Here is a 129,578-nt window from a genome sequence, read left to right as displayed (position 1 = left end):
TATATATATATATATATATATATATTAGAAGTAGATGCTACTGATGGAAATCATTAGAGCATAAGATAAACATTCCAAGGATCCGTAAAGATCCTTGCAATGTGAAAAGTTTAGCTTACAGATAACTAGAAAATAAAGACATGAAAAACAGAAAAGATTACAACAAGGAGACAGCAGCAAAAGGATTGGCATGAAGACAGTCAACAGCCTGGAAACAGCCAACAAATCTGGTAGTAGGACTTGTTGCTGAAAAGATAAACATCTTCATAAGAGAAGCGGGCAAAAGTAGCTGGATATGAATCTTCTGAGTCTTCATCGTCTGAGAGTAAGTAACCAAAACATTTAAGAGTGCAAAAGACTGCTGTAACCATGGATAACACTCGAAGATCAGTTGACACTATCTGGGATCTCTACAGCGTAAATATCAAAGAGTTCTGAGGAGGGTAGGTGAAGGGAACACTTTCCCCCTGTTTGAATCTTGTCCTTCCCATCACTGCCAATCTATCAGCCACCACATTAACAGTCCTGCTAACATGGAAAACTTGCACTGTCCAGCTCCTTTGTAAAAGAGAGGCAACATCCCTAATCAAGTTCCCTAAATCACCATCTTCAAAGCTTTTGGGGTCCTTGAGCATTTTAGTAAGGGCATCTGCATATGTCTCGAGTTCAAGGAACTTAACGTCCTTGTTCCAAGCCCTTAACAAACCTTCCCTGATTGCAATAAGTTCTGCTGAAGCAGCAGACACAGCATTGAATTTCATAGCATATCCTTGAATCCAGATTCCTTTATCACACCTAATTATACCTCCTCCACCAGCATTGTCCACACCTATCCAAGACCCATCAGTATTAAGCTTATGATAGCCCTTTTATGGTGGAGCCCACATTCTAGAAGGTTGACTGGAAGAAGAACCTGCTTTGTCCATATTTCCCTGAAGAGTAGTCATACAAGAAAAATAATCCACACTAAATTTATTAAAAACGTTTGGATGAAGAGCATTTTTTGGTCAAAAACAACTATGTTCCTATTGTTCCAAATATGCCAAATAGCTATAGAGAAAATAGTTTTCCAATTAGAGCAGTTTGAAAAATTAAAACCCAACCAGTCAGTAAGAGAAGTGTTGTAAAACTTATGTAAATCAATATCTAGATAAGGGAATCTTTTGAAAATAAGAGACCAAAGGGCAGAAGAGTTAGGGCAGTCCCTAAAGATATGAATAGTGTCTTCTAGGGGAAGCTCACATCTCATGCAAATAGCCGAATAGGATCAAAAAAAGGAATTTTCTTTTGTAAAGAAGCCCCCACAGGTACTGACAATGTTCCAAAGCAACATTTTATATTTGTATGGAACCTTGATCTTCCATAAGTTTTTCCAAGAAAAGGAAGAAAGAAAGGTGGAGTTAAGATTGTTCAAAAGGCAAAGTAGAATTGTAAGCAGATTTAATGGTAAAAGTTTCATTTTTATCTAAAGTCCATTTTAGTCTAACTTGGACATGAACCAGAGTAGGGAGAGGATGAGCTAGAATTAGAGAAACTAGAGAGGAAAGAATAATATGAATTATATCATCTAAATACCAAGAGTTATTTTTAATAATGTTAGACACACGCCAATGACTCTTAGAATCTGGGATAGAAATGTTAGGGATAAGGTAGAAAGGACTGTCTCCTATCCAATGATGAAACCATAGGGATGTGTCTTCCCCATCACCAATGTTATTCATTAATCCTTTTTTAAGAATGTGTCTCCCTACAAGAATGTCTTTCCAGATAATTGAATCATTAGGTTTAGAAGAGTAATCAAGGAAGTTAGAGTACCTAAGGTATTTAGATTTGAAAATTTTAACCCAAAGTTTATGGTCTTGAGTAAGGATTTTCCAACCTAACTTAGCCATGAAAGATAAATTCCATCTACCCAAGTCCCTAATACCTAGACCACCCTTAGCCATGGGGTCACAAACAACCTTCCAATTAGTACGAGGAATAAAACAGGTTCTATTAACTCTATTCCAAAGGCATTGTTTACAATTCTTTTAAAGGTGAGAAAGAACTGATTTTGGAAGAATATTTGTTTGCATAGCATAAACCGGATAAGAGTTTAGGACGGATTTAATTAGAGTACACCTTCCGGCCATATTTAAAAGTTTAGCCTGCCAACCTTTAATTTTAGAGCAAGTTTTATCCAAAAGAGGAAAATAGTCTAAATGTCTTAAACGTTTATGGGAGATGATAATGCCTAAATATTTTCCAAAATTAGTAGTATTAGTAATATTGCATATCTCACAAATGGATTTCCTCACATTGTAATTCATTTTCCTAGGAAAAATAGCCGAAGACTTAAGAACATTGATAGAAAGACCTGAAATGCTTTTGAATTGATCAAGAACTTCCATCATAACAGAGATATTACTAGAAGATGCCTTTCCAAAGAGGAAAACATCGTCTGCATAAAATAGGTGGGATATACTGATATCTCTAGCAATTTTCATAGGCTTCCAATCTCCTTTATTAATTCTATCCTGAATCATACAAGATAAACGATCTAGACAAAGCACAAAAATGTAAGGGGACAAGGGGTCCCGTTGTCTTATTCCTCTTGAGGGACTAAAAGATTCAGTTATTTCACCATTTTAAAGAAGAGAGATCTTAGGAGTGCAAATACAGCTTAGAATGAGGTTGACAATGTTACTAGGGAGGTTAATACTATGAAGAGTATCCTTAATAAAATCCCATTCTAGGCTATCAAAGGCCTTTGTTAGGTCAATCTTTAAAGCCATCAGATAAGCATTCTTAGAAGCCTTATTAAAGTGGTGAGCAACTTCTTTTATTATTATAACATTTTCTTCTATAGATCGATTAGGAATAAAGCTAGATTGGAAAGGACTTATAAGGTCATTCATAATGGGTTTAAGCCTGTTAGAAATGCATTTAGTAATGAGTTTATAAATAGAGTTGCATAAACCAATAGGCCTAAAATCTTTCATAATAGTGGGACTATCACATTTTGGGATAAGAGAGATATAAGAATCATTTATAGAAGTTGGGATAGAACCATTAGTAAAGCAATTAGCTATGAAGTCAGTGATGGAAGAACCAATTGTATTCCAGTTCCTTTGAAGAAAAACTGGCTGAATTCCATCAGGCCCAGGAGATTTAATAGGGTCCATTTGAAAAAGAAAAGACTTTATTTCAGCAGAAGAATGGGCAGCAGCAAAGCTAGGGCTAGAGCAGGAACTATGATGCTTAGGATAATGAAAAATACCTAAAAGATGAAAATCAATGGAATTGGTTTTGAAAATATTAAAATAATAATCCCTAGCCATGGACTTTAAAACAGAAATATCAGTAATCCAAAAACCATCATCATTTTGTAAAGTTAAAATTTTTCCCCTAGTTCTTTTAATATTAGCTATTAGGTGGAAAAACTTTGTATTACAGTCAGCATTCTTCTTCCAATCTAAACCAGCTTTTTGGGCAAAAATGATTCTTTCCAATTTATAAATGTGATTTAATTCTAATAACAACTCCTTTTCTAAATTTACCAGAAAAGGAGAAAATCTTATAGAAAGAGATATTTGTATACCATCAATTCTAGCAACTAGACACTTTTTCTGATTGGTTATGTTGCCAAAAACATTGTGATTCCAATTTTTAATATTAAGAAGAAACTCAGCTCTTCCTTTTAAAAAATCATGATCATGAATTATCCAATTATGCTCAAAAAAATCTTTGAAGTTAGAATGCTCTAGCCAAGCAGCTTTGCATCTAAAAGGGTAAGGCCCTCCAATTTGAGAATTAAAGACAGAAATTAAAATTGGACAGTGATCTGAATAGGTTCTAGCAAGATGGGTTACCTGAGTGTTTGGATAAGTGTTCAGCCAAGAAGGGTTCCCCATTGCCCTGTCCAGACGTTCCTGGATGATATCAAGAGATTCCCTTGTGTTATGCCATGTGAAAGGGCTGCCTGAGAAACCCAAATCCACCAGAAAAGCGGCATCAGCAAGCTTGTTAAGATCAGAGCATTGAGAGTCTCTAAATTTGCGACCTCCAGATTTTTCAACAGGACTGGTAACCTCATTGAGATCACCTAGGAAGAGCCACGGAGTATCATTTGGAGGCAGAGATGATTTGAGATCATTCCATAGCTTGTGCCTCTCAGTAGGCGAGGAAGGAGCATGCACAGCTGTGAGCAAGACCTCCTTACTTTGAGGAGAGAACTTAAATAAAGCATGAAAATAGTTCTTAGTGTGCCCTTCAATGAAATCAACAAGTTCAATATCATTCTTATACATTAACCAAACGCCTCCCCTAAGACTATTAGGCTTAATGAATTCAAATTTATCATAACCTAGCAGTTTAGAAACCCTATCAACCCTAGTTCCATCACTTTTTATTTCCAAAAAAATAAAAATTTTCGGTTTATGAGCAGAGATTACCTCCCATGCATGAGGGATGAAGTCGTTCCTTGAGGCTCCCCTAACATTCCACAAAACGATATTCATGTCAAGATCAGGGTAAAGAGGAGGGGGTTTACCATTGCTGAAAAGAGGATCAAACTGATCCTATTCCTTCCATGTCTCCGCACGATCCATCAAAACTACATCGTGCATTTTTAGTGGAATCACCATTGAATTCAACTCTCTTATCGTGTTGACCGTCTCCTAGAAATTGACTTCTATTTGAAGAGCCACCACCCCTTTTTGAATCTTGAAGATTTTCATAAGGTGTTCTGGATTTTCTAAGTCTTGTTCGCTGTTTGCCGAAGAGAGAGTGAGAATTGGAGGGTTGTTTGGGGGTGGAGCAAGGTTGTGAGGGTGTAATTCGGACACGCCACCTGTTGTTGGTACCATGGTCGGAGAGGTTGTGAGAGAGGACTTGGTGGAGGTGGAGGTGGAGGTGGAGGAATCGGAGTTGAAACTAGGTCCTTGATTTGAGCTGGAGTCATTGAGACATTGAAAGGGAAGTGAATCGACGGAGGAGGAGGGGTGGGGAATCGAGGGAAGGGCATTCGCATCGACAGCGGGGTCGCCGGAGTAATTGGCTCCCTCTGTAGTGTTCGCGGCCTGGAAAGAGAGAGTGGAGGGGAATTTGTAGATTGACGCTGCGGCGGCGACAGTGATTCTCTCTGGGAGACTCTCACCGTTCGCCGAGGAGGTTGAATTAGGGTTAATTTTGCTTGGTTTTTTTCCATTGAATTGAGTTTCTTTGTTTGATTTTTCTGTGTTTAGGTTTCTTTGTGAGGTAGTATCGTGAGTAACTGGGTTTATAGTAGTGGAATTAGGAGAAGTTGCATGGATTGCCATTGTTGAAGCCGAGTGGAGAGATGCCAGATGGCGAAAAGGTTCTTTGGAGGGGAGGGAAGGAGAAGATGAAGCGTGGGGGAGAATAGAAATTTGATTTGGGGGATTTTGTTCGTAATTTTTGAGAGGAAGCTCATCATTTGGGGTGATTAAAATATTTGCTAAATTGGAATTGGGGGAAAGTGGAGGAGTGGGGTCCAATAGAGCAAAGGCATTAGAAGAAGAAGAAACTTCCTTCACTAAACTCGCATTATCCGAGTTTTTTGAAGAAGTTTTGTTCTTAATTGGATTGGGCTTAGAAGTGGGCTTAGAAGTAGAATTTGTTTGGTGGCTGGACTTGGGGTTTTGAATAGCAATGTTAGGGATTGGAGAGTTGGATTTCTTTTGCTGAGCTTTGGGTTGTGTGATGGTAAGCTCATTTGTTTGAAAGTCATATGATACATTCCATTAAAAAGATTAAATTAAAATTTGTGAAACTAATTAAAATAATCATAATTTATAAAATTAACAATAGAAAATTATGAACCAATTTTTCTTGTTTCTTATATTTTGTTTTTAGTTAGATTTATGAAAATTAAAAATAAAAAGACCCTACATTTATTGGCAGATCTAGAAATAATATTTATTAGGGTCAAAATAAAGTTGAATATTTTTATGTGGATTCATTTAACACATTATTTTATCTAATTAAGAAAAAGAAATCAATTTTAACAAGGGAAATTAAAAAAAATATATATAAATTAAAATGGAGGTTATTGACCCCACAAATGGTTAAGGTCACCCTGCGTGCATTGTTTATCTCTAATGCATAGCACATGTATGCAATCATTTATTATTATATTTATAAAATTTTAGATATATATCTAAGTCGATAGCCAAGTGTTGCATAATTTTGTGGAACATTGTTACATATTCCATTTTAATGTGGAAATAACTAGAGTTGTTTATTAATCCAATATCATATTGAATCTAGCCAATATTAATAGTTCAAAAATTTAAATCCAAATGATTAGACCGAACCATGAATGGACTTATATAAAATCAGTTTGGACAACACTAGTTTAAGAACTATTTTCCTTTATAATAAATTAAAAAAAAAGGAAAAATAAAAAATGAAATATTATTATTTGATACCCATTTTACCAAATGTGTAATAAGTATCTCATAATGTAATATATTCGTAGAAAATTTAAGGTGATGATAAAACAGTATAGAAATTTAATTTATAATTTTAATAAGGAAATTTTGTTTTTTACCACCTCACAAAAACACGAAAATCACTTTTACCACCTCCTAAAAAAATATTTTACTTTACCACCTCATAAAAAACACGAAAATAGGTTTTACCACCACTTAACTGATTCCGTTTAGGAATCCGTTAAGTGGGCTCATAAAGCCACGTGTCGTGTTATTATTGGCCAAAAAGAAAAAAATAAAAAAAAGAAAAAATAATTTTATAAAAAAAAAGAAAAACCTAAAACTACCCTGCCACCACCATAGCGCCACCACCGCGCCACCACCCCCTTCCCCCCAACTCACCACAACCCTCCCCGAAACCACCACCCACGTCACACCACCAGCCCTAACCCACCTGAACTCTCCCCCTCCCTTTCCCGCAACCGCGTCGCCCCCAAAAACCACCAAACCCAAAACCCTAGATCCCCACCATGGCCACGAATCTGGCCACAAATGGCCGAAATCGGCCGGTTTTGGGGCTCAGTGGCCTTGATCGGCCGATTTCGGCCTTTTAAGGCCAAATTCGTGGTCGTTTTTGGGGGGGACGAGTTTTGGGTTTGGTCGTTTTTGGAGGCGATACGGTTGCGGGGAAGGGAGGGGGAGGATTCAAGTGGGTTGGGGCTGATGGTGCGACGCGGGTGGTGGTTTCGGGTAGGGGTGCGGTGAGTTTGGGGGAAGGCGGCGGTGGCGCGGGGGTGTTGCTGCGGTGGTGGCTGGAGTAGTTTTAAGATTTTTTGTTTTTTTTTAACAAATAAAATGCTGACACGTGTTACTGTGGGCCACACTTAACGGAATTTTTGGATGGAAACCGTTAAGTGGTGGTAAAACCTATTTTCGTGTTTTTTATGAGGTGGTAAATTAAAATATTTTTGTGTTAAAAGAGATTTTCGTGTTTTTGTGAGGTGGTAAAAAACAAAATTTCCTTTTAATAAAATAAGGTCAAATTCAATACTAGTTTTAGGGGTTTTGGACTAGACCAAACTAGATGACTGAAACTCTTTAGTTCAGTCCAATTTAGAGCGATTATTGAACAACCTTAAACATGATATCATGGGAAAGGTCCCTCCTAGAGTGCTAGGGAAGTAACTCCACCTAAATACTGTACATACAGGTCTCCCTATATGCTATTTACACTAATTGTCCCATATTTTTATACTATTTTCTCGCACACAATTTTATTACCCTAAATATGTTAGTTTAAGATGTATTTGGTTATAATAAACGACTTCAGGTATGTTGGATAGTCAAGGTGTCTTTAAAAACTAAATATATCATTATTTCTTATAAAACCATATCGATTTAGAATCAATCGAAGCAAACAAATTAGAATAATTGATAATTACTATTACTGGTCAAAACTATCATAATGAGTATATACAAAGCCAACTTTATATGTGATTAAAACTATACACCTTTGATAACTTTTCTTTCAAATCCACTGCAGATATTTGTAAAATTTGATAAACTTCCCGATCAATCATAACAAAACTTGCAGTTCCACTATCATCCTCTACTGTTATTGTAAGTTTATACCTATAAAAATGTTATTGGAACATGACATAAGTTGTGTTTTTTTTTTATTATAAATCCTAATAAAAATTTAATATCAATTGTAATTCAATAATATAATACCAATTACCTTGGTGGTGCAAATTTGATGTGTGAGTCACATTTTTTGCACCAATATTTTCCACCACCTTCATAGTCAACCTTTTTGTTGCAATTCTTGCATGAGTTATAATACCACTTGCCATCATATTCGATAGCAATAATAGTAGCATAAGTCATACAAAAGCATTCCTATGTAAAAATATATATTAAAAAAGGTAATAATTTATTATAATGTCAATATAATTTCGATCAGAAAATTTTGAAATATAAAACATATATGATTTACCTCATTAGTCTCACAAATTTTGCTTTCGTTCATTCAAATTTAAAAACTCATCTGATATTGAATGTGAATATAGGATCAATAACTATATACTAAAAGACACACCAGTAATGACACGTGTCAATTTCTGGCGTGTCCTTAGTATTTTTTTTTAATAAAAATAAATAATTTGAGAATTTTATTTGAGGAAGTTATTTATAAAAAAAATTGATTTAATCAACCATATAATTGAGCAATAATATTTACCTTTCTTATATTAATAAGCAATTAACTATGGAGAATAAGGAAACAAATAATCTTATTTAAGAAGATATAGTTTTGTTGGAATATTTTTTAAGAATATTATCTTTTTTTTTTTATGGTAACAATATTATCTTGATTAAATATACAGTAAACATTTGTAAAATTTTCAATTCATATTTTTTTTTCTAGAAATCACTATTACTATATAAATTGAGCACAAATATAACTCAAATACATAAATCAACTACAATTCTTCAATTAAAGAAAATGAACTACATTCTTCATAATCAATTTTTTTAATATAAAATAATTAGTCCAATAAATATGCTCTTTTCATTTGAGTAAATTGTAGAGTAATGTAATGAATCAATTCGTCTACATAAAACTGATTTTCTATGTACTACATAGTGAGAGTATAAATTAATTAAGAGTGTATTTTTTTTGGTTTCTTATATTTTAAGTTTATACATGGCAAATCATGTTTTATTTGATGACATCCAAAAGAATAGCTTACTATTTGATAATTATTGTGCTTTTTGTCATGCTAGGTGGACATGTAAACCATATATCACTTAGTTGCTACTACTTGCTATGAGAGATATGATTAATTTCTCGGAATATGTTTATATTGGACCCTTTCAACAAAACATTGAAACTGTGGCAAAACATGACTTTCATTAATAAAATGCTTGTGCTATCTTTCCTTGAAATAAAAAAATTTAACGTAATATTTCATTATGTTTCAATGAATATATATACAGTAATAATTAAAACAACCGTGCATGGCACGGGACCTAACCTAGTTATTTTCTATAAAATAACGCAAGGCACCCGCACGAAAAGTTTAAAACGACCCTACATACGATGACATTTTATATATATGCATATAGTGGTATTATATATGCAATTAGTTGCAGTAATATATAAGTTTTCAGTGGAACAATCAGCATGTAATCCCTATCATATAAGACAATCTGACCAAAAAAATAGGTACACCTCTCTCTTACTACCTCTCTCCTCTTTTCTCTCTCTACCATGTGTTTTAAAAATATTTTAATCAATGCTACTTCCTCCTTTGAACCTTTACATCAATAAACCCTAAATAAACCTCAATATCCTCACACAAAGAATCATCATCCCCACTTGGGTTTTGTCCTAATCATCTACTTATTTCGCAGTTTTACTAAATAAACCTGAAGTAATGCATATTTTTTTTTCTTTTGCTTTAACTTGTATAGTTCAATAGTTGTATTTGTATTTGTGATTGATTGCTCTTTGGTGTAACTTGTTTCTATTGTTCTTGAATGTTGATGATTAGGACAAAAGAAAAAAGAGTATCATTTGTAGGACAAAAGAAAAAATGGAAGCTCAAACATTTGTAGGGCCACAAGAGTATCATTTGGTATGTTTCTATTGTTCTTACTGTTAATTTTGAAGTTTCATTGGTTTTTGGAAATTATTGATTAATATAGTAATTAAAAAGGTTAACAAGGTAATTAAATTTTTTTATTTATCTATTATTGATTATAAATTTTTAATTTTGTGTAAAACCAGACAAAATTGCAATTGGAAGATATTGCCACTTTTTCAGGGTTCGATTTGAACAAAACCCTAAAACCTTACGGAGTAGTGTTTTGGTGAACTGTGTGTTTGAAAATGTGTACAAAGGGTATGATGAATTTTCTTGTTTGCCGGCAAACGTTTTCGAGGCTGTGTACAATTGGACGAAAATGTACTCATTAGCGCTATGAACAAAAGTGGTAAAACCACTGCTTCAGAATTCGCCATTCTCAGAGAAACTAAGAAGGTATCTTTTCTGATTGTTTATATAAGTCCGGTTGCAACTCTAATTCGGAACCGATTTGAGAAATGGGCGGCTAAACTTGGTGGAATTGGGATGCGTGTTGTTGAAGTTACAAATGATGTATCGGAAGCAGGGCCGGCTACTAGGGGGAGCTCATTGAGCGACCGCTCAGGGCCCCCCTTTGTAGGGCCCACAATTTTTTTAATATCTTATTATTATTATTATTATTATTATTATTATTATTATTATTACTATTATTTTTTTAAAAAAAACCTAGTCCTAAATTTATGTACTGTACACCTATAGTATTAATCACAAGTGTAAGGCCCCGTTCTCTTCACCTTATTTTTGCTGAACTGAAATTATATTTACTGAACTGAAATTAATTTTACTGAATTGAAATTAATTTTGTTAAACTGCAATTAATTTTACTGATTCCATGTTATATATCTTCTTTGAAGTTACTGATTTTTCAGAACTTAAATTATTTTTACTCAACTGAACTTATTTTTACTGAACTGAAATTATTTTTACTTAATATTATTTTTTTTAAGGTGAAGAGAACAGGGCCTAACTGCTTTTAATCTAAATATGAATAAAAGATCATTTTAATTTTAAGTGATTTTTTTAGGGTTTGGTTTATTTGCTTAATTTTCCTTTTGCTTTGTATTTTTAGATTTTTTCCTTTTATGTGAGCTTTCATTTTCCTTTTTTCTTGTATACTTTCTTTTTTAATTCATTTGTTTGCTTTAATTACCTAATTTCTATTATGTTAGGCCCCGTTCTCTTCACCTTAAAAAATAATATTAAGTAAAAATAATTTTAGTTCAGTAAAAATAAGTTCAGTTCAGTAAAATTAATTTCAGTTCAGTAAAAATAATTTCAGTTCAGTAAAAATAAGTTCAGTTCAGTAAAATTCAGTTTTCTTAAAGAAGAATTATAATAGAAAATCAGTAAAAATAATTTCAGTTCAGTAAAAATAATTTAAGTTCAGTAAAAATAATTTCAGTTCAGTTCAGTAAAAATAAGTTCAATTCAGTAAAAATAATTTCAGTTCAGCAAAATTAAGGTGAATCAAACAGGGCCTTAGCTTTAATAACTTAATTTCTCTTCTTTATTAATTTTTTTTATTGGATTTAAATTCTTGACTTTATATATATATATATAGCTTGTGAGGGTTTGATTGATGAATTTCCTTAATAAATAAATAAATAAAGCCCGTAGGAGGAGATTTTTTAAGTAATTAATCCATAATTTTGGTGAACTTTTTAATACTTGTATGAAATTTTATGAAATACATTACCATAATTTAGGGGCTTTTCTTAAGATCTCGCTCCGGGCTCCCGAAATGTCCAAGACGGCACTGATCGGAAGTTGATTTTGATTATCACAATCTGTTACTTGCCACTCCGAGGAAGTGGGATGTGTTGTCAAGGTGGTTAAAAGAAAAGGACTTTCAGAAAATTTTCTTTGGTAATCATTGATGATTTACATATGCTACCCAGTGAGCCACTATATGAGTTACTCATATCAAGGTTCAAGAAATACCCAATTAGATTTTATGTGATTGGAGAATGGATTGGTGCTGCTGGGAGGACGGTTTTCAACTTCCCTGCAGCAGCGCGTCGTGTGCCATTGGAGGTCTACCTACAGGGTGTCGATATTTCATACCTTGATAGGGATTCTATATTTGAAGCATTCACAAAAGCTGCCTACAGGACAATCATTACTAACTGTGAGAATGGGAAATCGGCTATTGTTTATGCTCCAAGTAAAGATACTGTGCATCTTATGGTCTTTGATTGATTTAATTGGGTTTGACGTTAATAGGAATAGGCAGAGACAAGGTATTGCTTCCTTTGTGCTTCAATCATGGGAAACTTTTGTTGGGGAAATTGTGTATGATCAAGGGTCACAAAAATAGCAAACAAATGAACCGAAAAACTTCGAGGCGTGAATGGGATCACTTTCCCAAAAGTATAATTCCGGCCCTATAGTAAAACCGTGTTTACACGGAAATTTACTAAGGAGATACAACGAAGAACAATTGTAATTACAAGTAGGATAATTACAATTCAATGTATAAAAGCTTATGATTTTGTGATGATGAAAGAATATTTGCAAAAATGCTTTTCAAGAGGAATATCAAAAACTGATTATTATCTTGAGTCCTTCAACATATGAAATATCATATATAAATATGAAGACAAATACAAGCCAAACTGTACAAGAAAACTAACGAAACCGTCACTCACAAACTGAAAAATGTCGCGCCCGATCGGGCCGGCCACCGCCCGATCGGGCGGTTCTGATTGTCAGATTTATCACCCTCTCGCGCCCGATTGGGTTGTGGTGGCCCGATCGGGCAGACTATGCCCAGATTTCCACAAATAAATTCTTGCGAAAATCATTGTTCTCGAGCCCGATCGGGCAGCCCGATCGGGTGGTGGCTGCCCGATCGGGCGGCGGTACAACCTCCCAGCATCAGCTTCGCGCCCGATCGGGCGAGCACCACCTCGATCGGGCGGTGGACCGGGCTGAGAGAAGAGGCTTGACAATTTAAGCGTGATGTTTTTCCTTAACTCCTCTTAACCATGTTCATGGCTGATTTTATGTCTTCTATTTTCTTTGTTTAATATTAATGTACAACACCTTAACCTAAGTAATTTATTTAAACAAACTTGAAATAGTCTACATTCTCTAAATAATTCAACAATCCTCCCCCATTTAGAGAATGAACTAGACTTTTTACAAGACATCATCATCACAAAATAATCTTATGCATAAATGAAAGTGTACATAGACTTGAACTCCCACTTAGTGCAACATACAATTCAAGAATCCGTATCCAATTGGTATCATAAAACGTTTGAACCAAAAGAAACACATATTGGAAACTCGAAGATATTATACACATAAGATAAATTACTTAAATACTTCCTCCATTTCTTTTTACTTGCAACGCAGCCTTGTGGCACGTGTTTTAAGGTCGGATTTATGTAATGTAAACGGATAAATTATTCATTATTATTTTTACAAATGATACTTAACCCTATTTTAATCTTCGTGTAAAAATTATATTGATAAAATCGCTCGTTTACCCTCACTAATCATCTCCTAAAACTACGTGCCTAAAAGGTGTGTTGCAAGTAAAAGAAAACGGAGGAAGTACATATTAGCTTGACACTATAAGCCATGTGTCCATATCTATTCATAAGTACATCAAAGCTAAGCTCCTAATAGCTTCTTGAAGCGGCTAAACCTCGTACTTATATTGGTAGACTTCCAACATGCTCCTGTGACAAAGCACTTTTATCAGGAATTCTATTAAGTGTAAAACAACCTCTTTACATCACAGTAAACCGGAACTTTACCTTGGATGAATAAACAAGTTCCCAATCATCAATTAAGAGAATTAATCTCATTGAACTTAAGACCCAACGTCTTATTGGGCGTTAAGTTGAGATTCTCCTAATTGTGATTATTTAGGGCTTTAATCCTAAACCGATTGCCATCCTCTTATTAACATCTCTAGCCAATGCCTTTGAAAAACAATCAGCGAGATTAAGATCCGTTCGAACATAATCAATAGTGATCACACTATCCTTGATAAGTCCTTGGATGTAGCTATGCCGTACTCCAATGTGCCTTGACTTACCATTATAAACTTGGCTATAAGCCCTTGCCAAGGTAGCATTGTTATCACAATGTATCACTATTGGTGATATCGGTTTTGGCAACAAAGGAATCTCAAACATGAGATCCTTTAACCATTCGGCTTCTTTACCAGCCGAATGCAAAGCAATGAACTCCAATGTCATTGTGGAGTCCGCAATGCAAGTTTGCTTCTTAGAAGACCATGAAATGGCACCTCCCCCATATCGGAAAACCCATCCACTTGTGGAGGAATGATCTTTGTTAGAGATCCAACTTGCATCAGAATATCCTTCTACAACCGATGGATATCCACTATAAGACAAACCATACTCCTTGGTTTTCTTCAAGTACTTCAACAAGCATCGAACTGCTTGCCAATGTAGCATACTAGGCTTGCTAGTGTACCTGCTCAGTTGACCAACTGCATAAGCAATATCCGGTCTAGTACTTGTCATGGCATACATCAAACAACCTATTACTCTAGCATATTCAAGTTGTGAAACCGCATAACCTTCATTAGGTATCAACTTTATGCTAGGATCCATAGGTGTTGAATAAAGAGAAGTAGTGTCTTCACTCACATTGAAATTCTTAAGCACTTTCTCAATGTAATGAGATTGTGACAAGATCAACTTTTCTTTTTCCCTCTTTATCCTTATGCCCAAGATGACAATCGCTTCTCCCATGTCTTTCATGGAAAACTTTGAACTAAGGAACGACTTTGTCTTTTCAACTTGTGACAAATCCGTTCCAAAGATCAACATGTCATCTACATATAGACAAATTATGACACCTTGACCGTTGTCATCAAATTTGCTATAAATACACTTGTCTGAATTATTCAGCTTAAATCCATTAGACAACACAACCTTATCAAACTTTTGATGCCATTGCTTAGGTGCTTGCTTTAGCCCATACAAAGATTTAATCAACTTGCAAACCTTTTCTTCTTGACCTTCCACAACAAACCATTTTGGTTGTCGCATGTAAACTTCTTCCTCTAGATCTCCATTCAAGAATGCTGTCTTGACATCCATTTGATGGATCACAAGTTATGGATTGCCGCAAGTGCAATCAATAACCTTATAGTTGAGATTCTAGCAACGGGTGCATATGTATCAAAATAATCGATACCAGGTTTTTGTGTAAAACCTTGTGCCACTAACCGGGCTTTGAACTTTTCAACTGTTCCATCAATCCTCAAATTCTTCTTGAAGATCCATTTACACCCAATTGGTTTACATTTTGGTGGTAATTTAGCTAAAACCCAAGTATTGTTTCCCATGATGGATTCCATCTCATCATTAATAGCTTCCTTCCAAAATGGAGCATCACGAGACCTCATAGCCTCATCATAGGTCAAAGGATCATCTTCCACATTAAAAATGTATGGGAATTTTGTCGAAACAGATTCCCTTGATCCTTCAACTAAGTACACATGAAAGTCCGGGCCAAAAGATTTTTCTTTCCTTGCCCTCTTACTTCTCCTAGGTTGTGATGATGATGTAGATGCCTCTTCTAAATGAGTTTGGTCATCCACTTCTTGATCAATGACAACTTGATCAAAACTTTGTGCATTGGTATTTGGAGTTATATCCTTTGGTCTAGGAATTGATGAAAATCGATTTTCATCAAACAATGCATCCCTTGACTCAATGGTGGTATGTACCGACCAAAAGTCATTTTGCTCTATTACATAGAACCTATAGGATTTTCTATGATCCGCATATCCTATAAAAATGCATTCAACTCCTCTTTTACCTAACTTTTTACGTTTAGGTTCCGGTACTTTTACAATTGCCCTACAACCCCAAACTTTGAGATGACTCAAGTTTGGTTTCCTTTTATACCATAGCTCATATGGGGTTACATCTTTTCCTTTCATGGGAACACGATTTAACACATAACAAGCCGTTAAAACGACTTCACCCAAAAAACCATCACTTAAACCTGAATATGACAACATAGAATTTACCATTTCTTTTAGTGTCCTATTCTTCCTTTCCGCTACACCATTTTGTTGTGGTGTATATGCCGCGGTAGTTTCATGTGCTAAACCTAAATATTGAAAATAACTTGGATCATAGTATTCACCTCCTTTATCGGTTCTTAACTTTTTAATCTTTTCATTAGTTTGCAATTCTACTTCACTTCTGTAAGTTCTAAATTTATCAAGGGCTTCATCTTTAGAGAATAACAAATAAATATAACAAAACCTTGATTTATCATCAATAAAAGTTACCAAATATTTCTTATTTCCTAAAGAAGGTGTGTTGTGAAAATCACACAAGTCACTATGCACTAAATCAAGCAATGAATTATTTTTCTCAACAACTTGAGGAAATGGTTTCCTTGTGATTTTGGTTAACATGCATGTCCTACACTTCTCTATTCTTGGATCAAACACAGGTATCATATCATGCTTTGACATAAAATACAATTTTTTATAATTAACATGACCAAGTCGCAAATGCCATAGAGAAGAATTATCATTAACAACATACACAACATCATTCAAAGTATTTGAAATACTTAGTTTAAACATACGTACCATTACACAAATAACCAAGTCCTACAAATTGACCTCCTTTAGACAAAATAAATTTATCTGACTCAAACACCATCTTAAAACCTAATCGATTCAAGACCGCACCGGATACAAGATTCCTCCTAAGTTCGGGAGAATACAACACATCTCTTAAAATAAGAGATTTTCCCGAATTAAAGACTAGCTCCACTTGTCCTTTGCCAAGCACCTTAGCTGTAGAGTCATTGCCCATATAGAGAATTTCTCCATCATCAACCTCCAAGAAGGTCTTGAACAATGATCTATCCTTGCACACATACCTCGATGCGCCCGAATCGATATACCACGAACAATCAGCCTGTACGCAATTGATTTCAGAAATCATACACACATAATCCATAAATGAATTAAATGAAATTTGTGCACAAGATTTACCTTGTTTGTCTTGGGATTGGCTAGCATTGCCATTCCCATCTTGAGCCTTCTTCTTGCTCATTTTCTTCTTCCAGATTGTGCAATCTTTCTTGAAGTGTCCGAGTTTTCCACAAACCCAACAAGCACGTGACTTTGAACCATCACCACTTTCCTTAGGCTTCTTGCCTTTATTTTTGTTTGAGTCATTACCCCTTTTTCTCACATTTTGTTTGGCATTCTCCACTACATTTACCATAGTAGAACTAGGATTTCCATCCTTATTTCCCTCTTGCACCCGGATTTCTTCCTCAATCCGAATGTGAGAAGCCAAACTCTCAAGGTTAACATCATCCTTTCTATGCTTTAAACCACTTTTAAAGTCTTTCCAAGAAAAAGGCAATTTGTCTATTATTGATGACACTACAAAAGTCTCATCAAGAACTATGTTATGATGTCTAAGACTTCCTAGTACTCTTTGAACTTCATGAAACTGTTCCATGATTGGCCTACTTTCAACAAACTTATAATTGTTAAATTTACTAACAAGAAATTTCTTGCTAGAAGCATCTTCAGCCATATACTTAGCCTTTAATTCATCCCATAAAAACTTAGCAGAATCATTAAACTGATAAATATCAAAGAGTTCATTAGACATACCATTGAGAATATGGCAACAACAAATATAATTGTCATTCTCCCACTTGTTGCGTTTCCTTGCATCATCTATCCAAAGTTTCCTCCTCTTTCTCCTCGGGTTTCGGAGTAGCAAGAACATAAACCACCCCTATTGTAGTCAAGAAGAAATGCATCTTTTTCTGCCATCTACGAAAATCAACTCCCTCGAATTTGTCCAACTTTTGAATGTTGGTCATCAATTCCTTAACATTTGCCATATTTGTTGATTATACTTTTGGATTGTTGGGGAAATTGTGTATGATCAAGGGTCACAAAAATAGCAAACAAATGAATCGGGAAACTTCGAGGCGTGAAAGGGATCACTTTCCTAAAAGTATAATTCCGACCCTATACTACAACCGGGTTTACACGGAAATTTACTAAGGAGATACAACGAAGAACAATTGTAATTACAAGTGGGATAATTACAATTCAATGTATAAAAGCTTATGATTTTGTGATGATGAAAGAATATTTGCAAAAATGCTTTTCAAGAGGAATATCAAAAACTGATTATTATCTTGAGTCCTTCAACATATGAAATATCATATATAAATATGAAGACAAATACCAGCCAAACCGTACAAGAAAACTGACGAAACCGTCACTCACAAACTGAAAAATGTCGCGCCCGATCGGGCGGTTATGATTGTCAGATTTATTACTCTCTCGCGCCCGATCGGGTGGTGGTGGCCCGATCGGGCAAACTATGCCCAGATTTCCACAAATAAATTCTTGCGAAAATCACTGTTCTCGCGCCCGATCGGGTGGTGGCTGCCCGATCGGGCGGCGGTACAACCTCCTAGCATCAGCCTCGCGCCCGATCGGGCGAGCACCACCTCGATCGGGCGGTGGACCGGGCTGAGAGAAGAGGCTTGACAATTTCTGCGTGATGATTTTCCTTAACTCCTCTTAACCATGTTCATGGCTGATTTTATGTCTTCTATTTTCTTTGTTTAATATTAATGTACAACACCTTAACCTAAGTAATTAATTTAAACAAACTTGAAATAGTCTACATTCTCTAAATAATTCAACAACTTTAAAGCAGAACATTATGAATGTTAAAGATTTTCGCCTAAGAATAGCTTTGAGATGTGGGTTGGGTTTCCTGCATGATAAGTTGGTTGAATCTGATAAAAAACTTGTAAGAGAACTATTTGAAAGCAATAGAGGTTAAGAGCAATGTGCCCAACTATGATCACCATGATCATGTCAATTCACTGATTGCAGCAAGACAAATTAGAGTTGACAAGATACATTCAAGGTACCTTCTATTACAAAAGCGTCTTATTAAACCCTGAGCAAAGCTTGTTGCACCATCTGTCTAGATTCCGTGAACATGTAAAAGAATTGATGAAAGATCTTGTGACAAGTAAATGTGTGGAAATTGACAACAACAACATTCCCTCTTGCTGTTTACATCATTTTACTATATTACATATTCCACATTCCAGTGCTTGTTTCCTATGTTGTCTCATATAACAACAGTGGTGGATCTACTGAACATGGTTACATCAGGACATGAGTTCTCATATTTGCCAGTAAGGCTTGGGGAAAGCAGGCTATTACAGAAATTGATTCGCCAAAGGAAGTTTTTATTTGGAAAATCAAAATACAGCGATCCACATGGAAAAGCTTTTGTGCTTCTCCAAGCTCATCTCTCTAGGCATTCGATTGGTGGTCTTTTGCATAGAGATCAACACGAGTTGGTGTCCACAACTGAAAGATTGCTCACAGCTATTGCTCTATATGTTATCCACTGTGAAAGGTCGTTTGGACTTGGTGTATTGGTTATAGAAGTGATGCAGATGATCAAACAGGCTACATGGGGGGCATGAATCAAGCCTACTACAACTTCCTAATTTCACTCGAGAAATGGTTAGCAGATGCTTTAACAATCTGGTCCAACCCATTACGGCTGTTTCTGAATTGAGGAATATGGAAGTTGATGAGAGGAGATAACTTTTTTGCAAATATCTGATTCACAATACATGGAATTAGAAAGTGTTATGAATGAGTACCCAAACATAGTGGTGACTTTTGAGGTTCAAGCAGAAAGGGTATATAGAGAAGTTATTCTAGACATAACAATTGAAAGAGTATCCATGAATAGCTCGGGACGGTGGATCTTTGTTGGTGAGAAGGGTTAAAACTTAATTTTAAGTTCCAAGAGAGTCATACTATATAGGGAAAACACACATATCAAACTTCGTTTTGCTGCACCCGATGATTTTGTAGGTAGAGCAAAGAATCAAATCAGATACCTATATTGGGTGTGATAGGGAATACAACTTCGTTATTGATTCCATGTAATGAGGCCTTTGGAACTGAAAAGAAGTGGTACTATCTTGATCAAATCGGTTGTTCAATAGAAATACCAGTTAGTATTTTCATCTTATGCTGTTGATTGTAGTTATCTTTATTTTCTACTTTCTTAATATGTTATTTAAAAAATGAAATTAAGCCTCCTCTCTTGTTACCTTTTGTGAATCTTTTACCCCATGATATTAAAAATAAATTTCAGCTTTGTGTTGGATTTTGAAAAATTTACATAGATACCGTCTAAGTAGGCTCGGGTACATCTTTGTATTTTTTTATTATTAAAATGATGCAAAGTTGCTATCACATATAGCGTTGTAACCGTGAACGCAATTTCTCATGGGTAATTCCAAGTTTATCTTCTTGATAAACATGATAAGTATTTCAAAGGGATATTTCTGTCATTTTGGGTATGTAAGTGGGGCTAATTATGTAAATTGCTTTTAAATTGGCATTCTTTTCCTCAGTCCTTTCTCCTTCGTTCCTCCATCTGTTCTCCATTCTCTCACCTACTTTATGAAATTCAATGGAGAAATCAGAATACATGAACATCTTCGATGAAGGTAGAAGTCGAACCGTGTCCTAAAGGGTTAACCAAGTCCTAATTTCTCTATTTTTATTAGGGTTTTTCGTTTAATTCGGCGGCGAAGATGCCGGAAAGGTATGGAGGTTGAAGAAAATAGGGGACGACGAAGATGATGGTGGTTTATGAGCAATACGATGATGGTAGTTTATGGTTTATAGTGGTTTGATGCCATTAATAGAGTACACTGGTGATTTGGTGAAGGTGAGCGGACGAAAGATTAGAAACAAAAAAGTACAAAAAAATAAAATAAAATAAAAAAAATTTGCTTCTATTTACCAATATGCCATTTTGAGATACAATGATGTTTATCAATAAGAGAAACTGGGGCTTCCTCATTTCTCATAGCGACTTAACCAATTAAAAACGCAATTTGGGATAGAGACTTCATAATTAAAGAGGCAAAGAGGAATAGCGAGTTTAGTAGAAATATGTGCAGCCTTGTATATGGCAAAGAAGAAATGCATTTACCATTAATCTAAGCTATGCCAGATTGCCAGTAGTGTGGGACTAAGTATCTCAAACCAAGCAGAATGCATAAAACTTGAAAGAGAGATAGCCAAATCCGATCTTATGAGAGAATGCACTATATCAGCAATCAATATTCTTGGATATGTTTCATTGATTGTAAGGGAAGTAATAGTTTTTTTTTTTTTTTTTTTTTTTTTTTTTTTTTTTTTTTTTTTTGAAAGCACGTAAGCTCATATATTAATTAATAGCAAGAGAATCCATAAGTACATATGGGGCTATTTCTTGGGGGTAATTATCCACCCAAGATTGTTCGACACCAAAAGGGAGAAGCTTGGCAAGATTGTGTGCAACACAATTGCCATCTCTCCTAACATGAGACCAAGAAATAGATTTGAAACTAGTACAAATGGAAAGGATATCCCCAAGAACCATATCAAGGTCAGTAGAAAACGTTGCTCCTTTTGACAAACGCTCTATCACAAACTTGCAGTCAGACTCAATGATCACCTCCTCGAAACCACACCTGGCCTTCTGCCCATCTTCAGAGCTAACAGAATAGCTCTTGCTTCTGCAATTTCAGGGGGCCAGAACGCTCGGGCTCTTCTCACTACTGCACTCAACACATGCCCCTCACACTCCCTAGCAACCGCACCCATTCCCACCCAGCCTCCTCTGCCAGGGATGCATCCGCATTCAGCTTAATTATGTTTGCAGGAGGTGCACACCACTTATTCGGACTAGGAAAGCCCCAAGAGCAGCAGCTGCCTTAATGCGAGTAGCATACTTTCCAAACTCATCCACATACCTATAAACACTTGCTGAAATCAGATCATTTGGAGTGATTTTATTCTCAAAGACTTTGAGATTTCTTTCTCCCCAAATGCACCACGCTAAGAACATACCTCTCTATTTCATTTTTGCGTCTAAACTTTTCCAGCTAACCACCAAGTCACACCACGAGCTGAAGCTGCCCCAATTGCTCATCACAGAGCAATTGCATTCGTCCCATAAATCTTTAACTCTTTCGCACTCCACAAAGACATGAGCGACTGTCTCAACCTCCACATTACACCACGGGCAGCAGGTTTCTTCTGTCATATGTCGAAAGTTCAGCAAGCTACGAACACGAAGAGTATTAGTGCATAGTCTCCAGCAAAAGTGCTTCATATTTATGCTCTGCAGGAAGAGATAGGTATCAGTCATCAGTGTATCATCTATAAGGAGAAAAAATAAATGTGGTAACAGCAATACAGAAGCAGAGCAACACCTGTATAGGTAATAAATTATCCTACATAGTACAATGACTTCATCTTGTTTATTTTCTATAATGATGTTCAAGGCTTTAAGCACTTTATTTCTTGCCTAAAACAATCAGCCCAAGTACCAAAATTCAAGTCTTCATTTAGGTTACAGGCTGCTATCATACATGAGAACATTAATAAGCACAAGTTTTATTCACTTCTGATATCAATTCACTCAGTTCACTCAGGAAACCATTTTAATTAAAAAAAAAAAAGTACCGATAAAAGATCTAGCTCCAAGTACTTGTAGAAGTACATTTCATATACATTACTCTGTCTAGTCTGGATGGAAACTCAATCCTGCATGAGGGTGCAGCAAAGATGAACATACCGGGAAAAACACCAGAAAAACCATCTGCTTTCTCAATCAGCTCATCAACAGGTAAAGCTAAAGAGACTCATCCTTCTCCTGTCCTAGCAGTGCTGCAGAAGGATACATATTGGTACCCATTCCCAGTCGACGCCCTGTTTCCTTAGCAATTGCCAATTGGTCACCTAGCATGATCATATGGAAAGATCAATATATGGTAATATAGTCTAGATCCCAACATAATAAGAAAATTTCTCATCCATGCGAGAACTTCTTCTTGCTAAGACATACCAGGTGTACTCATTAATAAGAGAAAAAAATTTAATTGACACTACTCTAACATATCACATACAATCATTACAGACCTAACTACAAGTCTACAACTTCAGATTACACAGGACACATCTCTTTTTAAGTAATACTTGTATATGAAGTAGTTCTCCACATTTACTATCAAGAGAGTTGAATATAGTACCAAAAGCCACTCTAGGTAAATTGTGACCTCTTATTGTGATTTTGTGAAGTAACAAGAAGGCGACCGCTAAGTTTGGAGTAATGTTCTAGTATTATAAGAGGGACTTTATCACCTTTACAGTTGGTTTTTGCACAAAATTTGAGAGGGATGCAACTGCAGTCACATGAAGGATAGGTAGCGCGATTTTGTTCAGTACTACTGAAAGACAGACAAATCAATATTCAATAGTATCTGTCTCGTGGAGTTGTGGAAAGAGAGCCTCAGACAACCAAAAATAGTAGCATTAATATGGGAAGGGCCTTACAGCTAATATAATCATCAACAAGTGCAAGCAGAATCATACTATACCAAATACCACAGGCTCAATTGCAAAAGGTTGCTAATTCAAATAGAGAGAAAAGCAAAAAGAGAAATGAAGAGTAGACAGCAGAGCAAACGAAGTGGGCACATTGAAATCATGGATAATCTCAAAGTTTCAACATACAATACAGATTACTCCGACATTCAATATAATGTTCCAATTCCATGATTTTACGAAACCAATGGAAGAGAGCAAAACCAGGAAAGAGAAGGAAAAGAATGTATTTACACTGTAGACAAGCTACAATAAATTTCAAGTTCTTGCTTTTTAAAGGGTCCCAGATAGATATAGAGTACTACATTTCATATTATACTGTTTTACTAAATCCTTCATCATTACAGGGGAGATATAAACTTCATAAGCTACGTAGCTAGCCCTCTATTGATTAATAATCTAATGAACTAATTTTAGTATTAGTTTGATATAAGACATGCTTGCAGAACCCAGATATCACAGCAATCATCTTCCTTTCAAAGTTGATCTTCGTCTTGGCTTCATTTTCAATTTGTGATGTACAATGGGATTCTTTACCTGTTTCAGAACATTAGATGATTAATGTCAAATCATGCGAAAAACTAAAAAATCCAAAATACTAAAGCATACAACAATTCCATATACCAATCATAAACAAAGCACAAAGATGGCAATGATAGACTCACATACTATAGCCATAATTAATTCGTTCATTTGATTCTCAAGATTTTTATATTCAAGAATTTGCCAATTCCGGTTATAACTTGTGACAAGCTTTAGGGGAAATGTCCAATTATATTCAGATATTTGTTTAAGCAAAACTGGTGACATTTTTGTAATTTTTAGAGCATAATTTCCCATAATACCCCTTTTTCCTTGAAAATACGAAACTACCTCTCATGTTCCTATGAATTTCCCCATAATGCCATGAGCTTTGACTCCTAAACAAAAGCATGGCTCATTGAATCAGGAGTGAAAACAAACAACAATGCAAATAAGAGAAGTTTAGAGCTTAATTAGCAACTTAAGATGGGAATTACAGATCAGATCATATTGTTAGCAACTCATAGCAGCAAACAATAGCTTAGTCTCCACCAAGACAATAGATTGAGCTAGATAATGCCATAAAACTTGGGATGCTTTCCATTATATGCCTTACCATGCAACATACATAGGAAGAGTAGGGTTTCAATTCAAATGACTAATTCCATCCTAAATAACAACAATTCCACTCATTTTATTGAAAAAAAATGACTAATTCATCCAAGCCATACAGAGTAGGGTTTGAATTCAAAGCATAATAATAACATAATTCAATCAATTAGTATACCAATTGGGTTCAACCAAATCTATGAAACACATTCAATCTAAAATCAAAACTAAATTCGAAGCCCTAACCCTAATTAAGATAACTGTTTTAAAATTTTGAGTTATTAAAAGTTAGGGTTTTGAACCTGGCGAGATTAATTGATCATAGCGAGCTTCTCCTGATAGTGACGATACTCGTTATCGATTTCAGCAGCACGAGCACGAACACGCTTCAACTGAGACAACAATTGCTTTTCATCTTGAGCAAGCATCTTCCTCTTCAATAAAGCATCATTTATCTTGTTGTTCAATTCATCCTTGCTGTAATCAGGCTCCTTCTTCTCTTTCTCCTTCTCCTTCTCCTTCTCCTGATTCTTGGGCTCAAATGGTGGTAATATTAAGTTGAGATCATCGTCGATGACATTACGGACCACAAAAGGGCGAGTGAGCTTAGCAGGCTTGGAATAATCGATGCTGGAAGTAGCACGTTCCTTGGCCATGAATTCATCAACCCAATTTGAGAATTCAACTTCCCTCATTGTTTTCCTTACGGCCGCCGACTTCCAGTCTCCATCCGCCATCCTTGTTGTTTTCTTCTCCATCGGACTCTTGCGCTTTCTCTCTATACCAAATTACCAAGAAAGGTACAAGATTTAATTTTAATTATTTACAAAAAGTGTAAAGGATTAAGTCAAAACTTAGACAAAATTGAAATATAATCTTTTTTTTTAAAAAATAATTTATTCTGCATTTAGGTAAAATTATCATGTATTTAGTAAATAAATTATTTTTACTTAATATTACTAGTCGTTGGAGCACGCTCGTTGCGCGTGCCACTCCGACGGCAAGATAAGTACAATTCGCGGCCGTGTTTGTTTTTCTGATATTCGTGGTTGTGTTTGGGCTCCGACTTAAATTACTTACACTGTTTTAAATGGGTCAAGTATGCTTAGTGTATATAGATTTAAAGTTAAATGTATCAAAATGTTATTAGTTAGGATCCTCTTTATTAATATTAGTTGGAGTTGGAGTCTTTGTTTGTTGAACATGGATTGTGTTTATTGTATTGTTGGTCATAAATAAAGATTATGAATATGTTAGGTCAATGGACTATTGGCTATTGGGTTATGACTTATGAGTACAAGTGGCCAAATAATTAAATTTAGTGCAAAAAAGAAAGTTACATTTTTGAAAAAGTGTACTAAGGGTCTGTTCTCATTGACTGAGATGAACTGAACTGAACGTAGTAGAGCTGAACTGAATTGAACAGAACTAAAATGAATATTTTATGAGAGAATGAAATTAGGAGCTGAACTGAATTGAACTGAATTTATTAGAGCTGAATTGAACTGAAAATGAGAACAAGGCCTTAGTAGGAGATATAATATGGCCTATTTTGTTATTACTGAAGGAGTTATGTCTTCGATAAGTGCAATTACTAGATATATCAAGGATCACTATTATGGAGATAATAAGTTCATTCTATAAGGTCGTCAATATCTGGTGCTAGATATGATAATTGATCTTTGGGTTAGTTAAATAGCCCAAAGCCTTATAGAATGGATCCTATGAGGTCACACAACAAGGGTATTGGGTTAAGCAAGTTAGAGGCCCATTAATGGGCCTCATGAGCAATTAACTAATCATGAATTGGATTGGGCTAGCATAGTTGGATTGGAATTAGGTTTTGGACTTTTGACATGGGCTCCTATTTAGAGATGAGATCTATAAATAAGATCCATGCCTAGGGTTTGCAGTAAGCAGTCATAATTCACACTCAGTGAATTTTGACATCAAGGCAACCAATCCCAAAACCCTAAACATTCTCCTCACTCACGGCCCTCTTCTCTCCCCTTCACGTCCGTACGTGCGGCGCCTCTCATGGTGGCTCGTGGTGTTCGTCGTGGTGGTTTGTGGTTAGCTCGTGTCTCTCTTCTACGTTGAAGGTTGATTGAAGCGTTCAATCACGACTAACTAGCATTAGTGGATGTCTTAACTTGTGCCCGTGGACCAAGTAGAGGAATCACGCTTGGGGTTCTTTATCTCCCTTTGTTCTTGCTCGATCGCACGTGGAATCACGCTTCAAAGGTACAATTATTTGTTCTTTATGTGTTATGCATTAGATCTTTGGATTAGGTACTGTATGAATATGATTCATGTTTATTTCTGCTGCGTAGTACATATAAACCTCTACAGTGGTATCAGTTAGCCTATTGCATTTACGCATATTGCCAATAATTCTTTGATAATCCACAATTTTAATTCAATTAGGAGGGAGAATATTTAATTATGGGTCAATTATTATATTAAATGTGATTTAACTCTTGGAATTGATTAAATGTGATTTAATAATGCTCAAAATAGCCATGAAGAGATCCGAATTTTGCCCTAGTTTATTCGAATTTTTTCGAACGCTAACCCTAATTTTTCGAAAATTTCGAACCTAATTAGCCCTAAAATCTGATTTTGTGCTTGATTTTGTTTGATTTCGTTTGTTTAATGATTCATAAATTTAATCTAGTTGATTTAATGTATAAATTGTTAATTGCATGATCAATGATTTGATTTAAAAGTTAAATTAAATTGGGGATTGTTTTCATGAAGAACCCTAGATTTTAAAATTAGATTGTGAATTTAATTTTAAATTGCATGAATTAGCATAAAAGTTATGTTTTAATTTATCATGGACCACATGAATTTTATTTAACAAAAGTTGTTGATTAAAATTGAATCAAAAAAAAGGAAGGATTTAAGGTACGGCAGCCGCGGCTGGGTGGCACTGCCACGGCGACTGCCGCACCAGGTGGTCCAGGAGGGAGGGCGGGGCTGGGCAGGGTGCTCGGACAGCAGCAGCAGCGACAGCAGTGCCGCGCAAGTGTTGCGTGTGCTGCTGCTGCCCTTGCGTCGCTGCTGTACAGCGTACACCGCAAGGTGTGCGGCCACCGTGGCTGGCTTCGGCTAGCCACACCACGGTGGCTGGCGCACGTTTTTCAAAAAAAAATCTGTTTTTTGAAAATTTATTTCAAGATAATTATGAATTATTTTGAGATAAAATCAGTTTTATTTTGGATAAGTTTAAATTTTTTGAAAATATGATCTTTTATTTGAAAAGATAAAATTTGTTTTATTTGGATAAATCTTTTATTTAAGGATAAAATCAAATATTCAAAAGTTGTTATATTTGATATTATCCATATTTAAGTTGTTAAATTGGTAATTATCCTAAATTAAAGTGGTTAATTTTGGATAAGATTTGTTAGGATATTCTGAGCATATTCCAAAAGGATAATAATTGATTTAAATAATGTGATTATCCCATAATTATTTTTGGATATAATTGATTTAAAATATTGTGATTGGCTAGTAATTAGGATAGAATTTCCTAACTTTGTTAGGATAATCTTTGAGGATAAATATGATTTATCTTTTAAGATTAAAATAAGATTTGATCCTATCTCATGACTAATTTAGAATATATGATATTTTATTGATGATCATGAATAATATATGATATTGTCTAATTACATTAATTAAAATATGAGATATTTAGATGCCATGTTTCCTTAATTGTGAACATTCGATGTTGTAGTTTAGGAAAGCATGATGAGTGATTTATTATGTGGCAATTTTATAATATATGATGTTGTTTATTGCTATATAATGACTAGTATGGCCCGGTAGATTGCTAAATACGATCTGCGCATCGTGATGTATTTTTGTAATCTTAGTACGGTCCACGTACCGATGAAGTATTTTGTAATTTTATTTTATTTTATTTAAGTAGTAGATAGAATAGAGTAGAATTACAGGTTGCAGTTAATCCAAGAAGCCCATGAAGTGAAGGCCCAAAGGAGCAAGGTGGATGCGATCCATGATGATTCAAGTGGGAGCATTTACTTTATTAGTTTTCTTAGGATTAGGGGCCATGCTATGTCTTATTTATGCATTCAGTATTTTATGCATATTAGATTTTATTGATGTTTTGTGATGATGCGCTAGAGTTCACTATTTAATCACAACATAATAAATCTAGATCCCAGTAATATTGATGCAACTTTTCCAATTAAATACCCGACGAAAACCTTGATCGTTTGTGATGGGTCGGCCTCAGCAGAGCATCATAATATATCTTAGGGAAGTGGGGGTAGGACCGCATATCTACACTTTTAATTGGTTATATTCAACAAGGTTACCTAAACCGTTTAGAACCTTGAAGCTAAGAGTAATAATTAAACATGCGATGGTTAATTATTCAACCAAGAATTACAAGAGTTGTAATCAGTAAAGAGTTTACTCACCTTGAAAATGTAATGGTTGATTGCAGAGCCTCACTCTGGTTAATTATTGCACGAATAAAGGATCTTGGAATCACTTAATTCAAGTTGAGATCACTTAAATTGAATAGAGTGTTTTAAAGTTACCAATTTAATTCTCTTATGGTACTTTAAATTTTAATAAACATAATTGAATTTTGCGTTTACTTATAAGTAACATGTCGTTCTAATTTTATTATTATATATAATCTCTTCGATTGAAAATAAAGTTGAGAAACGTTCTCAAAAGTTTAAAAGATAATCCACAAACATATATTCCAATTTTGCTAAGATTTCTAAAAGACAAGTTTTAGAAATCCATGTCACATGTCTAAGGTTGGTTTTATTCAAAATGTTTGAGTTAAATACCAACACATCTTCATTTTGAAAAATGTTTCAAGGGATATAATGAGATGGGAGGTACAAACACTCTTAAAGACAAATAAAGAAATCCAATAAAATCTCTTATCTTCAATATGATTGAAAATAAGAAAGTGATTGGAAATCTCTATGATCAAAAGTTGATCAAATGACAGTATTCTTCATCTACTTTATATAGAGTTTAATACTTGATTAAACTCAAATATAAATAATGGTAGAATAGACTTAGCAAAATCATGAAAAATGCTTAAAGTAGTTGAGCAAGGTATCATTTGAACCTAAGAGAAATGTTCTAAGTGGCTCAAAGGGAAAGGTTTAGGAATATATGAGGATTGCATTAAGAAGTTATAGGCCAAGAATTGCAAACAAGTTGCTACTTCTCAAACCTAGAACTACTTACATGCTAAAAGTTGTTATGAACAACAAGTGTTTCAAATTAAATGGACCAATTCCAATTGATTAGATACTACCTCATATAGTTGGAAGGTAAAAGAATGGAAATGTTCCAATTTAAGAATTATATCATAGAAATTGATTTAGCATATTGCTACTTCTTGGACATATGATGTCTTGTTTAGATCACTCATTGCACAATGTGATTGAACTAAAGGAAGAAGTTATGGCTAAAGGAGAAATAAATCTACAAGTTTAGAAGCAAATGTTGCTACTTCACAAGTAGAATCTACAAGTTTGGAAGCAAAAGTTGCAACTTTACAAGTAGAACCAGTTTTTCACCACTAATAATTGGCTAGAATTAAATAAATGTTATTCATTCTTGCCATTATCAAAACACCATTCAATGTTAGTAATGACTAAGCATCGAAGATTCAAAAAAACGTGGAATAAATGTTATTCTATGCTTCTTTGAGTCATAATGTGTTTTGAATTGCTAAATAGGTTTAAAATTCTATATGATAGAAATAATTAAACAATTTCTATATATATAAATTGTCTCTAATATGTCAATTAATTCAAATGAAAATGAAAATTGCATGCGGAAGATCCAAAGGGATGGACTTTCAATATCATTGGATTATGAATCTATTGATATATGTAATTATCATTCTAATTTGAAATTATGACTAGGTCACCATTTAGAGAAATGATGATGTGAACTCGAGGTCGAATACATATTGATGTAAGAAAACCAAAGGTTCAAAGGCTAGAGACGGACAACGAAACTTCATTTGTGATACGATCATTACTTGTGCTTAGTTGAAGCATAAGAGTGAAACTTTGAAAAGTTCAAAAATTTTCAGTATGAAGTTCAGTATCAACTTGACAAGATAATGATTACATTACAATATGATTGTAATTGTGAAAATTTAAGTCGAGACATGTACTTGGCAACACATTCAAAGTATTGCGATATGATCGTAATAATGAGAATTTAAGCCAATACCTTGATAAACATCCAAGAGTTGTGAAAATGTTTGACAACAAACTCCGAAAAACCTTGTGAAGTGTTTACGAAGGAATTCATCAATCTATATGAGATATATTTTGATAATGGATGTACATTACCTATCTTCCAACCATTGTTCAAGGGATATACTTTTAAGATAAGCTACAAAACTAAATGAAGAAAAGGTCAAATCAAAATGTAGCAAAGGCTTTATATGTGATATGGATATATAAGAAAAGTTCTTATTAAGTCTTTTCTACAAAGCAAGGAATAAAACATGTATTAAACCGTTTGATGCACGTTCGATTCCTATATAGAGCACGGGGTACTACTACACAACCATACTTAGCACAAAATGTTTGTTGCTCAAGTAGGTGCCCTTATGAAAATTGTTCCAAAAGGTCAAGTGGGAGTAGTGTAAATCTCAAAAGAGTTTGAGAAAAGCAACAAACAAACGTGGTTCAAACCATGATTGGTTCACCCTATGCTAAATATGCCTCCTCAAAAGGCAAGTGGGAGTATAAGAATCTTGAAAAGTTCGAGAGCCTTGAAAGAGTTCAAGAAAAGTGAATTCGAAAATCTTGAAGAAATTCGAGGAGTAATCGAATAAAAGCAACAATATGAGCATGATTCACCTCATGTCACGAATGACAACGCGTGGTCTCATTAAGTGTAATGGGATTAATAGCCATGTGTTGAAGGTAGTACATTCCAAGTACAAATCCTCTATATATTGTCGTTTCTCATTGAAAGCTAAACAAAGTTGTTGTATGAGTTTCAATTGTTGCGTAAAACCCACAAGGATGACTAGCATATGTAAAACTTAGTCAGAGAAATATGATTTCATATTGACTAAGAGTTCTAAAATATTTATTTTGGAACATGATGATTATGCAAGTAATAAAGATGATTTGACAAGTTATGACTCCAAGTGGTTTAAAACCATGAAATCTGAAATAGATTCTAAATCTGTAAGCAAGTGTATGACACTTGAGTAATTTGCCTAAATTGGGTGAAACCCAACATAAGCAAAACAGACAAGAAAGAAAAATGTTTTCTAACTAAAGCAAAGACTTGTTAAGGGGTTCAAGAGATTCTTAGTATGACTATGACTACGATGAAACCTTTACATTAGTCATGTTGCAAAGATCTATTAAAGATACTTTAGTGATTTCTACCTTATAAGATTTGGTAGATGGATTTCAAAACACTCTCTTGAAATTGTTCATGAAATAAGATTTGTATATGATACAATCAAAAGTTTGGAGATCCAATAATCCTAGGGATGCATAAAAGATCCATAATGGATTGAAATTAGCATCAGGGAGTTAATGTTCTTAATTTTGTGAGTTAATCAAATCGTTTGATGTTCTCGTTAAATGAAGAAAAGGTCTTGTATGTACAAGATGTTTAGTGGGAGCTATGAAGTCTTCTTGGTCTAATATAAAGAGAAATTATTCATTACTTGAAGAGTCAAGTGGTGGGTAATGCATTTTGTATGAAAATCTTGAAGAAGAAGATGAGTACATTTGGGATTCAAGATCTATATAGATAGGTCTCGAAGAATGTTTGAGTTTTGGTTAAGAAGCTTATATTGATAAGATTCTTATAGGGTTCAACATTATATTGAAAGGAGTTTCAATCCCATGTAACATGGCACATTGCTTAATGATTCAATACTTTGAGAAAGGTTGATGAAATTAAGATTTTGAGTGATGATCCTTATGCAATTTGCGAAGGATGCATCATGCATGTCATGGACTATACTTGTCTATTTGATTCATGTGTTCTTAGAACAAGTGATGGTAGATTTTAATCGAAATCCAATGTAACGTTGGAATACAAATTAGAAACTCCAAAGTTCCTTGCGAAAGGGCGAAGGAAAATTCTTAGTGTATGGAGATGAAAATGATTATAAAAATTTAGAAATTGCAAAATTCATGTTTATGAGAATGTCTCATGAACTCTACTTACTAAACCCCTTCCATGACCAAGGTATGAGAGTCATACTAAGGTTCTTGGATTGAAGCAAGTTATGTAATTTTAGTTGTGTATGTTTTGAGAAAGCATATTACAAAATTAGATACATTAGCTTGCAGAATTATGTTTATCAATTGAAACAAAGTTTCAATCTTATTTAATCGTGGTATCAAGATTAAATAAAATGTCCAAAATAATTATGAATTGATGGGCTCACTAGGTTGATGACCTTTTGAATGAAACCCCACAGGTGAACTAAATTCATATATTATTTAAGTTCCTAGTTCGGAATCATTAAAACTGGACATAAATGATTTCCAATAATGGACTAGCATGTTAAGATTGATTGGATAGCGCAGTTTCATGGGCTATAGGAGCGTAGTGATGCTCGGTCAATCACATGGATATGCATGAATGATGCATGATCGAACTATAGACCTACTTTGAAGTTCAAGTATAGAGCTTCCGGATATATTAGTGGATTCCTTTGACATGAGTGGAACATTGATCTCATTCAATGATTGTTTTAACTGTGGTACATTCAAACGTCTGGCCATAACTGGAGATTATAAAGGATGTTTCCCGGTTACTTCATGAGTTGAGTGGGAGCTTTGGTTGCCATAAGATTGGATTGAGTCTACCTATTTAATTAGGAATGTGTCTTGGCCCTTGAAGAGGGAGAATTCAGAAAATGCATGGCCGTGCTCAAATGGATTACATTGTAACCATTTGTTTTGTAATTCTAACTCATATTTCAAGAAAAGGATTTGTAGATTAATATGATCACGACATAAGATGCAATCATATTATCAAATCGACACACATTGACTTAAGGAATTTGAATATTGCGCACTTGTCTCAGACAAGTGGGAGATTGAAGGAGTTATGTCTTCGATAAGTGCAATTACTAGATATATCAAGGATCACTATTATGGAGATAATAAGTTCATTCTATAAGGTCGTCAATATCTGGTGCTAGATATGATAATTGATCTTTGGGTTAGTTAAATAGCCCAAAGCCTTATAGAATGGATCCTATGAGGTCACACAACAAGGGTATTGGGTTAAGCAAGTTAGAGGCCCATTAATGGGCCTCATGAGCAATTAACTAATCATGAATTGGATTGGGCTAGCATAGTTGGATTGGAATTAGGTTTTGGACTTTTGACATGGGCTCCTATTTAGAGATGAGATCTATAAATAAGATCCATGCCTAGGGTTTGCAGTAAGCAGTCATAATTCACACTCAGTGAATTTTGACATCAAGGCAACCAATCCCAAAACCCTAAACATTCTCCTCACTCACGGCCCTCTTCTCTCCCCTTCACGTCCGTACGTGCGGCGCCTCTCATGGTGGCTCGTGGTGTTCGTCGTGGTGGTTTGTGGTTAGCTCGTGTCTCTCTTCTACGTTGAAGGTTGATTGAAGCGTTCAATCACGACTAACTAGCATTAATGGATGTCTTAACTTGTGCCCGTGGACCAAGTAGAGGAATCACGCTTGGGGTTCTTTATCTCCCTTTGTTCTTGCTCGATCGCACGTGGAATCACGCTTCAAAGGTACAATTATTTGTTCTTTATGTGTTATGCATTAGATCTTTGGATTAGGTACTGTATGAATATGATTCATGTTTATTTCCGCTGCGTAGTACCTATAAACCCCTACAATTACATGCAATGTATTAAATCATGTAAACATGCATATGTTTTATATATAAAAACTGCTTTTTATCTCAAAAAAGAAATGTGGACCTTATTAACTATAGAAGGAATTGTGGGTGTTATTAACTCAAAAAATACTCTTATTTTAACTCAAAAAAACATAAACATATATAATCTTGAAAATATATTTAGAAAGTCTAGTTGTTTTTGACTTAAACAAAGTTGCTCAGTTAGACATATGGACATATAATAGTTGTAATACCCCTCATGATTGCTTTAAAGGAGTTTGATATACTATTCATATCAACAAGATGTATCTTCCTTTTAGGAAGCCCATATTCTAATAATACTCCATAGTTAAGCGTGCTTGGCTGGGAGTAGTCTTGAGAGTTTTCTTGGGGTGCGCACGAGTGAGGACAAAATGCGCCGGAAGGACTTGTGTTGGTCTATGGGGACTATATGCATGTGATTTAGCTAAAGTTTATTTTTTGTTAAATTTATGTCAATTTTGACTAAGAAGTAAACTCTTGATGGCCAATATGATTCCCAAAATCTATACCGAATAACTTATTCAACATGTAATCAAAATGATTTTCGAACACGTAAATTGAGGGAAAATTAGTAATGGGGAATACATAGAACACACCATCACATTAGATCATCCAAAGCTTAAAAAACCCCTAATTATTTCTCAGAAGTTTTCAAAAAAATCATCCATTTTTGTTACAGAAAAAAAAAGAGCAATATTTTTAAAACCCTCCTAGTTATTATTTATTTAAAATAGAGATGTATTTTATGGTTAGATAAGTCTACATATAACACCCTCAAGTAGTTGGTAAAACATCTAAATTAAGAAACTGTGACACTAATGTAAGATCAACAATATTTTTTGACCCCCTAATTATTTCTCAGAAGTTTTTAAAAAAAATCATCCATTTTTGTTACAGAAAAAAAAGAGCAATATTTTTAAAACCCTCCTAGTTATTATTTATTTAAAATAGAGATGTATTCTATGGTTAGATAACTCTACATATAACACCCTCAAGTAGTTAGTAAAACATCTAAATTAAGAAACTGTGACACTAATGTAAGATCAACAATATTTTTTGAGGTACAATTATGAGTTCTTTAATGACTCATTATGATATTCTTGATAATCTGGCAAGGGAGTTTAAATAGAAGACATCGATCTTACAAATTTGTTCTAGATTAGCACTATCTATTGCTTTTATCTTGGACGTTTTCCAGCTCTCGACATCTCTGCAGCAATGTTTCCTTACCTGTAAAAATGTAGCATACCATACACTTCATCAAAAATTGCATTCCAGTAATAAAAAAATAAAACAAAAATACCATACATTTCAGTCATTACTCAATAATCGGCTAATCAGGACACCATCTACCAATAAGCTATATTATTTTAGTATTACCTCTTTAAGATACAAACCACTCTGCAATTTTGCTGCCCGACAATCAATAAAAGAATAAGGTGTACTAATTGTCACTAAGGCAACTATTTCTATCCTTATTAGTTACCTAATTGGTTTGGCAAATAGACAATTTCTAGAAGAAATGGCAATGTATGTCATAACAAAGCTTGAGCATATATAAAACCTAATAATTAAGCTGCTGAGTACAAACGTAGGTTTTTCTGAGACAAATCGATCATATGAAATAAAACCAGCACAAGTGAACAAACTATGCAGTATTTGATAGCCTTATACTGTTTTTCCAGATCAGGTGCACAATTACCCTCTCAAGGTGGCCTGTAGAAGGTGGCTACTACTTTTCCTCCTAAAAAAAAATAAAAAAAAGGTGGCTACTAAGAAATAATGTCCAGGGAGAAGGGGACAGGAGCCTTGAACCTTGGATGACCTAGGTAATGAGCTGATGGAAACCGGGGCATCCAATCACTTGACTCTACTCAATTCTTGATTAATAATAGCTTAACACTATGATCCAGGAAATTGCTAGCACTAATAAACCAGACATTCCAAAAATCAATCCAAGTCCAAGCTCCAAAATTCATCTATATACATATAATAGCAACAACTCATATATTTTTGACTTCCTAAGTATGAAACAGAATCAGCATCACCAGGGGCAAAAATTTCAGTATCATCATAATTTAATTTGACTAATAATTAGTCAATATATATTTCATATAATTTATTAGAAGATGCACATTCAATAATTGAATAACTGAAGAAAATATGCAACCGAAAAAAAGAAATCAGGCAAAGAGCTAACCATGCAAAGAAGAAAATCTTGCTATTTTGGCAATTATCAGATGTCAAAATCATAACCAAAGACCCATATCAACGAACATTTTCCGGTAAGGCAGCCAAAATTCATCTTAGCTTTTGGCTGGATTGCCATCCTTCTCAACTGCAACTCCTCTTCTTCTCATCAATATTGTCTCCATCGCTGCATTCATCGCACTTTAAATCATTATTTCATTATTTCTGTGAACAATAAATCAAAACCAGCAAAAAACTATGTCAACAAATCAATTTTAAAATAGCATCAAAGCAAATTAAGAAATGATAAATGAAAAGAACTGTGTAAAGCTTTCTTCAAGTCTGCTTGAAACCTTTCCTCTTCATCTTCTTCAGCTTGTAATTGTCGAAGCGCTCTTTACCCACCGTCCCCCGGCCAACTGATTAACAAGCAAGCACATTATCTTCATTCTCCGAGAAAACAGATTATAAATTAATTTAACAAAGCTTCAGAAAGTAATGACCAATGGCAACAAAAGGTAATCATGGAAAATGATAAAGGTGGTTAGTGTTTTCCCAGTATCTACCCACTAATAGCAGCTTTTCATCTGATCAAAACTCAAAGAAAACCTTGACAGTTATAGAGCAGTTGCAATTCAAATTCTGTTGATTTTCGTAAAATATAAACTGATATTACCATGTGTTAGCTCTTCCTTTCACATCTTCTTCATTTTCATTATTATAAACTGATACTACCCATAGACAAGCCTTATTTTGATTTAGATTGTTTGTTTGCCCCAATTTTTGGTTTATTCTTTGAATGTAGAATATGATCAAGTTTATTTTGTAATTTACACCTAGCTAAATGTCCAGAAATCAACAACTAATACAAAAATGCACACAATTGATAGAAAAATAAGCATTATAATACAAAACCCAAAGCAAATTTAAGGAGTAAGAGATAACCAAGAGGAACCCTTGCTTTCCAAGAGTCCAGTAATACTAAAGACAGCATCAGCAGAGAATCAATTCAATCCACCATAACAAATTCAAAACAAAAATAGCAAAATTACAAGAAACAAAGGGTTAAGCATTTATCAGTCAATCGAGGAACCTATATAGCGATACTACTAAAACCTGCACACTTATTAATACTACATCATCAGATTGGAGGTGCAATTGGAGGTGAAGGTGAATCAATCGTAATGATTATGGGCTTAGGATGTGGCATTTCTCTTTCCATTTCTGGCAGCTTCTGTGGCTTCCTTGTTCACGGAATTTTTGTAGTTCGATCTAATTTTATAATGGATTTTGTTTCAAATTGAGATGTTGGAATAAGCAGTAGGAAGCTCTCATCAGAATTTAGCATAGCTTATGAGTTAATACTTTGAACTTATCTAAACTCAAGGTCAAAACAAAATTAGAAAAAAGCATAATACAAGCAAGATCAATCTACAAATGTAGGTAGTGTTAACTACGTGTACTCATGGCTAATTTAGTATATTGCACTAAAATTTCTGTGAATGAAAATGGATGGGAAATACATATTCCATATAGGATCAGCAGTTCAGCACAACACAAATATCAGTACATGCAGCCACGCAGGCACGAGCACAGACACACACACACACACAGTCAAGAACTAAAAGTGAATAGCAACTCACTAAATTGTGAAAGGTTTAGATACTAAAGAAAAGAAATTATATGATAAATAATCCCAAAAACTGAGAGCAATAATACATTATGCAATCAAGCATTATAGACTCACAGCTTTTTTGTCTGCAAGGTTTCTTCAACAATGAATGGGGTTGAGAACAGCAAGTTGAGGTCAATCAAGTCATCTACATCTTCTGGCAGCTGATCTAACGTTGTTGGTTTTGTCATTTTTAGAGTTTAAATGCTGAAATTGGTTCAGATTGTGTACTTCAGATTTTTTATCAAAATAGTAAGAAGGATTTTTTGACTTTTACCACCAAAAAAATAAAAAAAATGTTTTTTACCACCAAAACTTCTAAAACTTTTATTTTACCACCAAATAAAAAATTAAAAGTTGTTTTTTACCACATGCCGTCAAAAACCTAACGGAATTTTTTTAATTCTTTGTTTTTCGTGTCAAACACATGCTCTTTAAGTGTTTAGGGGGGCACTTTGGTTCTATGGGACCAATTTGAGGTCAGAATTAACAAAAAATGTTCGAAAATGCCTCGTTTTGCGTGTTTAAAAAAACCTCGATTTGCGAACACGCAAAACGAGGCATTTCCAATCATTTTTTGTCAATTCTGACCTCAAATTGGACCCAAAGGGCCAAAGTGCCCCCCTAAACCTATGAAAAACATCTTTTGCGCACGAAATTCGAAGAAATTTTTTTTAAACCGTTAGATTTAACGGTTTTCTTGACGTTTGGTGGTAAAAAACAATTTTTAGAATTTTTTTTGGTGGTAAAATAAAAGTTTTAGAAGTTTTGGTGGTAAAAAACAATTTTTTGATTTTATTTGTGGTAAAAGTCAAAATTTCCTAGTAAGAAAAACATGTTTTGTTCCTCGAAGTTGCCATTTTCAAAAATGTTAAGAAAATTCTATCAATCTTTTACAAAAATTAAAATTGCCCATAATTTAACAACAAACGATTAAATGTAGCCTTTATCTTTTTATCATTCCTTATTTGTGAGTAGCTTTTTTAACTTACAAAGTAATAAGTAACAAATCTAAGTACCCATTTTATGTAAGATCATCATATTCATCAAATGACATAAACAAAATTGACAAAATTACTAAGAATATGAAATAATTAGTAAAGAAAATACGAAAACAATTAAATGAAAGAACCCAAGAAAATTGAGAAAATTCGAAGAAATTGTAGTAAAAGAAGTAAGAATAAGAGGTAAATGAAGATAAAAAATGTAGAATATAAATGAGAAATTACAGTTTGTTAATTGCTATTATTAAAAGGCAATGAAGCTTTAGCTAAATTTGTTTCTCTTTTATAAGCTTGACTTGAAATGGTTGGAGTTTGGAATGAACAATTGACAAGTATGAGACTATGACAAGGCTAATCAGAAACTTAATTAAATAACCACACACCAAGAGCAAACGCCACAAATAACAAGACCTGGCGATGGCATTGGTGAGAGGCTTGGAACTTGCTCTTAATAAGGCCCAGTACAATTCGCAGAACATCAAATTGTGAAGATGATGACCATGAAGCGCACCGCGTCAAGCATTGCCTGATGCATAAATCATTGCTTCAGAAACCTAGTAAATCTTTCATCAATTAGAGATGGATAACAACAATGGGTTTTATTATTATTAAAATTATTTACCTAATTTGTACCTTGCTTGACATACTATACAGGAAAACAGAATGAGAAACAAATTACACACTGTAATTAATGAAGAACAGATCAAAGTCTAGGCATTGAGCTTTGTCAAAAGAACACAAAGAATATGAATACACAGACTACACATCAAAGTCACCAACACTATCAAAGATACTGCATTTATCAAGCATAAAATACTCGATATTCTATCAAGAAAAATAATGGAGTGGTAACTCGCATCATTACAGACCTTCAGCATAGAAGGGGAAATTCACGCCAATTACCGTTCTTCCTCCCTCTTCTGCTTTTTCAAAACCGACTCCGGTACAACAACTTTAGTAGCCTCAAAAGTACCAATCAATCATCCATTAAAACCAAAACCAAATACTCAGATCATATAGCCTATAATTAAGCATCCGAAAACACTAAAACCAAATCAGCTCCTCCATTTCATATCAATTGCATATTACACATCCCAAATCAATGCATCATTAAAATTACATGTGTAAGCCATAATCCAAACAATTTGTTACACAGAACACAAATTTATCACCACAATTTGAATATTAACCACAAAAATCTATTTAATTTCTGCGATTACTTGACATATTTATACTAAAAACAAATAAAATGTAAACCTTTCCCACATTTTATTAGGAAAACACACAACGTACTCCAAATTTTTCGCAGGAAAGGAAGCTAAATCAATTAACATTCAAATAAAAGGAAAAATTTAATCAAAGAGCTGAACATTCAAACAATTAGAACACGACAGTGAAAGAAGAGAGAATCAAACCTGGAGATCAGAGAATCATCAAATAACCTCTCAAGCTTTTTCAATGGAGATGAAAGTCCAGGAGTTTCAGTGGAGGGTTGGAGAAAGCTCAGAAGAGAAAGGAGAGAGAGAATTGTACCTAGAGATCAACAATTTAACTACAAATCAGACAATTCAACCCAAAAGAACAATAACTCACTCAAATTCAACCCAAGAAACGAAAACCAAAAACCAAGAACAAATCGATCAAATAAACCCCAAAATACTCGAAAATCAATCGAACAAATAAAGACAACAAATCAAAAGCAAATCAATCAAATAAACCCCAAAATAATCGGTAACCAATCGAACAAATAAAGCCAAAAAATCGAAAATAAACCGATCAAATAAACCCCAATAAAAACGAAGCGATTTCGCACAAATACACCCACAAAGATTCAACCCAAAAAATTCGAATACACATTGAACATATTGAAAACAACAGGAACATATATGTAAATCCACGACAATCAACCAATCAAACCCAAAATTTTGAAACTAAATCAGGAGAGAGAAACGAGATCGAACCTGATGAATGTGACGATCGGAAAGTCATCTTCGCAACCTCAGACGCCGAGAAGAGTCGAAGCCCCATCGTCGAAAGGGATGATCGGTGGTCTTGAGTCTTGACTTACTGAAGTTTTCTCTCTAGGTTTCTCTCTCCTTGTTAGTATCCAAAGCATTTCCTCCACGCAACCCTGAGAAACTTCGCACTCTATATCCGGGGGCTTGTGTAATGGATCAACAATTGGGCCAGCCCATAAGAGTTTACCACCGTAGGGCCAAGAAGAATCACGTGCAACAAGGGAAGAAAGCTCAAGAGCAATTCAATTTCAACGGTAACCAAGAGGCAGGGGAGACTAATTTGGAAGAACAGGGGAAGCAGTAGCATTTGTCAAGCAAGCCAATTCGGGAAAGAGACAAGCTTGAAAAGGAGGAGACACCACTTTAGCAACTATGACAAAGTGACTGTGAATCCCAAATTGTAGAAGTCAACCTTAATTAGTTTAGGGCAAATTGTAGTGCTTGAGTATAAATTGTAAGAATTGTAGTGTAGCCAACTTATCCAGAAAATTGTGAGAACAAATTGGAGAGTAGTAGCCTCAAGCTACCTTTTGAGAGTGATAGCCTTAAGCTGTTATCTATCCTAGTGCTGTAATCCTTTTGACAAAATTAATCAATCATACTCAAGCTTTTGCCTTAATTGTGTTAAATTAATTAATTACATTCGCACAAACCCGGTTCCTTACAACTTGGTATCAGAGCAGGACGGTCATGGCGGGCGGACCGTCGCTGAGTCAACGTGCTGACGCGGCGGACGAGAGGTTGGATGCGGTTGAATCACGGTTGAAGTCGATAGAGGACAAATTTCAAGAGCAAGAAGAGTCCATTGGGCGCGCCGTGGCGGAAGCCGTGGGTAAGGCCATGGCTGACACTCAAAAGGCCATTACCGACAGTTTCGCCACCCTCTTCGAGAATGAGAGGAAGAGACAGGAGGATGACCGAATTCGACTGGAGGGTAGGATTGACCGTTTTCGAAAGGATTAAGAGATGCAGACTAATCTGGCGGTGAAGGAGCAAGAGAAGTTCAGGGATGAGGTCAGAGCGGTCTTGGAGACGGCGGGGATAAACCGACCCCCACGACCACCTTCACCACCGCTGCATCAATTGGTGGGAGAGAACAGTCAAAATCATGGAAGAGTATAGGAGGAGGTTCATCGAGGCGGCTTTTCCCTTGGATGATATCCCAGAAGAAATTATGCGGGGACAGTTTATTAATGGGTTGAATGAAGAGATAAAGGCGGAGATCCGACTCTTGGACCCGAACACCTTGGATCGGGCCATGGATCTGGCCGGAAAAATTGAAGCCAGGAATCGGGTTAACAAGGGTAAGGCTAGTGTAGGTCCATGGCGAAGCGGGTCAAGTTTGGGTGGCCCAAGCTCGAGCGGGTCCAGCAGCAATGGGGGGCTCATCTCTACTTATGGGCTGCCCACTAACACTGGCCCAAGTAGAACATGGCCTAGAGCAAATGAATCACAAGGGTCAGTAAGTTTCAACAAGCCCATCTATAGTCAAGGGACAAAATCCATCAATGAGCCACGCAGATTGACAGAAGCTGAACTACAAGAGCGTCGAGCAAAAGGGTTGTGCTTTCGTTGCGACGAGCGTTGGGGAGTAGGGCATCGATGTAAGAGAAAGGAATTGAGTGTGTTGATGGTGGCTGAGGGACCGGAGGTGGAAGATGAAACCGAAGAAGAGGAGGACGAGGAGGAGGTGCGTGCATCTCTATGTTCGGTGGTGGGACTTACAAATCCCAAGACCATGAAGTTGAGAGGAGAGGTGCAAGGCCGAGAGGTGATAATTATGATTGACCCCGGAGCGACACATAATTTCTTGTCACTCCGAATGGTGGAGGAGATAGGTGTGCCGCGAGATGGTGGAGGAGGATTTGAGGTAGCCTTGGGTAATGGGGAAACCGTGAGGGGTAGTGGCGTGTGTAGAGGAGTGGAGATCAAACTAGGGGGAGGCGTGGTGTTGGTAGAAGATTTCTTACCATTAGGCCTAGGCAACGTGGATGTCATTCTTGGTGTATAATGGCTTGAGAAACTTGGAACGGTGACTACGAATTAGAAAACTCATGTTATGAGTTTTGAGGTGGAGGGGAGGCCGATTACTTTGGTAGGAGATGCTTCTCTCGATAAAACTCAAGTGTCATTAAAGGCCATGATCCGCAACCTTTGCCATGATAAAAGGGGTTTGCTTGTAGAAGTAACTCGGGTGGAGGTAGCAAGGGAACCGAAGGAAGGGAGTGGGATTCCGGAATTTTTAAAGGGAACGATTGGTGGTTTCGAAGGGGTGTTCAATATGCCCAAGGGTTTGCCTCCCAACCGTGATCATGAACACGCAATTACACTAAAAACGGGTAGTAACCCGGTTAGTGTACGCCCATATCGATATCCCCAAGTTCAAAAGGATGAAATTGAAAAGCTCATCCAAGAAATGCTTGATGCCGGCATTATTAGACCCTCTACTAGCCCCTTTAGTAGCCCGGTCTTACTTGTGAAAAAGAAAGACGGTTCTTGGAGATTTTGTGTGGATTATCGTGCCTTGAACAAAGAGACGGTTCCGGATAAATATCCAATTCCGGTGATCGATGAGCTCCATGGAGCGGTGGTGTTCTCTAAGTTGGACTTGAAGTCCGGATATCATCAAATTCGGGTGAGACCCGAAGACACTCACAAAGCCGCTTTTCGAACCTATGAGGGGCACTACGAGTCTCTTGTGATGCCATTCGGGCTAACTAATGCCCCGGCTACTTTCCAATCGTTGATGAACGATGTGTTTAGGCCATTTTTGAGGAAGTTTGTCTTGGTATTTTTTGATGACATTTTGATATATATTAGGAGTAAGGAAGAGCATGTGGAGCATGTGAGATTGGTGCTTGAGAAGTTGGCCGAGAATAGTTTGTATGCTAACTTGAAGAAATGTGATTTTGGGCAAGCCAAGGTAGCCTATCTTGGGCATATAATTTTGGCCCATGGGGTGGCCATGGATGATGAGAAAGTGGAGGCAATTGTGAAGTGGGAAAGGCCCAAGAACTTGAGAGAATTGCGGGGCTTTCTCGGTTTGACGGGTTATTACCGCAAATTTGTGGCTAAGTATGCACAAATTGCGGGCCCATTAACCTCCCAACTCAAGAAGGATAGTTTCGGTTGGTCTATGGAAGTTACTAAGGCTTTGGAGGAACTCAAGATGGCTATGGTCAAGGCCCCGGTACTCACTATGCCCGACTTTACTAAAGAGTTCATAGTGGAGACCGATGCCTCCGGGTTTGGTGTGGGTGCGGTCATGATGCAAGAAGGTAGGCCAATAGCGTACTTTAGTAAGTTGTTGGGGGTTCGAGCTTGGGAGAAATCGATTTATGAGAAGGAGCTCATGGCAATATGTTTAGCAATATTGAGGTGGAAACATTATTTACTTGGGAGGCATTTCATAGTAAGGACCGATCAACAAAGCCTACGATATATAACTCAACAAAGAGAGGTGAGTGGAGAGTATCAAAAGTGGATGCGAAAGCTTGTTGGGTTTGATTTCGAAGTGCAATATCGACCGGGGGCTTCCAATCGCGCGTGTGGCGGATGCATTGTCACGAAGAGATCAACCTAAGGTGCAATTGAGTGCGCTAATTCATGTTCCTGCTGTGAATTGGGAAGAGCTAGAGAAAGAAAATGAGGCTGATGGTTGGCTAGCCCAAATCAGATTGGGCCTTGAGAAGGGAGAAGAGAGCCCAGTAGGCTTTCACTTAGAAGGTCAGAGAGTAATGTTTAAAGGGAGAGTTGTGATTCCAAAAACATCTCCTTTCACTCAGAAGCTGCTCCATGAATATCACGACACCTCAACCGGCGGCCATGACGGAGAGGTCAAGACTTACCTCCGCCTTGCCGCCGACTGGTTCTGGGTCGGAATGCGACGGGCCGTGAGCGAGTATGTTCGAAGGTGTGTCATCTGTCAGAGAAACAAGGCAAGTCAGCAGATTCCGATGGGGCTATTGCAACCACTCCCCATTCCGGCGGCCGTATGGGAGGATATCTCCATGGATTTTGTGGCGGGGCTACCGTTGTCTAAGGGAATCGATTCTGTTCTTGTGGTGGTGGATCGTCTTTCGAAATATAGTCACTTTATTGGGCTAAAACACCCGTTCAACGCCTTGAAGGTGGCGGATTACTTTGTGAGGGAGGTGGTGAGGTTGCACGGGTTTCCTTCCTCGATCGTCTCCGACCGAGATAGGGTGTTCATGAGTATTTTCTGGCGTGAGCTTTTCCGTCTACAGGGGACCCACTTGAAACGGAGCACCGCCTACCACCCGCAATCCGACGGCCAGACCGAGATCGTCAACAAGGGGTTAGAGTCCTATTTGCGGTGTTTTATCTCCGATCAACCGAAAAAGTGGGCTAATTAGTTGCATTGGGCGGAATACGCCTATAATACTTCTCCTCATTCCGCAACCAAGCTCACACCCTTCAAGGTGGTTTACGGCCGTGACCCTCCCAAGCTGTGGAGAATTGGTAATTGACAGACCCCTGTGAATGACTTGGAGGAGAGTTTGAAGGAGAGGGATGCGATGCTTGATGAGTTACAGGTTAATTTGTTGAAGGCTCAGCAAATTATGAAGGAATATGCTGATAAACAGCGTCGCGATGAGCAATTTGCAATTGGGGAGGAGGTATTTTTGAAACTGCAGCCATATCGACAGAAGTCCTTGGCAAGGCGGCCAAATGAGAAGCTTGGTGCTCGATTTTATGGGCCTTTTCGTGTGCTAGAGAAGGTAGGGAAGGTGGCTTACCGTTTGAACCTTCCTCCGACTTGCAAGATCCACCCCGTGTTCCACATATCACAACTCAAACGTGCGGTGGGGGTAACTCCGGTGAATCCTACAATTCTGGCCCAACTGACGGCGGAGATGGAGTTAATTGTGGAGCCCGGGGAGGTACTTGATGTTCGCGGGACAGCAATTGGGGCAAACACTCCACCGGAAGTTCTGATTAAATGGCGTGGATTTCCACCATTTGAAGCAACGTGGGAGGATAGTTTCTCAATCATGCAGCGTTTTCCGTCCTTCCACCTTGAGGACAAGGTGAATCTCGAGGCGCCGGGTATTGTAATGGACCAACAATTGGGCCAGCCCATAAGAGTTTACCACCGTAGGGCCAAGAAGAATCACGTGCAACAAGGGAAGCAAGCTCAAGAGCAATTCAATTTCAACGGTAACCAAGAGGCAGGGGAGACTAATTTGGAAGAACAGGGGAAGCAGTAGCATTTGTCAAGCAAGCCAATTCGGGAAAGAGACAAGCTTGAAAAGGAGGAGACACCACTTTAGCAACTATGACAAAGTGACTGTGAATCCCAATTTGTAGAAGTCAACCTTAATTAGTTTAGGGCAAATTGTAGTGCTTGAGTATAAATTGTAAGAATTGTAGTGTAGCCAACTTATCCAGAAAATTGTGAGAACAAATTGGAGAGTAGTAGCCTCAAGCTACCTTTTGAGAGTGATAGCCTTAAGCTGTTATCTATCCTAGTGCTGTAATCCTTATGACAAAATTAATCAATCATACTCAAGCTTTTGCCTTAATTGTGTTAAATTAATTAATTACATTCGCACAAACCCGGTTCCTTACAGCTTGAAGGCTAGCCATCATCTTCACAGCCTTCTTACCCTTACCAGATCTTTGAAATTGGCCATTTAACGCAAATGAAGCAGGGATGTTAGTTGATTGAATTAATGGCCCAGCCATGATTTCCGCCAGAAATCTGCATTTGATGAGAGTACTTGGTAAGCAATAATTTATAGATAGCAAAGCTCGGGATTGTAGAAGATAATTACAACAAAAAACACGTTCCAGAAACACATTTTAAAAAAAATATGCAAGTGCAAGCCTTATAATACATAGACCATGCTTGCCACCAGATTATATAAACAACTATAACAAATACCGCATAAAGAAACAACAAAAGGCTTACAGAGCATTGAAAAGATAAAGAAAAATTCAAATTCACATTAGAAAGAGTAACCATTTGTCATAAATTCTAAAAGTAAAAAAAGAAAGCCATTAACAAACAGAAATATACTATATGGAATCATGAAAACCATTCTAAAACTACAGTCACAACAATTGAAAGAGCAATTGAGCTTAAACACTACACAAATAACAAAGATAAGAGAATAGAATTTGAAACCAATGAAACGTCATGTAACAAGATAACACAAATCAAAATTTAATCATCACTACCTTACCAACCATACAAAGATAAGATACCACAATTCTAAACCACAGAAACATTATGTGATAAGATAACACAATTCGAAACACAATCATCACTACTTTCCCAAGCTGAGAAATCCTGAATATCACAACCCCTCCTTCAGTGCCTCACCCGGGACGAATCGCACCCAAACCAAACAAACATCTAAAATTAGCTACTGGATAAATATCATAATTCATACAACCACTAACAATCCATCTTAGCTTTTCACTAACTAAAACTTATCCAAATAACAATAACTTTCAAGATTTACATGTTCAATATGCCTCTCAATCATTCGCCAATAAAATCAAAATTCATACCCAAAACAACCTCGGATTATAACTTCATTTTTAGAAAATAATTGGCATGAATTATACTACGAAATGGGAATCCACATAGATATATTAATAAAAAATTAAAAAATCCAAGAACAATAAAACCCCAGAAAACCGACATCTACAATTGCAATAACACAATTTAACAAAGTAATAAGATAAACCCATTTCAAATTACACACCCAGAAAGAGATCCCAGAAAGGATTAAATAAACAAATGATAATAGAAAGAAATTAAGCAGAAATTCACAAAACCCTAACTTACAAAAACAAAGCTAAAGCACGGTTCGTCTATCGAATGGTTTTTTTGGACAACTTTCGATGGCAATCCTTGATTGATTTCGGCTCGGGGCTGTTCACTTTCACTCGGTCGCCGGTATTCCCCTTGCCTTCTTTCCTCGGATCTTCGAGCCCCCTACAATAAACAATACCAATTAAAGATAACCAAAAAAAGTCAAAAGAAAAGTGTAGAAGTTGCAGAAAAGTTTACCAGAAGAAAAATGGAGGAGAGAGAAAGTGAGAAAAGAGGGGATGAAATGGTGGGTGAGAGAAAGAGAAGAAGATGAAGAGACTTGTCCTTCCAGCTGAGAGGAAGGAATTTTGAGATGAAAACAAAGCGAGGGAAGTCGGTGTAAAAGCACGGCCCACTCTCAATTACAGCTATTACCCATAATGCAATTGATTAAGCAAGGGTAATTTGGGCAATTCATTAATTATAAGGGCATCTATGTAATAGCACCAGAAGTTACTATTCATAAGCTACAGTATTTAGTTTTGCACTTTTATAATGGTTATGGATTTTTGTAAGGTGAAGAGAACAGGGCCTTATAGTGTAGCCTCTAAGTCTACATATTTATCTTATAATTCTACTCTCCAAGCTTAATTATCTGATTTAAAATTTTGTAATCACATTATGGGATGAAAGAGAGAGTTTTATTATGTTGATTAAACCAAAAGTATATAAAGGGGTCGGATAATATTTGAAGAGTTTTATTATGTTGATTAAACCAAAAGTATATAAAGGGGTCGGATAATATTTGAAGAGTTTTATTATGTTGATTAAACCAAAAGTATATAAAGGGGTCGGATAATATTTGAAGAGTTTTATTATGTTGATTAAACCAAATGGGGTTGGATAATATTAGAAATGACAATGTGTCAAATGTGGGTCGGCAGACCCAGATTTTTGGAGGTTATTTCAGATGCGACTTGGATCCACTAGGTGTAAATAAAATTAGCCCCAAACAAAGATATGCTGGGCTTAGCGAGTCTCAAGCCTAAAACAGGTTTAAAATGGGTCTAATATTAATTTTTGTAATCACTTATATACTAAAAAATATATATTATAACTATTATATTACTTTTGTGACTATACATTTTTTTTTGGTGAAGACTTTTGTGACTATACATACAAATATGTTAAACAATTTTGTTGCATAGTACATATCAAATAAACTTCATATAAATAAAAAAGTTCATAAAAAAAACAAACTACTAAGACCACTCTCATTCATGGGCAAATAAAAAAAATTTCATTATCTCTCTACCCACTTTCTCACTCCTCTTTTCCACTTTTTCTTATGGGCATTTTTTTTCTACGACTTCTCACACATTCATGGGCTAAGAAAAAACCCACACCAGGCCACTATCTCTCCTATTTTTTTTCTCTCTCCTAAAGTATTACTATCATCACATTATTTATTTTTTTTTCTTTTATTTTTTTGCTGATTTGGTACCATGGCCCACACTACTGTAGCAATTAATTTTTGCCATTGCTATGGGCATTTGAGGATTTTCCCATGGGCATTTTTTCTAATGCTCATGAGTGGGAAGCCAAAATTTCATTGTTTTCATTAAAATCTACTCATGGGCAAAAAAAATGCCCATGAGTGAGAGTGCTCTAAAGATATGACAATCGACTTGATGAGAGTAGGAGCTATAAGTTGTTTGACATGGAGCCCTCGAAAAAGTGGCAGCTATAGTGTGGAGTTAGGCTCTTAAGGTTTTTCTTTCATCTGATTCTTAGATTAGATAACTCATAATATATATGTAATTTTTATTTAAAAAAATATCTACAAGTCTATAGGTTAAATCTGAGTCGGGTTTTGGGTCTAACCGTTTTAGACCCAGACCCATTGCACTTAGATTTAGATTTTACCAAGAATCAATTAAGACCCATACGCTAAAATATTAGGTCGGGTCTAGGTCGGTTCCTAAACCCATTGCCATCCCTAAGTAATACATGATGGCATATATGAATGGGCATGACTTGCATGAGTCATTCTTATTTTAAAGGTAAAATATGTCAAGGCCATAACCCCTTTTAAATCTCTAAATTTAATTTTCAACATTAAATTAAAACTATGTTATGCAATATCATTAAATTAAAACTATGTTATGCAATATCATTTGCACAATATAGCATGGTTAGACAACGCGGATTTGGTTTTCGGTCGAGGGACACACGCCGGGAGGATGAGCCTGTCGGTAAGGCTGAGGACCCTTCTACAAGACTTGGACTTATCCCATAGTGGGATGAGCACACTATTTTCTTTTCTCCCGAGCACCATATTTTTAAGCGGGTACGACGCGGGCTTGCCAGCGGGAGGACTCGTAGTCATGGCTCTAGCAACAACACCATTGGCGCATAGTGCGACACGTATTTCAGCAACGACAAGACGTTGCGATTGCTCCGGGAGTCCTGCGAGTTGACTTCCCTTCTTTGGGCTACTCGAGCCATGTACTCCTTCGAGGGGAGTAACCTTGTCGTTCGAGCTTTGGTGGAGTTCTTTTGGGAAACCACCAACGCCTTTCAGTTTCCCTGGAGTGAGATGACGGTCACTCATGCGGACTTCAGTCTTATTACGGGACTGGAGTTTCGTTCTACTCTATTGCCATTTGACAATGACATCACTGTCTATTCACCGATGGTTTTGGAGCTGTTGGGTCCGATTGCTATTCGGGCCCGTGCTGAAGCTAAACCGGGACAGCTTAGTACTTGGTGCATCCGTCGTTCTACTTTAATAGCGGCTTTTCAGGATGATGCGACCACTCACGAGCAGCGGGTCCGCATCTTTGTGCTAATTTTGCTGTCAGGGACCTTTTCTCCTGACAAGGGTGGTCGAGTGCTCCTTTACTACCCGCGTGTTGTTCGGGACCTTCACTTGGTTGAGACATATGATTGGGCCAGCTTGGCCTACGCAGATTTTCTCCTTGGCCTGCAACATTCCTGTCGCCACAGGGCATTGACTGGAGAGATTGCGCTTGCCTTACTCTCTTTACCACCATGGCTAACAATGGCGCTTCGACTTCAGGAGTTCTCATAAACGAAAGAGACGCCTTGAAAGAGCGGCTTGAACAAATAAGGGTGCCCCAGCCCCCAGCCACCTCCCTGCACCACAATCGGCCTAGGTTGGCCGGCAACACCTTCGCATCCAAACCGCAACCCTTATCGTAATCAAGGCATATAGGAAGGGGAAGGGAGCCGAATCAAGGCGTAGGAAGCACCATCGTAACCGTTGTAAACTTTTCCTTCATTCTCCCATCCCAACTACCTGAACCACCACCACCGTACCCAGAATTTTTTGCCGGAAGAGGACTATTATACACATGATAACATGGAGAAGCGAACCTTCCAAGGGTCCGAAAAAGAAATGATGTACCTTAATACTATCGACACGATGAATTGATAACTCCGTATAATTGATGAGGATGAGTAGAGAAACTTCAACAAGCATTATCATGAGAGACACAAGGGAAAAAAGAAGATCTGATTTTAAACTCTAGGGTATTTAGGGTTATGCATAAGAGGATTAAGGAGTGAGAGTACGACGATTGGCGCATTCAAGGGGGGGATATGGTGGTCGGAGCAGCAAGGCGCAACGCTTTGGTGTTGAGGGGCTGGTAGGCGGTTGGGCTAGTGGGAGTGGGTTGTCGTGATAGGTGTTGATGGGTGGTTTTTTTAATTTTTTTTTATCAATATGTTGAAAATCACCAAACATTAGTACCTTCTATTTATTGTGTCAGTAATTTAATTTTCTTTTTTTATTTCGCAAATGGTAAGCTGTTGTAGTAAGTGATTTTTAGGTTGAGTAGCAACTTCTAAAACTGTAACACCCTAGAAATTCCTTTCCTTTAAAAATACCTATTTTACTCTTTAAAATACGATTTAGGAATATCTAAGACATTACCGCCATCGTGAGAACGGCTAAGGTAATTATCAAAGACACACAGCGGAAGACTTAAATCAAAACCATTCAAAACGAGTCAACTTAAAAGTCAACCAAACGAAAGTAAAGTAAAAAACCAAAGTCAAACGAAGTCAAATAAAATCAACCTACAACTTGGAACCATTGAAGGCCCTTTTAAAAACCAATTAAATTACGAAAACCTTTGTGTTAGTCTCATAAGCATAACATAATATAATATTTAAAAGCAATAAACCACATCTCAACTAATAGAAACTAGCATGATTCGCTCTTCGCTCACGCCCCATCATGAATATGCTTCAACACCTGAAAAGATTATCTCCATTTGCCCCCACTACTCTCCATTAAAAATGGGTCATCATAGGCCCAAGATAAAGACATGGCCAAACACACAAACACACACAATCAGCAAAGCTGAGTACATAAGCGTAAATAAACACACTAACATGCTTTTACCTATCAACACACACTTACCTCAATGCACCTGTTTACAAGCACACTCAACAATTATCAAGACACTTTAACTAGACACTAAATAATTCATTAGCGTTGATTACGCATCGAACGGGTTTCCTCCTAAACCTCCCTCAATAAATTGAGGTTAACTGACACGGGAGCTAACCGTGCCAGCAACACCTATGCACACATTGGTGGCGGAATTCCAGCGCATAATAATAATAAAAAGGAATATACAGCGTCCTGTACTCCATTAGAAATTATGGTTAAATATAAAACCCCATAACTCCCCCCATTGTTCATACTCAAAGTATATACGTTCCAAGAGTTTTGGTGCGTAATCTCTTTCACTTTACGTTATTTACATGTTATTGGACTTGGTGATGACTCTCAAAGCATAATAAATCAATCAACAATAATTATTCAATCAACCAAACATACCAATTTAATTCTTGAATAATTAGTGACCACATAATATTTAATGTTGAACCCTTTTTAATTCTACCTCAGTGTCAAAGACACCTTAAACGCATAAAGCGCCAAAAATCCTATCCCTCGGTGTTAAAACACCTTAAGTGCACAAAGGCACCAACATACTATTTATTCCTTGTGTACATAGACACGTATATAGCTCCTTCCTTATGCTTAATGCATCAATAAAAATTATATGAACCATAATAAAATTCCTTTTCAATATTCCAAACATAATTAAACAATTAGTTTGATTAAACATGCTCTCTATCAAGCCATAAATAAACATGTGGTTCATAAATAATATTCCAAACTATAAATTTCCATTCAAGAACTCATCACAAGTAAATCATGCTTCTCAATTCAATCACTAATAACATCCAATCACAAATTTCCACTCCAAACCTAGCATGATACTATTTTTAATTACTCAAACACATTTTGCATGCTACTACATCAACATAACTATGCTAAGTACGCGAATGTACCTCAATTAAGCCCATAAAGTGGCCGAAAATACTACAACAATTCCCGAATCAAGTCTCCTACAATAAAGGACAATAATACTAAATTAATTACTCTTGTATACACAATTTCCAACAACTTAAACTCACTTTAAACTATTTAGAATAATTTGAAAATTATTTAAAAACCCCTAATTAAATTCCTTTTTAATAGGTTATCACACCCTTTTATTAAAATCACAATTATACTACTTTAAATAAAATTCCAGCATTTTAAACTAATCAATAGGGCAATAAACCGTTGTTATAGACCTATTGCAACGGTTAAAGGACCGTAGCATTTGCGGCCATTGCATTAGGTTTAATGCAACGGTTCATTTTACCCGACGCAACGGTCTTATACGATCAACCATGGACCGTTGCATCAGGACCTAAAGCAACGGTTGATAAAACCTAATGCAACGGTTCTTTAGATTTCCTACAGACCGTTGCAACAGCCCTAATGCAATGGTCTTTTAGTTCTAGTGCAACACCCATTACTTTCTATAGAACCGTTGCATTATTATTATTATTATTATTATTATTATTATTATTATTATTATTATTATTTAATGCTTGTAGTAAATAAAACAATTCAAAAACTACAAAGAACAAATAATGTAAACGAAATTATATAACAACCATTTTATTTTTTCCTTGAAATATGTATATATATACATTAAGTAATTTTACATTGATATTGCCCTTTGCGAAAAATTCCATAAAATAATAACAATATTGTCACAATAAACCCGTCACCATTCTTGCTTCCTCCTCAATTTACATCATGTTGTTCTTCATCACATCACCATGTACCTATATATATAAAACAAACAAATAAATTACATTAGAGAATAAAATCTTTTAATCACATCACTCTACATTAAAAAAAAGTTAGTTTAAATTCTTATTAGATAAATTTGTTAGAAAAGGTAATAATACATATTTGTCATAATACAATGATATGTTGATACCAAGGAAGCTTAGGTAATTAATTTAAATGTCAAAAAAATAAAATAGAACCACAAACCCAAAAACACCCATAAATAATAATCTAAAAACTAGATGAGGAAATTACATAAAATCCCCAAGAGGAAAATAAAACTAAAAACATAATTAATAGAAGTAGAAGAGTTTAACGAAATAATAATTAAGGACTTGAAAAGAACTATATATCATGAACAACATAAATTAACTATAAAATTATTCAATACAACAAGGCATTAGCTAAATAATCATTGATTTGTAATAGCTAATTATAAAAAAAAATTAAGTAAAATTGTACTACACACATTAATTAATACTTCATTTATGAAAAAATTTAAAGAAATAAAATTCACATCATAAAAACTTACAAAGAAGATGATAATGGAAAGTATTGAAGCTTGATGTTGGAAGTTTGGAACTTGAAGAGAGAGAGAGACAAGATTGATATAGAGAGAGAAAGAGAGTAGAGGATAAACATTAAGAGTATGTACATGGTAAGAATTTATTTCAAAGATAATGATGTCCCGCCGATTAACGATTTTAAATTTTCGAAAAATGATGGGAGCGCGAAACAAGACGCGTTTTTGAATTTTCTCATTTTAACACCTAGTGCAACGGTCATTTTTGGACTGTTGCAGTAGCTTAAAATTCCGTTGCATTTGATAGGCTGATGCAACGGTTATGTTAGGACCGTTGTAATAGCCTACAAATACGTTGCATTAGCTTTATCCGTTGCTTTGACCCGTTGCATTAACTATCACCATTGTATCAGACCGTTGTACTAGTTTTAACCGTTGCATTTGACCATTGCTTTTGCTCGTTTATGTTGTAGTGCAAAAACCCCTTTAAAACTTCATCAAAATACATCTTCATACTTAAATTATCCATAGAAAAATTAAATTATCTCTTACCCTTTAAACTCAAGGATAAAATTTTAAAAAAAACTTCGTGAAAAACCAAAAACTGCCCGAAAAACCAAAAACCAAAAACGTTGTTTCCACATGAAAAAACTACTTTTTTTTGTCAAAATCGGATGAGTTTAGAACCTGATCGGGATTAAAACGGGATTAATATTAACGAACGGGAATCTAAAAATTAAAACACGAATTTATGTGTTCAAAATAATCTAAAATTAAGTTAAACTAATTAGTAGCTATAATCACCAAAATTTCAAAACATCATTACTATAAAAGCCCTAAATCAATTGTTCATAAAAACCCTAAAAATCAAGTCTTTAATAATTTTAAAACCCTAACTTGTAATTTTATGAAATCTGAAAATAAAACACTTTATTATTTAAAATTTACAATCTTTAATCATCAAAACATAATTATGATACTAATCAAACATACTTTGAATAATTAAAACCAAAACCCATAAATAAAATCATCAAAATAGCTAGAATGAAAAGAGGAGAGAAAAAGGAAGAAAATAAGACTAACCTTTTTGTGTGGGAAATTTTGGGGATCTAGTAGATATATATAATGTAGGGTAATTAGTGTAGATTTGGGCTTCATATAGTCATGGACTTTAAATGTTGAAATAGGTGGCCCAAAAGTAAAAATAGGGTGATTGGATTCATAAGAAAGATGGGCTACATTTGGATTAAATACTTGTTGACCCAAAAATAAATACTTGCTTTATCTATAATCCAATAATTAAAATAGTTTGACCCAAAATATATTTTATAATTAAATAAATAATTTATAAAAAACATTAAAAATACGGGGTATTACAAAAACGTTAGTACCTTAACTGCAACTTTTGGCAAACTTCAGTTACCTCCAATTTGTATTTACTCTTTTAATTTTTCATACAATATATATATATATATATATATATATATATATATATATATATATATATATATATATATATATATATATATATATATATATATATATATATATATATATATATACTCAAAAAATCATTAATACTTTTTCTCTTTTTTTTTTAAATACAATATTCTCTACTTTTTGTTAATCACATACAATACTATCTACTTTTTGGACGGAGGGAGTAGGAATTAGTTTATATTATTAGATTATTTCAGGAAATCGTTCATATATTATAACAATTAAAAATTAACAATATTTATTGAGACGATTCCAACAAGTATCCACAAGAATATATATTGGGACAAATGAGTAGCGTAAAAAACATATATGGAGCAAGCAAGTATTTAAAAACGAGGGAATATATTAAAAAAAAAAAAAAGAGGGAGTATCACTTAGGCCCTGTTTGATTCACTTTAATTTTGCTGAACTGAAATTATTTTTTTCCGAACTGAACTTATTTTTATTGAACAGAACTGAATTTTACTGAACTGAAATTATTTTTACTGAACTAAAATTATTTTTACTAAACTGAAATTATTTTTATAGATTTTCTATTATAATTCTTCTTTAAGAAAACTGAATTTTACTGAACTGAAATTATTTTAACTGAACATAAATTAATTTTATTGAAGTGAAATTATTTTTATATAATAGTATTTTTTTTAAGGTGAAGAGAATAGGACCTTAGTCTGTTCAATTTTTGTTGCAATTCATTCAAAATCTATAACTAATACTAAAGTAGCAACCGCTGATGTCATCTTTTTTCAAAGTTGTATACGTGGTGCTATCTCATGAAAAGATTTCCCGCTCTATTGCTTTTTGCTTTTTTTTTTTTTAAAAAAAAAAAATTTTTTGAAACAAAATGCTATTTAATTTTAAATAGGTAATAACTCTTTTTTAGGTAATTAATTTTAAATAGGTACCAATTATTTTGGTAATTTAGGTTGATATTAGGTTGTTGGAGTCTTTAAAAATTTTGACAACAAAAAATTTGACATTGATTAATAAGCGTTATTAGCATAATTGAGGTGAATTAAAGTGAGCTTATAAACATTTTGCGCTCAAAAAAAAAATTGTGAAAACAAAAATCCAAAGATAAATTACTGTGAAACCCGTGCATTGCACGGGTGCTAACCTAGTTTCAAATAAATGCAATCTGAAAAAAAAAAAAAAAAAAAATCACGCGCCATCTAGTTATGGAAGTTTCTCCCAAGTTACTTCCCAAAATATACCTCCTTCAATTTACAATTTAATTTCTTCATTTTAAACAATTTACAAATTTATTGATTATTTCAATCACCAATTCAATACTAAATTCACCAAAAAAATTCTGCAATTTAAATCATACTCTGTATTTAGGTCAGCCAAAGAGGGGAAATCCAAGGCAAATTGCTCGTCAAGGCACTGGCGGATCCAGGGGGGTACATAGAGTTACAACTGTACCCCCATTCTCAAAAAAAAAAAAAAAAAAAAAAAAAAAACCTGTTTAGAAAAGAGACCAGATTTCTGAAATAGGCGGTCTCTAACATATGAACTGAAATTTGGTCTGACAGTGACAGGCTGACCGCTGACATATGCTAGGCCTAGGAGGGAGCAGTAAAACACGTAATCAAAGAGACCAGTTTTGTGTAAAAACAAGTCTCTTTAATGTGCCAGTTTTTTGCCTTTTTAAAATACCCAATTTTTTTTTTAATTATATTTTAAGTAAACCCAATTTTCATCTCTTTTATTTACCTTTGTTATTAGTTATATACTTGAATTTGTATCTTTTTTTAATAGATTTGTACTACTTCGTATATAACAATTCTATGAGGTATATATTCGTTCTTTACTTTCTTTCTCTTAGATTTTTATTGTAAGAAAATGGTTCTTAATTAAAATTTTAACTTTGATAAACAAATTATATACAGTATATTACAATGGTCATCAATATAATTTATTTTTCCTTAAAATAAATCAAGATCCAATACTATTGATTGTAAATAATTTTATTTACACTATACTTCACATATAGTACTAACTACAGTGTACTATGTTAAAAAAATGTGTGATTAATCATATGGAACTATATTAAATTGTTATATTATTAGTTTTGATTTTATTTTGCCTCAATATACGTTGTTAATATTGGAAATAAAAACTCAAAGTTTATATGGCAGATAATTAATACTTCATTCATAAATTAAAGTATATTTTAATAGGTGTAATTTCCATACCCCCATTACCTAATTCCTGAATCCGCCACTGCGTCAAGGTATGTACTTCTATTAAGCTTGTGGTATCCTCTATTACAAAATTAGGTTGATTTTAATTGTTTATTTAGATTATTCTCCTGTAGTTCTTCGGTTAAATTTGGTTGAATATCTTTAAAAAATTTGTTTTGGACCATTGGTTGATTATTATTATTTAGAACCATAAAATTTGTATTTATGTTGTTTTCAATTAACAATAGATTTTGAGTAGCGGTGGTTTGGAAAATTGTGGTTAAAAATTATAAAATTCACTCTAAAATTCATACATGATGTTTTCAATTAGTAAATTTCATTTTTTTTTAGGTTGTTGAATTATTGTTCTTGTATCAATGTTGTGTTCTTTTACAAATTAGTGATGTTCTTTACAACTGTAAGCTAAGATATGTTCTTTCCGCTTTGATCTGGGTGTACCATGCCCATGTTACACCCGGGTGTACAAACCAACGATTAAAAAATTCTAGAGAGTGTTCGTTCTCTTTTGTTTTCAAATGTATTAATTATTGATTCTTTGTCTTACGCTTCATTCTCTTCACCTTAATTTAGCTGAACTGAAATTATTCTTATTGAACTGAAATTATTTTTGCTGAATTGAAATTATACTGAACTTAAATTATTTTTGCTAAATTGAAATTGTTTTTGCTGAATTGAAATTGTTTTTACTGATTTTCCAATTATAATTCTTCTTTAAGAAAAATGAATTTTACTGAACTGAACTTATTTAAACTGAATTGAAATTATTTTTATTGAACTGAAATTAATTAAACTGAACTGAATTTGTTTTTACTGAACTGAAATTATTTTTACTTAATATTATTTTTTTAAGGTGAAGAGAACAGCGCCTTAGTCCATTATTAACCTTTTTTGTGCGTAGAATAGGTAGGGGAAGCATACGAAGCATGTTGAATTTAAACAATAATGCAAGATATTTGTTGTTTTACTATTCCTATTTTATACTCCCTCTATTCCTAAATGTCTCGTTAAAGGTTGTGGGGGCTATTTTGGTCTTTAAGAGTCCAAATTGAGCTCAGATTTGGCAAAAAATAACATAAATGCCTCATTTTGCTTATTAAGTAATGTCTCGATTTACGTGTTCATGTTTTATAATACTTAAACGAGGCATTTACGTTATTTTTATGTGAAATCTGAGTTCAATTTGGACCCTTAAGAGCCAAAATAGCCCCAAAATCTTTAACGGAATATTTTCCAATGCGCAAATAGATTAAAAAATATTAATAAACTTAGAGTACGTAGGCCCCATTAACGGAATTTTTAACGGCGGGATAACGGCAATGTTATCGTATGAAACAAAATGTATAATGGGGTTACAACGTAGAAAGTGATATATGTTGATGTTAGGGCACAATGTAGAAAAGCGAAATTAACAGGATTATTGTATTATATAGAAAAACCCTTACAATTTATATTAATCCCTATTTAACAATATATATCATGAATTTGTTACTAAAAAACAATAGTAAAAGTTGGTATATGAATAATGAATAAGTCAAATGTGTCAATTATTTAGAAATAGAGCGAGTTATTGTTTTTTTTGGTGTTTAAAGAGCCACAAGGGCGGGTGATGAGAATCGATCCCAAGATCTCTTGGAACCGGGAGGGGAACTCTAATCACTTGAGCTATCCCTCACTCTCTGCGAGTAATTGATTTAGTTTATACTAGGTTAGTTCACGTGCCATGCACGATAATTTTATATAGTTATTAACTATCATTATGATTAGTTTTTTTATGAAGAAAAAAATCTAAAAAAATATAGTTGACAAATTTTGATCAAAATAAAGGATAACGAATGATATATCAATTAACCTATACTAAAAGCGAATGTAAAATGACACTTGTCACAATGTTATTAACAATTTCCCCGTCCAATTTCACTTTCTATTTTTACGCAGATTCTTGAAGGAAATCATTTTATAATAATTTAAAATATCTTTTTTCCAATTAAAATTCTTAACAATAATAATTCTCCATATAAACCCAACTAATATATTTTTACATATACGTAGTCTTTTATACTAGGTATTATTTTTATAAAAAAAATGAGGTGAATATTATTAAACAATACTGCTATACATTATTTTAGTTTTCGATAATACTATTGTCTTTTATTTTTTCTTCCAATTTTGTTACTTTTGCTATAATGTTTAATTCAATTAAAAATAAAATCATTTTGTTAAGACATTTATATACACTTTATTTTCTACTCTTAAAAGTTGTATTAATAATAATGTAGCACGTGCTGGTACTTTATAATTAGGTATAAAATTAAAGTTATATTTATTTTAAAATTAATATTATGAGTACAATTTTTATATATATATATATATATATATATATATATATATATAACTAAATACAATAACTCTTTATAAAGTTAATAACAACCGTGCATTGCACGGGACTTAAACTAGTTAGATATAAAATAATGTAGAAAATGATAAAAAAAAATATGTGAATAATATTTGTTTATAATATAACTACATAAATATTGAGTTAAAGATATGCTAAATCTTTTTTATTTTAAGTAATTATATTGTATAAGATTATGGAGTTATTTTTGTATAAGATTTGTTTCTTTAGTACAATTTTATACAAAAAAAAAAAAAAAAAAAAAAAAAAAAAAAAAAAAAAAACACTAAGGACACACCAGGAGATGACACTTGTCATTGCTTATGTGTCTTAGTATATAGTTAATTGATGCTAAGAACTATTATTGTGTTGACGACTGTTTGTTTTAAATAATTTTGGATTCGGTTTTAATATTTCTAGGGTACGAAATTAATCTATCTATCAACTACTACTAAAAAAAACATGCTAATATCATTAAGGGACACATGTCAATTCCTTATTGAAATTATTGGAAAATTTTCTGTGTAAACTATATTTTTGATAACATTTTTTTAATTTACTCTATTATAATTTCCTCCCAAGTTCCAAGACTAAATAAATACAATACTTATTTTAAAATTAATTAATGAGATTACGATTACTCTGATATTTTTTCAAATAAAGAATTATCAACTATTTTTTATCACTCTCAAATTTCAAACAGAAACCATTTAACTTCCCTAAACTAACCGACCGACCCAAATGAGAACCGAACCAATTAATAATCATTTTTTAAAATCGAAACACACCCAAGTCGTATTTTAGTACGTAAACTCGAAACTGAATTGATCTGAATAATGTTAAACTGTATAAGACTTGAACCAGTTAACAACACAATCAATTCAAAATTGAATTGAAATATAACTGAACCATTTTTAACCCGAAACCATTTGAATGGGTTAAAAACCTTTACAACGAACCGTTATCAAATCGCAACCCGCCTGCACTGAACAAAACCATACCACTTATAAAACCGAACCGTTTACAAACCACTGTTTTATAGATTGGTTGCCTCAGAGGAATTAAATTTGTCAGCCTAATCTAAACGTATGAACTTTAGAAGGAATATTAAAATCTCGTTAAAAGGAATTCTAAATGAAATCTAATTATGCATACATATTTACTATGGAGTACATTATTATTACTAGAGTATCCGTTAAGTTAGTACATATTTAGTTCACTCTTTATTTATTTTACGCATAATTGATTTTAGACTATGTTCATGCATCAGATCATTACTTCATTATAACATTTTTTTTTTTCTTTTTTTAGGAGTCACTAGAATAACTATTGGAGAAAAGAAATTGTTGAAAGTATATAATACATTAGGAGATGACAATAACCGATCAAAACAATTATCACTACTTTGCATAAATATATAGCATTAGTTATTAAGATGTTTCTTAATATCACTTTTAACGGCTCATTATGAAGTTAGTGTCTTAGGTCAAATTTCAAACCGAGATTTGTTTAATCGCCCGAAATCGACCCACCCAAATGAGAATTGAACCAATTAACAACGCTTCTTTGAAATAAAAAATGACCCAAATTATATTTTATTTAACCTGAAATTGAACCGATCCAAATAATATCAAAACGTATAAGAACTGAACCTTTTAACGACAAAACCAAATCTAAACCTTATTGTAATAGAACTGAACCAAAAATGAATTGAATCATTGTTAACCCGAAACCGTTTGAATCGAGTTAAAAAAAAAACTATTTACACTAAACCGCTTATAAACCGCAACCCGTTTGCACCAAACTATTTACGGTTGCAAGCTGAACCGAATTAAAACCGCACAAAAATAAACCAAAACCTAACTAAAATGAATCGAATCGAAATTGACCTGTAGGTCACTTAAATTGATTTCTAACCGACCCGTTTCAAACCGAACTAGTTTTAAGCCGAATCGAAAGCAAACTATCAAACCATTTCGACAGTGCTAACTATTTTAAATAAATAATAATAATTTAATTCGTGCAACACACGGCCACACTGGGTTAAACTAGTTTACAAAATAAACAAAATACAAAGAATAATATACATATATTTAAAGGTACACTAAGTAAAGAAAAACCAAAAGGATACCAAGTAAGACAAAAGGCGAAGGAAGGAACCTAAAATAGTTTAAAGGAAAAAGAGAAAGAAAAGGATAAAAACTAAAAGGGGAAAAAGGATAAACTACCAAAGCGAATATGGATAGACAATGAGGTAAGAAAGGGATCAACTATGCTTGCTTGCATTGGGAGCAATTCGTACCATGTGAAACAAGAATGGTGTTAAAAAGGGCACATTTTGAAGTTTTTACAAGAAAAATTAGCTCAAATTAATACTTCTTTTGTTTTTTTAGTTGACACTGTTTGACTTTTATACTATTCACACAACATGTTTTGACTCGTTTTTGTGGTTTATAATTACGATAAAACCTATTTATGTGGAATTTTATTTGAATCGTTTCAATATATATTTTTTATTAACTAAAAAAAAACAGAGGAAGTATTAAATACACAACTTTTTTTTTTTTTTTAATGTCCAACATCACTTTGATCATCAATCTTAGATTCTTGGTAAAGTAAAGCATAAATTTAGGCACTTAACTAGCCAGTTAACAATCATTAATTACTTACAAAAAACTAAAAATATGTACAATTAATTTATCAATGAGTACATTTCATAGAGAAGGTAATTAAAAAGATACAGTAATGATAAAAACTTTCCTCTTCTTCATCAACCTAAAAAAGCAGGTATTTTATTAAGATTTTTTGTTGTTATTTTTTAGCAAAAACAACAAATAATTCACATTTCAATCTAAGGGTAAAATCGTGGGCCAATAGGGTCACTACTACAAAAAAGGGATAAGGAACCATTCATAACATACCATATAATGCACTTAATTGGTTTCTTAGGTACAAAAACCATATAACTAACAAATATGGTTTCTTAGAAAGTATATAAGAAACCACACTTCAATAAAGTATGGTGTTTTAGAAAATATTAAATAAAAACAAAATAATTGTATAAGATAATGAGGACAAATAAACCATTATTACGAGAACAATGGTCTCTTATAAGCCCTTTTTTTTCATTTTTTTTTTCTTTTTTGTTCTTTTTTATCAAATCTTTTACTTTTTATATCTCTGACTTCCTTCCATTATCTCTTGTTCATTGTTATCCTAAAATTCTAAACTACACTATCAAAATAGAACCCTAATATATACAGAGTCACAAGCCGCCTCTTACAACGCTCCATCAATCGTCAATCATCAAGCGTAGAACACTAAAACGCCGCTCCGAGGTCGTATTCTATCGCTACTCTGAAAACGTATGAGTACTCTCTCTCTTCTCATTCATGGTTAACTCCTCCTCTTCTCTTTCTATTTTCTACTTCAGGTTCAGATTTTCATCCTTAGTTAACTCCTTCTCCATTAACGCAAATCCTATTTTTCTTCGCTCCAATGAAGCAACTCCGATTTGAACCCTTGGTATGAACAACTCGTACAACAAATTATAAATCAGACGGTTTCGTCCACTTAGGCAGTAGTACTACATACGAAGTTAACCACAAAATGAGCAAGAATAACCAGTTAGTCATTTAAATTACTTGGATTATTTTGATATTAAAATTTTCAATTATAGATCTATTAGTTCTATAAATTACTTCTCATCACCTTAGATTTTGTTGTAATTGTTGGTAAAAAGTTTCAGTTTTTTTATTTGTTTTTGTTTAAGATCTATACATTTTCTGAAGAATTTTATAGTATAAATTTTTGGGGGATAATTAGCTGTAATATATGAGCTTGTAAATTTATATTTGTAACGATCTTTATGTACTTTATATTTATTTATTTTTTATTAAGAATTTTCAGATCTGATGTTTTTGGGTGGGTTGGTGGTCGTATGGTTTTTGGTGGGTGACTGGGTAAAGGTGGAAGGCAATTGGAATGGGTGGTAGGGGCAGCGGGGTGGGTATGATGGTCGGTGGCCTAGCGCATGGTAATGCTAGTGGTTGAGGATGATATTGGAAATAAGGTTAATGATGGCGGCGAGTGTAGTGGGTGAAAAAGGTTGTTTCCTGTAAATTAATTTTTTTTTAATAAAAATACAAATCTAAGAGATCATACTTCATAAACATGTGGCCTCTTTTCTCCAACCTAAGAAACCATATTATAAAGATAAAAGGTACCTTTGCCTTCTTGAATCGTAAATTAAAAAGAAATCTAAGAAACCGCATATCTTATAAGTATGGTCTTTTTGTGTAATCTTACAAACCATACCAAAAGTATGGTTTCTTATGGTAAGAGACCATTGAGATAGAAACCATACAATTGCTGGTTTCTTAGGCCTATTTTGAATGGTTTCTTAGCCACTTTTTGTAATAGTGGGTGGAGACATGCACGTGTCTATTGTAATGAGTTTAAAGAGAAAAATAGTACTCTCTCCGTGTTTTGATAAGTGTTACAGTTTGACCGATATATAATTTTAGGACTTTTAATTGACTTAAATAAAATAAGAGTTAAGTGGGGTAGTTGGAGTATTGAAACTTGTAAAAGAAAGGTATTGATGTTATAATTTAGGAAAAATTGATAAAGATAATCTCAACTTTCGCCGGTTCGCTCAAAATAATCCCAACTTTGGATTATTTTTAAATAATCCGAACATTGAAGGTTATTCGCTCAAAATGGTCCTAACCGGTCACCAACTTATTACAGCACGTTACGGTGACCCGTGTCACCACATGAACGGTTGAAAAATTCAAAATAAAAAAATTAGTTTTTTTTTTTTAAAAAAAAAAAACCTTAAATAATTAACAAAAACCCAGCCCCACCCACAACCACCGTCCCCACCACCAGCCACGACCCTCCCAGAACCACCCACCTCCGTCGCCGCCTAAAATCCCCGTGTCGGTGTCTAGACCCTTCCTTTGGCGTGCCGGCGCCGGCGCTCCACTCCTATACCACCTAAATCACTTATTCTGACAACAAAACCACCATTATCAGAACCCGAATTCCTTAAAACCGCCCAGCCCCACCGCAAACCCTCTAAAACGGCCATCCCCCACCCTCGAAACCCTAGCGACTAGGGATTCTGAGGGTGGGAGAGAGTCGATTAAGGTGTTTGTGCAGTGGGCTTGCGTTTTTTAGGTGTTTCGGGTTTGAGTGAGGAGGTTTTCGGTGGGGGTATTGGTGGTTTAGGGTGTAGGGGGACTGGCAGTGATGGAGTTGACGCGGGGGAGAGGAACTCTAGGCACGACAACGATTAGGGGCAAGGGATTGGGGTTCTGGGCTGTGGGAGGAGGCGGCTGTTGTTTTTTGTTTTTGTTTTTTTTTTTTTTTTTTTAAGTTTATTAATTTTTTTTTCAACAAATCATGTGATGACACGTCTACCTAAAACAAAAAAAAAACTTTAACAGGTTACCGGTAATATGGGACTATTTTGAATGAACAACTCTCAAAGTTCGGATTATTTAAAAATAATCCAAATTGGGATTATTTTGAGCGAACCGGTGAAAGTTGGGATTAATTTTTTCAATTTTTCCTATAATTTATTGAAAAGTAATAAATGTGAGAGGAAACAAATAATAAAAAAGACGAGTAGTGAATTTGGATGGGACCATCAATAGAGAAAGATATAAGACTTCCTCTGTTTTTTATATTATTGCATCATACATGTTTGACAAACATTTTTTGGTTGTGGGAAAAATAAAGAGAGAGAAGGGTAAAAGGACAAAAAAAAAAAAAAAATTCATGTGATGTAATCATAAAGTAAAGAATCAAATGTTAAAAGTAAGGGTATATTGGATATTTGTAGTGATGGAAATGGTGCAATATTTGTGAAATTTAATTTTCTTAAAAGGCAAGTGGTACAATAATAAAATAACGGAAAAATGTAACATTTTGCCAAAAAAGGGAGTACGGTACGTGTAACACTTATTAAATAATCACGATCGCATTTGATAAGTTTAACCTTATTAAAAATACAGATGAAATAATGATGAGTTTTTTTTTTAATTCTTTTTTTTTAACCATTGATGGATGGTGTAAAAATATGACTAGGAGAATGAGTGAGAAAGAGGGTTGAGAGTGAACGGAAAAACTATTGTTTGATCATTGGTGAGAATGCTCTTATTACCCCCACTTTTTTTCTTATTATTATTTTTTTGTACCTTAATATCATACTTACACTTTTTTTTTCCCTAAAGACAATTAAATTAGTTATGTTGGTCAAAGTGTAATTTATAAAAGAAATAGAGAGAGTTTAAATATCAGGGTGTCCAGGTTAATATTTGTGATAAAAATGGCTCAAGTGGTAAGCATCTTGATGTCGCTTAAGGTAGGTCTCGAGTTCGAGCCTCACCGTATGCATAAACTCTTGCTAGAAGACTCACTCACCATTAGTCAGGTGTGCGACTTGGATCGGATCTGAATGTAGTCAGAGCTAAGCTTTGGTGAAGCGGGTGGGCATCATAAACAAAAAAAATCCGTATTTGCTTACTACATGACATTTTGGTAAATAAATCCACAATTTTATCCTATCATTACTACGAATGTGGGATCTATTTTTTAAGAAATAATTATTGATTTATTTACGACAATGTCGTGTGATAAACAAAAATTATTTATTTTCAAGATAAACTTGTATTTTCTATATAAATATTTGGATTTATTGACTTTTATCACAAAAAAAAAATCAAATAAGTTTTTTTTACCACCAAAACTTATAAAAGTTTTATTTTACAACCTAAAAAATTTCAAAAAAAATTACTTTTTACCACCTACTGTCAAGAAAACCGTTGAATCTAACGGTTTAAAATAAATTTCTTCGATTTTCTTGCGCAAAACATGTACTATTCATAGGTTAAGGGGGGCATTTTGGTCTTTGGGTCCAATTTCGCGTCAGAATAGACAAAAAATGATCGGTAATACGTCGTTTTGCGTGTTTCACACAAATCGAGGTATTTTTAAACATGCAAAACGAAGCATTTTTGGTCATTTTTTCTCAATTTTGACCTCAAATTGGTCCCAAAGAAACAAAATGCCCCCAAAACCCCTAAAACCATGTGTTTTGCATGAAAATCGAAGAATTTAAAAAATTATGTTAGGTTTTCGACGACAGGTGGAAAAAAACAATTTTTAATTTTTTTGGTGGTAAATTAAATCTTTTAAAAGTTTTGGTGGTAAAAAACAATATTTTGATTTTTATTTGGAAAATTTGACAATCACCACCTTTTATTATGTCCATTTTAGGAATTACCACCTTCTATTTTTTTTTTTTTAAATTACCATCTTCTATTTTCAAAAATATCAAAAGTTTCCACCTTCTTACCCCTCTACTACCACATGACATCATTTGGGCTCATTCTTTCCCTTTCCTTCTTATTTCCCTCACATTTTTCATTCCTAACTCGATTCTCATCCCCCCTTTCACTTCTATTCCCCGAAACAATCAAAAACACTTTAATTCACTCCTCCAAATAACAATTGACGAACAATTATTGGTGGTTTGGGGGGAAAAAAGTGAAAGGGGAGATGAGAATCCAAATAGGAATGAGAAATGTGAGAAAAATAGAGAGGAAAGAGAAAGAATGGGCCCAAAATGACGTCACGTGATAGTTGGGGGGCAAGAAGGTGGTAACTTTTGATGTTTTTGAAAATAAAAGGTGGTAATTTAAAAAAAAAATAGAAGGTGGTAATTGTTAAAATGAACATAACAGAAGGTGGTAATTGTCAAAATTTTTTTTCTATTTATATATATATTTTGTGGTAAAAGTAAAAAAATCCTAAATACTTAGAGCTCAACAACTAACCAAACATAAATTACCTTCTAGAAAAAGCTAGTGAGCTACGAATGAAGTTAAGAATCAAAGAGTTAACTTGATTCCTCAAGAAAAAAAAAGTTAAGGATAAAAGAAGCGAGAGTTGGAAAACATAATCTTAAATTTTTCTCTATATTTCCATTAAAAAAAAAAAGAAAAAAAAAAGTAGGAGAAGAATGGAAGAAGCAATGAAGCTTAGGCATGATGTTTGGGAAATCAGAAAGAAATTAAAAAATAATGAAAAATATTTGTCTAGTGAGAGTGGGAATGATATGTTGCATAGTTTAGAAATTATTGAAGGCAAACTTGAAGTTGCGGAGTCCGAACTTCAAGTACCGGGCGGAGTTCTAGAGGAAAGTCTCAAAGAAGTGCTCTTTGAATTGGGATCCTTCATCCAAGGTAATTCACCCATCTATTTTAGAAACAAAATGATCAGAGTGAAGATTTTGAAAATTATTTTTATTGAAACTAGATGAAAGCCCGTGCGATGCACGGTTTTTCATATATAAATCTCACGAAAAGATATTTTTGTATTTGATTATTTTACTATTTAATAATTTCAGACCAAAAAAAAAAACACATAATAATCTAATTAAAGTGTTATTGCCAATTACAAAAGTATAATTTGTATTTTATTTGTGGTTATCAGTTATATAACAATTGAATTTATAAATATGAATAAATTGTAAATATAATATTTTCAAAACAAAAAAAAATTGTAAATATGATAATTTATTGGTTACATATTAGGATAAAATCTTTAATGTAATTAAAAAGATTTTTTTTTTGTTTACATATTTTAATCCTTAATCATTATTCATTGGTTTCTTAAAAAAAATAGAAACATTAAAAAAATTAATAAAAACATGTATACTACTTATCTTCTATTTCTTCATTCACACCCATATCTCTCCATCTAATTAAACTGGATAAATAAAACATGTTAGCAAAAATAAAATTTATGTAAAATTAATCTTTACAGTCTTATAAAATAAATCAATATATTTATATATCATGAAGTGATTTTTTTTTTTTTGTGAAATTGATCCAAAAATTGCAATTGTATAAAATCAAATTTATGCATTGGAGCTTAATCGTCCCCAATCGCCGCTCGTTTCTTAGTTGTGACGATTGAAAAGTATATAATGGAGTAAACTTTTCTTTCAATTAATTTTGGACGAAATTGTACAAAGTTGGCTTTGATTGATGCATGAACATAATCACTTTGTAATTAAAAATAAAAATTAAGTTAAATTTGATGACTTGATTAAGCTACCTAAATCACAAAAAATTATTTTACTCATAAAATAATTAATAATAATTAAAAATATTTATAAAAAATTAATATATGTAAACGATTTATACATATATAATACCTCATCGTACTTTTATTTTCCAATCATTTTTGCCAAAATTTAATTCCCTGATTAAATTAGATCTGGATGTAAAAACAAATTTCAGTAAACAAAACATAAACATATAATCATTAAGCATTCTAAATAAACACAATGTAAGCAATAATCACAAATTAAAATAAGATTTAAATTAAGAATGACGCAGCCGTTGATGACCTAAAACTAACAAAAAATCATGACACAATATTCTCTTGATTTGGTTTTGTATTGATATGAAATTTTATTGGTGTGGTAGGATATGTCAATTTATAGTGGTAGGCATAAAAAAAATTTAATTTAATTATTATTAAGAAATAATTTTTATGTCTTATCATAAACACTATCAAGATTATATTAGATATAGTTCTATATCTATAGATGATTTTTTTTTAAAAAAGAAAGAAGATAATTTTTAGTTTTTTAAATAAATTAAATCCTTATAATTCACTATTCGTTTTTTTAAAAAAGATAATTTTAGTTTTTTTTTAAAATAATTTCGATCTAATAAATCATTATTCGTTTTTTTTAATAACGTGGCAAAATTCTTAAATCTCATTCGTCAGTTTTATCTTGGTGGCAAGTGAATATTTTAATTATAAAATAAAATAGAAATCTAATTTTTAATTGGTCAAAAATATACCTTTGCTTATGTGGCGCGCCGAATGCTCTCCAAAAATGCCTACTTTATTTATATATATTAGATTAGTTTATTGAAATATATGAAATTATTATTTTTATTCATTTGAACTTACTTTTATCAACTTTCTATTGTATATGTTAATTACAATTAATAACTTTTTTTTTATTAAAAAATTACTTTTAATGTGCAAATAACACGCCTAATGTGAGTAATGTAGGATTTAGGGGTGTAATTAATATCCCATGCTTCTTTCCACTATCAAAAAAAAAAAAATCACCTTCATCATAATTAAAACAATAAAGATTGTTTCATTTGATTTTCAAGATGTAATTTATTTAAACATCATATATCTCTAAATCTAGACATAAAAATTATAAACAATTGATATAAAAAGCATGCATCAAAATAAATTCAATAACATTCTTCCGTTTAAGAACTTTGACCATGTTATAAATAAATATTTACAAATAAATTACTCCCTTGGTTATTATAAGTGCCCCAAAGGAATTAGCACAAATTTTAGGAACTCTTGTATTTTAGCATAAAAAAAAAATAAAAAATTATATATCCCCTTCAAGTATTAGGGGGAACACTTGCTATACCAATAATTCTTAGTTTTTTGTTTTTCTTATGATAAATTTGAGAGAACTCTTATTAATATTGTGCGAATGTTTACACCCTCAAAATGTTTTCTTACATATGTGCCTCCATTAAAAAATTTGAGAAATTATTTTCTTTTATCCTACTCCCTCTGTCCCTTATTTTTTTTTACCCCATTGGACTTTCAGGTCTTCAAGACACATTTTCAAATGAATATATCTCCATTTCAACGTAAACATTATTAAAACTTGATAATAATAAAATATATTATGAGATGATTCTAACAAGATGTTACATAAATATGTTATCACTTATAGATTATTGAGAATTCATGGTCAAAGTTATAAAAGTTTGATCCATATATTTTCTATGGGGCAAAAAAAAAAAAAAAGGGACGGAGGGAGTATTACATTAAATAAAGAAAAATTTGTCGAAAATAATACTTTAATAGTTGAATTTGTGCATTGCCAACGTGACTTAAGAAACATGTCAGCTATAAAGAAAGGGGGGAAAAGTATAAAACAAAACCTATCATCACACACCTTAGCCCCCTCTTTGATTCTTTTAGTTGCTAGCTCCCACTCACCATCACCAACCTCGCATCATATCATAAATGTCAAATGGCTCAAATGCTTAATCACAAGATAAGAAAGCACTAGGGGAATTGGTGGATATAAGCATAGTAATTAAGCATAGTAATTATTCAATCACTCAAACTAAGCTACGATGAATGACATGATAATTTTATCATATCATATGAATGAAACTAGCATAACCAAGTCATTTTGCACAACTAGACATGCAAATTCCCAACTCAATTAGTTTAATCCGCGAAATTAATGATGCTTTAGATATTGGATAAATTACACTCTTACCTAGCTCACTCTAGCACAACTAGCTTAGAAGCGATAGATACATAACTTGAGATTAATTAACTAGAAAAATCCCAAGGTATTAAACCAATTACGTACCAACCATCATAATTCATAAGACATGCACAATTATACAAAAACTTAATCTTTCTTTGATTTCTCCCCCTTTATCTCTCTCTAAAAACCATAAACTAATGCTAATCCTAAAAACCTAAGAGAATAAATAAAAGAGAGAGGCCTAATCTAAGTAATTAGGATTAAGAGCTAAGAGAGTAATAACCGAAAAAAGGGTTTTTATATTACAAGTCTAAATAAAAGAATAAAACTTAAAAAGGAAAAGGAAAATTAAATAAAAAGAAGTAAGAAGAAGAATGAAATGTAAGCATTAAATAAATAAACAAAATACTACTTTCAATATTTTTTTTTTTTTTTTTTTTTTTTTTTTTTTGTCACGTTTTGACTTTAGCACTATTGATACACTTCTCTTTGACCGTGTTTTGTGAATTATACATAATAAAAAATATAATCATGTAGGATCTTGTTAGATTTGTCGCGATGTATATTATCAAAATATCAAATTATATAATTATCGTTTATCGGCAATTAAAGATATTAAGGATTGAATTTGTACATTGGTAAATGTGATTAAAGAATCGTGCCAACTAAAAAGAAACGGTGAAACTACAAAACAAAACTCATCAAACCCCCTGATCTCTTTGTTCAATTCTTTCGACCGCTCCTATTCACAAACCTCGCATTTTCACAATCAGGCGGATCTAAGGCTTCATCACATGATAAGAAAGCACAGGGGAATAAACTAATCAAGCTAAATATTGGATAAACTACACTTTAGCCCACCTAATAACAATATGACACGTTTCTAGGCAAACTTGTGAAAGGACGTATTAATATTGCTGACAATTGTGACCTCAAATAAAGCTAAATTGCTTTTACATTTAACTTTATTTCTATTACATTATTTAAAAAAATTGAAACCTCAGGCTAAATTGATTAATTATCATTATACTACCTCTGTTACAGGTTATGTCAACGATTAGACATTTTCCCTCTCTACTTTATGTCAAATCGTTGCACATAACCTGTAACGGAGGTAGTATTAAAAGTTGTGTTCATTTCATTTATATTCGATGCTACTTTGTATATTTTGTACTCTTTCTATTTTAGTGTCATGTCTTTAATATTTAATTTTTTTTTATAATTACTATAAATTTATCAAAATTTACATTTCTAGAACTTGAAATTTTTGTCGATTCCTCACTAAATTTTAATTAACTCTACTAAAATTTTGAACATTGCACATTACACAACATATAATACATTTTTTCTCAAAAAAACATGTAATACATTTATTCTCTGTATGAAAATATTTATAATAAAATAATATATGATTAGTCATAGGATATTAGGGCCAATTACAAAAAACTCTTTCCAAAATTCTAGCCACATTGTGCGCGTCAGAAACCCTAATTATATGAACATTAAAAAGAATAACTATGAAAAGTAATGAAAAACTTAAATTAAAAATAGCCGATACATGATAGTCACTGGTCTAGGGCACTTAAATAAAACAGAGTGAGTATAATATTTTGCAGCAAATCGAATCCCTTATGAACAATGAAAAGGTTACACATCAAAATATGTTTTCCATATGAAATAGCCTACAAGATCAAAGTTTAGTAAGATTAAACAAGCAAATTAGATCAGAATAAAATGAATAAGTTAAAAAATTAAAAAGCTTATATTAGAATAGATAATTAGTTAATTACAAAAAAATAAATTGAAAAAAACATTATTTCCGTTCATTAATATTATTAATTATTACATGAATCTTGTGCGATACAAAGTTTGTTTGAATTTTTTAAACAATTTTTTTTTTGTATTTATGTGCTAAAACTTGTTATATATTTAAATAAAATTCCTAAAATCAAAAATTATAATTTATATGTAATTAATTTAAACTTAAAAATCTCATTCGTCAATTTTGCTTACGTGGCATTTGTATTACTTAATTTTAAGAGAAATTAATAATGTTCTATTTAATTGGCTACTACTATAATATATAATCCTACATAGCGCTAAGCAAATTAAATCCTCGATGACTCTCTTAAAACTCGGGAAAAAACCTTCCCTGTGTTTGTGTGTGTGTGTGTGTGTGTGTAGTTTAATAACAAAACAACAAATTAATATCTAATAAGTTAACTTAATAAGCCCAACATCCTCAAGGGCAAATCAATGAAAGAGCTAGCTTTTCAGCATGACTAGCTATAGTGAGTGCACTGCGCATGTAAGCCTTTCGTGATAGATCTTTCAAGCTTGTTATCAAATTATCAAATGGAAGTATGAACGTGATGGATTGCCCTTATGAAAAAACTCATATAGTTTATTAGTATGTGTTTTTTTTTTTTTTAGAATTTTAATTTATTAATTCTTGGGGTGTCTTACATGTAGGCAATCAAAATGAAGAAGATGCTAAGAGTATCTTAGAGAAATTGTCACGCCGTTGGGTGACACAAGAGGACTATGTGATCAAGCCTCTAGAGCAAGAATTTTATGGTGGAATCAATGTTCAACATCTCATAGAGATGATTTTAAATTTCGACCTTGATCAACGAGTTTTGGCTATTCCAGTTATTGGGACAAGAGCAACGGCTGCAGTTCAACGTGTTTATCATGACAAACGTGTTCGAAGTTCTTTCAATGAAAGACATTGGGTGTGCATGTGTGACATGAGCCATGTACATCCAAGTAAACTACTTGATCTAGTCTTTCGAAAGCAAACATCTAATATAGACATCCTAAAAGATTTCCATTCCAATCTTGATGGCAAAAGATACTTGCTTATCTTAGATGGAATAACACAGGCTGGTCTTGGATTTTTTTTAGAGGACTTGTTACGGGACGTTAGTCATGGAAGCAAAATAATTTTAACTGCATCAAGTAAGGAAAAACTTGGAATGTTGGAACCCTTGAAGACGCAGGAAGGTGCCCCTATAGATTCAACTTCTATACTACAAGAACAAAAGGCTTGGGAATTGCTCGAAAGCATATCATTCAAAGATAAAGAAAAGACGAGTAATCAAATTTTGTTGGGCATAGGCAAAGAGATTTGTAGCAAATACGCCGATGCTCCAGGCCTTTTGAAGGCAATTGCTTACATTCTTTCTTCTAAGCATACAGTGAAAGAATGGGAAAATTTTCGTGATAATTTGATATCAAGCTTGCAAGATCTATCAGAAACTGATCTTATAAAATTCAACCTCATGAGCTTTGAAGATCTGCAGTTCAAGATTCAACAATGTCTTTGTTATGTTTCATTGTTTCAGAGGGATTACGAACTTTATAAGAAAGATTTGATACATCTATGGGCTTCCCAGGATTACTTATCAAATGATACCGGAAGGCCAGAAGAGTTGGTTGGTGAAGAATATTTTGAGAAATTATTCAATAATGGATATTTCTCTGAAGTCACTAGTAGAGATGGTGCTATGGTTCACCATTGCTACAAGATGCACTATGTATTGAATGAGTTTCTCAAGACTATGGCGAAACCTCAGTTTTGTTTGGTTGAGGAACCTGCTAGGGAAGTTGATGAGGCTAATATTTTGCATGTGAGCTTTGTTGTTGAAGGTTTATGGGAATCACCGAGTTGGCTACTTAATGCTGGTAAATTACGGTCCCTTATTTTCTTGCCCAGCAAATTACATAACTCGGTGAATGTCCAAAACTTGGAAGGAATCCTTTTGAAATTGACGGGCTTACAAGCATTGGATTTGGTAGCAGTGAATTGTGAAAACATTTCTCATTTACTGGGAGAGCTTAAGAATTTGAGGTACCTCAGACTTGGTGTGTCCTCAAAATGCCTCCCTGAGAGCGTCACAGAGTTGCAGAAATTGCAGACATTGGATCTTCGACAATCTAGTGTTACACTGTTGCCTGAAGGGTTTTACAAGCTGAGTCATTTAAGGCACTTGTATACTGGAGGTAGATTGATTGATATGCCACCAAAGTTTGGGGAATTAAAATCTCTCCAAACTTTAGATGTGTTCATAGTCGGAAATAATAATGGTATGGATGTCTTGGCTGACTTAAGTGATCTTGTTGGAAAGCTCATAATCCGATATGAAAAGCTTCCTTCCCATCTTGGTGCATCGCAAACAGGTGATAAAGGTATATTGAATAACATGAACGTAACAGACTTGTCATTGGTATGGTCATCTTCGTGTTCAAAACCAACCAACCAGGAAGAGTTTGATTACTTTCAGCCACCTCATGGTCTTAGAAGCCTCTCAGTCTGCCATTGGAAAGGAGAAAAATTTCCCCTACAACTTATGTTTGGCAAGGCTGTTTTCGATAGCCTTGTTTCTATACATATTGAAGACTGCCGAGGATGCAAAGATCTGCCAGCTCTAAGTTCATTGCCTCATCTGAGAGCTATTCAACTTTGGGACCTAAATGCCTTGGAATACGTGGAGCCCAATGTCGATAGTGACAACATTACAGGTTCTGCTTCATCTACACTCAGTCACTATTTTCCATCTTTGGAATACCTTTTGTTGGCCAATTTACCAAGATTGGAGGGATGGTCACGTCATATACAACAACAACTCCCAATCCCTTCTCATAATCTTACACTTTGTGTGAGCAATTGTCCGAAGATGTCATCAATGCCTCTGTTGCGAAGTCTTGTGTCACTAGAGGCACATGATATCCATGTGAAATTGCTAAGGCATCTCTTGTCAACTACTGCAGGGCCATCTCCTAGTGCCACGTTGAGGAAGCTAGAAATTGTCTCAGTTTCCGAACTTAAGTCCAAGTTTTCAATAAAAAATCTGAATGCTCTAGAGTCCCTAGCAATCAGAAGATGTCCAGAACTCGAAGAATTGGTTTTAGGATCTATGACATCTCTTCAGCGACTAGAAATTCATGATGCAATAAGCTGGTAGAAATTACTGTTGAAAACATGGACCAACTTTCTACTCTGGAGACACTAGAAATCAAACGCTGTGAAAAGTTGAAATTGTTAAACAGTTCAGGAGATTGGAAATGCTTCAATAGCCTCCGCTTTTTGAAATTGATCAGTATCTCCAATTTAGAGTCACTCAAGAACGGCCTTTGTTCCTTACATAAACTTGAGGGACTCTCTTTGTATTCAATTTACGAACTGAGATCCCTTCCTGAGTGGATTGGCGACATCAAACAGCTCCGTTCACTTGCTGTTAGGAACTGTCCTTTCATGATAACACTTCCTGAGTCACTTGGTAAACTCTCTACTTTGCAGCAGCTTGAGATACATTCTTGCCCAAAACTGAAAGAAATTCCGAAGTCATTACAAAAACTTGGGGTTCAATGATGTCCAAAGCTGTTCGAAAGATGCCAAATGCCGGATGGACCTGATTTCCATTACAACATGTCCTATACAGGGATATTAGTAAGGATTAAGTATTCTTTCTTTAATTGGTATATTGCTTTTTTCTCTTTGTAGTCATGCAGATCAAGAAAATAATCAAGTTACAATGTGTAATGAAATATATTGTGTAAAATTAGAGAAGTTTGTGGATTTAACACTTTGGTGAGTTCACTGTTAGACTTGGCCATTTGATTAAGTCCATAACTATGTTTCAATGCCTATTCTAGTTGTATCTTCGACAGTAAGTTGATGCTAATTAACCTTGAAACAATTGTAATAGTATTTAATTCGAATATTGCTGCAGTTATATCTAACCTGAACCACTAGCTAGTATTCTCACTTTTTGTTCTATGTTATTGAGGATACATCCAATTATTTGGCACCCACCCTTAGTTTTGAAATCTACTAATGGTTGGCCTACTTAGTTAATATATATGTCAGATTATTTAACTGTTGTACTATAATTACTCATATTGGTTGGTTAATTGCGAAAATTTTAAAATAATTTTGCCTTATAGGCATCAATCGAAGCGCACTTACCTAAGCATGTATAAAAACGCTTGGCAATCTATCATAGGAAGTTGGATTTAACATTTTAACGATTAGGGACAATTGATAAAGTAGGAGCCGCTTACAACATTTTAAGGAACTTGTAAGATAACAACCAACATTAATACACGAAGGTTACACCCCATTCATTATATATTAGATTATGAGCTTCATATGGTCACGAACCATAGTTGGAAGATTTGTGCAAAGATGGTACGAAATTGAGTAAAGGAGTCAATTTCGCCTAATTTGGCCTCTACTCGATTTATATTGCGAAAAGTATTATTTGCGACTCAAAAGACATAAAATCAAAGTTTAATTTGCTCCAAACTAATAAAACTTAGTTGGTTGAATATTTAATGCACATAAAATTCTAAATATTGTGATCACTTATTTATGTCTTCAAGATTAATAAAAAAATGCCTAATCCGGTTGTCAAAATTTTCTTTTGAGGTGTGATTTTCATTTATGTATTCCCACATAAATAGGCAAAAGGGTGTTAAGAATAAATAAAATTATATGACAAAATTAAATCATAAACATGAAAATAATAAAAATTGAAAATCTTGTATCATAATACTAGCAAATCAAATTAAATAATTAAGTTATTAATGACCTAGTTGCTCGTGCTCCTTTAAATTGTTATATCATGAATAAATTGTTAGTAATAATAAAAAAAATATTCCATATAAATTAAATTGAAAGAATTAAACTAAAATAAAAAGAGTTTAGATTTGTCCAAACTATCATAAATTCAACCTTTTACTCCTAGGTTTCAGAGTAGAACTCCAAGTATTGCAAAGAGATTTCAAATTACTTGAAAGAATAAGGATTAGGAGTATCAAAAGAGTAATAGAAACCTAGAAAAGAGTTCGGTATTCATAGGCTAGGTGACGGGAGGGAAATAAAAAAGGAAAAAAAAATTGTCGTGACACGTTGCTATGCACCATGGCACGACTTGGTGCGCTGTGGGGTAGTGATTTTGGTAAATTTCACTTAGAACTTTTGATCAATGACCTGGACTAAGGCATTTAATAAATCTTAGGAAAGATCTTGAAGTCTACTTTCCATCCCAATTAGAACTTGGAATCTAGGATAGATCTTGACTCGGTTGAGTGCAAGGGTTTTGGTCTTTGGCCGAACTTAAGTATTTTCCTCATATCATATACGTTTTAAATTAGAATTAGGCTTGTAATATATCGTTGGAAAGCTTATTTTATGGCTTATTCAACAAAATAAGATTTTATTCAATGTTATGGGCCACATAAATTAAATTTACTCATTGTTGGACTAAGGTCATCGAAAAGAGAAAATTGAGCTATGCTTTGTGGATTTTGGGCTCAAAAAAAAGTTTGAATGGTGGATTAAAATAAAAATGGGTTAGAATTTCAAGCAATTCTTAATTTCGATGCGGAACTTGACTAGTTTGCAGTAAAAAGACATTCATCACTGAATTTGGATTGGAGAGACACAAATTGGTGTCCATAGGCCCTCTTTTCCTTGCATGATGAGTGAACCCCAACCTAGTTACTCATCAGTCATCATACAAGAAAGCTAGATTGTATTGCTATAGATGACAATGTTGCAATATCTACTAAAATTGTTTTTTTTTTCTATGTATAAAACACAATTACTCTATTTAGTTTAGTTCTTAAATTGTACATTTTTTGTTTCTTTTCCATTATTCCTGGATATACTGTATGTGGTTGGTTTTGTATGAAACTTTTCTTTCACTTTGTATAACCTTGTTACTATAAATTATATTAGTTGAATTAGGAAAATTTATCATAAGCCTCCTTATATATATTTGGATGATCATAAATTAAACTTTTTTTTTTTGCGAAGTCATACATTTTGCCAAAAAATGAGGTTTGACCCTGTTTCAAGGCATTGACTACCCGAGCGGCCGAATACAAATTTTTACCTACACCCCACGGCAGGGAACACTGCCTCCCCCCCCCACCCTCTGCGCATGTTCTGCCCCTAGGGGTGAATGTTCGGTTTTCGGTTTTGTTTTTTGCCCAAACCGAAACCGAACCACCCTATTTCGGTTTCTTGATTTTGCAAACCACACCGCACCACTTTGGCTCTGAAACCGAACCAAACCAAACCACCTAAATTTCGATTTTCATTAAAAAAAAACCAAACCGCACCGAATTTTCCTATCAAGTATCATAGACATCAAATTTTGCAAAAAATCGAACCAAACCACACCAATCAAAACCGAACCAAAAAAAATCAAACCAAACCTAAGCCACAGCGAACAGACAACCCACCCCCACCCACACCAAACCGAAACCACCACCACCACCAGATTTTTATCTGACAATAATTTTTTAATATATATTGACATTAATAATTTAATATTTGACATTAATAATATAATAAGTTAATTTCAAATATTAGATAATATATTAATGTTAAATATTAGATAATTAATGTCAGATATTAGATTATTAATGTCATATATTAAAATATTATTGTCAATAATTAGGTTATTATAGTGGCAGTTCTAAGGCGGAGCAGAGTGGTCGATGGAACAGGGGCCCCAAATTTGAGGGCCCCAAAATTTAGATATATATAATTACGTTTGGTTTAATATCATAAAGTTGTATCCCAAACTCAAAATCAGATCTTTCTTCTTTCCTAATATTTTTTTTCCAAAAAGTTTTCAATCTATCATTCTAATTCCCAAAAAAACTCTATATCTACCAAAATTAATTTCACTTTTAATTGTTACAACTTATTATTTTCAACATTTTTAATCTAATCTATTTAATATATATAAATAAAGTCGGCATTTTCGTAGAGCATTATACAATTATTTTGACCAATAAAAAAAAAGAATTGCATTTTATTTTGAATTAAAAAATTACTTCGCCACCTAGATAAAAGTAACGAATTAGATTTTATAAATCTAAAATTTTAATGCCACGTAGATTAAAACCTACGAGTAAATTATTTATAAATCAATGGTACAAAAAATTAAAAATATATATATAGAAAAATAGAAATTTATTAAATCGTTACTACGTTACGAATATGAAAAATTCAAAACAAAATATATGAAAAGATAAATCTCAAAAAAGATATTTATTAATTAAATAATGAAAATCACATCTGAAATAAAATTATATGTAAAAGATAAACGACAACAATAAAATTTGATACCTACTATTATAAGATTAAATTTGATAGTAATTATGATAAGAAATAAAATTATTTCTTAACTATAATTAATTAAATATTTTTTTTTTGGTGGACACGAGGGGTGTAGACACCCATTTGTGTCTCCCCAAAACCAAACCCGGTGATGAATACCTTTTGCGTCAAAACATAATCGAATGAGGTAAAAGTGTGAAAAGTCAAGTGTTGCGGTTAGTTTTTATTAAAATCCTTCTTTCTGTTTTCGAAAACCAACTATATTTTATAAAAACGTCCAATTCAGTTTATTTTGGTCCATGATAAGGGTCCAATAATGGTGTAGTTGGATGGGGCTTTAAAAGACCTTTCCAACGATATATTATAAGCCCAATTCCGATGAATAATGAGGAAGTTATGGCCAAAATACTAAACTGGGCCCAAACCGGATTTTACCTACGACCCAATGATCATGTGGAGGGTTCAAAGGTTTAATCCTATTCCAAAACTAATTAGGATTGATTAGAATCTTCTATAAGTTTCTAAAATATCTTAATTATCCTTTTTTGAAAAGATAAGATCATAGAATTTGATTTGAATATAAACTTTCTTTTTTTAAAACTTTCCTAATTCTATTCGGATTTAAAGATGTTCAAAGATAGTCAGATATTATTTTCGTGCCTCATAGTTTTTATCCAAATTTTATATGGTTGGATAGATCTTGAAATTATCTTTCCAATGATATATTATAATAATAAGCTATAACGAAAAAGATATAAAAGAAATACGAAACTCTATTCAAAACTGACACCCTTTCACTATTTCGTCCATATCTTTTTATCTAAAAAAGATTTTAATTTTATTCTAATTGAATTAGAAAGTAGACTTCAAGATCTTTCCAACGACATATTACATGACTTATTTGGACTTCTGGATCAAAAGATATGATAAAAACAAAATTCGTAAAAACTGCTGTCTACGAGTTTTATTTCGATTTGAATTCGGATTTCTTTTCTTATTCTTCGACCTTCTCTTTTTTTCTTATAAATAGAGGTCTTATCTCCCCTTTTTCAATCATCAATTCTCTCAATCGACTCTCATCAATTCTCATTAACTCTTCCTTAATTCTCTCTTTTCTCTCTTGAGCAATATATGCTTTCTTTCTCCTTCTTTTTCTAAACTAGTTTTTCACAAACACAATTCCGCATTCACAAGATCTTGAATCTCTTAGCCAAGTTCGAAGTTGCCTTCGCCCTAGACGTGAAAGGTTTGATATTTTCTGAGGGTTGGTCCAAAACTAGTCAAAACTTTATTTAATTTGATTTCAATTTACTTTCTATAATTATTCTTTATTTATTTTCATTGAAGTTTACTAACTTGTGTATTTTGTTATTAGAAAGAGGTACGAGGTTTCAAAGTAACTAGATTAGCTTACTTCCTATTTCTTTCACAATGTAGATTGCATGCTTATTATTGTTTTATAATTCCTAGTATCATGTTAGGATGCTTTTAATGCTTTCTAGTATCATGTTAGGATGTTATTTAATGCTTTCTAGTATCATGTTTAGGGTGCCTCTTATCTTTTCTAATAACATGTTATCATGTTAGTACCATGTTAGGTTTAAAGCTTTGATCTTTATTGTTTAGTGACATGCTAGGAGTTGTTATTAATCTTGTTAGTGTCATGCCTAGGATCTTGTTATTATTTTCAAGCTTTATTATATTATGCCTTATCATGCTATTATTATCATTGTTATTGTTTATTATTATGTTGCTTGATTTATATTATTGTTATTGCTTGGTTACACCTTTTATGCAAGTTTAAAGGGAATTTGTACTTGAAATCACGCTTAATAAGATAATTATTAATTTGGTTTAGGCTAATGTGATTTTAATTCAAGTGATCGCCAATAATAGTATTATTTGTGCATTAATATTCAACCAACATAGATAAACAAGGTAGGATTAACATAATGTTTGTATGTTATTCGAAAAGCGCACATGAATACGAGCAGAACAAAGTAGAGGCCTATTTTATAGGGCGGGTCCTTTCTTTTGTAGATTGGATTCGTACCCTCATCCCCGGACCCTGTTTGGTTCAAGACCTTATGGAGTAGTTGATGATCCTTTTGGATTGTCTTTTGGGTTTACAAGTTCCTAAAACTTGTTGGCGACTCTTTTTGCTCTTTGTCTTTCCCTTTGGAACGCCACCGTACTTTAGTGTATGATCACAGTGGGGTTCAAGTTTGGGGTTATTATAATGCTTGAAATATTCCCTACAAGGGGCAAGCCCTAAAAACAAAGAAGAAAAAACTAGAACTAAAAAGCAAAACATTAAAACAACGAACAAAACAAAACACAAACCAAACTAACTAATCCTTCCTAGCTACCCTCCTCGGCATAGCTACTCCCTTAAGATCCTCCAATAAAACGGCATGAAGATCCTTCGGGACCGCCTCAAAAATGATCATAGGTTGCTCCAAGGATACCCCATAGTTAGCCAACCAATCGACTACTCTATTGGCCTCCCTGTAACAATGAGAGATAGTGATTTCCCAACCTTGCCTTGCAATTAGGGTCTTATACTTTCTAAGAATATGAATATAGGGGGAGTTAGAGGGAATAGGTTCTTCTAACAAACGAACTACCACCTCCGAGTCTACACGCACTTGAACTTTCCTATGGCCAACGTTCCACGCAATAGCCAGCCCACGCATTACAACCATCAACTCCGCCTTTGTACAGGTACATATCCCACATCGAACCGCAAATACCTCATGCACCTCACCTGTACAGCTACGTACTACTCCACCAGCTCCTGCTGCACCTGGATTACCTTTGCTCGCACCATCCGTATTGAGACAAACCCACCCATCTGGAGGAAACTCCCATTTTACATACACTTCCTCTCTGCTTCTCTTCGGAGTCCTATCTCGACCAGCCACCTCAAAAGCCCATTTAATGTCACTTACCCGAGCAAGCACAAAGCAAGCTTGATCAATTGGAATCTCCACCTCCCTCTTAAAGCTCCTAGCATTCCCCCATATCCACAACCACCAACAAGTGACCACGAAGATTAGATTCCAGTCTTCCATATCATAATAGCCCCTACAATTCAGATTCTTGATCACCCAATCTCTCAATGGCTTTTCGAATTCTAAATCTTCTATCTTGATACCAAGCTTCTTCCATACTGCTATTGCTGCTGGACACAATCTAAGGATGTGTTCAACGTTTTCTTCAACATAACCACAAACTCGACACCTGGGATCTGAGGTTAAGTGTCTCAAGAATCTAGCTGAATTTGTCATAAGGCGTTCTCTATAAACCAACCAAAAGAAAAATATCATCCTTTGAGGATCTTTAATTCTCCATATGATTTTCCAAGGGCTGCTCCCTTCTATTTCAATGTTCTCTTCGTGTCTTACAATAGCCAAGGCCGACTTGAGGGTAAAGCCCCCTGATGATGATCCATTCCTGTATACCTTATCAATCGCATCTTCATCTTCTATTAATTCATGGGATTGAATTCTCTCTAAGGCATCTCTCGATAAGTACTCTGCAAACACCTCAAGTTTCCAGCCCCTATAGTGATCCCACATGTCTTGCACTCGATAGTCTAAGATCTCAATTGGAGGGTCTTCGATAATCTCTTCAATCAATGGTTTTTTGGTAGCCCACTTATGATACCAGAAAGAAGTTTCTCTGCCATTACCTACTGCTGAACTCACGCCTTTCTTCATAACATCAATGTGTTCGACAATCCTCTTCCATGAGTTCGAAGCATCTCCTTTACTCTTAAACATATCTATATCGCATCTACCATCGCAATATTTGTGTCTCAATACTCTAGACCATAGAGAATCTGGTTCGGCTAACACTCGCCATCCTAATTTTTCCATGAATGCAGCATTCGACTGACGCATTGACCTTAAGCCCAATTAATTAAATTAAAATTTATGATACCTACCCTTATAAATTGACGCATCATCCGACACCAACAAAATTTCATATCAATACAAAACCAACTAAAGCGAATTTTATGTTAGTAATTTTCTGTCAAAGGTATTTATGTTTTGTTTACTTATTGCTTACATTATGTTTATTTGGGATATATGTTTATGTTTTGTTTACTAAATATTGTTTTGTTTTTATATGCAGAACTATTTTTTTTTTTTGAAAGATGCAGAACTAATTTAATCAAAGTTAAATTTGAGCATAATAATTACATAATCAAACTACGAGTTATAGTCTATGAATTGAAAAAACCAATCGATGGAACGATCATAATATCACTTACCTTAAAAATGATATGTACGTTATCTTTATTTATCCAAAAGTTTTAGCCTTGGACTATTATTATTTTAAATATTAACTTGACCATGTTTTAAAAAAAAATTAAAAAAAAAACATGGTCAAGATTAAAAAATAATAATAATGAAATATGAAGATTACAAAACCTGATAAAAAAAAACGTTGAAAAACCATGTATAACAAATTCAAAAATAATATTGGAAAAGATAAATCTCAAAAAAGATATTTATTTATTAATTAATTTGTAATGAGATATTAAATGTTTTTATTTATAGCCTAATTAATAATACTCCCTCCGTCCCTTTTTGATAGTCCCTTATGGGGAAATACTTGCGTGGACCTGGTCCACAATAATATTATTGCGGACGCGAGCTTTATACACACGCAACTGACATTACATTGAACATAGTGACCCTTATTTTTAACATAGTAACCTTATTTTTAACATAGTAATCTTTATTAAAAGTTGTATAACGTTTAATACTATTGTGAACTTGAAATCCGACGTTATGATCCTAATTTTTATAATAGTGACCTTTATTATTTATATTGACCTTATAAATATATCATTAAAAAAATTAACCTCTTATAGCTTATATATTACAAAAATGACTTTTATTTTCAACATAGTGACCTTCATTTTATCCTAGTGACTTTTTTTTTTTATAAATGAAATAATCATAGTTTCTCTAATGTTAGTGGTCCATAATAAATTAGTGTGAACCAAGTCCATTTAAGAATTTGTAGCATTTTTCACGGGAATTAATAAACACAAATAAGAATAGTAAAGTTCATTGAAAAAGTAAGTTGACATTGGGTATGCAAAAATAGTAAAGAGAGAAAGTAATAAAAGTACATGGGAAAACAAAATTTACATGGGAATTTTAAATTTGCACAACTATTGTTGCAAATTGGAGGGAATTTTGGTAAAAAATTAATATTTATGGTTGTTGGAAAAAACAAATGGGGTGAACATTTTGGACTAAAATTTTCCCATAAAGGACTATCAAAAGGGGACGGAGGGATTAGATTTCTTGTATGTATTGAAAATCCGTGTATTGCACGGACTTTATCTAATTTATTTTCTATAATTATCTTCAATTAATCTTCAAATTTTTTCATCTCTCAAAATTATTCTACCCATATTAATTGCTAATTTCAAATAATGAATTTTCTAATGTAATGAATTTTTTTATCAAACAAAAATCGGGTATTTAATATATGGAGTAGAATGCCCCGATTTTGAAAAGTTGAACAGGGCCCCATAAATAATTTACAATTTTAGTCTCGGCACACTGGATTATTATCAATAACTATATACTAAAAGACACACCAGCAATGACACGTGTCATCTCCTGGTGTGTCCTTAGCATTTTATTTTTTTAATTAATTAGAAAAAATTATTTAGGGAATTTATTTAAAAGATAAGTTTTTTTGTCAACCAAATAAACAAGCAATAATATTTACTTTTCTTATGTTATTACGCAATTAAGTACGAATTAATAAGGAAATAAATAATCTTTTTACAGAAGATGTAATTATGGTGGAATATAATTTAATCTACAAAGATATTAGCTTTTTATTTTGTATGCCATAAATTAATTTATAAAAAGAAAAAATAGAGTAATTAAAATACTCGTGCATGGCACGGGACCTAACCTAGTTATTAAATATATTGGACTTACGTGAATTTGACTCAACCAATTTTTTTATTCTCTTAGATCTAAATATGGTATTAATATATATTGACTCACAGATGAGTTCGATTTCACATAATAAAAAGAAAAAATAGAGTAATTAAAATACTCGTGCATGGCACGGGACCTAACCTAGTTATTAAATATATTGGACTTACGTGAATTTGACTCAACCATTTTTTTATTCTCTTAGATCTAAATATGGTATTAATATATATTGACTCATAGATGAGTTCGGTTTCACATAATACCTACTCAAATAAATAACCTCTTTTTTTTGTTAGCTCATTAAAATTGCAGCTATCTCAAGAATAATTTACTTGGTCTTCGAGTCCGTCATTAGCCGTTGCAGCATGAGTTTGTTAGTTGTTGCTAGCGTGGTGGTCTTGAATTGTTTTGTTCTCTTCTTTGTTTTGATGAAGATTTTCCAAAAGATCAACCTATAAGAAGTGCAAACCAAATTAGACTAAATAATTACTTATACTATTTTTAAGTTAGACTAAATGAATACTTCAATATTTTTTTTCAGGAAACGTTGAGGATTCAATGGTTGTCCTTACATATTTTATAACTTTAATATTTTAAATTATACGAAATATTTTATTAACAATTAGAAACTTTTTTTTTATATATTTACAAAGTGTAATTTAAGACGATTCTAATAAGATCTCACATTAATACATTTTTTCCAATGTATAAATCGCAAAAGATAATCAAATGAATGTGTATATTATTAAATAATGTCGATTACCGAACATAGCAATTAAAAAAGAATGGAGGAAGTATATTTTTTCACCATATTTATTTTGTACAAAAATCTTAATTTATTTATCTAATTCCCTCAATTTCGTTTTCTTTGTCCTATTCGGTATCTTACACGGCTTTCAACGCAATATTGAAATCAGTGCGTTTCCGGTGCGGCTGGCCACACGGTGCGGCAGGGTGCCATATTAGTAACCCCTCAAGTAACCCCCAAGTAACCCCACTTAAGTAACCCCTCAAGTAACCCCTAAGTAACCCCTCAAATAACCCCCAAGTAAGTAACCCCGAAAGTAACCCCTTAGGTAACCCCTGACCGGACTAAGTAACCTCTTAAGTAACCCCTGACCGGACCTAGTAACTCCTGACCGACCAAGTAACCCCGACCTAGTAACCCCTTACTGACCAAGTAACCCCAACCTAGTAACCCCCGACTAACCTACACTACTTGTTGCACATTCACTCCCGTACCCACTACCCCACACCGCCAACAACCACGCCACCACCTGACCACCAACTGCCCCACACATCAATACCACACGACCACCACAATTCACAAACCCATAACCAAACCACACCCACCTAGACCCTCACCACGATAGCACCCAAACCACACCAAAACCTTACCCACCACTAGACCCCTACCCAACCAGACCCACCCAAACCACCGCACCTGACCATCTCACCTTCCTCACAACCCGCGCAATCTCAAGCGAAAATTAAAGCTTCGAAATTTGGGGAAAATGTTAGGGTTTGGCCGGAATTTTGAGCAATTCCTCATAATCTCTCCTTCAAATCTCGGCTTGCATCTTTGAGACTTGTTTCGACTCGATCTTTCTTCTTGATTTTTTTCTTGGAGATTGAATCTTGGGTTTTCATGGTTTTGAGTTTTTTTTGGAGGATTTATCAATGGCGGATTTGAGGGATTTGCAGGAATTGGTACGGTATATTAGGAGGTAAGAGTGTGGAGAGGAGAGAGAGAAGAGAGAGGTCGCCATTGTTGTGGAAGGAGAGAGAAGAGAGTGAAATTGGGTCGCCATTGTTGTGGAGAGGAGAGAGAAATTTCTTTTTTTTTTTAATTTTTGTGGCTGGCCATACGGTGCGGCCAGCCGCATATAAAACCTTATATTGACCATCGAAACACACTTCCTAGTAATTCATTTGGGTACGTATACAAAATTTCAATTTGTAACTTATGGAAACTAAGAATTTAGACGATTTTAATAGGATTTCATATGACCATAATATGTACAGGTTTGGAAACCAATAAGAGAATTCTTAACTAGATTCCATATATATTTTCTATTAAATGCACAAATTTGATTATTAACTAGATTTTATGTACACACACATACATTGATACACTTCCTAGTTCCTACATTGGATTTTTTTTTTTTCACCATTTCGACTTTTACATTATGCATACAACCTTTTTTGACCATCGATCTTTAGTGATTTTATCCGTTAGAAAAAATATATATAATCGAGATCTAGTTAGATTTGTCTCAATATCTACTTTTAAAATAACAACTTTTAAATTATTTTTAATTTAAGATATTAATAATGACAAAAAAAAAACCTAGGTAAACATGATGGGTGTAATTTATGGAACCCATTTGATGAGCATTTAGGTTGTTTTCGCCTTCCTTTTATGGCTTTCTTTCTTAATAATTGCTTAGTTTTTTGCTTTTGCTCTTAGTTTTACCTTTCCTCTCTTATTTTGTAACTTTTGTGTATTTCGTTGGTTTTCTAGTCTTTTCTCCTTTATATGCTCTATTTCCGTGGTTGAAGGTATTGTACGAGGTTCGGGTCTTGATATTGGTGATTTACTAAGGTGGAGGAAGCTTTTGGAGCAATCTCATGGCAATTGAAAAGCTCAAGATGCAAGGAAGTGAAATTCCAAGTCTTAGCTCTTTCGCTCTCATGTCGTGCTACCATGAAGAAGTGGTGTTGAACCCACTGTCAAGTGCATTAGCTACTGCCCCTATTAGTGTTTATCATCATCACTCGTGAAGACCTTAGCGAACGCACGAAGCCGCGAGAATATCGAAGAAACCCAGAGATGCGCGGGCGCGAGCGGACCACCCCATTGCACGGGTGCGCCACCCCTTGGCGCGGGCGCACCTCCCCTACAGCGCGGGCGCACCTTTCTGGGTATTTGTTGCTCGTTTTTTGTGTTTTTGCGCCTCTATAAATATCATTGTAACCCGATTTTTGGGGCAAGTTTTTAGAATAAGTTTCATATTGGATTTTGATCATATTCTTAGCTTAGTTGAGTGCTTCTCTCTCTAGTTTTAGGGTTAGTTTTAGGAGTATGTAGATTTTAGAGGGGAAAAGTGAGGAATTTCAATGGTGATTTGAGGTATTGAAGATGCAAGGGTGACAATTGTGTTGGAAATCTTCTCTATTATCAATGATCATTTCTAACTCTATCTCATTTATTGTTTTGATTAGTTAATTCATGTTTGTTTGATTTGATTTGATTGGATTTTGATGTTAGATTTTTTATTAGAGTAATTGTTCTTCATTGATTGTGATTCTTGATTTCATTAGTTGTTAATTGATTTGATGATGTTTGAGTAGTTGTTTGGCTAGGGATAGGGTGAAACTTATATGATTGATTGATTGTGCTTAATTTGGGAAATGTGTTGATTGATTTTTGAGATTAAAGTGATTATTGGAAATTTGCATGTGTGTGTTTAATTTAGGAGTGATCAACCTAGTTACTCACACTAGATTGCATTGTAGTTTCACATTGATATTAACAATTGATTTGTGGCTTACATTTGTCGATTGAGTTGATTAGTGACGTTCCTAGCTAGAGCTTCTCGTAGTTGACGCTAGCTAGATCTCTAGGAGAATAGCTTGTTGACTCTTTTGATTGAGCTTGCCGTTAGTGTTCACAACCATTGATTTGCACGTGTTTCCGAGTTGGTATAATTGTCATGATCATTTGTTGATCCTAATCCCTAGCACTTTATTTGTTTGGTTTCTTTGTCTTAGTAGTTGTTAGTGTCTTCTTCTATCCTTAGACTTCGACCTAGCTTAGGCACCAATCGAGAGCACTTGAACATAACCGTTCCTAGTGGTTCGACCCTTGACTTACCTCTATACTTGTATATAGGTTAGTTGAATGATTATAAATTTTGTTTGGCTTAGGGAAGATTAGTCCAACGACCTATTTCACCCCACGTGAAAACATGAAATCATACATCAAAGCATTTATGATGTGCGACTTGCCACCCTATGTGACTTCTTGTAAAAGAACAAAATTAGCTCTATAACACTGACCAATTAAAATCTGTAATACTGATTGACGATACTGACCGGCTAAACCCTAAAACTCTGACTAATTAATCCCTATAACATTAACAAAGTAACCCCTGTAGTACTAACTAATTAAGTAACCGCTATAACTCTAACGAAGTAATTGCATGTAATACCCCGTATTTTTAATGTATTTTACATATTATTTATTTAATTATAAAATATATTTTGGGTCAAACTATTTTAATCATGGGATTTAAATAATACAAGGTTTAATTTTTAGATTAATAAATATTCAATCCGAATATAGTTCATCTTCATAATAAACTCAATCATTCTATTTTTAAATTTTAGCTACCTATTCTACTACCTCCGGTCCAACTTACTCGCAACAAAGGCATACTTTATGTCTCACAAATAATACCCCTTTGTTGCAAGTAAATTGGACCGGAGGTAGTATTATTCAAGTCCACAATTATTATAAAGCTCAAACCTACCCTAAACAAACCTGCATTATAAATACTCATACAATCCCCAAAATTTTGCTACTCATGAATCAAAGGGTAAGTTTTATTTTATTTTATTTTTTCTTTTATTTTCTTTTTTCCCTTTTCTTTTTCTTTTTCCCCTTTAATTCTCTTTTCCTCTTATTTCACGTAGGAACCCCCAGCTACGAAGGTTCGCTCCCACTGCCTGCTGTCCGGCAGCCGTTTAGTCAGAGCTGCGGAGCCGCTTTTCGGCCGCCGCTGCATTACCAGCCAACACCCACCGTAACACTCTTCTTCTTCTCTCTCATCCTCTTTGTTTTACATTGTGTATATGTATATGTATTTTAGTATGAGTTTGGTTTTATTGGTTTTAAAATGATTAATTTAGTATCAAATCATGTTTTGATTGATTTAAAGATATAATTTGAGATTTTAGACTTGGTGTTAATTTTCAGATTGTATAGATTAGAAGTTAAAGTTCTCAATTTCATAAAGTTATGATTTTTAAGGTTCTTATACAAATTAATTTGGGGGATTAAATTATATTTTGGTGCCTTAGTGCACTTAAGGTGTTTTTAACACCGAGGGATAGGATTTGTGGCGCATTATACGTTTAAGGTGTCTTTGACTGCGAATTAGATTTAAAAAGAACTTCAACATTAAATATTATGTGGTCACTAATTATTCAAGAATTAAATTGACATGTTTGATTGTTTGAATAGTTATTAAGATTCAATGATTATGGTCTGAGAGTCATCACCAAGTCTAATTATATGTAAATAACGTAAAGTGAAAGAGATTACGCACTAAAACTCTTAGAACGTATATACCTTGAGTATGAACATATGGGGGGGGGAGTTATGTGACTTTATATTTGACCATAATTTCTACTGGGGGTACAGGACGATGTACTTTCCATTTTATTATGCGCAGGAATTTCGCCACTTACGAGTGGTTCTTTTATACTGGCACGGTTAACTCCCGTGTTAGTACCCCTTTATTGGGGCAGGTTAGGGGGAAACCCGTTCGATGCATAATCAAGCTAAATAAATAATGTACTTATGTATTAGTTGGTCATTGAGTATGTTTTATGCTTGTAAACAGGGGCAACAAGGTAAGTTGGATGATAGGGTGAAAGCATGTTAGTGTGTTTTATATACGCTTATGTACTCAACATCGCTGATTGTGTGTTTGGTATTTGGCCCTACGGCGACCCATTTCTAATGGCGAGTAGTGGGGACAACTAGAGAAGAGTTTTTCAGGTGATGAAGCATATTCATGATGAGCATGAGTGAAGAGCAAAGCTTAGTTTTCATAAAACTATGATGTGATTTATTGCTTTATTTATTATATTATATTATGATTGTGAGAATAACGCAAAGGTTTTAAGTTTTATTTGGTTTTACTAAGGGCCTACAATGGTTCCAAGTTGTAGGTTGATTCCGGTTGATGTTGGTTTAACTTTACTTTTGTCTTGGTTGACTTTATAGTTGACTTGTTTTGAATATTTTTAAAGATAGTTTTCTGCTGTGTGTCTTTGATAATTATCTTAGCCGTTTTCACGGTTCCGGTAATATCTTAGATTTTCCTATTTTGAGTTTTAAAAAGCGTAAAATAGGTATTTCAAAGGAAAGACTTTTCTAGAGTGTTACAGTAATCCCTATGATCGTTAGTCACACGTACGGTGTGGTAAGCCACTTATAAAAGTTTGTGATCATACATGCAAGTGATGCAAATAAAAATTAACTGAGGATGTATACATATTTTGTATTTAATGTGCAAACAATGATTTTACCTCTTTTGCGGAGAATCCGATTGAAGTAAGATGCATATTATTATGTGTTCCAAAGATACTTATAATGGAGTCATCACTTGTTTGAAGTGGAGTTGAAAACGGTTGCAAGTCCTCACAATTGTATCCTGATCCACATGATTTATATCCACTTCGCCATATATTGGTGTGTATTCTTAATGACACGATCACGCTTTCCCTTTTACTATGGTAAAATCCTTTTTTCCCGCTTATTTTCTGTATAAACTCACTATGCTTTAGAACAACCTAAAAACAATTAAAAAAATATTATTGAAACGTAGAAATACTATTATGGATTATGGAATAAGGATTTAATCCCTATTATTTTATAATTCACTATATTTGACATGTATATTGTATATACTACATAGATAAAAGCATAGAGAGAATTATATTGCATAAGTGTCTTTGGTTTTACATTTTAACAAAAAACTATATTTATCCACTAGGTTAAACTCCATACAATGCACAGATGTTAAAAAATTATAATGACAATGTAATTATATAGAAAAATATAAAATATAAATGAATCGATTCATCGGACATTAAAACATATGGAGAAGACATTTTCTTAAAAAAACAATAAGACAAAACATTTAATATATTTATATTGTGCAAGTTGATTGATTCAATATATATATATATATATATATATATATATATATATATATATATATAAATTCTCTTTGGTAACATTCATTTTTTTTATTTTTTTTCTTTAATAAACAGTAAAAATTCTTATAATCATTGTTAACATATTATTTTTTTTTTACAAAAAAAAAATAAATATTCTTAATAAAAATATTTTAACCATGATTAATTTTCTAATTTTTTGTAATAAAATATTTTAGAAATTATTTTTTATTTCTAAAAAAACCCCTCCCCCACCAACACAACCACCACCTGACCCCCTCTCCCTTGCCGGCGGCACCCAACTCCCTATATCCTGTTACCCTATCGGCGTCCCGCCACCCCTCCCTCCCATGCCGGCGGAGCCCCATCCTTACTCCCATTCCCCCACCTGCTCGATTCAAACTGTGATTGATGTTCAACAGGTCACTGATAATTTTTCTTGTTTAATTTACAAAAAATACTTATTAAAGTTCAACATGTTCTTGAATAATCCAAAGTGTGTCTAGTTAAAAAAAAAGGTCTTGCAAAGTTGTATTATTCTTGTTAAAATTTTCTAATTATTATTTGATATTTCTTTTTGAAGGTAGTCGGCAAAAAAATTTTAAATTAATAGAAGGAAAAAATAAATATATGGCGAGAGTAGATTTGATTTTAAAACTTGTAATCAAAGCAATATAAAATTCACCATCTTAACTAAAGTTAAACCATAGTATAAATATGTAATAAAATAAATAATATATTTAATTGACTTTAATAGTGGTATATAACGATACAAGCACAAGAGCAATCCAAATATCTAATCCAATAAGAAATGTGAAATATGTTGTAATTAAGAATATGGATTCAGAAAGCATTAAAATAAAATTACCCTATACGTCTCTCCATGGTTGCTGCCAAAGAAGTGGTTAGTTGATAGTTTTCCGAATGCATCAACTTTGACAAACCCAATTCCATGTATAACGTCGTCATGGCTTATTATTATCTCTTTGATATAATTAAATCTATCTAGCTCTATCGACCAATTCCCTCCATTTTCTGGAAAACCATATGGACCATGTTTCATAGTGGATAGCCTAACCTGAACTGAACAAAGTTCATTAATTATTCAAAATATATAACCCCTATTTATATATATATATATATATATATATATATATATATATATATATATATATATATATATATATATATATATATATATATATATATATATATATATATATATATATATATATATATATATATATATATATATATATATATATATATATATATATATATATATATATATAATGAGGTCACTTCATATATAATAGGGGTTACTCGAATGAGCAAATTAAATGTGGATACTTTAATTTGACGGAGATCGGGCTACTCTAATGGGAAAATGATGTATTTTTAATAAATTATTGAAGTTTTAATTTATTAGTTCAAAAACTTAATACAAAATTATAGCAGTTACTGAGATAAATAATGAAAAATGAGGTTTTTTTTATAAATTAACTAGCTTTTGGCCCCATTTTACTGGTTTTGCATACATTATCATTTATACTTAAAACTCACAAGTTACTTTATTTTATCGTCTTTTGATATATAAAAAAATGGCAAAAATTGTCCAATCAAAATATCTTATTGCATGATTGTTAATCAATAATTTATATTAAAAAAATAACCTAAAAATGTCAAACCCTTGTATATTTTTACATCAAATATAATGTTCTTCTTTAGTAAATATATTTCTCTTATAGTATGCTTAATATCTTGAAAATAATAGTCAATAACATGCAAGCAAGCAATGTTATACTATGAAAATATCTTAATATTCTTACTTAAAACTCTTTATTTTTCTTAACAATTCAAGCCTTCCTTCTTTGCAGCCTCAATTTTTTTTCCTTGTCAATCATCATTTCTATCGTATTAAAGATTTTGAATAGAACGAACTCAGAGTAGTCCTGGCTCGTTAGCACCCTTGTTGTGAGACATGGTTGTTTTGTCTCACAAACTTCCATTTATATATACTACCTCCGTTAATTTTTATGTGCAATTTTGGAATATTTTATATCTCGCAAATAATACCCCAAAGTTGCGCATAAAAATTAACAGAGGCAGTACTTTCTACCATTACCCCAACCAAGAAAAGTGAAAAAAAAAAAAAAAAAAAAAAAAAAAAAAAAAAAAAAAAATTATTGGGTCATACCTCCTTCACACGAATTCCAAAGGAAGAAAGTAAACACTTGTCATATCCAACTCTTTTCTTCTTTTCAAGATAAGCAGTCCCATATATGTTGAAAATAACATCTGTACTTTGGAGTTGAATAGAAAATATTTCGTCTGTCGATTGAGTTTTTACTTCACTCCAAAAATACCCACCAGGAAATAAGTTGGTATGTATCTTCAATAGTTTAATAGTTTTATGTGGTTCAGTCGCAATTCTGCCGCTTATTTGCGTTATAAATTCATGAGACTTCATCTTCAATCCATAGTTATAAAGCTAACAAAAAATGTTACACAAGGAATTCATTAAATGCTTATTTGAGCACACGTTAAATAATCTTTGTTAAAGCATAATTCTTTCATATATTGCATAAATTCCATCAATTATACACAGTAAGAATTTATCCAAAATCTAAACTGCATAATTAAGTAAATGTAAAATGTACATAAAAAGTTCTTGCGATAAAAGATTATAAGGTGATTCTCTACAATAACTTATTTGTCTAGCCAAATTAATTTCGTTAGACAATTTGACAGCAATTTTAAAATTATGTTTTATTACCTACACTTCAAAAACTCACAAAAAATAAGTTGAATGCCAAAAAAAATATAAATAGAAAAAAATCTTAGAGATCAAATTGGTTCAATATACATAGAAGCGTTGATAAAATTTAAATAAGCATGCTTCAAAATTATTATACATATTTTAAAATTTAAAAAAAAAATATCAATACTGTTTGAGTCCATAAACAAATCCACATGTTATTTCAAAAAAAAAAAAAAAATCCACATGTGAGTGAAAGTATATTATCCACACTAGGACACTAGGTTAGCACCCGTGCGATGCACGGGTTTCACAGTAACTTAACTTTGGATTTTTGTATTGTTTTCACGTTTTTTTTTTAGTTCAAAATGTTAATAAGTTAACTTTAATTATTGACCTCAATTATTATGCTAATAAATTTCCTAAAAACAAAAAGTTATTATGCTAATAACGCTTTTTTAATCAATGTCAATTTTGTTGTTGTAAAAAAAAAAAAACAAAACAAAAAAACAAAAAAACAAAAAACAAAAAACAAAAAATATGCTTATATCTCCTAAAAAGACTCCAACAACCTAATATCAACATAAATTAGCAAAATAATAGATTCCTTTTTTAAATTAATTACCTAAAAAATAGTAATTATCTATTTAAAATTAATAAGCATTTTGTTTCATTTAAAAAAAAAAAAAGCAAAAAGCATTTGAGCGGGAAATCTTTTCATAAGATAGCGCCACGTATACAACTTTGGAAAATGATGACACAGCGGTTGCTACTTTAGTATAAGTTACTAGTTTTTGGCCCCGTGCAATGCACGGATTTATAAAGTAAGATTTATTAATAATTATAGTCGATTGAAATTATAGAGTTAATTGAAATTAAATGACTTATGTAACATTTTTTATTTTATTTTTTTCAAAAATGTCTATTTTTTAAATTCTTAATTATAAATCACATAAATAAAATTTGATAAAAGAATTTTAATTTATTAATAGAATTTTAAAAAAAAAAATAAATAAATAGCATTTTGGAGGGAAAATTTTTCACAAAATTATGCCAAGTGTTTCTTTTGGTGATTACTTTAGTATATAAGTATAGATAGATTAAAGTGTGTAGAAAGTGTTAGGAAGTGTATCCCACATTGAAGAAATAAGAAAATTGTGTCCATTTTATAAGGTTAAGGGGCTATTCCCCCTTATTGACATATGGTTTTGAGGTGGAACCTCCTTGGTCGTATAAAGTGGACCTCGTGGCAGGTGTGACCTTAACTCGTTTATCAAATACTTATATACTTAAGTAATCCCCAAAATTATCCCTTAAGTACACGTGTCATCACCTCATACAAAAAATTTCCGCCAAAAAAATTTGTTATTTTTTTTTTTGTAATTAAATGAAGTTTGCTACTATTCCTCCTAGAGATGTTTTGGCCTTATTAAGAATGATGTTCAACAATAATAATATGAAAAATTAAAAAATATAGTGGTAAAGAATTAAAGATGTTACGTAATAATATTATAAAATACTACTTTTTTAAAAAACAAATACTACTTAGATATTATCAAAAAGTATTATAAATATTATTATTATTATTATTATTATTATTATTATTGTTATTGTTATTGTTATTATTTATTTATTTATTTATTTATTATTATTATTATTATTATTATTATTATTATTATTATATCTCAAAAACAAAAGTTATACAACCTACAATAAATTAGTGAGAAACCGAGATACACTCTAGGCCCCCACTCTCTTGCTAAAACAGAAGTCATACAACCTACAATAAATTAGTGGGAAGCCAAGATACACTCTAGGCCCCCACTTATCTAGCTATAGCAAAGCCAACCTTAGTGAAGATATAAGTTGCCACACGAATAACATCAATAGTGAGTACTTTTTAATTAAGAACAAGAGTATTCTTTCATATCAGATATAAATTTATTATTACTCCTTCCATATCACATTAATTGTAATATAAAATTAGACATTGAGATTAATCTTATGGTATATCACAAAGTTTATTTACTGTGGCTCTCACTTGCAAAAAAAAAAAAAAAAAAAAAAAAAAAAAAAAAAAAAAAAAAAACAATGTTTATTTACCTTTTTGTTTATTTTTTTATTATTATTTTTATTTTATTTACTACAATGATTTCAATTTGTATAAATTTTAATAATTAATTAATAAAATATGTACTATTGTAAAATCATGCATAGCACGAATTTTTTGAACTAGTATATACATATAAGAGACAGGCTGGATCGAAAAGATTATATTCAAATTAAAACTGATCATGTGAAGAGTTAGCGTACAAAATATTTTCACGGATTGACTATTTTTACCAATATTTTATTTTTATTTTGGTGTATCAATTCAATACTTCCATTTTATTTTATGAATTTTTTTTTCAATCTATCATTTAACGTGAATTGAATTTCATAGACAACTTTTTTTTTCTTTTTTTTTTTTCAATTTCAAAGACAACTCTTTATACTTTAATTTTATTTTTAACACAAAAAATCCTGAAATTATTATTATTTTTTTACAAAAATAAAATTTCAACACCACAAAATATTTAGAAAATTGGATTTTACTACCACTGAACAATTTCCATCCAAATATCTGTAAGTGACACAAATCACCATGATATTGGTTTAAAAAAAAGAAAAAAAATCTAATATGCCTAAAACTACCCAACCTCACCAGCGCCACCCTTTTATCCGCTTCCACACCCCTCCCTCAACCGAAACCCGCACCAACATAACCCACGCACCCACTCCCTTTTCCCCAAGCCCTAGACTGCTCAACCACTGCCAAACATAATTAAGCCCGCTTCTCCTAAAAAACGACCATGAATTTGGCCACTAATAGCCGAAATTGGCCGGCATTTTCGGCCATTAATGGTCGAATTCATTAATGTTTTTCGGGGAAGGAGAGTTTTAGTTTGGTGGTGTTGGGACGTTTAGGGCTAGGGGTAAAGGGGGTTCAGGTGGTGCGGGTTTAGGCTGCGGGAAGGGGTGTGCCGACGGTGGGGCGGGGGGCGGCGATTGTGTTAGGTGGGGGCAGAAAAGAGGGTGGGAGTGGTGGGGTTGGGGTGGCCAGGTAGTTTTAGGTTTTATATATTTTAATTTTTTTTTTCTTTTTTTGGCCAATAACAAAGTGAGTAGTGGCACTGTTGCTCCCACTTAATGGATTCTTGGACGGAATCGGTTAAGTGATGGAAAAATCCAATTTTTTAAAATTTTGCTCTTGTGAAACGAATATTTTTATTGGTGGTGTTAAAAACCAATTTAGCCTTTTTCGTATTAAAAATCAAATTTCCTTTTTTTTTTTTATTTGTTTACTCTTAAAATTTAGAGAAAATACAAGTTTATATCATTGATAAACAAGTATTGTTTATCAAGAGGTGTATATGTAAATTACATCTAACTTTGATTAACTATTGTTTTCTCTCTCCTCTTTCAACCTTTTGGTATTTTGTGATTTTCTCTCTCCACATTCAACATTTTTTTTTTATCTCTCCTCCTTCAATCTTCTATTTCAATGGTGGAATATACACCATTACATGACGTCGAACAAGTCAAAATCAATTTAGGGCGTAGGGTAAACCATGTCCGTTATTCTCACTTTGTTATTTGGGATTTCATTTAATTTCGGCGGCAAAGCCATCGGAAATGGTGGTGCAAAGTCGAATTTAATGGAGGAAGGAAAACTCAGCTACCCTAAAGGTTAACCATGCCATTAATTTCTCCTTTTGTTATAAGGATTTTTGTTTAATTTCACCGGCAAAACTGGCGGAAATGGAGTTGAACAAACTTAAAAGAGAAGGTGAAAGTGGGTAGAGCTTGGTGGTAGAAGATTAAGGTGGGTGGGAAGAAAAAATATGAACAAGAGGAAAAGATGAATATGAAGAAGAAGAAGGAAGTGGGAGGAAGAAGATGATGAATAGTAGCAAACAGAGAGTTAACGATGTTAACTTTAAAAATTTGTACAACTTGTCATAGTGGCCCACAAACAGCAAATACTAGCTTAAGGTCCATGTCATTCACGATAACTCTAATTTTTTATTTTAAGAAAATGAATTATATCCAACAAATAAAATTTGATAAAGCATATAAATTTAATATATAGAAATTATAATGTCATAATCTCTTTTAATAGGAAAAACAACAAATTATTTGAAAAATGGATTTTTTTTAGTCTGCCTGAAGTCGAGAATTTTTCAGGCATGGCTTGATCTGGTCTAATGGCCATATTAGTGAATACTTATTTATAAATGCATTTTTAATACCTCCAAAAAAAAATTATTAGCAAAAGTACAAACATACAAAAACTTACAAATAATATATCACCGACCTTTATATCTAAAAAATCATTTGTTCAACACAAAATTTATTTTATAGCTATACTACACTCTATAAATTAATTTGTGAGAATATGTACGTATAGTAATTAACTTGAATATATAATTATTTTGAATTGAAATTGAAATAAAATATTAGCTAGAGGTATTTGAAAAATAAAAAAAATTTAAGTGATGTTTTAAAGTAATTTCTTTAACATCTATTAAATTAATCAATTTAATATAACTTTTTTGGCAAAATCTAATAATACTCCATTTATAAGATAGTTAAAAAGAAGTTGAAATAAATATTTTTTTTTGAAAGAGTTGAAATAATTATTTAGGTAAATTTATATAACATAATTATGAACACCAAATAAAAAGGAATATAAATTTGTCATAAAGATAATATAAAAGACTTGGAATGATATTATTATAAAATCACATATTAACAACAAAAAAAAGGATACAAAGGAATGAAAGGGGAGTTTTGGAGGGAAAGAACAACACCAGGATGTGACACGTGTCACTCCCGATGTCTGTTTTAGTATTAAGTTATTGATGACTAATTTTTAAATTAATCTATATGTCAAATTTAAAAATATATCATTGATACAAAATTAGTTAGGTATTGATGTGTTTTTGTGACGATTTGAACTATGTAGTAGACATGTAATGACTAATAAATCAATTACATACTACTAAAAGCGAATCTAAAAGGACACTTGTCAATGTATTATTAAAAAAAATTCCTGCCAACATTACTTTCTAAAGAATTATTATATTAGAATAAGATTGCATTTAGATTATGACTTTAGGTTTATATAAAATCTAAAGTAAGCTTCTTAAAATATTAACTTGAATTGCACATTATAACTATCACATATCTGTATTTTTTCTGTCTTATTTTTTTATTGTATTAATACAAAATGGATTTCATACGATTTAGTACTGATCAATCGATTTAGTTCTTTAATATCTAATTATATTTTTGTTATAGTTAGTCAGCATATGTGCATTGCACGGGGTTTAACCTAGTAATAATAATATTGGTGAAAAATATTTTTTGACTTGTAACCTGAAATAATGACCTTGTCCTAAATGACTTGTGATCAGACCCGATTGACAGGTCTACACACAGTAATAAAATTAAATTAGATTGTGAAGTATATATATTATTTAAATTTATTAGAATATATTTAAATTAAATTAGATTGTGAAGTAATACACTTCCCGGATATATACATATATATATATATATATATATATATATATATATATATACATATATATATATATATATATATATATATATATATATATATATATACTTCCTCCGTTTCTTTTTACTTGCAACACAGCCTTGTGGTATGTGTTTTGAGGTTGGGTTTATGTAATGTAAACGGATAAATTATTCATTATAATTTTACAAATGATACTTAACCCTAATCTAATCTTCGTGTAAAAAATTTATTGATAAAATCGCTCGTTTACCCTCACTAATCATCTCCTAAAACTCCGTGCCTAAAAGGTGTGTTGCAAGTAAAAGAAAACGGAGGAAGTATATATATATATATATATACATATATATACATATATATACACACACATATATATATATATATATATACACATATATATATATATATATACACATATATATATATATATATATATACACACATATATATATATATACACATATATATATATATATACATATATATATATATATATATACACACACACTCCCTTCGTCCCCTTTAGATAGTCTCTTATGGACAAATTTTAGTCCCAAAATATTCGCCCCATTTGCTTTTTCCAGCAAGCATTAATATTAGTTTTTTTTTACCAAAATCCCTCCAATTTGCAACAATACTTATGCAAATTTATATTTTCCATGTAAATTTTGTTTTCCCATATATACTTTTATTACTTTCTCTATCTACTTTTCTGCATACCCAATGTCAATTTACTTTTTCAATGTACTTTAACTATTCTTATTTGTGTTTATTAAATCTCGTGAAAAATGCCCATAAGAGATTATCAAAAGAAGACGGAGGTAGTATATATATATATATATATATATCAGATAAGAGATCGGAAATGATTAATACCGTGGCTCCAACATTCTTGTTAATTTTTCTTCCGATTGCATCAATTATGCCGAACGAGATTCCCTCAATCCCAAGATTTGTATGGGCAATATACACTTCTACAATCTTATCGTACGAACCAATCTCCACGGACCACTTTTTTTCTTCTTGATCTTCACTACCGTATGGCCCGTACTCCTGTATCTTCTGAAAATGCAAATTAAATATTTTGTCATGACTCAAATATTCAAGGCTTAATTCAATCTTAAGTAAAAATAACTACAAGATAAAAATATTTGTACCATTGGTATTTCCATAATTATTGGATTACTATCGGCAGAATTCTTTGTTTTGTTTTTTCTTATATTTCTTACTTGTAATGTATGAACTATGAAGTATTACCTTACCATGCCCACCCACCTTTTCCTTCTTAAGAAATATTATGAAAAAAGACATTGACGTAAAGGGCTACAACACAACTTTATATTATTCTTTCTTTTTCATTTATTCTAATCCTAACTTAGAAGTAATACTAGCAATGCATGTAATGCGTATAAAATTCGATCATAAAGAGTTAATATTGTAAAACGAATACCCAAGCTGGATAAGTACCTCTTATAACGAAGATCTATATATGATATATCAATTCATCAATAGTATAAAAATTGACATTACATTTAAGATTTAACAAGCAAATTTTTAAAACTCAATGGTATTAAATAATCATGATTGTGGATTAAAAATATACAAAGAAGTAAACAACATACAAAAGTATTAAAATTCTAATTCTCGATCTAAGTCATATAGTTTGTATTATTCTATAGATAGATGTTAAATAGAATTTTTTTTTTTTTTTAAAAAAAAATCCAATACTTTTGGTGTTAAAAACACCATAAGGGCGGGTGATGAGAATCGATCCCAAATTCTGCTAGGGTCGGGAAGGAAGCTCTAACCACTTGAGCTATCCTTCACTCGATCTTTCAAGTCTTAGATTAATGAACATTGAATATTGTGAATTGTTAATACAAAATTTCAATTTTGTTTTAAAAAATATTATTCACTGTGATATATAGTTGAAAATAATACTTGTAGCATATTTTATTGGCAAAAAATCTATTACTTTGAGACAATTATATTAAATATAATAATATGAGTAGTTGAATTTTGATTGTTTAGTATATTCAAGTAAATATTTTTTTTTTGCTTTTTTTATTATGGCAAAATAGCTTAAAATAATACCAACTACTAACGATTTGTTGAAAAATAATAAGAACTCAACTATTTGCTATTAGCGGTGCCACTTCTTATACTATATATGCAAAATGGTACGTCGGTCATCGAAAAAGTGTTATGAGAAATATTCCGTCTATATTTAGTATTACTTTATTTATTTACATTAAAGTTTCAATATCACATAATAGTGAATAGGGTATTTCAATATATTATTATGTTGATAAAATAAGTTCCAAAAAAAAATATTCAAAAATCCAAAATTTCCCCACATTCACCAACCAAAATAATGTGGCAGGGGAAATTTTAGGATTTCTTAAACAATCTTTAAACTAATTTTATCAAAAAAATAATTCATTTAAATACCTAATTCACTATTATATGGTAGTAGAAATTAATATAGGTATTTTGAAAAAAAAATTATTATTTAATTACATATCGACAGTTCAAAAAAAAAAAAAAAAAAAAAAAAGAGTAGTCAATTGGGGAGAGAATAGAGTAGTCAATTATTCCATTAAGTGGAGGGTATATATATATATATATATATATATATATATATATATATATATATATATATATATATATATATATATATATATATATATATATATATATATATATATATATATATATATATATATATATATATATATATATATATATATATATATATATATATATATATATATATAGGGGAGGGATCCGGTAAGAATCCCTCCTTATATAAGAACCCTAGTTATATAAGAACCCATTTCAACCGTAAGATTAAGTTATTTTGGACGGTTAAGATTAAAACACATATCCAACTTTTTCAATCCCCTTACATACCTCCCAACTTTTTCTCTCTCCTCTAACTTTTTTTTCTCTTCCTCACGGATCTCTCATTTTCTCTCTCCTCAAACCCCCAAAATTCTCCATAGAAGTTGTAATTTGAAGGATTTTCGTTTCAGGTATGTTTTTCTTTTGGATTTTGTTCAAATTTTCATGAAATTAGCATGATGTTCAAGTGGATTTTGCGGTTTTTCGATGTGATTTTTTCGATTTAGGGTTCGAGTTTAGGGTTCATAATATAGTTTGAGTTTGATTTTTTTGAGTTCGATTTTTGCAAACTTAGGGTTCGAATTTTTGGGAATTATTTTGTTCGATTTTTGTTCAATTTTTGCGAATTAATTAGTTCGATTTTGTTCGATTTTTTTGTTTTTTTTTTCCGTCAATTTCGAACAAATTTTTCTTCAAATTTCTCAATTTTTGAATTTTAGAACATAAAAGAAAATTTAGAACATAAGTTAAGAACATAGGGTGAAAAAATTTAGAAGATAAATTTAGAGCTTAAACAGAAAATTTAGAACATAGATGGAAAATTTTAGAACATAGGAAAAAATTTAGAACATAGATAAAATATGTCGAATATGAAAAAAAAGTTTAGAACATAGTCAAAAAGTTTAGAAAATAGGGTGAAAATATTTAGAACATAGGGTGAAAAAAATTTAGAACATAGGAAAAAAGTTTAGAACATAGGGCGAAAAAAGTTTAGAACATAGGGAAAAAGTTTAGAACATAATTTAGTACATAGGAAAAAAGTTTAGAACATAGGGTGAAAAAATTTAGAACATAAGGTGAAAAAATTTAGAACATAGGAAAAAAGTTTAGAATATAAGGTGAAAAATTTAGAAATGAGAAATTTTAAGATTATAGATAGAAAAAATTTAGAACATAGGGTGAAAATTTTCAGAAATATATACAAAAAATTCAGAGCACAGACAAAAAAATTTAAAGTAATGGATGAAAAAGTTTAGATGATAGGAAAATAATTTAGAAATATAAAAAGGCGTAGGCAGAAAAAAGTTTAAGTATTAGCAAAAAAACTTTTGAACATTTATGGTAAATGAAAAAAAAACATATGCTTAAACCTATTAGCTCCATTGGTAGAGCACTATGCAAATGCATAGAGGATGTAGGTTCGATTCCTACATAGGTTATCTCTACAAAAAAAACTTTTGAAAGTAAACTATAATAACTTAATAGTAAAACATAAAAATAAATCAAATTATTTTTTCAACGTATGTTCTAAATTATTTTTCTTATGTTTTAATTTTTGTTTGCTTATGTTCTAAATTTTTTTTTCTATGTTCTAAATTTTTCTGCTTATGATCTAAATTTTTTCAGCTTATGTTCTAAATTTTTTCCTATGTTCTAAAATTTTTCCTATGTTATAATTTTTTTTTTCTATGTTCTAACTATAAACTCTTCGAAATTACAGAAATGCCATTACTAAAGGATCATTTTAGATGGTTAGATCAAAACTAATAAAGGGTTGAGATGGGTTCTTATATAAGATTGTGTTCTTATATAGAGGAGGATTCTTACATGAGCGTTCCTATATATATATATATATATATATATATATATATATATATACAATAGTAAAGGGTTTCTTAGATAACACTAAACCCTAGACAAAGAATATTCTAGAGAGTACATATATATTCCCTCTGTTTTTAAATACTTGCTTCATTTTTCCATGTACGGAGTTTTAGGAGAAATTGGAGAAAACAATAAAATATAGAGGTAGTGGGGTAAGTGGAAAAAAGTAGTGGAGAGAAAACATGAAATTAATAAAATATGATTAATGGTAGGTCTACTAGATAAGAGAATTTGATTAAATATTGTAAAAGTTTACTAAATAAGGAAAGTGGAGCAAGTATTTAAAAACGTAGGGAGTAACAATCATGATACATTATTAATATGGATTGTACTAAAATAGGAAATTGGTTACATAATCTGTAATTTGAAATAAAAAATTAATAACAAAAAAAATTATAACAGATAATATACGCGTATATTCCTCGCGATATTTGTTTGTTGACCGCCATACTATTTTGCATATATAATACAAAATGTGGTACCGCTAATAGCAAATAGTTGAGTTCGTATTATTTTAAGCACAAATTCTTAAATGGACCTGGTTCACACTAATTTATTGTGAACCACTACCATTAGAGAAACTATGGTTGTTTTATTAATAAAAAAAAGGTCACTATAATAAAAATAAGGTCACTATGTTGAAATAAAAGTCATTTTAATAATATATACTCTATAAGAGGTTAATTTTTCAATGAAATATTTTATATAGTGGTCAATATAAATAATAAAGATCACTATATTAAAATTAGGGTCATACGCCGTACTTCAACTTCACAATAATATTAAGGTTATACTAGTTTTAATAAAGGTTACTATGCTAAAAATAAGGTTACCATGTCAAAATTAAGGGTCGCTATGTTCGATATGATGTCAGCTGCGTGTGTATAAACCCGGGTCCACAATAATTATTGTGGACCAGGTCCACGCAAGTTTTTCTGTATTTTAAGCCAATATTCTTATTATTAATGGAATAGTTATTCAAAATTTTGTAAACTCGCATTTGTATGTACGATTTCATATTTTTTTTGTTTAGCTATCAGGGGAAATTTAGGTAGTTTAAAAGTTGGACACCAATTTTTCATTCCGCCTCCCCCTTTGCCTTATATAATAGAGATATGTTAGGAAAGATTGTTTTTATGGATATATGCTTATCATATTTTAGGTGGTTTACCTAAGATTTTTTCTTACCATATTCTAGCCAAGTTAGTTGAATGTTATACATTATTGTCAATGAATGACAATGGATCTTAAGATTTGTAATAAGGGCCTGATCATATTTACTTAATTTCAGTTCAGTTCAGTTTAGTTAAGCTCCAATCAGTTCAGTTCAGTTCAGCTCCAATCAGTTCAGTTCAGTTCAGTTCATCTCCTAATTTTCCTCTCTCATAAAATATTCATTTAAGTTCAATTCAGTTCAGTTCAACTCTAATCAGTTCAGTTCAGTTCAGTTCAGCTCCAACCAGTTCAGTTCAGTTCAGTTTAGCTCAGTTCAGTAAATGTGAACAGGCCCTTACTCAGGTGGTTAAGACTTTATTCCCAAATTTAGAAGATTCTAAAGAAACAAGAGTACGATGTGCATGTTTAGAGAAATCAGGTGGTTAAGACTCGCCCTAGTGGCTGTCTAAACACCAAAAAATTAGCATCTTAGGGCCTGTTCAAATTTACTTAATTTCAGTTCAATTCAGCTCCAATCAGTTCAGTTCAGTTCAGTTCAGCTCCAATCAGTTCGGTTCAGTTCAGCTTTGTTCAATAAATGTGAACAGACCCTTAATCACATTTTACATGTTTGACTAATGTGAATTCATTCAGGTTGTGGAGGTAATCGAACAAGTACATGGTTTATTTCATAATTTGAGCAATGACTGGATATTAAGGGTTGTTGAGCGCAAAAAATGACAAAGAAGTGAAAGAACAAAGATGGAGTTGCTGTGTAAAAGGGGGTAGTTAGTGTTATTCTTCGCCCCAAGTTGAGCGTGCACGTACTCTAGTAATTTATTTCATTGTAGATTTGTAGCTAAATTGCGAAGTTCAAATAATATATATATATATATATATATACATATATATATATATATATATATATATATATATATATACTAGGTTAGGTCCCGTGCCATGCACGGTAACTTTTAGTAATTGTTTTATATTAACAGTACGTTTAATTATACAATATAAATTTGTCTAAAATATTATAATGAGTTTATGAAAGAGTATATATATGTTAGCCAGTAGTATATTTTTTAATTTCTTTTTTGCTCATTTTTAACCCTTAAAATAAGAAGGAAAAATCTACTACCTCCGTTAATTGTTATCTGCAACTTTGGGGTATTATTTGAGAGTTATAAAATATTCTAAAGTTGCAGATAACAATTAACAGAGGTAGTATTAAATAAGCAAAAAAATTACCTTGGGTACACCTATACACCTAAAAAATTACCTTGGGTACACCTATACACCTACCTCTATAACAATTTAAATGATTTGGGGCATTTGAAACTACACATTTTTGTAATGTGCATATTTTTTTCATATATATTTTATTCACTAAAGAATTGCATTAGTACATTTTTGTAGCGTTGGACATTACACCATGTATGTTTTAAATTATGAGAAGAATGTGACTTTTATTTTTTATTTTTTTTGTTGCTTAAATTTATAGTAGTTATTTTTTTTAATGTTTTTGTGGAAGATTGGAAGAATACCTCAAATCTTTCATTTTAAATAATTTTTAATATTTGATATTCAAACTACTGAGCTTCTAATATATAATTAAATGAAAATAATAAAAAAAAAATAGAATTCTTGTAATATATGACACGAATTCTATATAAAAAAAATCTTATTGTATCATACTTATGTTTATATAGTTGAGAATATATTATAGAAATATATTTTTTTTGAGGGGTATTATAGAAATATATATATATATATATATATATATATATATATATATATATATATATATATATATATATATATATATATATATATATATATATATATATATATATATATATATATATATATCTTTTTTTTTTTTGAAAGATATATATATATATCTTTTGAGAATTAGTAAACAAATTTAATTTCACTAAAAAAACAATAAGTAGTATTATAATAATTAGGAAAAAGAGAAATGTTTTGGCACAGACCGATAAGTATTCCTAATCTAGGATACCAAACTTTCAAAAGAGGTTTTATATGTTGCAAAACCATATTCTTAACTTGCACCAAGAATTTCCTAAATAACATTAATACATTATTTTCGTTGCAACTTTTTTGGGACCTATCAACCCCACAAGCTTTATTTTTCTTTTTTTTTTCCCTATTTTTTTGTAACCCAATGATAATTTTTTTTTTTGTAAGAAGTTTATTCAAATGGTTTATACACTATAGTAATACTCCCGCTGATTTGATAATCAATTTTGTTTAATATTTTCCATTCAAAATCTTTTTGTAATAATACTCCTCCTGATTTGATAATCAATTTTTTTTGTAGAAAAGTTAGTGCTTTATTATTCATCGTGTAAAGATAATCTGTCCGACAACACCATACGAGGAAACCTCACAAGGATAATGGTTTGAAAATTAGAAAATAATAAAGATCAAAGGTGGAGGTATAGTAATACTCTCGCTGGTTTGATAATCAATTTTTTTTTATTCAATTTTGTTTAATATTTCTCATTCAAAATCTTTTTGTAGTAATACTCCCTCTGATTAGATAATCAATTTTGTTTAATAATTCCCATTCAAAATCTTTTTTGACAAAAAATAAAAATCAAAGTGGTAAGAATGATTGTGATTGAAACTTAACATTAAAAAAAAAAAAAAAAAAGTAATCGTCATAGTTCTTTTTTGGCATGGTGATTAAAACTTAACATTAAAAAAAAAAAAAAAAACAAGTAATCGTCATAGTTCTTTTTCTGGCATTGTGATTGAAGCTGATTTAGATTGCTTTATTCGTTCCAGAGCATTACTCCCTCAATCTGATTTTTTTGTCATTCACATTTGAAATCTTGTAATGAGGAAAAAAGAAAAAGTAAAAACTTTAAGTACGAAAAATAAAAAGGGTTAGATATGAGAGAATATTCCTAACTTACACTAAATATTTTCAAAAGCTCCGTATTTCTTCTTCAACATTTTTTGGTCATATGAACCCCGCAATATAATTTTATTTTTCTAATAATTCTCTAATACAAGTACTTGGCATGGAGACCTGAAAAATTAAAGCCTTTGTTTGGTTTTTTGGCTTACATAAATTATTGATTAAGGTGGACTTTTTTTAAGTTATTAAGTCGGGTAAATTTACCCTAAAAGTATTTAATGTTACCCTTATATATATACAACAAAAGTTACCATTTTCCTATCATAAATTGTACTCTTAAAAAACACTTGTATAAACACATCAGATTAATCATATTAGCCTTCATAACATTTATCCTTTAGATTTTACATATTAAATTACAATCACACTCATTACAAATTAAAAGTTATCTTCTTTCAAACAGTTACCATTTTCCTATCATAAATTGTACTCTTAAAAAACACTTGTATAAACACATCATATTAATCATATTAGCCTTCATAACATTTATCCTTTAAATTTTACATATTAAATTACAATCAAACTCATTACAAATTAAAAGTTATCTTCTTTCAAAAAGTTACCATTTTCCTATCATAAATTGTACTCTTAAAAAACACTTGTATAAACACATCATATTAATCATATTAGCTTTCATAACATTTATCCTTTAGATTTTACATATTAAATTACAATCAAACTCATTACAAACTAAAAGTTATCTTCTTTCAAAAACAAAAAAAAAAGTTATCTTTACATGTTCCTTTAAAAAAAAAAATTATCTTTATGTGGATTAAATTACCATAGAAACTGTTAAATCTTACCTGAAATTGATCGTGTTACAATAAAATTAAAATATGTCCGCTTTATATAAGACTTATTATTTTTCTAAGGATTTAAAAATTAAAGATTATTCCACATTCACACTAAAGTAAATTGATTTTAGAGTAACTTCTCCATCAATTTACTAGCATGATGAATGTGTTGACGATTTTTGTGTATGTAAATGTAAATTCATTGGAAGCAAGGAAGTTAATTTACTTTTTTTTTTTTTTTTTTTTTTGGAGGGAAGTTAATTTAGATGGCTTTATTCATTGAAGAGAAAAACTCATTCCCATTCGATTTTGCTCATCACATTTAAAATCTTTTTGTGAGATACAAAATGTCATGATCAAAGTTGGTAAAATAAAAAGGATCGAATGGAATATTCCAAACTTGCACTTAGTAATTCCAAAATATTTTCATTTTTTTTTCTAGTTTTGCTTTTGGACCATAAGATACTTTATTTTTTTCGTTTTTGTTAACCCCAATGAAGCAACATAATTGACATGGTGACCCACTAACCCTTAACTTTAAAGCCTAATCTTTAACTTTTGAGAATTTTTGTTTAAATTTGAATGGAAGTATGGTTTATATGACATAATTTCTTCTGAAATAATACTCCATCTAAAATTTTTTTGTTGTTCTCATTTACATTATTTTCATGATCCTTGAAAAAAAAAACAAAGCAAGAAAAAAAAAAGGTTATAGTTGTGTTTTATGGCAATGGAGATGAATTTCATTCCCATGTATATATAATTATATATATATATAAGCATTTATAAATTAAAGGTTGGAGAATTTTGTATTAATTTAACTAGAAGCAAGGAAGTTGATGGCTTCCAAAAAAAAAAAAAAAAAAAGCAAGGAAGTTGATTCAAATGGCTTTATTCGTTCATTTGAATCAAATTCCTTTCTTCTAGTTAAATTAATACAAGATTCTCCAACATTTAATTTCTAATGGCTTTAGTATATGTAATTATATATATATGGGAATGAAATTCGTCTACATTGCCATAAAACAAAACTACAACTTTTTTTTTTTTTCATGTAATAATATAGTTAAACAACACAACTATACTCTTTAAGCACTATGGCAACCACCTCCGATAATGCAGATATCACACAACCATCAAAGAGCAAAGATCAAGGGATGTATGTGTCCTTACCAAATAATGAACTAATGGATATACATGACATCGTCAAGCAGGTTGAGCAGCAGCACAAGCCTGATGGTAATAAGGTTAATGCCAAGGCCATTTCTCTTTTTGTTAAGCGTATTCTTGAACCCGCACCTGCCTCTCAAACTGTAGAACCAGCTTCGCAGGTACATATGTTTGTACAACTTAAGTTGGGCGGCTATTACTGCATTATATTATATTGATTATGTTTTAAAACCAATCATCTTTATATGTTTTTTGTAGGATACTCTGTCGAGCATCTATGATAGTCTACCAGAATTCCCTGACATGCCAATTATTGCCGGAAACGTAGCTAGTGAGGTAATTATAAATATTCTATTTACTTATTTTTCATTTTCCAAATAACAAAGCTTATTCTATAAAAATACCTGTTGGGGACAACTTAAACCGAATCCTAATTGAAAGGGTCTAAAACTAATGCAGATAGCCTGCAAGGTCGTGAACGAGGTTGATTCACACACCACCGCCCTCTCCGTGCTGAATGTATTGCAAAAGTTTTCATGGGAATCAAAGGTAGCTCTGACAGTTGCAACTTTTGTATTGACCTTTGGAGACTCTGGGTTAAACTTGACTGCAGAATCCAGGACGAACACTGATAAAACACCATTGTTCAACGAGCATGAGTTCGAACCCACAAAAAATCTAATCGATGCCATGGTCGATGCAACTAGTTGCATTGTGGATTTTGAAAATTTACCCACATCATTTTTCACATCGGAAGATCCAAATATCAAGAATGCTAGAACTGTTTTTCTAGTTGCTGTCTATTTGGTCGTCAGAGCTGTTGTTACTGCTGCAGCCCACAATATAACCATGTCAAGTAGGGGAGTCAAGTAAGTTTTTAAATACATACTTCTTTCGTTTTTATTTACTTGCAACAGAGTCTTGTGGCACGCGTTTTCAGGTCGAGTTTATATATGTAAACGGACAAATTACTCAAGATAACTTTTACACGTGATACATAACCTTACTATATATTCATCGTGTTAAAATTATATTGATAAAATCGCTCGTTTACCTTTACTAATCCTATTCTAAACCTGCGTACCTAAAAGGTGTTGATAGTAAAAAGAAACAGAGCAAATATATACATATTTTTTTTTGAGCAAATATATTTCATTAGACTAATGTGAGTTCTTGTAAATAAAGTAGGACTCATAAAACATTATTTACATTGGCTACCTTGAAACCTAAGCAGCTACTCAATTGGGCTGAGTTACTAACATGATAATTCATTAATTAATTTTACAGTTTTTGTACCTTAAATCGTATGGAGCTTTTCGACTGGGCTACGAAGCTAAAACGTATTAGTGATGATGAGCTGAAGAACATGTTGCCTGAATTAATTAAACTCCTAGGTATGTTTACAATGCGACATGACATGACATGACGTATATAGTGATATACTATATAATATCGAGTAAGGATTATTGTTAATGTAATGCAGAGGAAGATGTAGACATGGAGGCTTATAATATGGTCAAGGAAATTGTCCTTAAAGAAAATCACGTTGACAACATTGAAGTTCTTAATGCCCTTATTTCAGACAATGATAAGCCCCAATTGTATGATTGTCAGGCTCATAAAAGGGTATGTTACAATTTTTAGTCACTGTATTTATAGTTCTTTTCATCATGAAATTATTAATTATATACTAATGATTATGATTAATGAAAGTAATTATAGACCACTTTGATTCACTTAAGGAGTATAAATATTGAGATTATTTCATTTTGAGCTATTTCAGGTCCATCTTGATGAGCTGAAAGGACATGATGTGCTATTACTCATATCAGACCTGGATATCCATACTTATGCTGTACAATGTATATCACGTATTGCTTCATTAGATAATTCCCGGTACAAGGTTGTCTGGATACCTGTTGATCAAACTGAAGCCATTGACGAATCTATATTTACGAGTCAGAAAGAAAAAATGCCCGGGTACTCTGTTGACCACCCTAGGGTGATAAAAAATCCAGCTATTAAGTTCCTCAAAGAAGAATGGGAGTTTAAGGGTGATCCTATTGTTGTGGTGTTGGATCCTCAAGGAAATGTTTTACACCAAAATGCGATGCACATGATATACATTTGGGAATCTGAGGCAGTCCCATTCACAAAGAAGACAGAGGAGACCCTATGGAAGGAGCACAAACGGATTCCTAGTCTGTTGTTTGATGCTGACACTAGACAAAGTGAACCATTCAAAGACTTCAAAAGACGGTTCTTTTCGCTTGAGATTCCAGTAACACTTCATTGATTATTTCTTACTCCTTCACTTTATATTTAACCCAGTACTTGCCTTTACACTTTGTTTGAAAAGAAGGGAAGAGACAGGGAGGGGAACAAACTCTCTTGTTTGGGTAAAGGATTGGATGAAGGAAGGGAAAGGAGAAGAAAGGATACATTTTTCCTTTCTCTTTAATAAGCATAATTCCTCCAAAATTGGAGAGATTTGGAGAAAAAATGGAGCACACCTCCCCATCCCTTTTTTTCCCTTACGTTCCTCCTTATCCCCTCCCCTTCTTTTCCTTCCTTCTTTGCTATCCAAACAAAGCGTTAAGGTTTCTCATGATTGCACATATATCATTGATAAATCTTTTTGTTAATATGTACTTAGGCCCTATTCACTTCACCTTAAAAATTAATATTCAGTTAAAATAATTTCGGTATATAGAAATTCAGTAAAAATTATTTCAATTCAGTAAAATTAATTTCAGTTCAATAAAAATTATTTAAGTTCAGCAAAATTAATTTCATTTCAATAAAGATAATTTCAATTCTGTTAAAATAAGGCGAAGTGAACGGGAGCCTTAATTTGCTTCCTTAAATGAAATGCAACTTAGCTTTTTGGTACACAATTTTAGAAAGAGATTAAACAATGTAAACTGAAAATATTAATCAAAATAATTTATACACGTCTCACACCACTCTAACTTTTTACCTATTCTAATAAATCATTACTAAAAAAAAAAAAAGTGTCACGAAGGTGAAGAGTTTTGTGAAATTCCCCTTAAGTCCTACTAGAATTTTTTTTTAATACTTAATAAAAAAAAAATTAAAAAAAAAGAGGAATTTTTTTTTTTTCTTTTTTTTTTTAATTCGGAACATTCTAGTAGCCTGGGCACACTATTTACACAATTATTTTCAATTATATTTAATGATAAAGCCATCACGTCGTGTTGAGACTTTTTTTTAATCTAATTTGAATTTTGACTATTTTCTAATCGCTTCGACCCTCTTTTTTTTTTCCTATAAATAGAGGTCGTTACAACCCGTTTTTAATCACCAACAATCATCAATAATCCTCTCTATTATTCTCTCTCTTTATTTTCATGTTCTTAGCCTAGCCTAAACACATCCTTGATACTCATCTCCAAATAGTCATCATACCTCATTCACAAGACTTGAATACTCCTAGCCATCCTCGACGTAGCCTTCGAGCTCGACATGAAAGGTTGATAGTTCTGAGGGTTTAATCCCAAATCTATATTTTAATTTATTATTTGATTTAAAAAAACCAAATGATAACCTGGTTTCCGATGTTTGACTTGATTTTCCGACGTTGACTTTGCATGTGTGGGTCACGTGATCTCATAAAACCACCTTCCTTTATATTTTTCACCTTTCCATCACCCAGGGGCGGAGCTACAAGGGGGCCGGCAGAGGCCCGACCCATGTAGCCCAAACTCCCTCCGTTATTTTTGTAAGTGACACAGTTTGACCGACACGGAATTTTAGGAGATTTTATTGACTTTAATAAAATAAGATGTTAGTGGGGTAGGTTGGCGGAGTGAGAAATGATAAAGTAAAAGAATGTGAGAGAAAGTAGGGACCATGAAAGGAGTGAGAAATGATAAAGTAAGAGATAGTGGGGTGAAGATATATATTATTAAAATGTAAGGAATTTCTAAAAGAGGAAGTGTGTCACTTTAAAAAAACGGCCGTTTAAGGAAAGAGTGTCACTTAAAAAAATAACGGAGAGAGTAAATAGAAATGGAGGAAGTATTATTTTTTTAAGGTGAAGTGAACATGGGCTAACTTGTTATTTGTAGTACTTTCAACTTTTAAGATTGAATTTTTAAGTATTATTTTGTTATAGTATGGATTTATGTGTCCTATTTTTGTATTGAAACTTATTTTGTGAAATATTATTATTTTTTTATACAGTTTTTGGATTGAAAATAATTATGAACAAGATTTGAAAAAAAAAAAAACATTTGTACTTTCACAAGTGATCAATAGTTGATGGTGACTCATCATCTTGGAAATCATGGATCCGCCACCGAGACAAGCTTTTAAATTATTCTTAACAATTCTTTTTTTTTCAAATTTTTGTGCAGATGTACTGCTTTATAATTGGAGGTGATAACCAAAACTTGATCCAGAGTTTCTTAAGCGCAGCAGATAAAGTTGGACAATTTGAAAACCAAAAAAAAGATATGATCTATGTAGGGGGAAATGAGGAGAATTATGTGGAAGTGATCAGGTGGCAACAGAGTGGGTTACCACAAGAGAAAGAAGTTAAATGCTATTTTTGGGTAAGAATAGAGAGCATGATATCCTCTTTGAGAAATCACACGCATGTAGGTGACCATGCTTTTGTCATTCTACAAGACCTTCAAAGGTTGCTTCACTATCACAAATCCAATGTTGACTGGGTTATTCTAGTAGGTAGTTTTAGCATTGTTATAGGCCATGGCGGAGTGGCACTGTCTACCCTTCAAGAGTATGAGCTTTGGAAAGAAAACGCATCCAAAAAAGGGTTTTATGCAGCATTTAAAAGTCATTACCGTAAGCTTTATCGACAGAAATTTCCCTACCAACGTATTGAATTCCCAGCTCCTGCCAAGCCTGTTAAAACTATGGTTTGCCCTGATTGCAATGCCCAAATGGAAAGCTACAACTCTTTCTTATGCTACCACCCATCTTCATCACGAAAGAATTCAGGAATATAAATTATATTATAATTCACTACTTTTGTGGATTCTATTTCGATCACCATCTTTGTATCACTAACTTATCATGTTTTTCATTACTCTTTATTTATGCATTTATAAGCTATTTTTATTTTTCTTTTTGTAAAATGATGTGACTTAAGTTGAGTGTTTGTTTGTTTGAGTTAAGTCATAGTACAGTATTCGAGAACTAGGTCAAGCTAAAACATGTAGTTTGCTTGTATTGTTTGATATTTGTACAACTATGCATTTGTTTACATTTTGAGTTGAACCTCAAATTTAATTAACTAGCTTTGATTTACATTTATAAGATTTCATTTAGTAAAATCCTAATAGGTTAAACCCAATGCATTTGCACGATTGTTAACAAACTATTATAATAGTAAACTAGTTATTGACGGGCGATGCCCCGGATAAGATAGATTACCATAAAATCCTAACAGGTTAAACCCAATCTTCTTGCGATGAAGAACAAGTTTCCATCCGATGACATGTACTGTTGGTAGTGGTTATGGCGAAGGAGAACAGTGAGGTCATCCATGGCAGAAGAGAGAGAAAGCTTGAGATTCTCGAATTTTTTGAAAAATGCCCAAAAGTTGGATTGGGGCTTTCTTATGTGATGTATAATTGTTGAAATTGATTGTCCCATATGATTGTATGTTAAATTGTGAGCATTTTGATAACATATGCATGTATTTTGGTTGAGAAATGAGCAAGTTATGTTATACCCATGACCTTAGTACGAGCACTTCAATGGAGGTTCCACCATTGTTTTACATATTATCAAACAAGTTATACATATCTTCAAATAAGTTATACATATCCTCAATTAGCTGGATGATTTCCTCTATTGGCTATATGATATCATGGTTGGATGATATCCTCTATTAGCTATATGATATCGTTTATATATAATTGTGTCTATGATATCTTTTATAAGCCGGATGATATCCTTTATTGGCTATATGATATCATCAACCAATAGAGGATATCATCTAGTTAGTAGAATATCATCCAGCCAATATAGGATATCATCCAGCCAATAAAGGATATCATATAGCGAATAAAGGATATCACCCATTTAGTAGAGGAAATCATCCAGCTAATAGAGGATACCATGTAGCCAATAGAAATATCATCCAGCAAATAAAGGATATCATCCAGTTATTAAATGATATCATCCAGTCAACAGAGGATACCATCCAGTCAATAAAGGATATCATCTCGCCAATTGATCAAGTGTGATATTTTAAATTTTTAACTACCTCAATCTGAATTTATTATTCATTGACTAATACTTTCAAAAGTCTAATACTTGGGGATACCCAGTTAATTTGAGGGATACTCAGTTAATTCCCCACAAACAAATTTTGTTTATCTGAGGGTATAATTGTCTTTTCAAGTAGCAATGGAGGGGTATTTGCGTCTTTTCATGTACTAGTTGAAGGGTACATGTGTAATTTCCTCACCAAACAATACAAACAAAAAGCAAACATTAATTGAACAGCTCATCAAAAGTACTGAATAAATGACCCTGCTTTTTCAATATATTTATAAAAATGCCATCAGATTAACAAAAATTAGTTTATCTGGCAGATTAACTTGTATTTTCCTACATAATTTTAGTTTCTTTAGTTGCTAGATATAATGCAAGTGAGTCGACTTGTGTATGGTTGGACAATTTCCCTCAAAGTTTTATAACTTTGGCGGAATTTAATTTGATTTAGTTTTAATAATAATGCCAGGCTAACATTTTTTCAAATAATAAAAAATAAAAATAAAAAAGTTAGTAGGATAGTTGGAGTACTACAAAATTGTAATAAAAAAAAAAAGGAATATTAGAAAATTATTGACCGTGAGAAAGATGAATCAATTTAAAATGTATTAGTTGGTTCTGGTGAAGACCATGAGAGGATTATGATATAATATTAAAGCTAATTAGTGACCCAGGCGATGCCCTGAATTATATTTTTTAGATGATTGTGGATATAGAGTGATTGAAGCTTATAACTTTTAATATTATTACTCAGTATTACACAAATTAAAATAATCAATAAATTGAATTGACCACAAATATTAATTCCACAATGTTTTTCTCTAGATTATTTGATAGTTTAAAAAGTCATATTTTTTTGTAAATTGTAGATTACCATTATAGTCCTAACAATTTTTTTGGTATTTTTGACCACACAACCACAATAGCAAAGTGTTTTATTTTATAATGATAGGGTAGTGTCAAAGTAATAATATTAAAGTTTTAATTTGATTATAATATTAAAAAAAAGTGTAATTCAGCCATTAATTTCATAATTAAGTCATTAATATTTAACAGTTATAATATGAGGCAATCTAACAGTTTTTTGTAATTACTATTTTAATGATTCCAATATTTTAATTGAGTCCAAATAATTACTTGAACTACTTCATTTTATAACTGCTAAGTAAATGTTTAAACGTTGAATACATAAATCACTGTAATTGACAATTATGGTAGCATTAATAATGCCGGTTACAAATTTATGGGAGGTTATTACTTTTTTTATTATTATTTTTTTTGTTATTGGGTTCGAATGATATGGAAATGACATGGCGAGATATAACAAAAAAAATGACACATTACATATTGACACTCCTTACCTTTGAGTTTTAAAATAATATTGATATAGTTTTTTGGAAAAAAAAAATTAAAATCTTATTAAAACACAAACACATTTGTTAAGTTTATAACCTTTATTAAAACACGGTACGACGGAAGTAACACTTATTAACATACAATACCAACTTTTTTTTTAACACTTATTTTAAACACAAGAAGGGAGTAAATGAAATTTTATGACATTATTTTTTTGGGGTATGTTCTATCCGGTTCACCCTTTGGGCTAATCTGGATGTTAAGGTTTCACTCCCCTCCCAATTGTTGTTGCGAGGGATCGAACACGGATCTTCCCTACCAAGTGTAGTCCCAATCACCACTTCACCAATAGCAAATTGGTAAATTTAATGTCATTATAACTCAATAACTAGATTAGTTAATGGTGAAAGTCGTACGCCGACATAGGTGTTCGTTAGTATTATGACTTTTATCCTTTTATTTAAACACATATTATAATTACCTATTTTCCAAACGTATCATATATTAAGGTGAAATTCTCAATCATAATCCTTTTTAGTTTGTCAACGGTAATATCCAATAATCCATAATTTAAAAAAATAACCCCTTATTTCTTTAAAAAATGTCCCAAAGGACATTAAATTTCATTAAATAAAGACATACGACATCTACAATTGACAATTAACTGTAATGAAAACGGATTTAACAAAAAAAAAAAAAATTAATCGAGGAAGACCTAAGAATCCAAATATATAGTTATAACACTTCGGCACATTCTCAATTCGTTGTCTCATACAACTTTATTTTTAACATAGTAGCCTTTATTAAAACTTCATTGTGTGACCTGTAATGTTATTGATAACCGAAAGTACGTCGTTATGATAAATATAGTGAACCTAATTTGAATATAGTCACATTTATTATTTATATTGACAAGTATATTTAAAATTTCAATAAAAAAATTTACTGAATTTAGCTTTTAAATGTCACAATGACTGTAGTTCAATATTAAGCAAGTCCATTTAAAAATTTGTATGTTTAACTATAAATGTTAACATAGTAAGTTAGTAACCTTTATTAAAACTTTGAATTATTCGCTTGCTTACTACTTGGTTGATCAAGGGTTAATCAATCGATCAGAGGCTATTCGGTCATTGTTTGGGTGTGTCTCATCCAGCCACACGATATGATCAGAGGCTATTCGGTTATTGTTTGGGCGTGTCAATCCTGGTGTTTGATTTAGTATTATACTATTATAGTACCCATGCAATTGCACAATATAATAAATTCATATGTATAATCGTCATAATCTAAAGGATCGTGCTAACGAACGCCCCCGGGGCGTTGCATAAGCATTTAAAATCTTACCTAAAGTGGTATTAATTTTGGAAAGCATGACAAAATCACGGGTCGATCGGTGAAATTAATGTTGGTTTTAATTAAATGTTTCTACTTTTAACTAACTTATCCAAAATCCCCAGGGCTTTCATTAGCACGCATTTTCCTACTCTTAATAATTCTACATCCTACAATCCATCAACCACCATCAGCATCTTTGATCCGAAACATAACTACCCAAATTCCAGTTCGGTTATAATCTATAAATAAAACTAAACTAATTACCGCTGATGTTATTACTTTCCACATGTTAACGTATCATAAAATAATTTCCCGCCAAAACATTAATGGCATCATTATTTTTTTTTCAACATAAATAAAAATTTGAAAATGATAAATTAATTATACATTTCTCTAACAGATTTTATATTTAAATTGACTGATTGTGCAATTTCGATTGGAAAAATTAAAGGAAGGTCAGACTATTTCATTTTCTTATAAACGTTATCTTTTTCTCCTACTCCGTATATTTTATACAGATTATGTGAATTGGGGCTTTCACTCTTTATTAATTTCTCAATTTATTAGATGTTGGTTAAATTGTTTGCACTACGTACATATAACACACAATAAGCTAAATAATATAGTTAAAATCGTAAAATAATATTTAAATCGTGCATTGCACGAGCCTAATCTAGTACGAGTATCAATTATACACAGTATACAAAGTGATGCTGATAAATTTCAAACAAGGGCTAATATAAGAATTCATCACAAATTAAACTACACTACTCCTAAATTCACACTATATTATTAAAAATTCTATTTTACCTATTTACAATATTTATTAACATGTTGATTTACACAAATAAACAAAGTAAAACTAGAATTTTAGGATCTTTTACCAAAATGGCTAATTTTACAAAAGTAATTTTCCAAAACGGCTAACCCAACCTAGCTAATTTATTAACTTGGAAGGAATTTATTTATTTCTTATATTCCTTTAAATCGGTTTGGTTTTCATTATGTTTTTTTTTAAAAAATAAAAAAATAAAAAAATTGGTTTTATTTTTAAAAAATAGTTTTTTTATTTTTTTAATATATATTTTGGAATTTTGTTTTTCTTTGAGAAATTCTAATGCCATAGTTTAAAACTACTTCAAACCCTGTGCTATTTTACAATATTAATTCGTTATTTCATTTAATAAAAATAGTACTCCGTACAAAATGAAATAGTTAGAAGTAACAAAAACATTAAAAAAAAAAAGTTATGGTTGACTTATAATATTGCAACAAATAATGCAACATGTAATTTTTTCAAACTATGTTGACTAATGGCATTTAAATCAAATCGGAAGTAAAAAAAAACATTAAATGAGATGCCTCATCTATCCCAAAGCAAATTATGCCAGGTGTGTGCCTATTAATGAAACAATATTGCAACATGTGCAACATGTAATTTTTTCAAAGTTTCTTTCACTAACGGTAATTAACGAATGTTGAGGCCTTTCAAAGGGAGGTTTGATAGGTACCTGGACATACAAATCAAGGGGCATAAGAGACATTTCGCATGAAATTTACCCATCTCTCTCCTCCTTTTTCTCACCCCCATGTGCTGGATTTAAGTGTACCACTGGGTGATTAATAGTATCACTAGATGGTCAAATAGTATCATCGAACATTCAGTGGTACTATACATTCATTCAATGGTACCGTATATTCATTCAGTGGTACTAACTACGTGTAGAAATAGCATCACTACACATTCAATGATATTGTATAAACTTTCAGTGGTACATTTAAAAACTGGTCCCACGTGCCTATCTCTCTCCTTTCTCTCACCCCCATGTGTTTTACAATACTTTTTAATATTTTAAGGTTTGATATGTATTTGCAAATACATATCAAACCTACATTAGTACTTCCTCAACGAATGTTATAGGCCATGTAGTCCAAGTATGCAATTCCATTCATACGTGGATGCTCAGTCATGAGTAATAATCCAACTCAGGAGGCAGAATAGTCAATTATATCCTTATGTTGTTGAAATACCATAATTGCCCTTAGATTGACAAAATTTGTCAATCATGGAGATTAACATGGAATTCCTCATTATTTTTGATGAATTTTTGTCATTTTATTTTGTTAATGTTAGACAATTATCGGGGTTAACTTTGTTTAGCAGGGCTTCGACCAAGGTGGTGGTCGGTGGGGTGGGCTTCGACCAAAGTGGAGGTGTGGTGGGTGGAGGTTTGACCGGCAATAGGAGCTATCCATGGAGGTGGGGAAAGGGTTAAAGGAAGAAGATGAAGAGGAAAGAAAATTATTTTTTTTTTTTATTGTAGCATGGACAACTCTAGCCCATACTTGGTAGTGGGCTATAGTTACTCATTGCACACACATGAAATTTATCTAAAATCCACAAAAGCCTAAGTAGTCGTTCTCTCCTTCACCCCTTTCTTGCCCCTCTTCAGAAATGGTACTCACTTCTTTTAATGATACTACTTAAAATTTATAAAGTGGCAACTACTACCTTCACTCCGTACTAATTACCAATGGAGGTATAATCCATGGATAGGTATAAAGACGAATTTTATAAATTTCTATGAAAATTAAAGGCAGTATAAAAATAAGAAATAAATAAATAAATAAATAAATAAATAAATAAAAGATCAAACAAATCTGCACATTAGATAGAGCATGTACAATCACGTTTTGGCAACAATGAACATGAATTTACAACAGCACAAGGTCAACACGCCCAAAGAGAATATGAAAAGAAACAATCAATTTATTCATGCAAGAGAGAGTTGAGTGTAGGGATGAGGGTACTCACTAAAGCAGGAGGAAGTCAAGCACTTGGTAAGTGGATAAAATTTTATATGAGCGGGTATGAAGGGGAGTGAGGATTATGGTGTGACCACAACGCTCTGCTTTAAACTTGAAGAAGAGAAGAGTGGTGTTGGTAGGTAAGCTAAGATCACAATCATCACCATCTGGCACTATAGGCGAGAAAACGGCCAAGCACAAGATTTTGTTGGTGTCATCTAAACAAAACAGAGAATCAAAGTCGAAGGTACAATCATCTACAGAGAAATCTTTATCAATGACCCGAGTAGACCACTGCACGTCCAACCACTTTGCGGAGGCAACCTCGTATGCACTAACAAGATTGGGATGTTTACGGACATGAAGATAGAGGACACCATCAACAAGTGCAGCATCCAAAACTCTGCTCCAATCAGAGAAATTGGAGTCTAGACATTTCCATGTAGGAGCACAAGTAGCATGAGTGGGAGGATAAAAGGCATAGAGGTAAGACGAAGAAAGCCGGTTGTCATACAAGTGAATTAGAATGCGATTGTTGATAGGATCCGAAATGGCTGGCATATATGGACAACAATCCACCAGTTTGGAAGGGAAAGGGCCAATAGACTTCCAGGAGCCATGGGCTACACTATTGGTAACACCATTGGTATTGGTGGTATCGCCATGAAGAACCTTTGGAACAGGCGGGATATTTCCAAAGCAGTAGACATCCCCATTAAGGCTGGTGTAGACGAACTCACATAGATCATTGATCGGAGCTGGGGCCCACGTCCCAACATCACCAACACGATTACAATCCATCATCGAATTAATGGAACCAAAATGTAATTGAGACGCGCCCATGTAATAATGCAATTGAGGATCGGGTGAGGGTGATGGTGATATATTTTGACGACCACCAAAGATGAAGACGGACTGATCCGACGCCACCATTTTACCAGCCCCCGCAGCCCTTCGCACTGAAGGTAAACAATAATGATATATTTTGTCCAGTTTCAAATCCACTACGTGGAATTCGTCTAGTCCAAAGCTTTTTTCAATCATATTACCATCATCTTCGTTTTGCCATTGTACCTTTTCGATAGCATCTTTCACAGACCGCACCAAAATCTTTCTTTCACTTCCTTGTTCCATTTTTTCCCCTAATCATAATACAAAACTCAAATTAACATAAAAAATAAACATCACTCACTCCTCATGATTTTTCTAGATTATCACATCACATAAAATCAAACAACCGAAGAATTAATTTTTATAATCCATAAATTCACATCCAAAACATTCATTGAATACAGAAAAACACGAAACTATTCATCACCATATGCTACAATCGACCTGATGAATTATTTCAGAGAGAATTAGGAATCATACCTAAGAAAGAGAGATAGAGAAACAGAGAAGGGAATTCGGACTTCTGATTCAACGGTAAGATAAAGAAACCCTAAGATTTTCTATTACTTGTATTTTTCTGCCCTTTATATTGCGAAGCACGCAGTACTGTAGCAAATAAATAGTTTCCAATATAAGAAACTTTTTGTTTTTTTGAATAGTCCAATATAAGAAACTAGTTCTTTGCCCGAGCAACACTCGGATATTCACAGGAATAAAATTATATTTATATAATATTATAAGTTTCTATTCGTTTATAGATTGTGTATAAATTTAATATTTTATTTATTTAAATTTGTTGTTATTGTTCTATTATTTAGGCTATATATTAATTTTTTTTGAAAAAGGTTGTTTAGTTTTTTATTTTTTTTCATCAATTATCTTTTTATTTTCTAAGAAAAATAATTAAAAAGTTTTTGGAGGGAAATTTTTTAATGTAAACGTGACACATGTAATTCTAGAATATTCCTGAAATTACTTTAGTATATAGTATTGATTGATTGATAATAATGGAGGGAAAAGAGAAAGGAAGAAGAAAAAAATTTAATGGGGGTATTTGTGTCTTTTTGTAGTTTAATATCTTAACCATGGTTAAGGAATTAACAAATTGTTTAACTCAACTTACCATTTGCTTAGTAATATTAATTTATGATTACCATTGATAATCAAAAGTTTCAGACTTTACTAATAAGAAAAAATAATAGTTAGCGGTTACCAGAGAGAATTTCCCAATTAATTTTCTGTTGATGATTATTGGAATATTAGGGTTTACTATGATTGATAATGATCTTAGATTCAATATTTTGGAGATGCTTTAATGCTCGAGTTTGGTCATTTGGATCGATTTGCAATATAATTTGATGAACTAATTGCAATCGGAGATTTGTAGTATTTGATTAATTGGTAAGCTTGAATGCTGAATTTTTATTGTACGTATATGTTTAATTGTTATAGAGTATATTGTTTGATGAAATTTAAAGCTTGAATGCTAAATTTTGTCCATAATACAACCAATTACTCCTGTTACTGCTAAGAAACCTGGCTCTTTAAGAATGTATAAATTTATTGTTACGTGCTAAAGGTACTGTACTTGTAGTAGTTGAGTGGTCTGTAAGAGATGTTGATTCATTTGATGCTGTCTAGGTATCATAAAGATAATTGGGATTCATGATTTTGTTATTTGTTGGAAAAGGCGTATGAAATTTGGTCAACTAAATTTGCTTTGACATATTGCATTGTGCAACATAATGGGCATAAAGTATGTGTGCAATGCAGTAGTTTGAATTTCCAATATATAGAAAACTCTAGTATTATTTACTTTATGGGGGGTGCCCATAGTGTAGTCCTTCAATTGCTGATCCATACGGTATGGAATATTTCGAGCATTACCCAACTAAAATATGGTGGAGTCCAAAAGGGAAGGAAAACAGAGTGAAAGAGTCGCCAACAAGCTTTAGAAACTTGTAAACCGTTCACGAGGTGAAGGTTACACCCCTTAACGATCCATAAGATCGTCAACTCCAATAGGTCTAGAACCAATCAGGGTTCAGAAGAAGGGTACGACTCCAATTTAAAAGAGATTAAACCCGCCCTATAAAATAGGCCTCTACTTTATTCTACTCGTATTCATGTGCGCTTTTTGACTAACTTGCAAACATTAGCTTAATCCTAAACCTGTTTAATCTATGTTGGTTGAATATTAATGCACAAATAAATCTATTATTGGTGATCACCAGAATTAAAATCATATTAGCCTAAACCAAATAATTAATTATCTTATTAGACGTGATTTTAAGTACAAATTCCCTTTAAACATGCATAAAAGGCGTGATCGAGCAATAACAACAATATAATCAAGCAACATAATTCTTTCAAAAAAAAAAAAAAAAAAAATCAAGCAACATAATAATAATAATTATTATTATACTAACATAAGTATAATCTAGTAGTATTTTTTCATAATAATAATAATAACATAATAACATAAAGTAAAATAATTATTATAATAACATAATAATAATAATTATTATTTTCATGATCACAGTTCCTAGTTGGGTGATGTTTGTATCTGTTATTTTGGAACAATCGGATAGGTCTTGGTAAGATACTAAGATGATATTATTTAGGTGCTTGTAATTTGAATGTCATTTGTCTAGTAGTAATTATTATTAATAACATATAACAAAGAAAGCTTTGATGCTGCTGCCTGCCACCATGCTTAGTAGGCCTTGACTCTGATTTAACGTCTAAATTTTCTAATTTAATGTCTTTATGTTGAAACTTAACACAATGATTAACTTGTCTAATTGACGTTATAATTAATGGTAATGGTCCGAAATTCCCAATGCATGTACATATATTATACGTAGTATTTTTTTATTTATTCACTTTTGAGAACTTTTTATTTACTTTTGAGTCATTTTATTTTACTATGAATGTTTAACATACAATAGCCTACTAGCTCAACAGATAGAGCATTATACAAATGCACAAAAGATGTGGGTACGAATCCCACGTAGATTCATTCATTAGACATAACTATTTTTTTTTTTTAATTCAATCTACTTTTGAGATTTTTTAGTTACTTTTAGAATATTTTGATTCGGTTTACTTTACATTCTTTTTTATTTACTATAGAGACCATGAAACTTTTTTTTATTCTCTACTTTTGAGATATTTTTATTTAGGAAATTTTAGATTTTAACACCTCACAAAAACCCGAAAATGGTTTTCAACACCCTCATAAAAAAAATGTTATTTTAGCACCAGACAAATTTCAAAAATTTAGGTATTACCACCACTTAACTGATTCCGTTTAAAAATCCATTAAGAGGGGCCATACAGACACGTGTCTCATCATTATTGGCCAAATAAAATAAAAAAAA

At 32.6% G+C, this 129,578-nt stretch overlaps 6 protein-coding genes across 17 annotated transcripts; 2 read left to right on the top strand and 4 right to left on the bottom strand.

Annotated features, from left to right (window-relative positions):
• Positions 1 to 17,278: 17,278 nt before the first annotated feature.
• Positions 17,279 to 17,965, bottom strand: LOC145594298 (uncharacterized). Its single transcript, XM_081650633.1, has 3 exons — positions 17,852 to 17,965; positions 17,326 to 17,697; positions 17,279 to 17,284 (listed from the first exon to the last, which is right to left on the bottom strand). The coding sequence occupies exons 1-3, from the start codon at positions 17,963 to 17,965 to the stop codon at positions 17,279 to 17,281; spliced, it is 492 nt and encodes a 163-aa protein (XP_081506759.1).
• A 5,670-nt stretch (positions 17,966 to 23,635) lies between these two features.
• Positions 23,636 to 25,500, bottom strand: LOC145595400 (uncharacterized). Its single transcript, XM_081651808.1, has 2 exons — positions 24,998 to 25,500; positions 23,636 to 24,101 (listed from the first exon to the last, which is right to left on the bottom strand). The coding sequence occupies exon 1, from the start codon at positions 25,451 to 25,453 to the stop codon at positions 25,007 to 25,009; it is 447 nt and encodes a 148-aa protein (XP_081507934.1). The 5' UTR covers positions 25,454 to 25,500; the 3' UTR covers positions 23,636 to 24,101; positions 24,998 to 25,006.
• Positions 25,501 to 35,635: 10,135 nt separating this feature from the next.
• LOC145593609 (uncharacterized) lies at positions 35,636 to 47,223 on the bottom strand. 11 transcript variants are annotated; one of them, XR_014102780.1, is made up of 7 exons: positions 41,467 to 44,280; positions 40,921 to 41,038; positions 39,889 to 40,059; positions 38,577 to 38,708; positions 37,183 to 37,248; positions 36,840 to 37,054; positions 35,636 to 35,869 (listed from the first exon to the last, which is right to left on the bottom strand). XR_014102780.1 is itself a non-coding variant. In XM_081649891.1 (6 exons), exons 1-4 carry the CDS (start codon positions 41,531 to 41,533, stop codon positions 37,166 to 37,168), a joined length of 411 nt encoding a protein of 136 aa, XP_081506017.1. In that variant the 5' UTR covers positions 41,534 to 44,317; the 3' UTR covers positions 35,636 to 35,869; positions 36,840 to 37,016; positions 37,151 to 37,165. The 11 variants fall into 11 exon arrangements, 3 of the variants coding, with proteins under 3 accessions (XP_081506017.1, XP_081506018.1, XP_081506016.1); XR_014102779.1 differs by having other exon boundaries at positions 36,840 to 37,016; positions 41,467 to 44,277; XR_014102778.1 differs by lacking the exon at positions 41,467 to 44,280 and adding an exon at positions 47,116 to 47,223 and having other exon boundaries at positions 36,840 to 37,248.
• Positions 47,224 to 69,193: 21,970 nt separating this feature from the next.
• LOC145594297 (disease resistance protein RGA2-like) lies at positions 69,194 to 77,487 on the top strand. The gene is made up of 2 exons (XM_081650632.1): positions 69,194 to 69,416; positions 74,993 to 77,487. Exons 1-2 carry the CDS (start codon positions 69,194 to 69,196, stop codon positions 77,485 to 77,487), a joined length of 2,718 nt encoding a protein of 905 aa, XP_081506758.1.
• A 10,025-nt stretch (positions 77,488 to 87,512) lies between these two features.
• On the bottom strand, positions 87,513 to 104,235 carry LOC145595949 (uncharacterized). The gene is made up of 6 exons (XM_081652384.1): positions 104,112 to 104,235; positions 103,831 to 104,016; positions 96,810 to 97,103; positions 95,481 to 95,690; positions 93,962 to 94,225; positions 87,513 to 88,092 (listed from the first exon to the last, which is right to left on the bottom strand). The coding sequence occupies exons 1-6, from the start codon at positions 104,124 to 104,126 to the stop codon at positions 88,015 to 88,017; spliced, it is 1,047 nt and encodes a 348-aa protein (XP_081508510.1). The 5' UTR covers positions 104,127 to 104,235; the 3' UTR covers positions 87,513 to 88,014.
• An 8,901-nt stretch (positions 104,236 to 113,136) lies between these two features.
• Positions 113,137 to 116,431, top strand: LOC145595346 (protein SIEVE ELEMENT OCCLUSION B-like). 2 transcript variants are annotated; one of them, XM_081651741.1, is made up of 6 exons: positions 113,137 to 113,609; positions 113,791 to 113,868; positions 113,992 to 114,401; positions 114,820 to 114,926; positions 115,016 to 115,158; positions 115,316 to 116,431. In XM_081651741.1, exons 1-6 carry the CDS (start codon positions 113,460 to 113,462, stop codon positions 115,826 to 115,828), a joined length of 1,401 nt encoding a protein of 466 aa, XP_081507867.1. In that variant the 5' UTR covers positions 113,137 to 113,459; the 3' UTR covers positions 115,829 to 116,431. The 2 variants fall into 2 exon arrangements, with proteins under 2 accessions (XP_081507867.1, XP_081507866.1); XM_081651740.1 differs by having other exon boundaries at positions 113,150 to 113,693; positions 115,316 to 116,420.
• The last annotated feature ends 13,147 nt before the right edge of the window (positions 116,432 to 129,578 follow it).

Source organism: Chenopodium album, chromosome 19, assembly GCF_948465745.1.
Source record: "Chenopodium album chromosome 19, dcCheAlbu1.1, whole genome shotgun sequence".
NCBI classification, from domain to species: domain Eukaryota; kingdom Viridiplantae; phylum Streptophyta; class Magnoliopsida; order Caryophyllales; family Amaranthaceae; genus Chenopodium; species Chenopodium album.
The sequence above is the reverse complement of the archived record's forward strand: the minus strand, read 5'-3'. Positions and strand labels throughout refer to the sequence as shown.

Bases quoted from the DNA above. Each gene is read 5' to 3' on its own strand.
- LOC145595949 (XM_081652384.1), bottom strand. The intron at 95,691-96,809 runs GTATGACCCAAT...TGTTCAGTTCAG, and splicing joins TTGGAATTCGTGTGAAGGAG to GTTAGGCTATCCACTATGAA. The intron at 88,093-93,961 runs GTAAAATCATTG...CACTTCTTATAG, and splicing joins TCGGATTCTCCGCAAAAGAG to GTTGATCTTTTGGAAAATCT.
- LOC145594297 (XM_081650632.1), top strand. From the start codon at position 69,194: ATGGAAGAAGCAATGAAGCTTAGGCATGATGTTTGGGAAATCAGAAAG. The intron at 69,417-74,992 runs GTAATTCACCCA...TCTTACATGTAG, and splicing joins ATTGGGATCCTTCATCCAAG to GCAATCAAAATGAAGAAGAT.
- LOC145594298 (XM_081650633.1), bottom strand. From the start codon at position 17,965: ATGGCAAATGTTAAGGAATTGATGACCAACATTCAAAAGTTGGACAAA. The intron at 17,698-17,851 runs GTTTATGTTCTT...GATATTTATCAG, and splicing joins TCTTGACTACAATAGGGGTG to TTTAATGATTCTGCTAAGTT.
- LOC145595346 (XM_081651740.1), top strand. From the start codon at position 113,460: ATGGCAACCACCTCCGATAATGCAGATATCACACAACCATCAAAGAGC. The intron at 113,694-113,790 runs GTACATATGTTT...TGTTTTTTGTAG, and splicing joins CTGTAGAACCAGCTTCGCAG to GATACTCTGTCGAGCATCTA. The intron at 115,159-115,315 runs GTATGTTACAAT...GAGCTATTTCAG, and splicing joins ATTGTCAGGCTCATAAAAGG to GTCCATCTTGATGAGCTGAA.
- LOC145593609 (XM_081649890.1), bottom strand. From the start codon at position 41,533: ATGGGGCTTCGACTCTTCTCGGCGTCTGAGGTTGCGAAGATGACTTTC. The intron at 41,039-41,466 runs GTTCGATCTCGT...GTTGATCTCTAG, and splicing joins CCGATCGTCACATTCATCAG to GTACAATTCTCTCTCTCCTT. The intron at 37,017-37,182 runs GTTTCAAGCAGA...CGATGAATGCAG, and splicing joins GAAGAAGATGAAGAGGAAAG to CGATGGAGACAATATTGATG.
- LOC145595400 (XM_081651808.1), bottom strand. From the start codon at position 25,453: ATGGAGAAGAAAACAACAAGGATGGCGGATGGAGACTGGAAGTCGGCG.